We start from the raw sequence: 140,553 nt of genomic DNA on the forward strand, positions 1-140,553 counted from the left end.
ATTAATTCCGCCATCTTCTCTCCCAGATCCTCCTCTTTATCTTCTTCCACATTCTGGAAACGCAGGTAGAACGACGCCCTGTCCATCTCTAATTGTATTAACGAATCTTCTAATTCCTTGTTTTGCATCGTCAACGTCTGGTCTACCATGTCCAATTTCTTCTCATTTTGTTCTATTTTTTGCTCCGCCTTCTGGATCCTTTGTTCGTTGTTGGAGATTGAGACTTGAATCTCGTTCATCTTCTGGTCCAGTAGGTGGATATCTGTTTTTAGTTCGGTGTGATTGTTACACATTTTTTCCTGCATGGCCATCATCGTTTCTTGGATTAATGTCAATGTTGACTGCACTGTTAGTAATGTTGGTGTTGCTATGGCCTTGTCCATTTTTGATAGTCCTTCCGTTGACTTTTGGGTAGCCGGGTAGGTCATGGTTATGGTGGGATTTGAGGGGGTCTTTTTTCCTGTTTTCAGGATCGTTGATGACATGCTCGTCATTTCTTTCAGGATTATTTTTTGTTCTCTAATTATTTTCTCGATATTTCTCCAAATTTTCATACACTGGCTGTCACCTCTTTTTATACTTCTTCAAAATATGGAGAAAAATTATTTATCAATCAATGTCAATTTATCAATCTATGTCACTTCCAATCAATATCTTAAGTAAATAACAAGAATTAATTTATGGTTTGTAGTTAGTTTATAGTTAATTGATGTAATAGATAAGTTAATTAATAAGAATTTATTTCTACTTGTTAATAATTAATTCAAGTCCTCCTAATATCCAATAATTCTTTGATTTTTCTTAATAATTTAAATCACAATAACTCCTGGGTGAATCTATAATCTATAACTAAAATTCCTATGTCTAAATTACTACTTAAAAATGGTTTTTAGTTCAAATTCCTATATAGCTGTGTACCAATAAATTAATATATATAGATATTGTGATTCTAATATAACAATATATCAATAAGTCAATATATGAGAATAGTATAAGTACAGATAAATATAGTTAGATGCAAATAAATATAGTTAAATACAATTAAATAGTTGATTAAATAGGTATAAATCTAATAAGCTCTATAAAAATATATCTTATATATAAGAAAGGGTCAGAACTTAATTAATATAAAGATTTACAGTTCTTATTAATAACAGTATTATTATGCAGAGGATCAAAATGATATAAGAGGAATTTTCAGAAGAAAAGGGAAAAGGGAGAGAAGATATCCAAATTGCAGTTGGGGACAGGCAATGTTTTTCCAAAAGGGTGATACTCTTTCTCACTCAGCCACCTGTCACTTTCAATCCTTTCTTCTTCCCACGTTTACTTTGCCACTGTCAAAACTCTATGGTGAGCCTCGAAGCTAGATTGTCTCTATGCCTGTCCTTTTCAGTTTGCTCTGTCAGGCTTCTTCAATGGCTGCACTTCCTGTTCTCTGGCACAGTCTGGTAAGGTCCAATCTCCGACTTAGTTCACCTTTCTGCTATCACCAGCAAATGAAAAAAAAAGTTCTTCTGGATTCTTTTAGTTTCCTTGCTCCCTATGCCCACCGAACCTCTTCTTGCGCAGGCAATTTAGCGTCCTCAGTTTTTTATTCTCTGCGCCGGCTTGTCGAGCTCCGTGATCGTTCAGCCTATTCTCCGATCTCCGTCGCCGCTCTTTTTCATTTAAGCCCTTCTCGCCCGACTCCGCCGACCCCTTCTTGATGTTCGATCTCGCATACGCAGGGAGGACACGTTCAATCTTGGCACTGCAGCCTCCGATCTTCCTTGCTTTCCGTCTAGTTGTTGGCTACCACAGCTTCAGGTCAGCCATTGAATGGCTGACTTCACACGCGTTAGTTTGACAGAGCTGCCCGGTTTTGCGAGAAGTGTTTGCGCTTCACTTTCTCGCTCACCCGGCTCTCTCTATTGTCCGCGGAGCTCTCCAGGTCCCGCGCCCCCGAAGGGATCCCCAAAACGCGGTGACAAACAGTGTTGAGGAGTGGCGATCACTCACTCAGCACCATGTCGCTGCAGCTCGCCAACCGGAAGTCGTATTTTTTCATTGGTTTCATTAATTTTTTCATTAATCAAAATAGCAAGTTTCTCTTGTGTAACTTGGAGGGCTTGTTGTAACATCTCCAACGTTAAAGTCTGTGGATCTGCTAGAGGGGCAGAAGCTTGCAGTCTAGAAATATGAGCTGGGGAGCTACCAGCACTTCCTGTTCCTTTAATAGGAACAGTCTTTACAGGTTTTGAGGCCATTTCCAATTTAAAATTCTTTATATTTTAATCAGAAGCCAGAAAGAAAAGTTCCTCAAGAAAAGTTCCAGTCTTAGTTAGCGTTTTAAAATCCTCCTTCTATCAATACAAAGTTCTTTTCAGACAAAGGGCTGCCAGCAAAACAAAACTTTCTCTGGCTTTCACTTTCTCCTGCCCCTTCAGGCTTCAATCGCCATTTTGTTGCAAAGTACTAATTGTTAGTTCCGAAGGAGGCTACAAACATCAGAGTTAAGTAAAGATACTTGCAGTCTGATTTCTCCTTGCTTGTTCTGTCTGCTGCTGGTTCAGAATGTTAAAGTCCCCTCATTTCCATCGGCAGGATTGGTCGCGGCTTCTAAATCCGCTAATTAGCGGATTCGTCCCTGGTCCGGAGCGGCTTGACAGGCTTTTAGGGAGCGCACACCCTTTGCGCCCCAGGATCCTTCCTAGGGCCTTTGGGGGGGCTCAACCTCCACCTGTCAGCTCTTCTCTCTCCCCTTTGCCCGGGGAGAGGGTTCCAAGCCTCCAGACAGCTGTTTTTCGGCTGTTCTGGGGCTTTAACGGAACCAGGGATCGGGCGCTCGTAAAGGAGCGTCTTCGAGGCTCGCGGAGCCAAGCGGAAGTCTCTCTCTCTAGATAGATAGATAGATAGATAGATAGATAGATAGATAGATAGATAGATAGATATACACCCAATACATATATTGGGTGTAATTCCGGAGGTTGGCCAGAGCCGGAATTACACCTTGCCAATTTGATTTTGTTCCTAATAAGACTTTGTTGGAATATGGCTGCCTTGGATTGTTCTCATTGGGGACATGTTACTTGGAGGCTTGATACTCCAAGGTATCGTACTCACAACCAGCGAACTAATGTGCTGAAGCTGACCAGGGTAAGAATGCTAGACAGACGAATACCTGTTAGGCAGAGGCAGAATTCCCAGCCCCCCATATTTACTCCCCAAAAACTAAGGTGCGTCTTATACTCCAAAAAATACAGTACTTTGAAAACATGGTTGTATGTATTGTGGATTGGTCATATCTTGCCAAATTATCTCATTTCTGGCTAGTTAATAGATGGGAGGTATGTATGCTTACAGATGTAATATATCTTTGATTCCCGCAAAGCAGTCCACAAGGGTTCTGCGTGGCCTTTTGCCACAAAGCTTGCTAAATGTGGGCTGGATGGCCTAAAGAGTCTTTACGGTTTGCGACAGGACTGTCTTTAGCCAGGGTTTCCTGCCACCTAAGGCCACACCTGGAATACGGCATCCGGTTTGGGTCCCCACGTTACAAAGAAGATTTTCGGACTTTGGAGAAGAGCAACTACGCGGATTCAAGACCCGTTGACTTTGTTTGTCAGAGGGACGCAAAAGGAGATTGCCTGAGCCCAGACCACTGCCACCGTCACAAATAGGAGTCCATTGCCAAGCATTCACATTTGGATCGCACGACGGCAGGGACACTGCAACAGTCCGAAGTCCCCTTTTTTTTCCTTCCTAGTGCCGTTATGACTTCGAATGGTCACTATACCAATGTTGTAAATCAAGGACCATCCGTGTAGGGCAAGGGTGTTGAACTGGATTTCTTTGAGGGCCGGATCAGCATTGTAGTTCTCCTCCACGCCCCCTTTTGGCTGACAAAGTGCTTCAGGAGGCCGTCTAGGCCGAAAACAGGCCACACAGGGGCCACCTGTGCCCATTCCCACCCCCGTTTTGGCTGCCAGAGGCACCACAGGCCGGTCTTTTGCTATTTCCAGGCTAGCCCCAAAGGCCAGATTTAAACACCCCGCGGGTTGAATCCTTCAGTTTGACACTCCTGGTATAGTGGGTTTGAAGTCTCTTGAATGCAGTGGGTAGAGATCGGAAGCCCGGCCATCCCAGCCTCAAAATTTCAGCACTCTGCTGCCCACCAATATATCTGCCTTGCTGTAGCCAGCGTTCCTTTAAAAGCATGACTTGGACACATACACACACATGTAAAACAAAGGCGACACACTGCTGGTCCAAACCCAAAAAGGCTGTATTTGAAAAAAAAAAAACCTCAAGTGTCAAATTGCACGCAGCTTCCTTCCCCACAGGGAAAGAGGAAAGCCGTGTTCCCTGAAACCGACAACAGAGCATCCCAGAGCAACAGGCTCTGGGCCTTTCCCGAGCAACCAGCTCGGGAGGGGCTGGAGGCCGAGCGAAAGAGGGCAGAGGGGGAAAATAAGGGGGGAATCCGGCAAACTGACTGCTGTGGCCTCCTCCTTCAGATGTCCTTGGCTTGCCGGCGGAAAAGCTCCGCATAGATGCCACCTTTTTGTAAGAGCTCCGAATGGGTCCCGGCCTGGAAAAAGGAAAAAAACATGCGGGTCTTGGGAAGCCGAATTTGAAAAGCTTGCAAACAATTTCTTGGATTCACAAGCCCAGCATTGAAGGGGAAGGGGATTGGACCCTCCCACCACCAACAATCGAGACTTATTTCTCTTGTTTGGTTGAGCTGAACGGGGAGCTGACGGTGTCACCGACGGCGTCAGTGTCCCTTTAAACAGCTCCCCAACTCCCGGGTTGTGGATCGGTGCCGGGCCGCAGCCTGTTTGGAAACCGGGCTGCCTATGCAACAGGAAGCTCCATTTGTGCACGCTAAACACCCACTAGAACAGGGGTCCCCAATTTCCGGGTTGTGGATCGATACCGGACCATGGCCCGTTTGGAAACTGGACCGCATAAGTGGCAGGAAGCTCCATTTGTGCGCACCCGCCAACTGGGCAAATGGAGCTGCATGTGCTCGCGTGCGAACCCATTGCTTACACAGAAACATCCTGTCTCAATCTCCATCCCTGCAGCTGCCATCACTGGACAGCAAAGCCAGAAAGGTTCGGACCGCCGCACTAGAACACTGTTTTATTTGGGAAGAGAGACACCCAGCGAGAAAATGCTCAGCTGCAACAGGTGGCAGGCCTTAATACAAGTTTTAATTGGAACCTAAGAAGGCTCAGCCAAGAGGGTCTCTTGCTCGAGGAGGGGGTTGAACTAGAGGACCTCTGAGGTCCCCTCCAACTCTGGGATTCTATGATTCCGTCAGGGTCTCCTGTTCGAGCAGGGGATAGAAGCACCCGAATGTAAATCACCTGACCACAGGGATGCCGAACATTGGTTAAGGGTGAAAAACGGTTAGGAGTCATTCATGAAATGAATTTTGCCCCATTTTACGACCTTTCTCACCATCGTTGTTAAGCGAATCCATGAAATTGTTAACTCGGTATTCACATGAAGTGAATTGGGCTCCACCCCTTTGACTTTCCTTGTCGGGAGGTCGCAAATGGGAGGGAACCATGTGAACCCTGGGACGCTGTGACCATCCCAAATACGAGTCAGCTGCCGAACATCTGGATATTGATCACGTGACCTCTGAGATGCTGAGATGGTCGTTAAGTGCAGGAAAAGGTCCTTTTTTTCAGTGCCATAGTGACTTTTAGCGATCACTAAATGAATTGTTGAAAGTCCATTGCTTCTTCTAGCGCATGTGTTCTCAGCCTTGGCACTCACCTCTGCCACGTGGCCCTTGGACAGCACCACGATGAGCAAGGCCTCCTTGACGGTGCTGAGCCGGTGGGCGATGACCAGCACGGTGCGGCCGGCCACGGCCCGGTTCAAGGCCGCCTGGACCACGTGCTCTGACTCGGCGTCCAAGGCGCTGGTGGCCTCATCCAGGATGTTCTTGATCAGCACCTGGGCGGTGGCCACCCGTTGCTTCTGTCCCACCGACAGAGTCACGCCACGCTCGCCTGGGTGGGGGGAAAAGAGGAAGAGGCCGATATGAGAAGGGGGGGGGGGGTGTTTGCACGGGACGAAGCATTGCAGGCCAGGAGTTCCACATTTTGTGTGTGAGCATATGTGGACCCAAATTCCAAAACTGATCTGCAAAAAGCAATCAGCGTGGTTTAGGTAAAAAAGGGAGAGGAAAGGAAACAGGGGAAAGGAAAAAGAGGAGAGAAGGAAGGGAGGGACGGACGGACGGACGGACGGACGGAGGAAGACGGAAGAAAGAGGGAGAGGGAAGAGAAAGGAAGGAAGGAAATAGAGGAGGAAAGGAAGGGAGGGAGGGAGGAAGCAAGGAAAGAGGGAGGAAGTGGGTGTGAAGGAAGAAAATTGATGAAGGAAGGGGAGGGAAGGAAAGATGGAAGGAAATGGGAAGGAGGAGGAAGGAGGAGAAAGGAGAAAAGAATGGAGAAAGGACAGGAGGGAGGGAGGGAAGGAAGGAAGGAGGGCGGGCGGAAGAAAATGGGTTGGAGAGAGTGATAAAGGAAGAAAGGGGAGGGAAGGAGAGAAAGAAGGAAGGAAATGGGAGGGAGGGAGGGAGGGAGGGAGGAAGGAAGCAAGGAAGGAAGGAAGGAAGGAAAGCCCCCTGAACTGCCAGATGCTTCCCTCACCCACAGTCGTGTTGTATACATCCAGAAAGCTGCGGATAAACTCGTCAGCATTGGCCAGCCGGGCAGCCGTGTAAATCTCAGAATCCGAGGCACAGGGCTTGCCGAAACGGATGTTCTCCATGATGGTGGTGCTGAAGAGCACCGGCTCCTGAAACAGAGGCAAGTGTGTGTGTGTTTGTGTGTCTGTGTGTGTCTGTGTGTGTGTGTGTATTACGGCCAGCCCAACTCCAGCACAGAGATCCCGAGACAACCGTCTGTCACTGCATGAGACATTTGTTAACAGAGCGTCATTCCATTGTATGACTTTTCTCACTATGGCGGTTAAGTGAATCGCTGACACGAACCTAGTCATGCGTCCATGAAGCGAATCGCAGCCCAGCGGTCATTAAGAAAACCAGCCTTCCCCCTTGACTTTGCTCAACGGAAGCTTGACTGAGCCTGGCACGCTGCGACCGTTGTAAATGCGAGTCGGTTGCCGAGCGTCTGGATTTTGATCAGGTGAACCCAGAGACACTGCAACCATCATCCATATGAGTGGGTTGCTTTTGCTTCCAATTCTGGGCTTCCTGACTTCGTACCTGGTTAATGAAGCCGATGACTTCTCCTCGGAGCCAGGAAGCGTCCAGGGTGCAAATATCCCACCCATCCAGAAAGATGGCCTCCTTGGTGGGTTCGTAGAAGCGCTCCATCAGAGCCACCATGGTGGACTTTCCTGAAGCATGGAGAGAGAGGGAGGGAGAGAGAGAGAAAGATAAGACACCGGGTTGGACATGGTCCAAAGTAGAGGTGAGATTCACTTACCTTCCCTATCGATTCGCAATTCTGAGCGTGCGTGCGTGTCCTCGCTTCGCTCGCACGTGCCACATCTGCACATACTCATGGTCTTATGTGCATGCGCAGTGCTCGTGCATTCCGTCCGGGCAGGTGGACGGAGCCTTCTGCAATCACCGCTACCGGTTCGCCCGAACCAGAAAGAATCTGGCTGAATCCCACCTCTGGTCCAAAGGGCCCGTATTTGGAGAAAGATGTTGTGGTCCACCAGCAGCCTGCGGAGCTGGCAAGGGAGTCTGACAGCGATGAGGCTAAGGAAGAACACGGGCCAGTCCTGGAGGCTGGGGAAGGCCCAGATGAGGGCTCTGCGTCGGAGGCAGAGATGGGGCCAGGGCCATCGGGGAGTGAGGTGCGGACTCCAGAGCCTCCAGAGACTGATAGGAGTGAGGCAGAGGAACAGGAGGAGCCTGTTCCTAGTGCATGTATGAGAAGAGCTGCCAGAAGGCAAGAGCAGCTCAAGCAAAGAGGACGACTCGGGAGTAGGGCCAAAAGATGGTTGGCCCCTCCCATAAGGCTTAAAAGGTCAGCAAGGGCTCTTAGGTTTTTTGTTGGAAAACAACACTGATAAACTTGGTTCTTATCTTGCTCGGCGTCCTCTGCTTCTGAACTTTTGCCAAGAGAAGCCTTTGGCAGTTTGCCTAATTATACCAATGTTGGTGATAAGACTTTATGAAGACTTTGTTTGTTTTAGTTTGGACTACACTGAGAAGGAGTTAATTCTCAGCTGTTCTAATAAAGTCTGTTTGTTTTCGAACTGTTTGCGTTTAATACTAACTACTTGGGCCTGGGTCACAACAGAAGAACAGGAGGAGGAGATGAAGGGGGAGGAAATGAAGGGAGAGGAGGATTGGAAAATGAATGGATGGAGGAGGAGGAGGAAGAGGAGCAGAAACTAGATGGGTGGATGTATGTGAAAGAGGAGGAGAAGGAGGAGATTATTAGATAGATAGATAGATAGATAGATAGATAGATAGATAGATAGATAGATAGATAGATAGGAAGAGGATGGATCCTTTCAGTCAATCACTACATTTGCTGGAGGAAGTTCACTTTCACTGCATGGGGGGGCGGGGGGGGAATGCAACTCCACGCTCAGCAAAGGAATCAACCCCAGGGAAGAAAGGAAGCAAACAAACATGGAGAGGACAATGAATGAGATTGGGATAAGGATCAGTGGAGGGATCAGAATATCCCTCCCCCCCCCCCCCACACACAGAACAACTGAGTCACGCACCGGAGGTCCCACTTACTGTATTTTTTTAAAAAAAGAAGTATCCTTCGCCACTATGCCAAATTCCAAAGACCCGGTGCCACCCGCCCCGAGAATCCAGCCCCCCTCTCAAAGGAGGGAGGGAGTCTTACCACCACCAGATTGTCCCACGATGGCCACCGTCTTGTTAGCGGGAATGGAGAGGTTGAAGTTCTCCAGGACTTTGTAGCCTGGCCGGGTGGGATAACTAAGAACAGGGAGGGTGTCAGGTGTGCTTCCTTCAAAGTCCAGGAAAGAAAGAGCCAAACTCCATATTTTATAGAGTAATGTACTTTTACTGGAAAATGAAATGAACGCAACCAAGGAAAAGCTGAAACTAAAGCAATAGGCGCGAAAGTAGCATATAGAAAGCATCCCCTCCCACTGTCCATCATCAATCACCCAATCCAAAGGTCTCCCAGAGGTCAGGTGGAAGCACGTCTGGCATCGTCATCAATCAGGAACGCGATGACGGTTGACCCGATAGCCACTTCGGTGATTAGGTTTCGTTTCTTCAAAATCCACCAGCTTGCTTCCCTCCCCCACGCTCTTCCCCCCCCCCCCGTTTCTTATGGCAGCCAAAGCAGAAAGTCGGAGGCTGACAGAGGGAGGGAGGGGAGGATATTAAAAAAGAGGTCAACAGGGCTAGGGGTGACTGTGGAGGCCCACCTCCCCGCTTCTGGGTAAAGCAGCGATCCCCCCCAATCTTTCTGGCACCTGGGACTGGTTTCGTGGAAGACAACTTCTCTGTTGCTTCTACGGCCCGGTTCCAAATAGGCCAGGGCCCGGAAACCGGTCCATTTCCCAAGGGTTGGGGATTCCTGGACTAAAAGAACCTCCGAGGTCCCTTCCACCTCTATTCTGATAGATTGCTTGAGCAGGGAGCTGGACTAGATGATTCTGTAAGGATCTTCTGCTTGAGGAGGGGGTTAGACTTCCTTCTTTCTCCTTCCTTCCTTCCTTTCCTTTCCTTTCCTTCTCTCCTTCCTTCTCCCATTCCTTACATCTTCCTTCTATCTCCTTTCCTCCTTCCTCCCTTCCCCTCCCTTCTCTGCCGTGGTCTGTTCGCAACCAGTTCGCACGAGCTGGAGCTGAGTGGGCTCATGCGCACAGCTCCATTTGTGTGAGTGGCAGGTACTCACACACACAGCTGCATTTGAGTGGTGGGTACTCGTGCATGCAGCTCCATTTGCGCGAGTGGCAGGCACTCGTGCACAAGTGAAGCTCTGTTTGTGCTAGTGGCGACAACTCGCATGAAACCATTTTCTCTCCCTCCTTCCACTGCCCGCCCACAAAGGTTGGGAGCCCTGGCGTAAGATATTTTTCGTAGCCCATTTTTATCTCCCCTCGCAACCCCTGAACCTTTTGGCTTTGAGTTTCACCTGAAGGTCACATCCCGGAACTCGAGATGCCCATTCAGCATGCTGCAGGTGAGCATTTGTCTCTCGCACAGAGGGGTCTCCGGCGACATGTTCATGAACTCAAACATGCGAGCCCCAGCACTCATGCCCCGTAAGACCTGCAGGAGTGAAGAGAGGGGTCTCAAGGTACGAGCTGTCTCGTTCCCAGGCCCTCCTGGGAAACACCAGCAAACACCATACATATAGGCAGTCCTCAACTTTGTGACCACAACGGCACCCCAAATTTACATTGAGACATTCCTTAAGCAATCTTTGCCCCATTTCAACAAATTTCTTCAGTGAACCGCTTCAGATGTTAACTTGGTCACAGGGTTGTTAAGGGAATTGGGCTTGCCCTTGGACTAAGGTCACCAAAGGGGATCACAGGGCCCTGGAACACTGCGATATTCATAAATATGAACCGGGTGTCAAGCTTCCGAAGATAATTATGCAACCATGGGAATGCTGCAACGGTCATGTGAAAAAAATAATTTTTTTCAGGGCTGTTGACCCCGGGACATTGCAACGGTCACTAAATGAACTGTTGTAAATTGAGGACTACCTGAATAATGTTGCCAAGAATCTCCCCAGCCCACCTACCTGTCCAAAGAGCACCGTCATGCTGGCCATGGAGCTATAGAGAAAGAGAAGCAGTTGGCTCTCAAGGGCCAGCCAGCCAGCCCGGTGTCAGCAGACGGGACGGGATGGGGATGGTTTTACCGTTGTACGGTCTGGGAGGACACCAAAAACGACATGAGGTCGCCAGGTGTCATCTCTTGTCCAGCCATGAGGGAGCCGCCTACAAAGATGGTGCCGAGCACAATACCTAGGAAGGAAAACAACACGGCTATAGGACAAACTTCCCCCAAGTTTCTGGTTTTGTGGAGGGGATGATTCCACGTATGCGTTAGGCAAGTGCGTGTGTGTGCACAACTCTATTTGTGTGGAGCTTCACGTGAGAGAGCAAGGGATGCGTGGAATCTCACACGCACAACCCTTTGCCCATGTCTTCTGCGACCCGGTTTTGAACATGCTATGCCCCAGTACTGGGCTGCATCTCCAGTGTTGGGGACCCCTGATTTACGTCAACCATTTAGAGCAGGGGTCCGCAATCTGTGGGCCACGGCCCACAACCAGGCCCCAGGCTAATCACCATTGTGTCACATTAGTGGCTGGCCAGTGCATCGTCTCTGCATGCACACAACATGCACGAGTGTCATCTCGGGCACTCACAGCCACTTGCACTAGCCTCATCCTGGGCGCACATAGCCCCACTCATGTGAGCCCCACCAACAATGTTGCGGGTGTTCATGTGCACACATGCACATGCACTTGCCCCCTACCACTAAATCATTCCCTTTCCCCCTGCTCCGGGCCGCCAACCCAGAAAGGTTGGGGAACTTTGATTTAGAGGTAGTCCTTGATTTACAAGACTTTATTTAGCGACTGTTCAAAGTTACAACGGCACTGAAAAAAGTGACTTAGAACCATTTTTCACACTTAGGACCTTTGCAGCATCCCTGTGGTCATGTGATGAAAATTCAGACGCTTGGTCACTGGTTCATATTTATGACCATTGCTATGTCCCGAGGTCAGGCGACCTTCTGACAAGCGAGGTCCAGGTGGGAAGCCAGATTCACTTAACAACTGGGTTACTAGTTTAGCAACTGCAGCGGTTCACTTAAGCACTGGGACAAGAAAGGTCGTAGAATGGGGCAAAACTCACTTAACAGAAATTTTGGGCTCAGTTGTGGTCGTAAGTCTAGGTCTACCTGTATATAGCTGTTGGAAATGTCATCAATTGCCGGGATCATATTATCATATGAGGTGGTCGTGCAAAGAAGCAAAGTATTATTGGGTGAAAATACAGACATGGTTAGAGGGAATGCTGCAGCAACATATAGAGTTAAGACCAGAGATATTTCTGTGGAAATTGGGATCGTAGAAACACCCAGGAGCATAGAAGAGTCCAAAGGCAGATGCATGAATAAATGTGATAAATGTATTTATTCATATAACAAAACATATTAACTATATACAAAGGCTGTCTTAATATCCATTAGGATAGGGGGCACACAGCGTGTGTGACTACCCCTATCAAAGATCATGTCTCATGGAGAACAAACGTAAAAGAGAGCTTGGTGGAAAGGTTAGAGGGGGTTTTATACTCAGTGTAAGCCCCTCCTCTCCACATAGGGGTGGGGGCACTTTCTGCCTCCACTAGTGTCTATATGATATATGTGCCAATGGCTTGCAAATACTTGACAGTTCCCCTCCTTGCGAGCCAATGGCATGCAAACATACAAATGCAATGCACAACAGATTTTACCCTGTGAGACATAACTTTTTACACAGATCTTTGTGCCTATCTGCTGGTAGAGGTTTTGTGAAAATATCAGCTGTTTGATATTTGGTCTGACAATGTGATAAAGATATAAACCCCATCTCTACTAGTTGCCTAACATTTTGATAGCGGATATCAATATGTCTGGACCTTTTTCCCACCGCATAGGCTTTGGCAATGCCTATGGCCCCGGTGTTGTCTTCTATAATTTGGATGGGCAAAGTCGGTGGTGTCCAGATGCTAGAAATTAAGGCATCAAACCATATCAAATCGTTCCCTGCCTCTGATAAGCATGCATATTCGGCCTCAGCGGTGGAGCACGAAACAAATTTCTGTTGCCCCACATGCCAATGGATGGGTGCCTCATTTAATAGTACCAAGAAGCCCGAAGTACTCCTACGTGTCTTGGTATCTCCGGCCCAGTCCGCATCCGCGAAGCATTTTAATTGGGCCTTGTCTCTAATCTGCTGTGGTCTTGAGATACCTTAATAGCTTTTTAATGGCCAACCAGTGGAACTGGGTAGGATGTTCCACTTGTCTAGATAGCAGGTTTACGGCCAGGGCAATATCTGGACGGCTCCAGTTACTTATATATAGTAATGAGCCAATCACTGACCTAAATAGAGTATTATTTTGGAACTCTGGGCTATCCTTGTGTGCCAATCCATAATAGTCGGTCTGCATTGGGATAGCCGTTGGCTTGCTATCTTCCATTTTACATTTCACCAAGAGTTCCTCTATCTTTTCCTTTTGGGAGAGAGCAAAACCTTTTGGTGTAGTGATGATTTGTACGCCTAGGTACTTGTCCACATATCCTAAAGACTTTAGAGTGAACTTTTTTTGTAGGGTCCTGGCAAATATAATACATCCCCCCTTGTCAGGCCCTATATATAAAAGGTCATCGACATACACTAGGACTTTCTCCAGCCCCCCTTTGGTATCCCTTGTGAAGGTACATTTATCAGCTGCAGATGGATGGAAACCCAGTGATTTGAGAGTTTTAGTCAGGCATTTGTACCACAGTCTGCCTGATTGTTTGAGGCCGTACAAACTTTTCTTCAGAAGCCAGGTGTGGCCTTCCTGCCGTTGAAATCCGGGGGCACCTCTGACGTAAATTTCTTGTTTTAGATGTGCGTGTAAATAAGCAGTTTGCACATCAAATTGAAAAATGTGTTCCCCATGTGCTGCTGCGGTGACCAAAGCAGCCCTCACACTTTCCGCTCTCACGGTGGGGGAGTATGTTTCATCAAAGTCCTGCAAGTAGCACTGTGCGTAGCCTTGTGCTACCAGCCGGGCCTTATAGAGGAGTTTGTTGTTGGGCATTGGCTTGACCTTGTAGACCTAACGGGTGCCAATTGCTTTCCTCTTTTTGGGGACTTCCATGGGGATGAAGACTTTCAATTTTTTGAGACTGTCCATTTCCCGCTCCATTGCCACCCTCCACCTGCGCTGTTCTTCCTCGGGAAGCTGGAGGACATCTGAGTACGTTTTAGGGGCCATGGTAACGCTGTTGACCGAGGCAACACAGCCAATGTCCAACCTTTTGGGTGGCACCCCTTTATTGGAGCGTTTTGACCGTCTGGGAAATTGCCACTCACCATCATCATTGTCATCCGGAGCATCGGTGTCAGAATTGGAGCTGCCGGAGGTATCTTTCCAATCAAAATGGGGCGGGCCTCTGTCCCAGGCGCTGCGAAGATATGGTCGTTTAGGTGAGGCAGGAGGTGTGAAGTCACCCAGGGATTCCTTGTCTGAGTCGTCAGAGTCAGGTAGGGATTCATCACCATCCGGATCTTCGCTGGTCAGTTGTTTGGAGTTTGTTGGTTCATCCTCTTCAGGTGGTGCTGCTTGTTCAGTGTCGCTTCTAATAGGGGAATAACCGGGTTCATTGGAATGAATTTTTGACCAATTTGACCCCTCCTCAAAGGAAGCTGATCTAGAGACAATGACAAGGTTATTTTTGTCTACAAACCTAGAGGCCTTGCTGCCGGTTGCATAACCTATAAATCTGAGCCTCCTTGATGCTTTGCCCCCCTTTCTTCTGAGGTGCTTGGGAATATGGACCCAGGCATAGGAACCAAAAATTCTCAGGTGTGAGAGGCTAGGTTTCCTTCCATGGACCAGGAAGTATGGGGTTTGGTTAATGGCACTACTCCACGTCCTGTTGACTAGATAATTAGCCATTTTGACCGCTTCTGCCCAAAAAACTTGGCTCATGTCAGCATCTGCAAGTAGGCAGTTCATGACATTCTGCAGCACGCCATTTCTCCTTTCTGCAATACCATTCTCGGACGGAGTTCGAGGGGATGATTTAAAATGGAGGATACCTCTCTCCTTCATCCACTTTTCAAAAACCTTGGATGTAAACTCAGTCCCCCTATCGCTCTGCACCTGAGCGATGCACAACTTGTGTTGCGTTTGGATCTGGTTGTAAAGATATTTGAAGTTGGTAAAGACTTCAGTTTTGTCCTTTAAAATAAATACATGGCCATAACGAGAGTAATCATCTACTACCGTTAAAAAATAACGCCCCCTACCAAGGGAGGGTCTAAAAGGACCAACCAAATCCATGTGTACCAGCTGATAAGGGTACCTTGCACGACGGGAAGAGACCTTAGGTATAGCAGCAGTTTTAGATTTTGCTGCCTTACAGATGGCACATTCCAAATAGGTATTACAATTCTTTATCTTAAGCCCATCAGAAAAATCTTGCATTTTCTTAATAACCGGGAAGCTGGCATGGCCAAGCCTGCGGTGTAATATATGAGCACAATCCAAATGTAAAGGTTTACCCATGCATACTTTGTCAACCTTATGTATCTTACCATTACAAGCCTTGGTCTGTTCAGTAATGAGAGTAGGCACTGGATTAATGGTCACCTTAGAGTTCCTCAGGGTTGGCTGAGGAGTTGTGACCTTAATGGGCTCAGCCTTAATGGCTTTGGATGTCCTAGGAGCTGGTTTAAAAGCTTCATTGGTTTTAGGTCCAGGGTCCTTGAGTTTGGACAACCTGGGGGCTGGCACAGAAGCTTTCTGCTCTATCTGGGCGTTAGCTCCCTGAGCCCTCTTGTTAGGTTTCTTGTGCCTTTTGACCTTTGCTTTTGGGGAAAAATAAGGCAAATTGTTGATTTTTACAATATCGCCAACAACACCCTCACTTTCGAAAACATAACCTCCACCCTTCTCAAAAACCAGTTTTACATTTTTATCCTCAGTCAATTTTAAGATGCTTAAAAGGTTGTTCTTGATTGAGGGAACATACAGTGCCCCTGTGACATCTCCTATACCAGGCACATTGATCACGCCTTCCCCAGTTACCTCTGCCTTGTCCCCAGTAGCAACTTTTACTGAGGACTTGAGTGGGTGTAAAACCTTAAATCGTTGGTTCGTGTTGGCTATATGCGTTGATGCACCTGAATCAAGAAGCCACAGCCCCTCAGCATCCTTTACCTGGGAGGTGTGATTGTCACTAGTGACACTACAGAATTGGTATCCTTTATGACCACCTCCCCCTCTTCCACGGCCTCTTTTATTTTTATTGTGCTTAAGTCCAGCCGTGTTGGCCCTAGAGCGAGGGCACTCCCTTTTAAAGTGACCTTGTATGCCACAGTCAAAGCAGGTGGGAAGGGTATTAATCCTTTCACTTGTGTCCTGGCGCCTCCTCTTGAGGCCTAGGCCTGTGATATGCCTCCTTCATTTCTTGTTGTTCCTCATCTCTGCGCCTTAAATCTTCCTCAATAAAGCGGCCAGAAAAGTATTCTATATTTCTTTGTTCCCTAGAAACCCCTTCTAGAGAAATAATAAAGGGACTCCAGGATTTGTCTAGGGAGTTCAACATCACACTAATTAAAGTGGATTCAGAAACAGGCTCCCCCCTCTGTATAAGCTCATCCCTCATGGCTTTAAGCGTTGCCAAATGTTCCCCCATTTTGACACCAGGTTTGAGTTTATAGTTGTGGAAAATTCTTGACAATCTGCTGGTTGCAGCCATATTGTCACTATGGAACAAATTATATAGGGCAGTCCAAACTTCCTGAGCTGTGAGGCCGTCTGAAAGACTGGCATACAGAGCTGTGTCTATAGAACTTAACAGGGTGGTGTAAGCTCTTTTATGCAGGAACTCAATTTCAGGGCTCCAAGGTAAAGGGGGTGGTCTTTTGATCATGTCCAGAGTATTTTCTCTTAAGAGAATTATCTGAATCTCTTTACACCATTTTTTAAAATTCTGACCACTTAAATGTAATTTTTCAAAATTATTTGGCAAAGTTACAAAATTATTGCCATTAAACTGCATGGGGAGTTGTTCAAATGGCTGAAAAGAGCCTGTTGTGAATGGCATTGGGATCCCTAAGCCTGGGATCGATTGCTTAGGTCTGGCTCCTTTTTGTAGTCCTTCTGTAGTTTGAAGCAACTGGGCACGTGCAGGAAATGGAGCATGCTCCAAAGCCTTTTCTTGTTGGAGCTCCAATCTCCCTCTCTGAGCTCTGAAGTCAAGTCTGGCTGGAGCTTCAGTATAGGCCCGGACATCAGCGATGTGGCGGGGAAACCTTGGAGGAGTGGGAAGAAGGCCTGGAGATCTTTCTGGAGACTGGAGGCCCATCAGATGAGGTCCATGGGCTGGATAGGCCTGGAAATGTCTCTGGATCTCCTCTTCTCAATCAGAGGAGCAGGATTGCAGCTCCGGATCATCCCAGCAGGACCGGAAAGGTGCGGGGGCCTCAGCCTGGGCCTCCGTGGAGCATTCAGTGAATGGTGAGCGCCTCTGCAGTGGGGGGTGGGAGGCTGCAGGTCCATCTGGGTTCCTCCGGGGGTGGGAGGTTGGATTTGGGGCCCTCCTTAAGTGGGCAGCTGGGTCTGGGACCTCGGGGCGGCCGGTGGGTGGTTGCTCCATAAGTTCCAGGGCAGCGACCAGGGCCTCTATGGCCTCTTTGATGTTTGCCGTGGCAGGCGGGGCCTGGCGAGGGGCTTGTGGGTTCGGAGTGGTCCTCTGGGCCGCTGGAATGCTGAACTGACTGGCTGGCGTTGTAGGCCTGGGCTGTGGAGCTGGGGATGGCCTGGCTCGTGGTTCTGGCAAAGTGCCCAGGGGAGCAGCCATCTTGGAGGAAGTTGCCTCCGGAAGTGGCCTGGTGGCCATTTTGTTTGGCGGGAAACTGGGTGGGGGGGGGAGTCTCTCTGGCGGCAGGCGCCATCTTGGAGAGATCAGGCAGGGGAGTCCTTACCGGGATGGCAGGCATCTCTGGTGCTGCCTCCTCAGGCCTCTTTCTGGCTGCTGCCCTTGTCTTCAGGAGGAAGGCGAGTGCTGCTCGGCACTCCTCTTCTGACATCTCAGCCACTCGCCTGTCCAGGCTTTCATCTGGTCCTTCTGCCCCCTCTTCATCAGTGCTGAAGAAGCCTTCTCCAACATTGCCTGGCTCGGCCCCTGGGATCTCTTGCTGCATCTGGGTGGCCTCTGGCTGCCAGGGTGTAGCTGGATGGAAACCCCCTTCAATGTTTTCCATCGTTGATTCAGACTGGGGCTGCTGTGAAGTTCTCCTCCGTTGAAGGCCTCTGGTCACAACAGGGGAGCTTCTCTCACAGGTTATTTTGGAGGGCATCTCGCCTTTTCAACAGCTCCTGGAGTGGAGTTCTGCTACCATTCCCTCTGCTACCATTCTGTGGAAATTGGGATCGTAGAAACACCCAGGAGCATAGAAGAGTCCAAAGGCAGATGCATGAATAAATGTGATAAATGTATTTATTCATATAACAAAACATATTAACTATATACAAAGGCTGTCTTAATATCCATTAGGATAGGGGGCACACAGCGTGTGTGACTACCCCTATCAAAGATCATGTCTCATGGAGAACAAACGTAAAAGAGAGCGCTTGGTGGAAAGGTTAGAGGGGGTTTTATACTCAGTGTAAGCCCCTCCTCTCCACATAGGGGTGGGGGCACTTTCTGCCTCCACTAGTGTCTATATGATATATGTGCCAATGGCTTGCAAATACTTGACAATTTCTATTGGGAATATTACCAGAAAATAATAGTAAAGAAGATACATATTTGATTATTCATATAATAACAGCGGCCAGAATTGTATTTGCACAAAATTGGAAAGCAGATAAAATCCCGTTGGAAGGAGAAATTATAAAGAAAATTTTACAATGTGCAGAAATGAACAGACTAACACTGAGAATAAAAGATAAAGAGGAGTCGATGTATTTCAAGACGTGGGGTAAATTTTACAATTGGTTAGAAAAGAAATATGAATAAAGGTATGGAGATAAAATAGGGAAAAGATGGAAAAAATAATTAGAAGAATAGAAACCCAGATGATGCCTAGATAAAGGGAAAAAGGGGAAGGGGGGGTAAAAGGGAAAAAGTGAGAATATTATCAAAATGTACACAAATGATGAAATAGATGTAATTATTAAATAAATAAGAAACTGAAATGAGAAATAGATGTAAATACAAAATCGGGGCTGCTCGAATACCATTCTAGATGGAATTGAAAAGGGAAACAACAAGAGAGAGGGAAAGGAGTTAAGAGAGAGGGAGAAGAGAGGAGAGGAGAGGGAGAGATAGAAGGGAAAAGGAGAGGAAGAAAAGGGAGGGGAAAGAGGAGTAGAAGAGAGGGTCAGAAAGGGGGGAAGAAGAGAGGAGTGGGGGAAGGGAAGGGGAAATAAGAAAGAGAAGGAGAGGAAAAAGAAGGAAGTAGGAAGAGATAGAGGAAGGAAGAGAAGGGGAGGAGAAGAAGAAAAGGTGGCAAAGTAAAGAAGGGTAAATAGTAAAAGAGCAGCCCCGAACAACTAAAAATGAAAGTTAAAAGATAAGATGAATGGAAAATGATGGATAAAAGATTGTACATTTAAATATGTTTATGAGAAATAAAAATAAAAACTTTTTTGAAAAAAAAATATAGCTGCCCACATACAGTCAGGTCCATAAATATTGGGACATCGACACAATTCTAACATCTTTGGCTCTATACACCACCACAATGGAGTTGGAATGAAACAAACACAATGTGCGTTAACTGCAGACTGTCAGCTTTAATTTGAGGGTATGTACATCCAACTCAGGTGAACGGTGTAGGACTTACAGCAGTTTGCATATGTGCCTCCCACTTGTTAAGGGACCAAAAGTAATGGGACAGAATAATAATCATAAATCAAACTTTCCCTTCTTAATACTTGGTTGCAAATCCTTTGCAGTCAATCACAGCCTGAAGTCTGGAACACATAGACATCACCAGACGCTGAGTTTCATTCCTGGTGATGCTCTGCCAGGCCTCTACTGCAACTGTCTTCAGTTCCTGCTTGTTCTTGGGGCATTTTCCCTTCAGTTTTATCTTCAGCAAGTGAAATGCATGCTCAATGGGATTCAGGTCAGGTGATTGACTTGGCCATTGCATAACATTCCACTTCTGTCCGTTCAAAAACTCTTTGGTTGCTTTTGCAGTATGCTTTGGGTCATTGTCCATCTGCACTGTGAAGCGCCGTCCAATGAGTTCTGCAGCATTTGGCTGAATGTGAGCAGATAATATTGCCCGAAACACTTCAGAATTCATCCTGCTGCTTTTGTCAGCAATCACATCATCAATAAATACAAGAGAACCAGTTCCATTGGCAGCCATACATGCCCACACCATGACACTACCACCACGCTTCACGGATGAGGTGGTATGCTTAGGATCATGAGCAATTCCTTTCCTTATCCATACTCTTCTCTTCCCATCACTCTGGTACAAGTTGATCTTGGTCTTATCTGTCCATAGGATCTTGTTCCAGAACTGTGAAGGCTTTGTTAGATGTTGTTTGGCAAACTCTAATCTGGCCTTCCTGTTTTTGAGGCTCACCAATGGTTTACATTTTGTGGTGAACCCTCTGTATTCACTCTGGTGAAGTCTTCTCTTGATTGTTGACTTTGACACACATACACCTACCTCCTGGAGAGTGTTCTTGATCTGGCCAACTGTTGTGAAGGGTGTTTTCTTCACCAGGGAAAGAATTCTTCGGTCATCCACCACACTTGTTTTCCGTGGTCTCCCAGGTCTTTTGGTGTTGCTGAGCTCACTGGTGCATTCCTTCTTTTTGAGAATGTTTCAAACAGTTGTTTTGGCCACGCCTAATGTTCTTGCTATCTCTCTGATGGGTTTGTTTTGTTTCTTCAGCCTAATGATGGCTTGCTTCACTGATAGTGGCAGCTCTTTGGATCTCATCTTGAGAGTTGACAGCAACAGATTCCAAATGCAAATAGCACACCTGAAATGAACTCTGGGCCTTTTATCTGCACATTGTAATTGGGGTAATGAGGGAATATCACACACCTGGCCATGGAACAGCTGAGAAGCCAATTGTCCCATTACTTTTGGTCCCTTAACAAGTGGGAGGCACATATACAAACTGCTGTAAGTCCTACACCGTTCATTTGAGTTGGATGTACATACCCTCAAATTAAAGCTGACAGTCTGCAGTTAATGCACATTGTGTTTGGTTCATTCCAACTCCATTGTGGTGGTGTATAGAGCCAAAGATGTTAGAATTGTGTCGATGTCCCAATATTTATGGACCTGACTGTATAAGACATTCATCTAAAACAGACTGGACACGGAGTCTATCCTGAAACGTCCTAGATGCCCTGCCAACTGTGCCCTGGGAGGCGTCCAACACAGCCGATGCAACAGAGCTTCTACTCACTGTTCAGTGCCACGTTGGAGAGCCCCTGAAAGAACGCAATGCCCAGACCCAGGTTCATGTTGAGGCGGCTGGATATGTCCACTTCAGTTGCATATTCTCTGCAATGAAAAAAAAACAGTGAAATTGAAAACTCTGGCAGGGTCACAGCACAACTTTGGCAACTTTTAAGTTCCCCAGCCAACACGGGTTTACCGGAATGGATAGGACAAGGACAAGGACAAGAACAAATGTAGGTAGACTACTTTACCGCATTTGTGGATAGGGAAACTTTATTAGTAGATAGTGGGTGTGCAGTGAACATAATATATCACATTTTTTGTTTTAATGTTTATTAAGAAATTATAATAATGCAATTTTTATCCATCCGGTTACATAGTATGGAAAAAGAAATAAATACAAATTTCATATTGTACATATATAAATAATCTCTGCAGACCAGTTACATGGTATAAAAGAAATTGTGTTCTCATATCATTCTTAGTGTATATTTATATAATAATCTTTTACGATAAATTAGTAAATACATAAATCACGTCTTTTGCTTACCCATGTAACCTTTCCTTGCCTTATTATATTTCCTACCATCTGCAGTACATCTTCTCTTTCTTTTTCATTTAACTATTTGTTGTACTTGCTCTGGTCTTTTTCCTTTTTTTTTTATTTCAACTTCCTCTTCTCTAACCACCCGTACCACTTGTCCCATACGCTATAATAATCAGAATCTTCTCTGTCATTAATTTCTAATGTTAATTTATTCATCTCGGCACATTCCATTATTTTGCCAATTACTTGTTCCTTAGTTGGTATTTTTTCCTCTTTCCATTGTTGAGCGAAAGCGATTCTTGCTGCTGTTATTATATGCACTGCCAAGTATTTCTTCTTTTTTGCCATTTCCGTCTTAAGAATTCCCAGGAGAAGTATTTTAGGATCTAATTCAAAGGTTTCACCTATTATTTCTGAAAGCCAATTGCAAATCATCTTCCAATATTTTTTTGCTTGAGAGCAGGTCCACCAGCAGTGGTAAAAAGTACCTTGCTGGTGTCCACACTTCCAGCACTTTGGGTTTGAGTTAGGGCAAATCTTGGCAATCCTAGCTGGTGCTAGGTGCCACCTATAAATCATCTTGTACTGGTTCTCCTTGTAAGTGGTTGCCTTAGTAAATCTTATATTGTTGTTCCATATTTATTTATTTATTTATTTATTTATTTATTAAATTTTTATACCGCCCCCTCTCCCGAAGGACTCGGGGCGGTGAACAGCCAAAATTAAAAACACACAATACAAATATTAAAATACATTAAAACAAAATTAAATTATCTTAGGCTTCTCCAATTTAAAACCCCATTACCCATAAAATTCACCAATTAAAAATTTTTTTTTAACCCAGCCCGGCTTGCTGAAATAAAAAAGTCTTCAGGGCCCGGCGGAAGGTCCGGAGGTCCGGGATTAGTCGTATCCCTGGGGGCAGCTCATTCCAGAGGGCGGGTGCCCCCACAGAGAAGGCTCTTCCCCGGGGGGTCGCCAGCCGACATTGCCTGACAGACGGCACCCTGAGGAGACCCTCTCTGTGGGAGCGTGTTGGCCGGTGGGAGGTTATCGGAGGCAGAAGGTGGTCTCGTAAATAACTGGGTCCTAAGCCATGGAGCGCTTTGAAGATGAGAACCAACACCTTGAAGCGCACTCGGAAGACCACTGGAAGCCAATGCAGCTCGCGCAGGAGAGGTGTCACGTGGGAGCGCCATGCCGCCCCCATAAGTACCCCGCGCGGCCGCATTCTGCACCAGTTGGAGCCTCCGAGTGCTCCTCAAGGGGAGCCCCATGTAGAGAGCATTACAGTAGTCAAGGCGGGAAGTAACGAGGGCATGAGTGACCGTGCATAGGGAGTCCCGATCCAGAAAGGGGCGCAACTGGCGTATCAGGCGAACCTGATAGAAAGCCCCCCTGGCCACGGCCGTCAAATGCTCTTCTAAGGACAGCCGTGCGTCCAGGAGGACACCCAAGTTACGCGCCCTCTCCGTGGGGGCCAATGTCTCGCCCCCAATAGTCAGCGATGGCACCAGCTGACTATATCGGGACGCCGGCAGCCACAGCCACTCAGTCTTGGAGGGATTGAGTCGGAGCCTGTTCCTCCCCATCCAGACCCGCACCGCCTCCAGGCACCGGGACATCACTTCAAGGGCATCGTTGGGGTGGTCTGGGGTGGAGATGTACAGCTGAGTGTCATCAGCGTACAGATGGCACTGCACCCCAAAACCACGGATGATCTCGCCCAGCGGCTTCACATAAATGTTGAACAGGAGAGGCGAGAGGACCGACCCTTGTGGCACCCCACAAACCAAGTGCCTTGAGGTCGACCTCTGCCCTCCAGCCAACACAGACTGCGACCTGTCGGAGAGATAGGAGGAGAACCACCGTAAAACAGTGCCTCCCACTCCCAACCCCTCCAACCGGCGCAGCATGATACCATGGTCGATGGTATCAAAAGCCGCTGAGAGGTCTAATAGGACCAGAACAGAGGAGCAACCTCTGTCCCGAGCCCTCCAGAGATCATCAACCAACGCGACCAATGCCGTTTCCGTGCTGTACCCGGGCCTGAAGCCGGACTGGAACGGATCTAGATAGACGGTTTCCTCCAGGTACTGCGGGAGCTGTCGCGCAACCACACTCTCAACAACCTTCGCCAGGAAGCGAAGGTTGGAAACTGGACGATAGTTTGCTAAAACAGCTGGGTCCAGAGAGGGCTTCTTGAGGAGGGGCCTCACCACCGCCTCTTTCAAGAATGATCCCATTCTTCCAGATTTATATTCTTCCCAATATTTTTGGCCCATGCTAGCATTGGGTCTTTAACCACTTCTTCCATCAGGTCATATTCTACTAAGTAGTTATACAATTTAGCTAATAATTTATTATCTGTACTCATATTTAGATAATACTTTATTATCTGTACTGGGTCGGAGTGGAAGGACTCATAAGAGGAAAAAAGCGGCGATTGAAAGAGAGGAGGAGGTTTGACAGCTAAAAAGATCGCAGACAGGCCGGCAAGAAAGAAGGAGGAAAGATCGGCAAGCGGAACAGCGGCACTACCTTTTTGGATCTAACTTGCTGTATAGATCGAGCGCTGAGGACGTGGGAAAGAGATTCTGCTGACTGGAGAGGAGAACGACCGGAAATTTAGGACCGGAAGTGCAACCATACTTAATACCAACAAGAAGAACAACGAAGAGCTAGAGAGGAAAGAAGGAGCACCAGGAAGAGATAAACGGAACAATCAAACTTACTTTTACAAGGTGTTGGAGATCTTGAAGAAGCGAGAAGTAGAAGGGTGATATTAAATTAATGTACCTTTCTGCATAGACTCTAGCAAGTGTGGTACTTGAAGGGACTAAGGAGAGCTGAATTTAAATTTATATTAACACATATTGTTATTAGTTTAAAAATAGTCTAAAATTATAATATATACATATTTATTCTTCTTTCTTTTGCTTCTCTATACATTTAAAGTATTTAAAATATTTATATAAGTATTCAAAATATTTAAAGTACCTATATATTCAAAGTATTAAAAGTAGTAATACAACATAGCTAATTAATATATTTAAATATCTGTATAGACATATTAGAATCTACTCTCTTCTATTTATCTATTTATATACCCATTTATTTACATATTTATATATTTATATTTATATATCTACTTATCTATCTATTTATTTATTTATATATCACTTATTCATTAGATACTTTTTTGTCTTGTTTTTCTATTTTCCATTGCATAGAGTGGCTATTGACTGATCACTGTGTTTAATATTACCAAGGATTAATTTTTATAAAATAGTGATTTATTCTATAACTTCAATTAATTAAGTGCTTACTGATTGGACACTGAGTATTAATTTATTGATTATATATATTTGTACTGAAAGGATTTATCATTATTATTACCTTTTTTCTGTTTAAGAATTGAGAATCTAATTAATTAATATCAGGAGTTAAACTAAATAAGAAACACAGTTCCTAAATATTGATTAGTCAACAAAGCTAAGTAGTGGGCAGCATAGCGGAGAAAAGGTCGACTGTATTATTACTACCTGTTTTGTAAATTGGGAATACCCCAAAAAATTCTCTTCTTAGTCCTGGTAAATTAAGCAAGGGAAGTCAATTAGTGGATGACTGTTTGGAGAAACATAGAAAGGATAGTCAAAGAACAGACGAAAGTACTGAGGGAGATGACAAGTTTTGCATCCACTGTGGCAAAAACAGGAAAGAAAGTAACTCCCAGCGTATCAAGTCCCACAATTATAATGTCGTCCCCTGCAACCCAAAAATCGATAGAGGGGCTACCAAAAATCGAGAAATCATCAGTGATTCCAACAATGCAAGCGATGCAGTCGTCATTAGCAATGATCCAAGAGACAATGCTCTTAATGCAAGAGAAAATGTCTAATAACCATCAGGAAATGAAAACAGACATACAAGGCATTGACCAAAAAATGAGTGACATACAACAAGCCATACAAAAGAACGAACAGAGAATACAAAAAATAGAATCCAAGGTGGAACAACAAGAGAAAGATCTAGAGACAGTAGATCAAAAATTAATGGCCCAGAACAGAGATTTGGAGGACTCAATTACGCAGTTGGAAATGGATAGAGCTTCTTTCTATCTGCGTTTCCAAAACGTTACAGAAGACAAGGATGAAAATTTAGGCCAAGTAATGGCTGAATTAATAGCGGAGGTGCTCCAACAGGATACAGACGATATAATAAAAGAATTGGACGAGGTGTACAGAGTACAGACGAACTACGCTAGACGGAATAAACTACCCAGAGAGGTACATATAAGGTTCGCAAGAAAGAAAGTTAAGGATATCTTTTATAAAATGGTAAAAGAAGAACCGATCAATTATAAGGAAAAGGAGGTGGTTGTCCTGAAGCAAGTGCCGAGGAGGGTGAGAGAACAACGAAGAGACTACAGATTCCTTGCCACACAGCTGAACAAAAGGAATATACTTTTCAGATGGACCTTGCCGGAGGGTATGCTGATCACTTGGCAAGGGAGGAGAATTAAAATAAACAGTTTGGTGGAGGCTCAAGAATTCCTTGACCAACTGAGAGGGTCAGAAGACGAACAAAGTAGCAAAGAGGAATTGGAAGCTGTGATCACAGAAAAAGAACTCACCCAAAGAAGATCCCAAGAAGAGGTCCCGACGGGGAAAGAGAGCTCAGAGGAGAAAGAAAAGGAAGAGAAAGAAAGTAGAGAAGCAGGGAAGAAACAAAGACCTCAAAGAGCAGTCCGAGCAAACACCAACCTCAAATTTAAGTAAATTAACACAAGGCAAAAAGGATGGATGATTGGAAAATCCTATCAATTAATGTAAATGGACTTAATGATCATAAAAAAAGAAAAACCTTCTTTAACAAATTAGTCACACAAAATGCAGACATAGTCTGCCTTCAGGAGGTACACATTAAACAAGAACACAAAAAATATTTGGAATATAAAAAATTGGGGAATCTCTACACCTCCTTAGCCATGAAGAAAAAGAGAGGGGTGGCATTATATATTAAAAAAGAAATGAAGACAGAACTGAAATATGTAGACCCCAAAGGGAGATTACTAATTGTTGAAATTGAGAGGGGCAATTTGGCAATATTAATAGCAGCGATTTATGCACCAAATAAAAATCTGAAAGTTTTTCAATAAGACACGAGAAATAATAAGAGGATTAGATAACAACAATATTTGCATCATTGGGGATTTCAACGGAGTGGTCGACGCGAACAAAGATCACAAAAGACCCAGAGGTCAAAAGAAAAAAAGGAAAAATTTACCAAAAACCTTCTTCGACTTAGTGGATGAACTAAACCTTGTAGATATTTGGCGAACACTACACCCCAATAAAAGACAATACACCTTTTATTCTAACCCCAATAAATCATGGTCTAGAATAAACATGATGTGGATAAGCAGGAACTTGGGTATGGACATTGTATCAGCAGAAATCTTACCCAATACCTGGGCAGACCACAATCCATTGGAAATCAGATGGAAAAGTAGATATAAGAGAAAGAACACAAGATGGAGAATGAATACACAATTTTTGAGAGACAAAAAAAATATTGACAAAGTCAGGGGGGAGTTAGCAATTTTTTTTGAAGAAAATGAAAAAGAATTAATGGACCGGGGAATAATCTGGGATACGATGAAGGCCTATTTAAGAGGCCTAATGATATCATATGGAGCATATAGAAATAAAGAGAGGAGAGAAGTTCAAAGAACATTGCTAGAAGAACTGGCAAAGGCAGAGAAAGAGGCGCAACAAAACCCTGACAATGAAATAATAAAAGAAAATTGGATGAATATTCGTCATAAATTAAATATAATTGATCAAGAAAAATTAGCATATAATATTAAGAGAACAAAACAATATTACTTCGAGAACGCCAATAAGCCAGGAAGGTGGTTATCCTACAGAATTAAAAAAGAGAGAGAGAAAGGAATTATTCTCCAATTAGAAGACACCGAAGGCCATATCACAACTAAGGAAGAAGAAAAACAGGAAATAGCACGCGAATTCTATGCGTCTTTATATAAAGAAGAAGATATACCCAAAGAGAAAGTAAAACAATATTTATTGGAGGAGGGAATGCCACAGATTGGACAGGAGGAAAAAGAGATGTTGAACAAAGAGATCACATTAACAGAGTTAAAGACTGCAATTGCCAAATTGAAAAAAAACAAATCTCCGGGCCCGGATGGATTCCTAGGGGAATTATATAAAAATTTAGAATTAGAAGACATTTTACTCCCAAGAATGCTTGAAATTTTTAATGAGGCCTTAATGAAAAACAAAATACCAGAATCTTGGAGAGAGGCCTATATTACACTCTTACCAAAAGAAGGATCAGATGCCAAATTGATACAGAATTATAGGCCAATTTCCCTTCTTAATATTGATTATAAAATATACATGAACATATTAGCGGAAAGATTAAAAAGAATCCTCAATAAGATAATACATAGCGATCAGAATGGATTCCTCCCAGGGAGGCAAATTAGGAATAACACAAGGACAATTCTGGATGTGATAGAATATTACGAGGAACACCCGGAAAAAGAGGTGGCATTAGTATTTTTAGACGCACAGAAGGCCTTCAACAATTTGAACTGGGAGTTTATAAAGCAACAACTGAATATAATGGGATTTGGACAAAATTTTACAAACACAATAAACACGATTTATGAGAAACAAAGGGCCAATATTTTAGTAAACGGTGAACTCACCAAAACATTTCAGATCAGCAAAGGAGTAAGACAGGGATGCCCAATGTCACCACTTTTGTACATATTGGCACTAGAAGTACTATTGAAGAAGATTAGAGAGAGTGATCAAATTAAAGGGCTTAAAATTAGGAAAGAAACATATAAAGTTCAAGCGTTCGCGGACGATGTCGTTTTAATCATGGAAGAACCGGTGGAAACAGGTATACAAATATTGGAAATACTTGATAAATATGGAGAAGTAGCGGGGCTCAAATTAAATAAATCTAAAACCAAAATGCTCACCAAAAATATGACGAAAAACCAGAAGGAAACCTTGGAGAAATCTATGGGAATCCAAATTGTGAAAAAAGTTAAATATCTGGGAGTATGGATGTGGTCGACAGGTAAATCCCATTATCGTTTTAAAGAGACAAAGACCAAAATAATCCTGGAACAAAGTTTATTCTTTGCAAAGGGCCTTTCTCGCTAAAGTAGAGAAAGACGAAAATAAAACAATTTACACAAGTTTTTATAGTCTTCAGGAACGTCAGGATACACGTCAATAAAGTACCTTGGGAATCAGTTTCAGATCTTACATAACATCTTATATAACATATGCAGTACATAATTCCACCCTGGAAATTCCCCAATTCCCAACAGAAATACCCCTCAAAAACATCAATTGCGTACTTCCTTTAATTAATGAGGGCAAGTTAACCCAAGAACATATTTCCTTCAAAACAAACATCCTCTAAAAAACACAGGAATTACACACTTCCTTTCTCATGTTCTTAAATGTCAGCTAAATTATATAATCAGGTTATACAAGGTAAAACAAAACCTTAACATGATTTTAAAATGGCGTAACTCAGGTTATGCTTTTACAGGAATAATTCCTATTTTTCTCACAATGGATCTCAACAAAGTACCTGGCCCTCAAAGAGGATAACTATGTCCCCTTGGTAAAAAGCATTAAACAAGACTTAGAGAAGTGGGGGAAACTGCAAATTTCCTTCCTTGGGAGGATAGCGACAATTAAAATGAGCATCCTACCCAAACTGTTGTATTTGTTCCAAACAGCGCCAATTAAATTAGACAAATTTTTTTTTAGCGAATTTAATGCCACTATCAGGAAATTTATTTGGGGAGGAAAAAAACCAAGAATAGCAATCAGGAGTTTACAAGATAAAAAAAATAGAGGAGGGCTTGGATTACCTATATGGGAAACATATTATAAAGCAGCAATTCTTGTTTGGCTAAAAGAATGGGCGACTTTAGCGAACAAAAGAATCTTAACGCTAGAAGGGCATGATCTCCAGATGGGTTGGCATGCCTATTTATGGGAAACGGGAAAAAAACCAAAACACATTTCAATAAACATAAATTGAGGGATATATTGAAGTCAACGTGGGAAGAAATAAGACGAAAACACTACTCCAAAATTCCCTGCTGGCTTTCAACCATGGAGGCAATAATTTACCCAAACGTTTTGGATCATGGTAAAACTGTAAAATATAAAGAAATTCTAGATCAGCGGTTCTCAACCTGGGGGTCGCGACCCCTTTGGGGGTCGAACGACCATTTCACAGGGGTCGCCAAAGCCCTCTCTCGCCCCCCCCACATGCCTTCACTCACCCTCTGCCTCTGTTGGATCGCCCGGTCGCCGTTCGCTTACCCCGCCCACTCCCAATCTATTGCTGCCTCCGGAGTCCCAGCTGATGGCTAGAGGGAAAAAAAACTTTAAATTCTTGCTGCGGGGCTTCAAAGAGCTAACTGCAAAGAGGTAAATTCCTGGAGCAGATTTTTTTCCCTCTAGCTAGCTGAAAACGCGAAATTGAAAGTAAGCAGGCTGCAACGTGACAAAATGAGGCAGAGAGATTTCTTTTTCTTTTTCCTCACCAAAAAAGGTAGGTGCAAAACTGCAAACAATGGGAAATTTAGGGCAAAAGAGGAAAGTTCCAAGATTTTAAAACACAAAAGAAAAAAAGCTCTATTTAACTAGGGAATTGTAATAATCGAGATACTATTAATTGGTTAAGTTGTGGTTCAGAGGAATATATGGGGGAAATTATTTGGTTTATTATTATTGGTAAATATAATTAATTGATTTGTAAGAAATTGGATTGCATGGAAATAATTGGAATATTCATGTTCATATTGATTAATATACAAAAAAGATAGTTATATAACTGATTTATATTAAAATGTTGAATTTGTATTAAACAACTGTATTACATAATTAATCAATGTGAGGATGGATATAAAAAGATAACAATGCAAAGGGGTATAATATAGAATAGAAGGGAAAAATTGAATTTGATTAAGATTAGAGATGAGGATGAAGGGTAATATTGGTTTTTTAAAAAAATAGATGAGGAATAAATATGGTAAAAAGGAAATATAGAAATTGTAAATTTAATTGAAATGACTAAATACTGTGTTGGAAGAAATATCCTTCTGGGTTCTGCTCCAAGTGAGGAAAAAGACACTGGAAACATGGAGACTGCTTGGAAAGATGGTTTAATGGTGGACAGGATCACATGGCTTGATGGGGCCCATTGTGTTAGTTTCTGTTGCTATTGTGTTGCAAATGTCCTTTGACAAAGGATTGACTTTTTGCCTCTGGCCCATTAACAAAGGGTGGGGGCCAGGAAGGTGGGAGCTGCTTTGTCTGTAAAATATGCTTCTCCATTTCTCATCCAGGTAGGGAAATATAATATTCTGCCTTTTTAATATTTCCCAAAATATTTCATTCTTCTAGGAAAGGGGTGGGTGCTAACCTCCTACAACTGTTTAAATTTGTGAACCGGCCAAATACTCTGTTCAAAGAAAATACGTTGTATGTGTGTATGTGTGTTTCTAATTATTGCTATTTGTTCTCTTTGATTCTTTAAAGTTTAACAATTCATTCTTTATCTTAATATCTTAATATTTGTTTGGGGTTGGCTTTCTTCTCTTTCATCTTTTTTATTGTACAGCAATCTTTCTCCTCAAACCTACCACCTCTGTCTTTTCTTTCTTACTTACTTTCTCTTCCCCCCTCTTCTTCTTCTCCCTACTTCCTCTTTCTTTCTCTTTCTCCTCCTCTCTTCCTCCTTCTCTTACCTTCACTCCTACTCTAATTTCCCTTCCCTTCCTTCATCCCTCTCTATTGCTGTATCCTTTTATGCATATGGACTACTCAGAGGGCTGAAAAAGTTATTTTTGACTGGTCCTCGCACTTTTGACCAGTCCTCAAACTTACGACTGTCCTCACAATTTACGTATTTGCGCTATCTTGTCACCATGGTGAAGAGAAGCAGTTGTGAAATGAGTGACACGGTTGTTAAGAATGGTACAATGGGCATAAATGATGACCAGTCATAACTGCGAAGACCGGTCAAAAGTGCGAGGACCTGTCAGAAATCACATTTTTCAGCCCTCTGGGTAGTCCTTTTGGGCACAGGGACTACTCAGAGGGCTGAAAAAGTTATTTTTGACTGGTCCTCGCGCTTTTGACCAGTCCTCGAATTTACGACTGTCCTCACATTTTACGTTTTTTGCCCTATCTTATACCATGTTGAAGAGAAGCAGTTGTGAAATGAGTGACATGGTTGTTAAGAATGCTGCACAGGCATAAATGTGAGGATGGTCATAAGTGTGAGGACCAGTCAAAAGTGCGAGGACCTGTCAGAAATGACTTTTTTCAGCCCTCTGAGTAGTCCCTATACATATAGCCATGGCCACCCGGTCACATGACCAGCTAGCCACGCCCACCCAGTCACATGACATCCAAGCCACACCCACAAAATAAGCCATGCCCACAGAACCAGTAATAAAAAAATTTAGAACCCACCCCTGGTTGGGGGTCACCACAACATGAGGAACTGTATTAAAGGGTCGCGGCATTAGGAAGGTTGAGAACCACTGTCTTAACAGAATCGTAGACTCACGGAAAGGACCTCGGAGGTCATCCAGTCCCACCCATTACTTGCTGAGTACGCTTTGAGACTCATCGAGACTCTGGGCGGCTTACGGGAATGTTCAGTAAACCATGATTAAAGGTATTGGCATGACCTACCACTGTGTAATCGTGGTTTATTGAACATTTCCATGCGCTCAACAAGTACCGCAGCAGAGCCAGCCGGGCCAGCAACATAACGGCGACCGAAAGCGGCTCCCCTCACGCCCCCACGAACCGTCGCCGCCGCCCACAATGCCCCGCGCGGAGAGGAGGGGGCGTGGCTGAACCGCGCGGGACGAACAGCCGCGCAGGCGCAGAGCTTCGAGGCGCGCGTGGAGGCGGCGATGGCTCCGCGCAGGCGCGAGGCGAAGCGCTCGAGAGGCTGCCCGCGCATGCGCAATGACAGTCGTTGAAGCGCGGCTCCGCCCTCGGGAGGCGACCTCTACAGGCGCAATAAGAGTCTCCAAGGCGGGGCCGCACTACTCCGCTTTACTAAGGGGCCCGCGCAAGCGCAATAAGAGTCAGGCTAGTTCATGCAGGCTCGGGTGAGAGGAGACGACCTGCGCAGGCGCAATAAGAATCAGTGAGGTTGGTCCACGCCGGCTCCGCCCCCTGGAGGCGATTTAGGCAGGCAAAACAAAAGTTGGTCTACGACGGTTCCACCCTCGGGAGGCGATCTGCGCACGCGCAATAAAAAGTAAATGGGGTCCTGGCCGGCTCCGCCTACAGAAGTCGATCTGCGCAGACGCACTAAGAATTCGTGAAGCTAGTCCACGCCGGCTCCGCCCCCGAGAGCTGTCTGCGCAGGCGCACTAAGCCGGTGAGGCGGGGGCCACGCTACTCCGTGCCAGAAAACGATCAGCGCAGGCGCAGTAATTCGGCTAGCCGTGACCCCGTTGTCTCCACCCCCCGGGAGGCGTGGCCTCGGTACCCGCGGGGTCGGATGCGGATCCGGCCCGGCATGACTCAGGGTCGTTCCTCGCTCGGTGAGCGGCTGCTTTTCCCTCCTCCGGCCCGGGGAGGCTCCGAGGACTGGGCAGGGGGCGTCCCGTTGGCGGGAGAGGGGTTGGCAGCGGCCGGAGAAGGCGTCGTTAGGGGCGTTTCGCGGGATCTGCCGCTGCTCCGCACCTACGCCCGCTGCTTCGGACTTGCGACGCCCCTGAAGGCTGGATCTGGGTGGGGGAGAGGCTGGGAGGGGGTGAGTTCGAGTCCTGCCTTGGGCTGCGTGTGTGGGGGAGGCTGAGGCAGGCTCTGTCTTGCCGGCCAGCCCACCTCGCAGGGTTGTTGTTGGGGGGGCGGGAAAGGGGAGGAGGGAGGAAGAGAGCGGGGTTGGGCATCTTGAGTGGCTAGCAAGTAGTGAAGGTTTAAAAAAATGGAGAAAGGAGACTGGGCAGCCTCCTCGTGCAAGGAGGTTGGGCTAGATGACCTCCTGGATCCCTTCCAATTATTCTGTTATTCTGTAAGTGTCTCCAGTTTGAGCCAAGGGTTGGACTGTATGACCTTCAAGTTCCCTTCCAACCCTGTAATTCGGTCAGGGTCTCCTCTTGGATCAGGGGTTGGACTAGATGACCTCCGAGGTCCCTTCCAGCTCTGTCATTCTGTAAGGGTCTCCTGCTTGAGGCGGGGGTTGGACTAGAAGACCTCTGAAGTCCGTTCGGTTCTTCTATGATTCCGTAAATGCCTCCTGCTTCATCGGGTTCATCGGACTAGAAGACCTCCCAAGACCCCTTCCAACTCTGATTCTATAAGGGTTTTTCTGCTTGAGCAGGTGGTTGGGCTAGATGACCTCCGAGGTCTTCCAATTCTGTCAGTCTTATCATTCTGTAACAGTCTCCTTCCTGAGCAGGGGGCTGGACTAGATGACCTCCAAGGTCCCTTCCGTTATTCTATAAGGGTTTCCTGCTTGAGCACAGGGCTGGACTAGATGACTTCCGAGCTCCCTTCAACTCTGTCCTTGCATGTTCTAACCTGATGGGGTGGCACCGACTTCTCCCCAGGCTCCCTGTTGACCGGACTTTGGGGGGGGCAGGAAATGCCTTCTGCGCACAGTCTCAATGGGGGGGGTCATCTTGCTGCAGGTGTGTGTGTGCGTGTCCTTTTGTGTGGCGGTCCTCTTTCTGGCTGAGAAGATCCCAGTTGTCGAATTCCATTTTTTTGTACAGGGATTTTGTCCGCTCTCGGTTGCGTGCGTTGTGACTGTGTGCTTTTTTTGTTGCAGAGTGGCCGGCGATTTGAGGGCGAGGACAGCTGCCCCGCTAGCCCGGAGCTCTCCAGTGGAGGGGCTCTGTTTTTGTGTGTGGTTGTGTGTACCTCTTTGTGTGCCCGGCCCCATGGCGGGCAGCCAGGAGCTCTTGGGGGAATACCATCCCTTGCCAGCTTACGAAGATGAGGATGATGAAGAGCTGCTGGTCCACGTGACGGAGGGGCTGAAAGGTACCCTGGGATTTTGGGGAGGGGGCTGTGTGGAGGAGTGGCGGGGCATGTGGGGAGACCTTGAACCCCAATTTTTTTTCCTCCCCCCACCCACAGATTCCTGGCACCACATCAAGAACCTGGATAACTTCTTCACCAAAATATCCTTGGGAAAAATCCCCCCACCCTCACCCATGGGAAAAAAAGCCCCTTCCTCCAGCTCAACGTTACAGCCGGTCCTTGGCTTAACAACCGTCAGATGTTTCTTAAGGGAATGGGCCGCCATCCCCAAGGGAAGCCCTCCCGTCGTCCGGCTGGTCACCCAGTGGGTTGAGCAAACCTGGTTTGGTCGATCGACTTGACCACAGGAGTGGGGATGATGTGAGCCCAGCACACGATGACCGTGCCGACTAGGAGTCGGTTGCCGTGAGCGGCCAGATTTGGATCACCGGGGGGGGGGACTGCGGCGGTCATAAGGATGAAAAATGGTCGTCGGTCAGAGGCTTCAGGGCCGTTGGAATGGTCACTAAATGAACTGTTGTAAGTCAAGGACAGTCTGTTTAGTGACCGAAGTTACTAAAAAAGTGACTGAGGACCATTTTTCACACTTAACAACCGTCGCAGCATCCTGACGGTCATGGGATCAAAGCTCGGACCCTTGGCGAGCGACTCGTAGTTATGACGATTGCTGTGTGTCGCAAAAATCACTTAATGTCCTTTTGCCACCTTCACAAACAAACTCACTGGGGAAGCCAGATTCGCTTAACGACCGTGTTGCTAACTTAACGACCGCAGAGATTCATTTAACAAAGAGGGCAAGAAAGGGAAAGGGTGGCACAACTCACTTAACGACCGAGGTAAGCAAGGCTGTTAAAGGAGGCAGTTCTCACTTAATAAACTCACTTAACGACCGGGGCAAGCAAGGTCGCAAAACGGGTACAACTCACTTAACAAACTCACTGACCAAGGTAAGCAAGGTCGTTAAAGGAGGCAATTCTCAACAAACTCACTTAATGACCGAGGTAAGCAAGGTCGTTAAAGGAGGCAGTTTTCACTTAACAAGCTCACTTAACGACTAGAGCAAGCAAGGTCGTTAAATGAGGCCGTTCTCATTTAACAGACTCACTTAATGACCGGGACAAGCGAGGTCATAAAAGGAGGCGCAAGTTGCTTAACTGGGGGTGCGCACGCGCTGTCTCCGAGCAATTGCGCACTCCGGCCCCCAATGCGTGACTCGTGTCCTGGGCTGTGTAGAGCCTCAGGCCCAGGGTCCGCGGCTGATGTTGTGTAATGCCAGGTCGGTGGTTAATAAAGCCCCCCTCATTTGTGATCTTATTTTGGAGGGGGGTGCGGACCTGGCAGGTATTACGAAGACCTGGTTGGGCCAAGAGGGGGGGTCCCCCTCGTCGAGATGTGCCCGCCAGGTTTCCGTGCATTTCGTCAGCCAAGGGCCCAGGGGAGGGGTGGGGGAGTGGCGGTGATTATTAGGGAAGGTCTTTGTCCGAGGGAGACCACTGTTCCTCAGATAGCCGGATGTGAGTCCCTTTGTGTGAAGTGGGGCCGTGGGGTGCAGATGGGTTTGCTGACTACGTACCTGGCTCCCTGCCACGTGGCAGCGACCCTGCCCAAGCTACTCGACGTCATTGCCGGGGTGGCGGTTGATACCCCCAGACTTATTGTCATGGGGGATTTCAACCTTCCATCCGCGGGTGAGGCGTCAGAGGTGGCTTGGGAGTTCATGGCTTCCATGACGGCCATGGACCTGACCCAGTTAGTTCAAGGCCCCACTCACATAGGGGGACACACTCTGGACTTGATTTTTGTCTCTGGTCAGTGGTTGAATGATCTTGGTAGAGGGGACCTAGATATCAAACCCTTGTCATGGACAGATCATTCACTTCTTCAATTAGACTTTCCTACCGCCTGCCCCCGCCGCAGGGAGACGGAACCGACCAGATGGTTCCGTCCCAGGCGCCTGATGGATCCCGAAAGGTTCCTGACGGAGCTTGGGCCGTTTCCTGAGACTAACACACGACTCGACTGAAGAGCTGGTGGCCCCCTGGGAAAGGGCGGCCGCTGGAGCTTTGGACTGCGTCGTGCCTTTCCGGCCTCTGACCCGATGCCGATCTCAATTGGCTCCTTGGTTCTCTTGAGGAGCTGAGAGAGATGAAGCGTCGGAAAAGACGCCTAGAGAGCATTTGGAGGACTAGTCAATCCGATTCCGACCGGACACAGGTGAGGTCTTATACAGTCAGGTCCATAAATATTGGGACATCGACACAATTCTAACATCTTTGGCTCTATACACCACCACAATGGAGTTGGAATGAAACAAACACAATGTGCATTAACTGCAGACTGTCAGCTTTAATTTGAGGGTATGTACATCCAACTCAAATGAACGGTGTAGGACTTACAGCAGTTTGTATATGTGCCTCCCACTTGTTAAGGGACCAAAAGTAATGGGACAATTGGCTTCTCAGCTGTTCCATGGCCAGGTGTGTGATATTCCCTCATTACCCCAATTACAATGTGCAGATAAAAGGCCCAGAGTTCATTTCAAGTGTGCTATTTGAATTTGGAATCTGTTGCTGTCAACTCTCAAGATGAGATCCAAAGAGCTGTCACTATCAGTGAAGCAAGCCATCATTAGGCTGAAGAAACAAAACAAACCCATCAGAGAGATAGCAAGAACATTAGGCATGGCCAAAACAACTGTTTGAAACATTCTCAAAAAGAAGGAATGCACCAGTGAGCTCAGCAACACCAAAAGACCTGGGAGACCACGGAAAACAAGTGTGGTGGATGACCGAAGAATTCTTTCCCTGGTGAAGAAAACACCATTCACAACAGTTGGGCAGATCAAGAACACTCTCCAGGAGGTAGGTGTATGTGTGTCAAAGTCAACAATCAAGAGAAGACTTCACCAGAGTGAATACAGAGGGTTCACCACAAAATGTAAACCATTGGTGAGCCTCAAAAACAGGAAGGCCAGATTAGAGTTTGCCAAACAACATCTAACAAAGCCTTCACAGTTCTGGAACAAGATCCTATGGACAGATAAGACCAAGATCAACTTGTACCAGAGTGATGGGAAGAGAAGAGTATGGATAAGGAAAGGAATTGCTCATGATCCTAAGCATACCACCTCATCCGTGAAGCATGGTGGTGGTAGTGTCATGGTGTGGGCATGTATGGCTGCCAATGGAACTGGTTCTCTTGTATTTATTGATGATGTGATTGCTGACAAAAGCAGCAGGATGAATTCTGAAGTGTTTCGGGCAATATTATCTGCTCACATTCAGCCAAATGCTGCAGAACTCATTGGACGGCGCTTCACAGTGCAGATGGACAATGACCCAAAGCATACTGCAAAAGCAACCAAAGAGTTTTTGAACGGACAGAAGTGGAATGTTATGCAATGGCCAAGTCAATCACCTGACCTGAATCCCATTGAGCATGCATTTCACTTGCTGAAGACAAAACTGAAGGGAAAATGCTCCAAGAACAAGCAGGAACTGAAGACAGTTGCAGTAGAGGCCTGGCAGAGCATCACCAGGAATGAAACTCAGCGTCTGGTGATGTCTATGTGTTCCAGACTTCAGGCTGTGATTGACTGCAAAGGATTTGCAACCAAGTATTAAGAAGGGAAAGTTTGATTTATGATTATTATTCTGTCCCATTACTTTTGGTCCCTTAACAAGTGGGAGGCACATATGCAAACTGCTGTAAGTCCTACACCGTTCACCTGAGTTGGATGTACATACCCTCAAATTAAAGCTGACAGTCTGCAGTTAACGCACATTGTGTTTGTTTCATTCCAACTCCATTGTGGTGGTGTATAGAGCCAAAGATGTTAGAATTGTGTCGATGTCCCAATATTTATGGACCTGACTATATCAAGACCTACCTAGTGGCGATAAAAGTGGCAAAATCTAACCATTTTTCCGCTCTTATCGCATCTGCAGAGAACCGCCCAGCCACCCTGTTTAGGGTGACCCACTCCCTTCTTCGAGGGGGAGTGCGGGAAGATCCCTTGCAGGGTCGTGCTGAGGATTTTGTGCAATTCCTGCACGATAAAGTCGCTCGGATTCGGGATGGCTTGGACTCCGATTGGATGAGTCCACGGGAGGAGACCAGGGCAGGTCTTGAGAATGTTATCTGGGAGGAGTTTGATCCTGTGACTCCCGAGGATGTGGACAGGGTTCTGGGTAAAATTAGTGCCGCCACGTGTTTATTGGACCCGTGTCCCTCCTGGTTGGTACTAGCCTCCCGGGAGGTTACACGAGGCTGGCTCCAGGGGATTATAAGTGCTTCTCTGAGTGAGGGTGCCTTTCCTGCCGCCTTGAAAGAGGCGGTGGTGAGGCCCCTCCTCAAGAAGCCTTCCCTGGACCTGGCTGAATTAGCCAACTATCGTCCAGTCTCCAACCTTCGTTTTGTGGCCAAGGTTGTTGAGAGCGTGGTGGCACGACAACTTCCCCGGCACCTGGATGAAGCTGTCTATCTAGACCCGTACCAGTCGGGCTTCAGGCAGGGGTACAGCACAGAAACGGCATTGGTCGCGTTGGTGGATGATCTCTGGAGGGCTCGGGACAGGGGTTGCTCCTCTGTCCTAGTCCTATTAGATCTCTCAGCGGCTTTTGATACCATCGACCATGGTATGCTGCAGCGATTGAGGGGGTTAGGAATAGGGGGCACCGTTCTGCGGTGGTTCTCCTCCTTCCTCTCCGACCGCTCGCAGTTTGTGTTGGCAGGGGGACAGAGGTCGACCTCGAGGCGTCTCGCATGGGGAGTGCCGCAAGGGTCGGTCCTCTCGCCCCTCCTGTTCAACATTTATGTGAAGCCGCTGGGTGAGATCATCCGTGGTTTTGGGGTGAAGTGTCATCTGTACACTGATGATACTCAGCTGTACATCTCCACCCCAGACCACCCCAACGATGCCCTTGATGTGATGTCTCGCTGCCTGGAGGCCGTGCGGGTCTGGATGGGGGGGAACAGGCTCAGACTCAACCCCTCCAAGACCGAGTGGCTGTGGCTTCCGGCGCCCCAATATAGTCAGCAGGTGCCATCGCTGACTATTGGGGGTGAATCTTTGCCCCCCACGGAGAGGGCTCGCAATCTGGGTGTCGTCCTGGACGCACGGCTGTCTTTAGAAGAGCATATGACAGCCGTGGCCAGGGGGCCCTTTTATCGGGTTCGCCTGATTCGCCAGTTGCAGCCCTTTCTGGACCGGGACGCCCTGCGCATGGTCACTCATGCCCTTGTTACTTCCCGTCTGGACTACTGTAATGCTCTCTACATGGGGCTCCCCTTGAAGAGCACTCGGAGGCTCCAACTGGTCCAGAATGCGGCCGTGCGGGTGGTTATGGACGCAACTTGTTGTGCCCACGTGACACCCCTCCTGCGCGAGCTGCACTGGCTCCCAGTGGTCTTCCGGGTGCGATTCAAGGTGTTGGTCACCACCTTTAAAGCGCTCCATGGCATAGGACCCGGGTACCTTCGAGACCGTCTTCTGCCACCAATAGCCTCCCACCGACCAGTTCGCTCCCACAGAGAGGGTCTCCTCCGGGTGCCATCGGCCAAGTTATGTCGGCTGGCGACACCCAGGGGGAGGGCCTTCTCTGTGGGAGCCCCAGCCCTGTGGAACGAACTGCCCCCGGAAATACGTAAGATCTCCGACCTCCGGGTGTTTCGCTGCGCACTGAAGACCCTGTTCCGCCAGGCCGGGCTATCAACATAATAGTTTTAAATTGGGGTATTTAAATTTCTAGGGTTTTAAATTTGAGCCAAATCTATTTAATTATTTTACATTTTAATCGCTGTTTTGTCTTGTGTTTTTAAATAGGCTGTACACCGCCCTGAGTCCTTCGGGAGAAGGGCGGTATAGAAATAAAATTATTATTATTATTATTATTATTATTATTATTATTATTATTATTATTCAGTGTCTTGTTTAGCAATGCAAATTTGGGGCTGGATTACGGTCATAAATCGAAGACCACCCGTCCAGGGAGGCTGGCTGAACCCCACAGGCGTGGAATCTGTCTTAAGCTTCCCTGAAGTGTCTGTCGCTGTGCATGTCAACCCCCCCTCTCTCCCCCACCTCCGTGGGTCATACGGTGGGACGCATCCTGTAGCCAACATGGTTATATTTTTCCTTGACGGCATCTCCACATCTATCACTTCCACCAGAGGAACGGCTTCGGCTGCATGATGCTTTCCGACGTCTTTGAGCTGGTGTAAGGGCTCCGACCGGGTGCCGTCCGTCCCCACTCCTCCCCCCCCGATTCCCTCCGGGTGTGGGGCAGCCAGAAAGAGGGCTGGCCTTTAGGGGGGTGGGGGAGTTGTGCTCCCTTCCTGTGTGGTGGGCCTTCGCTCCTTTGGCAAAATGGGCATCCTGGGGCAGGATATAGAATGTAGAATTCAGAATGGAAGAGAACAATAGAATAATAATAACAATGGAACAGGGAATAGAATGCAGAATTGTAGAACAGAAATAGAACGGAGCAGAAGAGTATTTGGAATAGAATAGAGCTCAATAGAACAGAATTCACAGTAGAGTTGGAAGGTCTTCTAGTTGAACCCAGCAGGAGACCCTCTGCCATGCCAGACAAGGGACCCTCCTTCAAAGCCTCCAGTAATGGAGCACCCACAACTTCTCAGAGTGGGGGGGGCGTTTCCCCAAGCCCTCCCTCTCATCCCCAGCCACCCTCCTGTCTGCCCCCATGCTTCACCGCTTGGCCGGCTGCCCTGACCCAACAGCCGCCCCACCCCCACCCCTCTCCCCAGGCAGTTCCTGTTTGTGGCGACTTTCTCCACCTTCCTGCTCTTCTGTGTGGAATACGACATCCTCTTCGCCAACCAGCCCGTCAATCACACCCACCCCGGCGCAGGAGGAAGGGGTTTTGCGCCTGACCGCGGCAAGGTGACGCTGCCGGATGCCATCCTGCCGGCTGCCCAGTGTGCCGAGAGGTGAGTAGCCACCGGCAGAGCAAGGCTCCGGGCTGAATTTGGCAGATGCACTCGGTTCTTTAACAGGAGCCGAAACAGGCATCGTGTTGGGCCATCGGTGCAGGAAGCCGAGCCGGGCATCGCTCATATCTCCGGGTGGGACGAGGGTCTTGTTTTCGGGGGCACTGAGCAAAAGGGGACAAAAGACACTTTGTCCCACCTCCCCTCCCTGCCGCCTTTGGAACCCCTGTCAGCTTGGCACAAGCCCTTTCTGGCTTATCGGCGAAGATAGACTACCTCGGCACGAGAAGTCTCGCCTATTACGGCTTGCTGATCTCACTGGGGGGGGGGAGCCAAGCAGTCGACAGGGAAGCCGGATTGACTTAACAGACGGGTGACTCATTTATCAGCCGCAGGAAGTCACTCAACGGCGGGGGCAAGGAAGGGGAAATGGGATGCAACTCACTTGAAATGAAATGTCTCATTTAACGGCAGAAAGGTGGGGCTCAGTTGTCGTAAATCGAGGATTGTAGAAATAGCTTCCCTGTGCTATCCATGGGGTACCAAAAATGTCATGGGGGTGCTGGTGAGCCGGGGGGGGGGGAGAGGCAGATACTTCAGAGACCTGCCCTCGGCTCAGTTTAGAAACGTTTATTTAGAAATAGTCCTCGGTTTAACAACCATTCCTTTAGTGACCGCACAAAGTCACTAATACGAACTGGTTGCCGAGCGCCCAAATGTAAATCAGGTGACCTGCAGTTGCATGGAAGACAGGGACTTATGACCCCATTTCATGCTTACAACCACTGCAGGTCACCTGATTTACATTTGGGCGCTCGGCAACCAGTTCGTATTTCGGACGGTCGTGACATGCGACCCTTTCCCAACCCCCCCCCCCCCCCCGATGAGCCAAGGGCCAAAACCTGGATCCGCTTAATGACCGGGTTCCTAATTTTAAAGTGGTGGGGATCCACTTAACAAAGAAAAATAAGGCGGCCAAAGGAACTTGGCCAATGTCTTGGTGAACTGAAGGAATTCCAGGCTCCGCAGCAGTTGGACGTCAAGGACGGCCTGTATTTGTTCAACAGCTAGTTTAGAAACCGGAGCAGCTGTTGCTGGGCAAGAGCCTTGAGCTGCTGTCTCCAAGGCTGCTGTTCGACAGGTGCAGAGTGAGCCTCCCCCCCGCCCCCAAAATATCTGCAGCCCAGCTGTCAGAGAGAGAACGTGACACTCCCCGCCTGTTGATCCTGGGACCGGTCCAAGCCGCCGTCAGCGACCACTCAGCTCTTTCCGCGTATCTGGGGCTGTTCCTAGAAGACGTCTGTTTGTTTGTTTGTTTGTTTGTTTGTGTGCAACCGGAGAGGCCTTGCACAACCAACGGCTGAACCTGTTGCTTCCTCTCCCCCCTCCCCCCCCCACTTCTTCCCCCCAGGATCCAGGCCAATAGTGGTATCATTTTCCTGCTAGTCATGGCTGCCACTTTCTGGCTCTACCGTTTGGTGAAAGTCCTTTGCAGCCTGTTTAGCTACTGGGAGATCCGGTCCTTTTACACTAAAGCACTCAAGATCCCCTCGGTAAGTGTGGGGGGGTGGGGGGTTATACCATTTCAGACCAGTAGCTGTCCATTCTCTTCTTAAAAACCTCCAGTGATGAAGCACCCACAACTTCCAGTGGCACGCAGTTTCACTGGTTAATCATCCTCACTGTTAGGAAGTTTCTCCTTCATTCCCGATTGCTTCGCTTCTCAGTTTTCATCTGTTGTTTCTTGTTCTGCCTTTTGTTGCTTTGGAAAATATGTTGACCCCGTCTTCTATGACTTGGCCCCTCAAATACTGGAAGGCTGCTATCATGTCCTCCCTAGTCCTTCTTTTCTCTAGACTGGCCATCCCTAAATCCTGCAACCGTTCTTCATATGTTTTGGTCTCCAGGCCTTCAAACCTCTTAGTTGCTCTTCTCTGCACTTTTTCCAAAGTCTCAACATTTTTTTGTAACATGGTGACCAAAACTGGATGCGGTATTCCAGGTGTGGCCTTACTAAGGCTTTACAAAGAGGTACCAATCAGTGGTGGGATCCTCCCAGCTTAACCGTTTCAGGGATCGCACACGTGTGTGCACAGTTTGAACAAATCTTCACTTCCGGGTTTCTTTGGAGGAGTAACACAGCTGATTTGTGCAGCGATCAGTTCTGCCACACGAATCAGCTGTGGAGATAAAGGTAGGAAAATAGTGGGGGCGGGCAGGTGGGCCCAGCTAATTGTCGGAGCTACCGGTTCGCCCAAACCAGTCTGAACCTGTAGAATCCCACCACTGGTACCAATCCTTCCCGTATTTTTGATTCTGTGCGTTCGTTTATAGAACGAAGGATTCTATTAGCTTTTTTCACCTGCTGCCGCACACGGCTGTCTCATCTTTTAGGGATCGTCCACTAGGACTCCAAGGTCCCTCTCACCGTTACTGTTTTTGAGCCAGGTTTCACCTATTCTATGCTTGTCCCTTTGGTTTTTCCTGCCTAGGTGTAAAACCTGGCTTTTCTCCACTTTAAAATCCATGTTTTTGGATAGGGCACTGGGTTCAAGTCTGTTGAGATCTTTTTGGATCCTGAGCTTGTCTTCGGGGTTGTTAGCTATTCCTGCCAGCTTAGTGTCATCTGCAAATTTGATGAGTTCCCCTTCTATTCCCTCATCTGAGTCATTGATGAAGATATTGAAGAGTCCTGGGCCTAAGATGGAACCTTGTGGTACCCCACTGCTTACTTACCTCCATGTGGATGTCGTGCCATTAAGTACTATTCATTGAGTATGATTTGTCAGCCAGTTACAACTCCATCTAGTGGTGATGCTTTCTATCTAATATTTTTCTAGTTTTCCAAGAAGTACATTGTGGTCTACTCTGTTGAATGCCTTAGTGAAGTTTTAAGTACCATGTTTCCTTGAAAATAAGACCCGGTCTTATTTTCTTTTGGGCCCCAAAATAAGCACTAGGGCTTCTTTTTGGGGAAACACAATTTCAGGGTGATCAACCCGGCTGGGTGCCCCTCCTCCCCACCCCGGTGCGCACACAAGAACTGGCAAGCGCGCAGGGACAGACAGTATCCAGCGACAGCTGCAGCCCACCAGTCCCTTGGCGCACTCTGGGGCTGCACAGAGCGGGAGGCGCAGAGTGGAAGGCAGGTGATCCCGATGGGCGGAGCGGAAGGTAGGCAATCCCAACACGCGCGAGCTGCACACAAATTGAGAGCTGAGAAAAAGCCTAGCTGCTCAGGCCCACCGCTGTTCGGCTTTCCTGTGACTTGTGCGCTGTGCGTCAGGATTGCCTGCCTCCCACCCTGCACCTCTGCCTTTGCTGCTGCTGCTGCTGCTGCTGCTGCTGCTGCGTGAAGACAAATGTCCCGTGGGCAGCTGCCGCTCCAGACCACCTGCCGTTCAGCTTTCCTGTTGCCTACGGGCACGTCCGGATCGCCTGCCTCCCCCTGCCTCTGCTTCCGCCTGCTACTTGCACAGATACTCAACTCACCTGTGCTGTGCGTGCTACAGTTGCTGCCAGACACTGTCTGTCCCCGAGCGCTCGCCACCTCCTATACTGGCCATGCTCACTCCCCTTCACTCGGGCTTATTTTTGGGGTAGGACGTCTTTTCAAGGAAACACGGTATACTACATCTACGGCATTTCACTGGTCTACTAATTTAGTCACATTTTCAAAGAATGAAATAAGATTGGTTTGCCATGATCTGATTTTAACAAACTCACGCTGGCTTCTAGTACAATTAGATTGTTTTCTACTCTGTCGAATGCCTTACTGAAGTCTACTACATCCACGGCATTTTGCTGGTCTACTAATTTAGTCACTTTGAAAGATGGAAATAAGATTGGTTTGCCGTGATCTTTAACAAACCTGTGCTGGCTAGTAGATGTAACTTTATTTGTTTCTAGACGTTTGTAGATCTGATTTTTGATTATCTTTTTCAAGGATCTTCCCAGGTATTGATGTTAGGCTGATCAGTCTGTAGTTTCCTAGGTCTGTTTGTTATTTTTTCCTTTTTAGAAGGAAAATTTAAAACATATATATATATATATATATATATATATATATATATATATATATATATATATATATATATATATATATATTCCTGCCATCTTAGTTGCAAATCCCTCCCTTCGCAGGAGCAGCTGTGCAACTGCAGCTGGCACGAGGTGCAGGCCCTGCTGATCTCGCTGCAACGGGAACAGCAGCTCTGCGTCCACCGGCGGGAGCTGACCGAACTGGACATCCACCACCGGATCCTACGCTTCAAGAACTACCTGGTGGCCATGGTCAACAAGTCCCTGCTCCCCATCCGCTTCCAGCTGCCCCTGCTGGGCCAGGGAGTCTTCCTGACCCAGGGTCTCAAGTACAACCTGGAGCTGCTACTGTTCTGGGGACCAGGGTCACTATTCCAGGGCAAGTGGAACCTCCAGCCTCAGTACAAGCGCGCTGGGGCCCGGCTGGAGCTGGCCCGCCAGCTGGAGCGCAGCCTGCTGCTCCTCGGAGTTGCCAATTTGTTGCTGTGTCCCTTCATTCTGGTCTGGCAGGGTCTCTACGCCTTCTTCAGCTACACTGAGGCGCTGAAGCGGGAGCCTGGGAGCCTCGGTGCCCGGCGTTGGTCGCTTTACAGCCGGCTCTACCTCCGCCACTTCAACGAGCTGGACCACGAGCTGCAGGCCCGGCTGAGCCGCGGCTACAAGCCGGCGTCCAAGTACATGAACTCCTTCGCCAACCCGCTGCTGGCCGTAGTGGCCCGGAACGTCGGCTTCTTCGCTGGCTCCCTCCTGGCCGTGTTGATCGCTCTGACTGTCTATGACGAGGATGTGCTTACCGTCCAACATATCCTGACCGCCATCACACTGCTGGGACTGGTGGTCACACTGGCCAGGTGAGAGGAGGGAAGGGGGGGCTGGAAGAAGATAAGGGGTCCGTCTGCTGCTGCCCAGTTTGGGGATGGGGGTTGGGGGTTTCCTCGCAGGGCTGGACTGAAAAGGGAGCTGGGGGGGGCCTCCGATAGTTTCTGAAGTGGCTGAGTTTGGGGTCTTCGGAGAAGTGCTGGTTTATAGGTCCGGAGTCAGGGCCCTCCCTCCTTTTCCTTCCTCCCTCCTTTTCCTTCCTCCCTCCTGTCTTTCCTAACTCTTTCCTTCCTTCCTTCCTTCCTTCCTTCCTTCCTTCCTTCCTTCCTTTCTTTCGTCCTTCCTCAGCTTCTGTCCTCGCTCCCTCCCTCCCTCCCTCTCTTTCTTTCCTTCCTTCCTTCCTATCTCCTTTCATCCTTCCTCACCTTCCTTCTTCCCTCCCCTCCCCTCCCTCTCTCCCTCCCTATTTCCTTCCTCCCTCTACCTTTCTCCTGTTCCTCCCTTTCTTTCCTTCCTCCCTCCCTTCCTATCCCCTTTCCTTCCTCCCTCCTGCCCTCCATCCCTTACTTGCTCCCTTTCTTCCTATCTCTTTCTTTCCTCCCCTTCTTTCCTTTCCTTCCTTTCTCCCTCCCCTTCCTCCCTCCCTATCTCCTTCGTCCCTCCTTCCCCAGCTCCTTCTGGGCAGCCGCTGTGCCGCTCACTTGGCCTAGAAGACCCTCCAACCAGGAGGTTCCCCAGGACGCATCTTGAACCCCTGGCTAAGGTCTGGCTTTGTCCCAAGTCAGATACCTTCCTTATCTCACCTCTGGTGCCCCTCCAGACCTGGGCAGAGGGGAGATGGGCAGGGCCCCGTGGGGGTGAGGAAGACACACACACACACACACACACACACACACACACACACCCTGCCAAAAGCTGGAAAAATGTGCCAGCCGCCCTACAAGTAGCTTGTGACGGGACGCCGATGCAGACGGGGCCTCGGGACCAAGCAACGTTGCTCCCAGGGCAGTGATTTGGGAGCCGTGTGGGGCTGATGGTTCCTCTCCCCTTCGGCAGGGCCTTCATCCCGGACGAGCACCTGGTGTGGTGCCCGGAGCAGCTACTCCAGTGTGTGTTGGCCCACATCCACTACATCCCTGACCACTGGCAAGGCAACGCTCACAAGTCAGAGACCCGCGAGGAGCTGGCCCAGCTCTTCCAGTACAAGGCGGTGAGTGGCCTACGGGAGGGGAAAGCACTTTGGAACTCCCCCACCTACTTATTTCGGATTCTCTCCCCCTCCCTCCGTGATCCTCAGAACTTCTGTCCTCCCTCCATGTTCCTCAGATCTTCTCTCCCTCCATGTTCCTCAGGTCTTCTCTCCCTCCATGTTCCTCAGGTCTTCTCTCCCTCCGTGATCCTCAGAACTTCTGTCCTCCCTCCATGTTTCTCAGGTCTCCTCCCTCCATGTTCCTCAGGTCTCCTCCTTCCATGATCCTCAGATCTTCTCTCCCCCTCTGTAATCCTCAGGTTTTCATCCTGGAGGAGCTGCTCAGTCCCATCGTGACCCCCTTCCTCCTCATCTTCGCCCTGCGGGCTAAAGCCCTGGAAATAGTGGACTTTTTCCGAAATTTCTCAGTGGAGGTGGTGGGTGTGGGAGACATCTGCTCTTTTGCCCAGCTGGACATCCGTAACCACGGCAACCCCCAGGTGAGTGGAGGGTGGGGTTGCCTCCAAGTGTCATCTGAAGGTCCCTTTCAACGCTGTCATTCTGTAAGGGTCTCCTGCTTGAGCAGGAAGATGGACTAGAAGACCTCCAAGGTCCCATCCAGCTCTCTTCCCTTTACTTCTCTCTCTCCTTCTTTTCTCCTCTTTCCTCTTCTCTTTTTTTTTCTTTTCTTTCCTCTCTTTTTTTCTTTCTTTTCTCTTTCCTCTCCTTTCTTCTTTCTCTTCTCTTTTCTCTTTCTCCCACCAGTGGCTGTCACAGGGCCGGACCGAGGCGTCCGTCTACCAGCAGGCCGAGAACGGCAAGACGGAACTCTCCCTGGTCCACTTTGCCATCGCCAACCCACACTGGCAGCCCCCGCCTGAAAGCTCCCTCTTCATCGGGCACCTGAAGGAGAAAGTGCAGCAGGACGCCTCCCATGCCCAGCGCCTCCTGGCCGAGGGACCCTTGGCAGCCTCCCTGCTCTCCGACGAGGGTCCAGGCCCCGTGGTGAGCCCAGGGCAGCTGTGACCAGCATGGGGTGGGAGCTGATAAACCTGAGTGCCTCTGGCTAAACATCTTTCCATTGCAGCCGGATGCCCTCCTGGCTAGCATCCTGACCCACCCGGTCCTCGCAGAGCGTCGGCTGGTTACTCAGCCCGGCAGCATAGCCAGCGTGACGGCTAGCATCTTGGCCTCCCTGTCTTCTTCCCAGCCATCCCGGCACAGGAGCCGTCCTGGGGAGGCCTCGGTCTGCAACAGCCAGAGCCTCCTTTTGGAGAACAGGTAGCCCATTACAGAAGGGAGGGGCAGTTGGGTGGGGTTTCCCAATCACTTTACCACTTCTGGACTTCAACTCCCAGAATTCCTCAGGCAGCCATGCTAAGGAATTCTGGGAGTTGAAGTCTGCAATGCTTCCATAGCTGATTAGGGAATTCTGGGAGTTGAAGTCCATCATGCTTGCACGGCTGGCTGAAGAATTCTAGGGGAGGGGAGGGGGCCTGGAAGAGAGAGCTCAGCCCTTCCCCATCTGTGCTTTAAGGGGGAGACTGACTCTGTTTTGCCCCCTTCCCCAGCAGCACTGCCCCCTCTGCCCCACGCCCGGCTCCTCTCAGCCGCTCGGTTCTGCTCTCCGAGTTGGCGTCGGCTGAGATGAGTCTGCACGCCCTCTACATGCACGAGGTGAGTGGCTTGCGTCTCTGTCCCCAGAGACCGGGGAGGGGAGCTGGCTGAGATACCCCCCTCCCCACCATCTTTAACCACCCTCCCTTCTCTCTGCTCGCCCATCCTAGCTTCACCAGCAACAAGAAGCCGCCCGTCTCGCTCTGCAGCCTTCAACACAAACAGGTCAGAGCCTGGAGGGCAGGACTGTACCACTTGTGGCCCCTCTGCTCCCCCAAAAATGGGGATGGGTGGGCAGGAAACAGCTGGGCCACCACTGTCACCCGGCATGCCTTTCCGGGTGCCTCTGCTCTCCCCTCCCAAGATTCAAACCCCTCCATGTACAGTAGCTGTGTCCGCGATAGTTGTGTCCGTGAGGCGCATCCTGTGTCATGGGGCGGGAACTCTTCCATCGCCCAGGAAACAGACGGAGTCCTTAGCCCAGGATAATGCCGGGCTAAGGACCCCGCCTGTGTAGCGGAAGAGGTATGCAAGTCGTGCCCTCTTTATCGGTGCAGCATCCCCTCGGCGTCTCTTCGATTCACGCAGCCAGGACCGCTCGCTAGAAGTTTGGGAAGAGGAGTCGGACGAGACGCAGGAGCAGCAGCCGGAGAAGAGCTAGCAGAACCGCCACTCGCTCCTTCCTTCCTCTGTGTAGGTGTCTCTTCCCTCCCTGCTCTGGGGCAGGATACACAGCCTCCACCACACACCCCCCCCCGACCTCTTGGTTCCTGTTGGCTGTCCAGGCTCCTGTCCCGGGATGGGCCTCCCCCTTGTGGAGGATTTGGGGAGCAGCTGATAAGCATGGAGTAGGGATTCCTAATCCCCAGTCCACGGACCAGAGTCAGTCTGTAGCTCATTGGCAACCGTTCCACGGCTCGTTGGGAACCAGTCTGCAGCTCATTGGGAACCAGTCCATGAGTCATTGGGAACTAGTCCACAGCTTCTTAGAAGGTCCACAGCTCATTAGGAACTGGTCCGTGGCTTGTTGGAAACCGGTCTGTGGCTCATTGGAAGGTGGTCCGCGATGCATTGGGAACCAGTCGGTGACCAATAGGGAACCGCTCTGCGGCTCTTTGGGAACTAGTCCACAGCTTGTTGGAACTGGTCCACGGCTCGTTGGAAACCAGTCTGTGGCCTATTTGGGAACCAGTCCGCGCATGGGTTGGGTGAGCACCCGAAGCTCCATTTAGGCATGCGTGGGATTAGGCTGCATGTGTGAAAACCATCCCCCATCGCCGCCACTGCCGGTCCACAGAGCTGGAAAGGTTGGGGGCCACTGGTGGGGGTGGCGGGGACACAGGGAGGAAGCTCCTGAGATCTCTCTGCCCCACCGACCCAAGTCCTTCCTTTCATCTTGCAGGTTTCTGGAAGGTTGGCACTGCCATGGACAGCTTGCCCGTCCTCCTGCGGGCAGAACATGCTTGGAAGTGGGGTCTCCGGGTGTCTCCCCACTCTGGTGGGGCAGGCATGGATGACAGCCGCCCCTCCTTCGCTGTGGACTTGTGTGTGACAAGCAGCCTCGTCAGCGAGGCTTCCTGGCCCCTCTTCGGGGTGGGGCAGTGTACGCTTCTTAAGGGGGGTGAATAAGCTTTGGGGCTGGTTTGGGCCCCGCACGGTGCTATTTGTATTATGGGGGTCTCTCGGGTCAAGAGAGAAAGGGGTGGGAGAGGCTCTGCTCTCACCCTGTGCTTTCCCCACCCCCTCCCCATCCTCCTGGGCTGACCCACCCTAACCCCTCCTCTCCACCACGCATGCTGTGGTGATCGCATCGCAGGGGAGTTTGGCGGGGGATAATAAATGTTTACAGAAGTGACAAAGGGCCCTGTTGCTCTCTCTGGAAGCGGGAGGAAGCGGGGGCACAGAAATCCCCTATTTTTGTCCTTTGGGGAGGGGTCCCTCCTGATGCCAGGTTGGCAGGCAGACTGCTGAGTGACGGCAATAGGCTGCCACCCTTGGTTGGTAGGAAAAGGACGGAGGCAATGGGCTCGGTGGTGCCATTGCGGTGAGACGTTTTGGTTGGTACAACTTGGATACCGGGATTGCTGAGTGGATTGGGGAGGGGGTCTATATCCCCTCTCCATCCTGCAGAGGGGAAAGGAAGGATCTGTTCCCCTTGAAGCCGCCGAGATCCTTCCTGCCATACATTTCTTCCTGAAGTGCCTCCGGGAGAAAGCCAGGGTCAGCTCTATCAACCTCCCACCATCCCTGGTTTCTTCCCCAGTGGATTAACTAGTCATAAAAGCAGGAAACTGACTCAGATAACAGTCAGAGGCAATTGACCACAATCGAGGGCAAAATTTCTGTTGCTGAGTGAAACGTTTGGGAAGGGAGTGTTGACCACTTTCCTGGCCACAGTTGTTAAGTGAATCATTGTGTTTGTGAAGCTAGTCACACGGTCGTTAAACAAATCTGGCTTGCCTCTTGACATTGCTGGTCAAACGGTCGCCAAAGGGGACCCCGGGACACGGCGACCGTCGTAAATACGAACCAGTTGCTGAGCGTCTGAATTTCGATCACCTGACCATGGGGATGCCGCAACAGTCGTAAGTGTGGGAAACGGTTCGAAGTCTTTTTTTTTATGCTGTTGGAACTTTGAATGGTCGCTAAATGAACCATTGTAAGTCTACCTGTACCATACAACAGTGATGGCTAACTTATCGCACGTGTGCCCACACCCATAATGCAATGCCCCCCACACATGCCCCATCCCCCTGCGCATGCCAGAAACCCTCCAGAGTCCGGAAACAGGCCGTTCCAGTAGGTCTGTTTTTTGCCCTCCCAGAGCCTCCGCGCGAGCCCTGTACTTACCTGGCATCTAAAATGGGCCACGTGGAGATTCCTGGGAGGGGCAGGGCAGCGTGGGAATGTGTGCATCTCCCGCATGTACGGCAGAGACCCAAAAATTAGCTGGCTGGCAGGAGGCGCATGCACATGCATGGTGGAGCTGACCTAGGGCGACGGCCCGCAGAAATGGCTCTGCGTCCCACCTGTGGCACGTGTGCCATAGGTTCGCCATCACGGCCATAGGAGGAAAACTCCAATGGCCAGCCTGTTGAGATGGTTGCAAAATGGGTCACCCATGACACCAACCTGATTTTATTATCTATTTTGGGGCGGACAATAAATGAATCAGTTGGAGAGGTGCGGTGGCCTAGAGGTGGAGCTCTCGCTCACAATCAGGAGGCTGTGAGTTTGATCCTAGGTAGAGGCAGGTATTTTTCTCTAGGCACCCTGAGAATGTATCTGCTGAACAAAACTCCACGTTGGCAACAGGAAGGGCATCCGGCCATTAAAACTTACTAGCTCCATTCAGTTGCCTAGACTCCACCCTGCAAGAGATTATGGGGTCGTTAAAAGGAGATGATGATGATGAATAAATGAATCAGTTGTTCACTATGAGGCAGTTTAACCAAAATGACGGACATTCACGCCAATTTGTGGTAAAACCATAAATACGAGCGATTGTGGGATGCTGCAAATAGCATCCAAAATGTGGTCCTGTAATCATGGGGAGGGGTGAGGCAGCCACCAAACGTTCAGAACTGCATCATAAGTGGCTGCCAAGAAAGTCCATAGTCACTAAGCAATTGGTCGTAAGTCAAGGACTCCCTGTATAGTTGGTAGCAATTGTGGTGGAGAGGGACCCTGGGCACCAGGTACAGATTTGTGGTCCCCAAAGTTCCCACATGGAAAATGAGATGGTTTTGCCAGCCTCTTCCCAAGAAGTATACTGGTCATCCTACCATACAAACACACCAGGAAGGAAGAATGGCTGCAAAGGTGGCCACGCAAGGTCTTTAATGGGGGGTCCTGAGAAAAAAGGGGACATAAGGCACTGAGGGGCTCAGAGTTCCGTCACGAGGCAGCTTTTCCGACCCTGCTTGGAGAAGGAGAGACTTCGGATGCGTGACGCCACTTCCTGCGTGCAGAAGGTCAGGCCAAAGATGTCCTCGTGGTAGTGGTTTTGGTCCTGGGAGGGGTTGCAAAACAGACACAAATTGGCCCCTGAGAAAGCGGAGCCCCACACACACATGGTAGGGCTGAGCCACAGCTGTCCCCTGCCCATTGCATCCTGCCCGGCGTACCCGGAGTTCGCTGATGGCATCGCCTGCCTCGACCAACGACATCCTCCCTTCCTGCACCAGGATCTGTTGGATGGTCTGCAGGACCCCCGTGGCTATGGTGACATCCCCGCAAACGTAGACGTGGCCCTCGCGCTGGCTCAGGATTTCAAAAACGTGGTCAGCCAGGTGCAGCCGCAGTAGGTCCTGTACGTAGGTCTGGGGGTGGCAGATAAAGAGTGAGTGGAGGACTTGCTCTCTGCTTGGCGGCCGCCCTGTTGGGGTGTAGACCCTCTTCCTGGCACCAGAGGGTCACCTCTGGAGACCACAAGGATAAGTTTTTGTGCCTGCCAATGTAGATTCAGAACGAGCAGAAGCTGCCCTGGGATAAGACGGGTCCTCTGGTGTAGGGAGGTCCCGTTCGGCTACCTTGGGGTAATCTGGGTCCCGTGAGAAGCCAGTGAGGACGCGGCATAGAGCCCCTGTCTCCTGCGCCTCTTGGATCTCCTCGCAGTAGATGTGGTCATGCTGGGAGCTACGGCAGCCAAAGACCAGGGTCATCTCGCTGGTGGACAGGCCTGGAAGCACAACTTAGTCTTCAGTAAGGCATTCAACAGAGCAGACCACGACCTACTTAGTAAACTAGAAAAATGTGGGATGGCATCACCACCAGATGGTGTTGTAATTGGCTGACAAACTGTACTCAACAAGTTGTCCTTGGAGGGAAGTAAGCAGTGGGGTACCAAAAGGCTCCGTCTTAGCCTCGGTCCTCTTCAATATCTTCATAAATGACTTAGATGAAGGAATAAAAGGGGAACTCATCAAATTTGCAGGTGGCACCAAAGCTGGCAGGAATAGCCAACAGTCCAGGAGACAAGCTCAGGATCCAAAAAGATCTCGACAGACTTGAACCCGGTGCCCTATTCAACAAAATGAAATTTAATGTGGAGAAAAGCCAGGTTTTACACCTAGGCTCAGTTTAGGGCAAACCTGGCACAAAACCAGTAACTGGATGAGGGACTTTGGAGTCCTAGCAGACAATCCCTTAAACACGAGCTAGTGGTATGCGGCAGCAGCCGGAAAAGCTTACACACAGTCCTCGGTTGTATAAACAGCCATAGAATCAAAATCACGGGAAGGATTAGTACCGCTTTGTAAAGCCTTAGTAAGACCACACCTGGAATGCTGCATCCAGTTTTGGTCACCACATTTCAAAAAAGATCTTGAAACTTTGGAAAAAGTGCAGAGAAGAGCAACTAAGACCTTTGAAGAACTGTTGCAGGATTTGGGTTTGGCCAGTCTAGAGAAAAGAAGGACTAGGGCGGACATGATAGCAGCCTTCCAGTGTTTGAGGGGCTGCCCCAAAGAGGAGGAGGTCTACTTGTTTTCCAAAGCACCAGAAGGCAGGATAAGAAACAATGGATGGAAACTAACCAAGGAGAGAAGCTACCGGGGATTAAGCAGATACTTCCTCACAATGAGGACAATTGACCAGTGGAACTGCTTGCCACCGGAAGTTGTGAGTGCTTCATCACTGGAGGTTTTTATGAAGAAATTGGACCACCACTTGACTCTCTTTTTCTTTAAAAAAACAAACTTTATTAAATTTAAAAATATTTTAAAAAAAGAGAAAATATACAAATTTTCTCAATCATAAAATTACATTTTCAATCCACAATTACACTAACAAACTAAATACATGTGATTATATAAACACATATATACAAACAGTGACTTATTTACCTATTCTATCTATCTGACGTGCAGTCTTTATTGCTTGAATTTCCCCTAATTCTTATCTTTACCCTTTTTTCCTTTGGTTTATCCACTTATACCATCTATTCCATACTATAAAATATTTTGAGTCTTGTCTTTTAATTCTAGAGTTAATTTATCCATTTCTGCGCATGTATAAATTTTTTGAATTACTTCCTGATCTGTTGGCATACGATCTGTTTTCCACAATTGTGCTAATGCCAGTCAGGCCACCGTAATTATATGTAGTGTTAAATATTTTATGTCTTTTCTAATATTCCTTTTTATCATGCCTAATAAGAAAACTTCTGGTTCTAATTCAATTTCTTGATCTATTATTTCTACTATCCATGTTTTTATTTTTTTCCAATATTTCTTTATTTCTGGGCAAAGCCACCAAACATGGAAAAAAGTACCCTGAGCTTGTTTACATTTCCAACAAACAGGATTTACATTCGGGTACATTTTCGCTAGCCTCAAGGGAGCTAGATACCATCTGTACCACATCTTATAATGGTTCTCCTTATATGCTACCAATTTTGTCATACTATAATTGTTTTCCCATACCCTCTCCCATTCTTCTAACTGTATGTTATGCCCGATGTTCTTTGCCCATGCTATCATCTGTCCTTTAACCAGTTCTTCTGCCAAATCGAATTCTAATAAGTATTTGTAAATTTTTGAAATTAGTTTTCCTTCTTTGGATTCTAATAATTTATCTAATCTGTTTGGTTTTGGGTCTATTCCTCCCTCCTCTTGGTCTTTTCTGTATCTTATTTTTATTTGTGAATAGGGCCACCAGTCTATTAATATTCCTTGTTTGTTGGAATCATCCTGGTGGGCTTCTCATGAGTCCAGATTAGGAAAAAACACAAGGACAGGTGTTTTCTCGGGATGAGAGAGCCCCGAGCTGACTCCGTCACCCTCTTTTATTAGTTATCAAAATACAGCGTCATCAGAAGGCGTTATTATGGCTACACATCTCATATTACATACAAGAGATAGAAAAACATCCATATATTTTCCAATATAAGTTTCACATTCTTACCTATTACAGTAAATCACGTGATTTCTAGGAAAGCGATACTTAAGGTAAAAACAAAACTTAACTCTGGCTATTTGGTGCCAGTTACTACCAGGCGAGAGGCCCATCTCCTCGTCAGAGATTACCTCAGCCCTCAGGAATGTTTCGCAAAGAGATGTCTCTTATCTTTTCAAATACAGTCTATGTTAAAAACAAAGAGAGAACAAAATAGGGCCCTTCAGAGAGTATCCATATGAACCCGCTTTTCATAGTTTGATTATTTCGGTGCTAAGCTCCATACAAGTGTCCAACCAGTTAAACTGGTCTATACATGTACTATGGCCACTGCATTCCCACATTTCCTCTGTTTTTGTTTTTTGCAACAGGGTTCAGCTGTGTTGTTATTATGATGTTCTCTTTATGCCTGGGAAACATGCCTATCATCATAGCAAACAAAGCATGAATATATTGAATAGTACAACATACAGAAATAAGCAAAGCAATAATCATGAGTACAGTAGATAATATGTTCTTCAGCCATCTGGTTTCTGCAAATGTTTTTAGGTCACCCATCCTTTTATTAAGGTGAACAAAGTTAGTGGAAAAGTGGCCAGGAGATGTCAAGCGAGGTAGGCCATCATGTTTCTGGGGTGTATTCCAGTTATACATTTCCACAAATCGCTCACACAAATTGTAAATCCATCCGGTTTCAGGCACCCAAGAAAACCACATGTCAGGAGTTTGTAATCTCTGAGTTATCCTGGAAGCCCTATCTTGCAAGTCCCGAGCACCTCCTCTGACCACACCTGATTTGTTCCTCCAGTTCCAGAAGGGCTTTGGTTTCACTTATCAGGACGTCCTTCCTATTGGAGGGAATAAAACCTTTGCATATTTGCAGAAGGGAGGGGAGACATTGGATGCAGCAACAAAGCAAAACAAGCAGTACAATTATAGATACAATATTTGGCATAATTAATTTCAACCAAGAACCATCCGGGAGCCATGACCAAAGAGCAGCCCAGATGTCAATGGCGCCAGATCCATTGGATGATAAGGGATTATTTTTTGATCAAGTTTTCCATATTTTCTATGGTGTGAGTGATGTTATATTGATAATCAGATACATAGGTACAACAATGTGAGTGAAATGAAGATCCCGATAGTTCATTGCCACCCGAGATTGGGCACGATGTCTCTGGATATCTGAGTTTTTAATGAGCCACCCAGTGTCAGTGGTGGGTGTGGTTTGAAAAATAGGAGTAGTGGAGTTTGTCCAATTAGCAGCTATTTGAATGTCTTTTACTGTCCCATCATGATTGAATGTAGAGGCTGCTGACAAGAAGGATCATGAGATGTAGGGGCAATAGATGCAAGATTGTGACTTAATTCCAGAATCCATGATATATAGTCTCTTTTATGCAATTGTTACAGAGGCCCATTGTTCTTATTCACTCCCCCCTCAGCTGGAAATGTCAATATGGGAACCTTAGGTGGTGGAGTAGATTTAGGTAGAAAGTAAGGAGCTTGTGCATAGACAATGCGTTTTTGACGGGAGCGTACTTGACTTGAAGTGTATGTATGTGGGGATTTGATGTTCCTTACATGGTCACATGAGAGTCCCAAAGCTAACAATGTCCAAAGCCATAAACAAATCATAGTCACTTATACGTGTGAAACAAAATTACTAGCAAAATTAGAAAAACAATTCTACTAACATTAGTATGTGTAAGAAAGTGTTAAAATGTATATGTACAATATGAAGGTAATTTCCTCCTGATGAATCTTCCGCTGTGCTCAGGGGACTAGCTTCCGGTGTAGTCCTGCAAAGCTGATGGTCACCACCGTGCGTTAAGAGTCTGTTGCTGTCTCAGCACAGGGGTTTCTCCTTCTTTTTGTTGTAAATGAAATGGTCTTACGTGTCTTTTGGGGATCCAAATGATGCGATCATTGTCCTGGACAGCAGCATATCCATGGCTCCAGGTAATAAGGTCAGCAGGTCCTTTCCAGGCAGGATCAGGTAGTTGGTGGAAATAGACCTTCGGTTTTAGGGCAGCTGATGGATAAGCAGAAAAATGACGGGTCGCAGCAGATGTGGGAGGCTGTCCAGTCAGGTTAAGGAAGTTCAAAGTATATAAACAAAGATTGAGTTTGTTTTGCATGGCTGGGAGGCCGAGGCATTTTTCCTCTTTCAATTTTATAAGCCAAATTTGTGTGTGATGGACCACTTGTTACAAAAGTCTGCAAAGGCAGTACTGGTGTAGTAGATCCATTGTCAGTTTTAATTTCAATTGGGCGTCCCATCGATGCAGAAGTCCGAATACAATGATTTATTACATGTTTGGTTGCTTCCCCCCTTTTTGGGAATGCCAATAATAAATCCTGAATAAGTATCCAAGGAAACATGCAAATATTTCCATGGGGCAAAGGAAAGGTATTGAGTCACATACATTTGCCAATTTTCACAAGCTTTGAGTCCTCTAGATTTTACACCCATAGGAATAGAATGAGCTTGTTGACTACAGGTAGGACATTGTTGTATGATGGCAGTCGCTTCAGCTGCAGGACATTGTTGTATGATGGCAGTCGCTTCAGCTGCCGTGAGACCAAATTGTTTCGCTAATGCTTTTTTTTATTTTGATGAAAATAGGCATGACTGTCCCATGGTGTGATGGAAGATATAACCATGAGCGCAGTTGCAGCTTTGTCATTTCCCTCTTCCAATCTCTGTCTCCGCTACCCACAACATCTATAACCTTCCAATAAACAAATCTCCTTATAACACTAAACATTCAAGTCCTTCTCCCATTGCCATTCTGACTTCCAAGCCAGCCCAAGTCTGCGCAAACCAACTTTCTCTTAAACAATTCAACTCCTTCTCTGCACCAATATCTGATTGTCCTTCTAAATCTCCTTGTAAACAAGCATACTTCCAAAAGTCAACTTTCTGCTTTTCTTACTAACTCTCTCTTACATTCCCTGTAACACTGGGTTCTTTGCATACCAGTCTTTATTCAAAATAGCACAATTATCTATTCACAGCCTACAATATCCAGTCAATCCTAAAAATTTCCTGAACTCTTCAGGTATTATCTTCTTTCATTAATTAAATGTCCTATGTATTTTATCTCTTTTTCTACATATTGTAACTTCTAACTCATCTCTGTGATAATTCCTAAAAATGGCAGCAGTTTATGCTGCTGACGAAGAAACAAACAAATAAACAAACAAACAACAGACAAACAAAGAACAAACATGCCATCTGTTAAGTATGCAAAATGCATGTAGACATAAAAACATTAAGGAGTATTTTGAGTCAATGCTCTGAAATAGAATTGGGTATGAAAGTATTTGAAACGTCAAAAATTTCCAGAAGGAAAAAGAAGGTATTGCATTCTGAGCCAAGACAGTGCTCTGCAAAGGCAGGTATCAGATATCACCCTTTCACTCCCGCCTTTCTCTGGCTGGCTCTCTGAGAGAAAAAAAAATGGTTAAAAGTACAAAGTAGCCCCCCCCCTTTCGTGCCTCTCATCTCCCAGGGAAAAAAAGGAGGGGGTGAGGGAAAGGAAAAAAATTTTAAAACAGACCAAGCCTCCCTTCTCCTCGGAGGGCAGGGAGAGAAAAGAAAAAAAGTGGTTATACACAAAATTACATTTCATGCAATCCAATACACACCCATTCACATCTGTACTGCAATCAGACCTTTTGTATAATACATCCTTCATGCGAATCAGTCATTCAAATTATTTCAATGAACTAGTTTATTCCCAAAACAGTGAAAAAATTCAGGCAACAGTCATAATCACAAAAAGTGATATGGACCCATAACCATTGCCCGGTTTTCCACAGTTTCAAGTTCAAACCCAGTTAATTTTTGCTGGCCAGCCAAGCATATCAATTCCACACACTATCATTATAGATACGCATCAACAAAATATTTTTAACAGAAATCACTTCAAGTTGATTAGTTCAAATTATCTGAGTCTTCCCATTTAGACAGGCTCTAATTTTATTTCCTGCTAAACCCCGGGTGGGAAGAACAATAAACAATTTATTTATTTATTTATTTATTTATTCAGCCTGAGAAACATACTGAGAGTCAGAGATCAAATTAAAAGCTTGTTGAGAAAAAGTGTGAAAGCTAAGATAGTCGCAGACAATTAGTGTAAGATTCTTTCCAGATGTCGTCATGAGTATCCTTGTAAGCAATGGCTCCTCTGGAGAAAATCATTAAGCAAGTAAACCTAGGATCTTTAGGCAAATGATATGAAATACAGCCTACAAAGTCAGTTAGAGCACACTGAAGAGATGAATTATTCTGAAGATAAAAGTGAAAGTCAGATTTTGAGATAGAAAGAATAATATTTATTAGATCAGTTCCATTTCTTCGACAGTCTGGCATACGCCCCAAGGTTATAATTTCAGCAATAGCTTAAATAAAGGGTAAAAGATTTTTAGATGGTAATGAGACAAATAAAGCAATGTACTTTTTGCTGTTCTAAAACAGAATTAAATCTCCTAGCTTTTTCTTTTAGTCAATAACTCAAATAATGGACTAAGTAAATGCATAGGTAAAGAGAAATATGAGCAGTCCCAATTAATAGTACCCAGTAATTGTTGCAAATTTAACTTTGGGTAACTTTAGCCGGAGCAGAAAGAGATTGCACATAGTTTATGCCCTATACAGATAAGAAGTGTACAGCTGTATTTTCTCTGGGGCAATGTGCAATTCATTTACACATAAATCATTTTGTATTTTCAAAAAGCCAATTAGGTTGTATTTTTTGTGTTCCAATTAAAATGTCATCTATACGATGATCCTGACACACTTTAATCATATCTGCCAAATAAATGTGCAAAGTTGCAGCCGGTAGACAGACTGAAAGCAATTCAAGAATTTATTCTATATTCCATCCCCCTTCTTTTTGTCTAACTGTTTCTTTAAATTCTGCTTAGTGGGGGTGTAACTGACTCCTTCAGAATGAGCTGATGTTTAATTTCATGCCGTGCGTCTGCGTGGGTGATTTAACGCGAGATCGCAACTTGAAGTCTCTCAACAAAGTCTGAAAAGGAACTATTAACAGTGTCCTGAAGGCTTTTTATTATTTATTTATTTATTTTTTTAATGTATCATTAAACACTCTATAACTAATCTCCAGAGTGCAAAAATTTTTTAAGGGCTGGGGAGGTTCGTGGAGGCATGTTCCCATCTGTCTCCACATATTCACTTTTAAAGAGCCCTTTTATTGCCAAAAGTATTTTAGAAGGTAAATCAAAATCTTTTCACGGGCAGGACTTTCCCGTTATCTTTTTAAAACAATGATTGAGGACTTGGCCAATTCTCTAAGTTCGTGGAGGTGCGTAACCTGAGGCTTAGAGAATTCTGCCCCCATACTCACGATTATGGGAGGGTGCTTCGTTCGCCGACGACCGGCCCTGGTTTGCAGAGGCTCTTCCAGCCGAATGAGTATGAGGGTGCCAAGAGACGTGCTCGATCCATGAATCACGTCGGGGTCACCATATGTTGGAATCATCCTGGTGGGCTTCTCATGAGTCCAGATTAGGAAAAAACACAAGGACAGGTGTTTTCTCGGGATGAGAGAGCCCCGAGCTGACTCCGTCACCCTCTTTTATTAGTTATCAAAATACAGCGTCATCAGAAGGCGTTATTATGGCTACACATCTCATATTACATACAAGAGATAGAAAAACATCCATATATTTTCCAATATAAGTTTCACATTCTTACCTATTACAGTAAATCACGTGATTTCTAGGAAAGCGATACTTAAGGTAAAAACAAAACTTAACTCTGGCTATTTGGTGCCAGTTACTACCAGGCGAGAGGCCCATCTCCTCGTCAGAGATTACCTCAGCCCTCAGGAATGTTTCGCAAAGAGATGTCTCTTATCTTTTCAAATACAGTCTATGTTAAAAACAAAGAGAGAACAAAATAGGGCCCTTCAGAGAGTATCCATATGAACCCGCTTTTCATAGTTTGATTATTTCGGTGCTAAGCTCCATACAAGTGTCCAACCAGTTAAACTGGTCTATACATGTACTATGGCCACTGCATTCCCACACTTGTTCATTAAGTTCTTCCCTTGTTTTCAATACTCCTTGTGAATCTAATATTTCTCTGTATCTTAACAGTTTTTGTTTTACTAATAAATTGGCATGAGTTATTGCTTCTATCGTTGATAACCAGCCAGGAACTTTCATAAAATGTTTGCTTTTTATCTTTTGCCATATGTCAATTAATTCCTTATTATTTCCTAATAATATGGTTATTAAAATGTTTGAATATTTTATTTCTGGGACTCCATAAAAAGGCATGCCATCCCTTCATTAAATCGTGACCCTCTAAATTTAATAATCTTTGATTTTCCAGGGTTACCCATTCTCTAATCCATGTTAAACTTGAGGCTTTATAATATTTTTCCCATGCCGGGAGTCCAAATCTGCCTCTAGTTTTGTCATCATGTAGTATACTTAATTTAATTCTTGATTTTTTCCCCTCCCACACAAATTTTGTAGTTATTTTATCCAAATTGCTAAAAAATTTCTTATCTAATTTTATTGGGATTGTTTGGAATAAATAAAGGAGTCTTGGCAGTATATTTGATTTTATTGCTGCAATTCTCCCCAACAATGACAATTTTCCCCATTTTTCCAAATCTTTTATTTTTTGGACCAAAGGTCCAAAAATTAGGGAAATTGTTAACACAGTGGTCAGAGGATTGGTTGAAAGCTTATACAAAGATATTAGATAAGGTGACTATGATTAATTATTGTAAGGAGGTTTGGCTGACGTTTGTGTTGATACAGCCTAATTATAGTGGAGTAAGTTTGGGGAGTCAGACCCATATTGGATCAATGCTTTGAAGAACGTTTTGGTGAAAAAAAAAAGAAGTTGAAAGCTCAATTGTTATATGTTGAACCTCAGTTCCATGTTCAGTAGTTTGACCCTTCTCCCCGAGAAGTTCTAGAGTTTTGTATGGGAAGGAAGAAGAAGAGGAAGGCTGGGATCCTTTAGTTTATGCTACATGCTCACCTCCCCCTCCTTCGTATAATCCAAGTTGTGGGTGGAATTGATGTTGCTGCTGGGAGCAGAAAGGAAGAGACTTTGGCAGGGCAGTAATATAGGCAGCTGGAGAAGGAGTTGGGTGAATTGTTAGTAACTGTGAAACAGAATCCATCCACTTCTCCTCGTGTTACATGTTCACAAACTAAAGGAATGTTTCCTTTAAGAGGAATGCCGAATGGTATTGCAACTTTTGTGAATGTGTCTTTGACATCTTCTGATCTGGAAGATTATAAAAGAAACATGCCATCTTTACAGGCGGATTTGATCAAGTTGTCTGAGTCATTGGATTTATTCCTGGGACCCAATCTATATACTTTTGTCGAGTTACAGCATATATTGGGTTATTTGTTCTCCCCTGAGGAGAGGTCACAAATTCGAAAGGCAGCTATGGCTTTTTTGGGATAAAATCCAAGTGGGGGCTGCTCAGCCCGTTGCTGCCGATGTTAAGTCTCCATTAGTTGATCCTGGTTGGAATAATAATAATTTAGCCGATCGGGAGCTAATGGAGGGAGTTAAGACAGCTGTACCTCAAGGAAGAAACTCTAACAAAGGTCTTTGAGGTGGAACAGTTGTGGGAAGAAACACCGTCTGTGTTTCTGGAAAATATTAAGGACAATTTGAATAAGCACACTGGTCTTTCTCCTGAAACGCCGGCTTATGAGTCCTTAATGAAAATGAAATTTGTGACGAAATCATGGCTAGACATACAGAAGCTACTACTGATATTGCTGCTCTGTTGAAAGAAGCTCAAAAGGTCTATGTGAATAGGGACGAGGCCAAGACTAGAAGAGAAAAAGAAAGAAAGAAAGAAAAGTCAAATGATGGTGTCTGGGTTGCAACAGACAGGAGAGGGAAAGGAGTTAGGTGGAAGAGGAAAAGGTTTTGTGAAACTTCTGTTGCAATGTGGCGACAGTGTCCTGGAATTGGGAGAGGATTACTCCAGTGGAAAAAAGCCTAGTGTTGGTGGATTGGAAAGCAAAAAGTGCTTTGTGTGTGTAAAGGAGAGGCATTTTGCTAGAACTTGTCCTGAGAAGAGGATGATTAGTGGGTCCAGAAGAGGAAGATCATGTCTGTCTAATAGATACGGGTGCGACTAGAACCTCTATTTGTAAATTGCCTAGAGGAGTGCATCCCACAGGTGTAACTATTAAGATAAGGGGTGTCAAGGGTATACCTTTTGATGTGCCATTGGTGAAGAATGTGCAATTGAGTTGTGGAAAGTGTATTATACGTTTGGATGTGATATTTGTTCCAGAAGTAGGTCTTAATCTGCTTGGGAGGGATGCATTGTCTCTTCTGGGATGTGAGCTTGGTATACAGATCTTTCTCGTTCTTGGATGAGGCAAAAAGCTCTGTAGGAATGTAGTAAGGAAGGGTTATTGTTCTTCCTACCTGAGGTTGAACGCGAATATTTTGTCTTTGATTAATGTGATGTGATAGTGATATGTGTGTGCCGGCTAATTAAGTGACTTTCTTGGCCTGAGCTTGGAGCTGTGGAGGACGGATGGTGGTTAGGGCCCGAAATCAAGTTTTTGATTAAAAACCGCATCCTGAAGTTTTCCACTGCTTGAGGAATAGGCTACAAGATGTCAAGGATGAAAATGAAATGGGTATCTGAAGGGATGGAACCTTCCCAGGTTTTATTCCAGGTTTGCAAATGTTGTTAAATGGTATGTGTGTGTAATGAGAGTTGTTTAGGCAATAGAGCTCATTGTCTTGTAAAAAAATAATAATACTGAGAATGATAATAAAGCTCTCTGAAGTATTTATGCTGACTAATTGGCAGGGAGAAGGCATGTGTGTGTTGGAATACACTAAAAGGTCTGATTGCAGAATAAATATGAGTGTGTGTGGTAAGCCCTTAAATGGAGGTGGTAAGGTGATCCTGATATTTGTGAATGCCTGTGCGTTGAACCCCTGAGAAATCTCCCTTTGTATATTGAAATAGTGAGTGGCAAGAGTTTGTTGTTGTAGTTGTTGTTATGTTGTAATAGCAAGTGTTTGAATGAGCAAGTGAGAGATGAGAGAGATCCTATGGAGAAGTAGGATTAGGAAGAGGTATTTACGATGTTAAATGGAGACAGGAGTAGTATTTTTCCTCCCTATATTTCCTGTTTCTTTTTGTTCTGAACAAGAGAAGTAGGAAAAGGGGGGGGAGGTGCGGTTTGTTTTCCCTTTTACACATTTTTTTTTCCTTTGCTGAGTTTGTCTGAGAAAAAGGAGGGGCGGATGGGTGATTTGATCCTGCATTGTTTCTGACTGCATTGGCAGCTATGCAGATGTATTTCCTGTCCTGCTCTGAGTTTTGATTTTATTTTTGTTTGTGAAATGTTTGAGGTGTTTAAATAAATCTATATAATAGAGAAGTGACATTGAAAGTTTGAAACAATTATTTTTGGGAGTAGAGACCCGGAGTACCTCTATTAGGTGATTTTCTTTTGCTTTTTGAAGTTTTTTTTATTACCCTCTTTTGTGTTTTTATGTCTGTGCATTTTGAATGATTTTGAATGCTGAGAAGGAGATTTCTAGATACTGGATACTGGATAGTCTGGGGAATAGTTGACTATGTTATTTTAGCTTAGTGTTATCCAGGTAGGGATGTTCCCTTGAGGGAAGAATTACTGGTAGAAGGTAAAGATGGATTTTTGGTCTGGTTAGCTAGGAAGTTACTTGTAAGTTAGTCTGTATAGACTTGTGGTTTAGACTTGTGAATTTAGATTAAGCTTGCATTTCTTTGAAGCTTGTGGAAATAGTTTAGCTAATTTGTGATAGAGGTGTGATTCCTCTGAAGTGGGGAGAGTTGAGTATTTATTGAGACTTTATTGATTTATTGATAGTTAATTTCAAACTAAGTTGTTTGGAAGAAGGGTTTGAAGAGTTGAAGAAAGTAATAATATAGTGTTGCTCCAGTGTTATGTTTGCCTGGTTTAAGGAAAAAATTTCCACTTGTCTGTAGTAGTGGAAGACGGTATAGCCAAAGGAGTGTTAGTTCGCATGTGGACTGGGAACTAAAAGGTGGTGCACAAATGCTAGGTTTTTAAAATTGTCTCAAGAGAGTTTGGTTCTCTTGACCAATAGGAATTTAAATTTAGTTGAATTCCTGTCAGGAGAGAGAGATGGGACGATGTGGAACGAAATGGTGTGGTTATGAATTAATGGCCACCCCAACGATGTCCTTGAAGTGATGTCCCAGTGCCTGGAGGCTGTGCGGATCTGGATGGGGAGGAACAGGCTCAAGCTCAACCCTTCCAAGACTGAGTGGCTGTGGCTCCCGGCATCCCGATATAGTCAGTTGACTCCATCACTGACTATTGGGGGTGAGTCGTTGGCCCCCACAGAGAGGGCTCGCAATCTGGGAGTCCTCCTGGATACGCAGCTGTCCTTGGAGGAACATCTGACGGCTGTAACCAGGGGGACCTTTTGTCAGGTTCGCCTGATTCGCCAGTTGCGGCCCTTTCTTGATCGGGATTCCCTGTGCACAGTCACTCATGCCCTCGTCACCTCTCGCCTTGACTACTGCAACGCTCTCTACATGGGGCTCCCCTTGAAGAGCACCTGGAGGCTCCAGCTGGTCCAGAACGCAGCAGCGCGGGTAGTGACGGGAGCAGCATGGCGCTCCCATGTAACACCGCTCCTGCGTGAGCTGGACTGGCTCCCGGTGGTCTTCCGGGTGCGCTTCAAGGTGTTGGTTATCACCTTTAAAGCACTCCATGGCATAGGGCCTAGCTATCTTCGAGACCGCCTGCTGCCACCGACGACCTCCCATCGACCCGTGCACTCCCACAGAGAGGGCCTCCTCGGGGTGCCATCAGCCAAACAGTGCAGGCTGGTGACCCCCAGGGGGAGGGCCTTCTCTATGGGGGCACCTGTTGTGGCCCCGCCCTGTGAGCCTGTCCCATCGGAGGAAGAAAGCTCCGAGCATGAGGAAGAGGAGTCAGCCAGGCCTCCCTCTCCAGGCCCCTCCCCTCTGGCATTGTCTCAGGTGCCGGCCGAGGGAGAGGAGATTAGCAGGGAGACAGGTGGCTCGGATCAGAGTGACGGAGAAACATCATTCCTGGACGCACGCCTCCGAAGGCGTGATAAACGATTGCAGCAGCTCAGAAGGCGTGCTAGGGATTAGAACTGAGTCACTGGACCACACCCCAGAGACTATATAATAGAGGGTAGTGGTCAGTGATCCTTGTGACGAACAAAACTAACCTTGGATAGTCACTAAAGCCTCGTTCGGAACTGCGGAGAGAAAGATTTATTGTTGTCGGACATTTGGAAGCTGAGTATTTGTCTTTTTGTTTTTCTGTGAAAATAAAGGCACTTGGCAGACGGTGTGTAAATCGCTGCCAAGTTGGAGATAAGACCTGGGTGCGTTCCAAAGTGTTTCCTTAACCCTCGGCTGGCTGTGTTTGTGTGTGTGTGTGGACGGGGACAGATCAGCACCTACCCTCTGGAATCAATTGCCCCCAGAGATAAGGAGAATCCAAGACCTCAGTGCCTTCCGCCGTGCCCTTAAAACCTTCCTTTTCCAGCAAGCCAGGCTGGCCTAATTTTTTAAGTGTTTTTAATTGTTTTGTTTATGGTTTTTAATTAATGGGGCCAAATTTATATATATTTTTAATTGTATTTTAATATTTGTACTTGATGTTTTTACTTGGCTGTTCACCGCCCTGAGTCCTCAGGGAGAAGGGCGGTATACAAATTCAAAAAAAAATTCAAAAAAAAAATAAATGGGTTTTCCCGAATTGAGAATGGGATGAGACTGAATGGTTATGCAGTTGTGAATGGAGACGCTACTGAGATATTGGAAGCTGGAAAGTTACCGTTTGAATGGTCAGTGCAGACATGTGAGGTTTTTGCTTTATTGTAAGCATTGCACATATTAATTAATGAGGTAGGGAATATTCATGCTGATTTAAACTATGCTTATGGTAACTTACATACTTTTGGGATAATCTGGATTGAAAGGGGGTTGATATTTAGTAAAAGGAATTGCAACAGGTGGAACTTATCACAGCTGTTTTAAAGGCAGCTGAGGATCCTTCTAAACTTGATATTATACAAATAGTGGATGAAGGGGTGTGTAAGTGAATGGGAAATGGATTACTAAGAATGGGGTGCAAATTTTTACTAAAGCTGTGATGTGGAATGTGATTGAATGAGTGCATGAGGGAACCCATTGGGGAACGCAAGCACTTATTGATTTTATTAAATGTATATGCATATATGTGTCTAGGGGTATGTATACAATAGTTATACAAATGGTACGGAAATGAATACATTGTGTATGTAAAAAAAAACATGTAGAGATTTGACCATTTGGCCTTTTCAATGAATCCAAGTAGATTACATTGAAATGCCGGTGGTGTGACCATTGATATATGTAATAATAATAGTGGATTATTTTACTGGATGGTTTGAAGCCTTTCTTTGTATAAAGACAGGTGCTCAGATGATTGTTAAATCATATTGGAGCGAATAATACCCAAATATGCATTGGTTGATCTTATTGATAGTGATGGGGTACACATTTCATTGTCCAGGTGATGAAGGTTATGGAACAATTAGGAATTGATTGGCAACTACATTTATTGTTCACGCCAAGTTCTACAGGGCGTTGTGAATGTGCTAATCAGATAAGTAAATCTATGTTATAAAAATTAATGTTAGAGCTTCAACTACCTTGGACGAAGTGTTTGCCTTTAGCTCTATTAAGAATAAGAACTAGTCCTAGGAAAGATCTGGGGATATCTATGTATGAAATGATGTTTGGATTGCCATATATGCGGGGAAAGTTGAGATGCCTAGGATAGAATTGAAATATGTTTTTTCTGAAAATATATATATACAGGGACTGTCCCAGTGTTTTTCTCATTTAAGGTAAAAAGGACAGAATCCACCTCTTGATTTCCAAGCACATGAATACAAAAGCGGAGACTGGGTCCGATAAAAGCCATTACTGAAAAGAAGTTGCAGCCGGTGTGGGAAGGACTGTTCCAAGTTCTGCTAACTACAGAGTCGGCTGTAAGGACTAAGGAACAAGGCTGGGTATGCTATTCCAGAGTCGAGAGACTGGTGGCTTTGCCTTATGGAAGGACAGTTGCTACGGAACCTGCAAACCCTCTTAAACTGACTTTTTGATGACAAACCTTAGACAATTGGGGACCAATGGATGGAAGAAGGGATTTGTATTTGGCTAGGAGTGGTAATAATTCTTGTTGTGTTTCTGATTGTATTGAGGAAAGATATTATTGATTGGTGTAAATCTATGTTTTGGTATCCAGTGGATGTAAGTTCTCCTTGATTGATTGACAAATTGGAGGTAAGATAATAATCTTTTATCTCTTTGGACAATACGTTGGGGGGCTAGTTCACTAGGAATAATGGGGTTTTTTGTGGTAGTGTTTGTTATCCTACAGGTGCGGATAGGAATGGGGATTTTGGCTGTGTTGCCTAGTTACCCTATAACATGGTAGCAGCTATGTTTCCATACTGAACTCGAGCACTGTTATTCTCTTATAGAAACACCACTAACCCTAATAGACACCACTGAGGAAGCTGAGATATGTATTAAGTCATCTTTTGGAGATGGTGTGTGCCAAGTGCAACCATACATATGAGATAGTTCCTCAATACATTGACCTTACAAATAGAATGGAATTTTTATATAAGCAATGCACTGAGCTATTTGGTAATTATACACCTTCATACAAGAAGTTTTGGATTTTGGAGGAAGGGTTACATTTTCCATGTCTAAGGATACAAGCTCCCTCCAAGTTAATGTTTTTATGTGGTAACATGGCATTGGCCAAATTACCTGTTGTATGGAAAGGAGTTTATATACTATTACAGGATATTCATAATTTACAGGAATAAACTGATAAAGAGGAGAATTGGGGATTGTGAGAAATATAAGAATTATTCCTGTAAAAGCATAACCTGAGTTACGCCATTTTAAAATCATGTTAAGGCTTTATTTTACCTTGTATAACCTGATTATATAATTTAGCTGACATTTAAGAACATGAGAAAGGAACTGTGTAATTCCTGTGTTCTTGAGAATATCTTGCAGGAAATATGCTCTTGGGTCAACTTGCCCTCATTAATTAAAGGAAGTACGCAATTGATGTTTTTGAGGGGTATTTCTGTTGGGAATTGGGGAATTTCCAGGGTGGATCATGTACTACATATGTTATATAAGATGTTATGTAAGATCTGAAACTGATTCCCAAGGGACTTTATTGACGTGTATTCTGATGTTCCTGAAGACTATAAAACTCGTGTAAATTGTTTTATTTCCGTCTTTCCTCTCCTCCAGAGAGAAAGGCCCTTTGCAAAGAATAAACTCTGTCCCAGGATTATTTTAGTCTCTGTCTCTTTAAAACGGTAATGGGGTTTTCCTGTTGTCGATCACAGGTCCATAGTTATTCTCTTTTATCATTGTACTTCTGGCTGTCATATTTATCCCTAGGTATTTCACTTTTTTGACTACCTGTAATCCTGAATCTTTTGCTAATTTCTCTACATGTTTTGCTGTTATATTTTTTGTTATCATTTTAGTCTTTTCCTTATTAATTTTTAGACCAGCTACATTTCCAAATTCCTCAATTTCTTTTATTAATTTGGGTGTTATTTTTATTGGATCTTCTATGAAGAAGACAAGGTCGTCCACAAAGGACAATTGACCAGTGGAACTGCTTGCCACCGGAAGTTGTGAGTGCTTCATCACTGGAGGTTTTTATGAAGAAATTGGACCGCCACTTGTCTCAAAATTGTATAGGCTCTGCTTGAGTAGGGGGTTGGATTAGAAGACCTCCAGGGACCCTTCCAACTCTTAATCTGTCATTCTGTAATGGTCTCTTGCTTGAACAGGGGGTTACAGAATGACACAATAACAGAGTTGGAAGGGATCTTGGAGGTCATCTAGTCCAACCCTCTGCTCAAGCAAGAGACCATTACAGAATGGCAGATTAAGAGTGGACTAGATGACCTCCAAGGTCTCTTCCAACTCTGTTGTTCTGTCATTCTGTAATGGTCTCTTGCTTAAGCAGGGAGTTGGACTAGAAGAGCTCTAAGGACCCTTCCAGCTCTGTTCTGATTGATTGACATTCGTCAGCAACCACCAGCTCTGGGCCAGTACCCGTCTCCTCCGACTCACCTATTGTCTTCATCTCGTGTTGCCGTTGCTGCCAGAAACCCCGGAAGGGGGCGATGCCAGTGCCGGGCCCCACCAGGATGCAGGGAGCCATGTCGTCCTCCGGCAGCTGGAAATTTGGGGTGCTGTTAGGGCCAAGAGAAGAAATAAATGACTTGTGGGGTCTCTTCCAGTAGCCCTAATTATAATTGAGCCTTTCTGTTGACTGGCACCCCAAATGTCCGTGGGTCTCCCCAGGAGAGCCCCCCTTTTGTTCCCCTGGCTGCAACCCTCAGGGATCCCCCCCACCGCAGGTAAATCCTGATTAAGGACTGCCTCCTATATTTTATAGTCTAATTCACTTTGGTTTTGGGGTCTCCATCAATCACCCTCCCCAAATTCTCCTGTTGCAAGGACCGGGGTTGCCAAAGTGACTTTGCTTGATCTTTGCGGTTCGGAAGCGATTACAGAGGATTTAATGCACTACTGGGTCACCCATCCCATGACGACCTCCAGATAAGGTGGAAAACATGGCAGCTCCCGGTTGGCAGAAGACACAGAGGCAGGATGGGAGGGGGGGAAAGGCCATATCCTCACTCCCACCTTCCCTCCAAACAGGCAACACAAATCAGCCCCCTGCCCTCCATCCTATGGGGTGGGGAATGGCATCGAATCCCGAATCGGACGTCTCAGATTGCAACCACCTCGGAACGGTGAAAGGACTCCTGTCTTGGGCAGCGGGTTGGACTAGAAGACCTCTGAGGTCCCTTCCAGCCCTGTGAGTCAATGTTGCCTATTGCCTGGTTCCCAGAAGTAGGGGGGGAACCACTCCATCCATAGGTTCCTGGGGTTCCTTCTCCCAGGGAGCCATTGCAACTTGCAAGAATGAGAGATGAAGGGTAGAATCACTGCAACATTGGCTACAGCTGGATTCTGGAGTACAGGTGTTCCTCGACTTACAACCATTCACTTAATGATGGTTTGAAATTACAGTGGTACCGGACTTCCGGTTGGCGCCGCGGGGACACAGACGGGGAAATGGCGAGCTCCGCTGAGCCCTGCCAAATCCCCTCTGCTAAGCTGCCGCCAATAGGTCTGCGGACCTCCCCTGTCTTGTAGGGACAGGGGGACAAGAAGGAACGCCTTGGGTGGCCGAGAGGAACGGGCAGGTTCCTCGGGGCCGGAGACTTCTCCTTCACGCCAGCAGCAGCGGAATGGCAGCCATGGCAGCTGCCCTGAAACCGCGGCAACGGGGAACAAGGATTGTGCTGGAGGAAGAAGATGAAGAAAGAGCAAAAATCAAGAAGCCGGGTGAGTGACACCAACCCAGGCAATATAACGTACCTATTTGGAATTATTGGAAAATAAGACCCCAAAATTAAAAGCGGCTGCTGGACTGTGGGGCTTAAAGATTGAAAAGAAAAAAAAATGGGTAAAAGACCCAAATTGAATTTTGTTGCAGTAAACTTAAACTGGATGATTTGGTATTAATAAATTTCTGAAATTTGACTCTGCCTTTAACTGGAGTGGAGAGGAGAAATGGATATTCCTGAGAATTAATGCCTCTAAAAGAAAATGAAGCTAATGAAGATAGACAGATGGATGACTACAAAATAGCCATGGAGTCTGCAGTGATTAAGCAGGGAAGTGGATTGAAGAGATTTCCCTTTCTGGGTGGAAAAGAAACATGTTAATTGGCTTTTTACCTTGGATTACTTGAAATTAATATTGGATATAAGGATTTTGGAGATTCCTAATCTGTCCCAGATGATTTTAAGAAAGAAGAAAGAAGAAAGAAAGAACATTTTGGATTTTAACAATGGAGACTGACAAAACTAGGTGTGGCGTAGTTAACAAAGACAGGAAGCTGATGCACTACGCTTGGATCAGACATTTTAAAAGTTTTAAAGGGACATACAGAAATTCTTTACTTTGAACTGATGAACCTTGAAATAGAGCACTTTGGACAGAGAGGAAAAGGAAGAAAAGGAAGAATTAAAGTGGATAAATTTAAATGTGACTAACTGAAATGTAAAGTTTAAAAGCCTATGTATATATGATAAAGTTTAAAAGCCTAGGTATATATGATTTTTGGATAAAAACAGGAAGGGTTGTGAAATAATAAAAATAGAAAATAAGAGGTGGCTATTAAAATAGTGGATGATATCAAGGGGATAAAAATAATAAAGAAGAATATATTTTGAGGCAGGAAAATTTTAAGAAAATGTACTGTTTGATGTAATACGTTTTAATTTTAATTTGCAAACAAATGTTAAACTGATGAATAAGGATTGATTGAACAAAATACAAGATACACAGATGCTAGTGATTAGTCTTGAATTAAGGTAATACAAGTTGGAAATGATGACTATTATGAAATATACTGAGATTTAAATTGAAAGAGCAGGATGGAAAAATGATATAAAACAGATAATTATATTACAGTTAAAATGTGTGGGATGGATACCAACTAGATAAGAGTTTGAGACTCAGTGGAAATACGTTGGAAATTAATTCAAAATGCTGGAAACAGCCAAACAAATAGGAGGAGAGTTGGAGGAGACTATGCTGGTAATCAGCCAAACAATGGAAGGAGTCAAGGAGGAGACTATGCTGGAAATCAGCCAAACAATGGAGGGAGTTAAGGAGGAGACTACGCTGGAAATCAGCCCACAAAATGCTGGAAACAGTCAAACAAATAGGAGGAGAGTTGGAGGAGATTGAGGAACTATTCTAAAATCAACTAAATAGTTGGTGTTTTGGAGGGGATCAAGCTGAAAATTAATCAAATAGAACAGTGGTTCTCAATCTTCCTAATGCCGCGACCCTTTAATACAGTTCCTCATGTTGTGGTGACCCCCAACCAGGGGTGGGTTCTAAATTTTTTTACTACTGGTTCTGTGGGCGTGGCTTATTTTGTGGGCGTGGTTTGGAGGTCATGTGACTGGGTGGGTGTGGCTAGCTGGTCATGTGACCGGGTGGCCATGGCTATATGTATAGGGACTACTCAGAGGGCTGAAAAAAGTCATTTCTGACAGGTCCTCGCACATTTGACTGGTCCTCACACTTATGACCATCCTCACATTTATGCCCGTGCAGCATTCTTAACAACCATGTCACTCATTTCACAGCTGCTTCTTTTCACCATGGTGATAAGATAGGGCAAAAAATGTAAAATGTGAGGATAGTCATAAATTCGAGATCTGGTCAAAAGTGCGAGGACCAGTCAAAAATAACTTTTTCAGCCCTCTGAGTAGTCCATGTGCACAAAAGGACTACTCAGAGGGCTGAAAAAAGTGATTTCTGACAGGTCCTCGCACTTTTGACCGGTCTTCGCACTTATGACTGGTCATCATTTATGCCCATTGTAGCATTCTTAACAACCGTGTCACTCATTTCACAACTGCTTCTCTTCACCATGGTGACAAGATAGGGCAAAAACGTAAAATGTGAGGACAGTCGTAAGTTCGAGGACTGGTCAAAAGTGCGAGGACCAGTCAGAAATAACTTTTTCAGCCCTCTGAGTAGTCCATATGCATAAAAGGATACAGCAATAAAGAGGGATGAAGGAAGGTAAGGGAAATTAGAGTAGGAGTGAGGGTAAGAGAGGGAGGAAGAGAGGAGGAGAAGGAGAAAGGAAGAGGAAGTAGGGAGGAGAAGAAGAGGGGGAGGAAGAGAAAGTAAGAAGGAAAGAAAAGAGAGAGGTGGTAGGTTTGAGGAGAAAGATTGCTGTACAATAAAAAAGATGAAAGGGAAGAAAGCCAACCCCAAACAAATATAAAGATATTAAGATAAAGAATGAATTGTTAAACTTTAAAGAATAAAAGAGAACAAATATGAATAAATAACAATAATTAGAAACACACATACAAACATACAATGTATTTTCTTTGAACAGAGTATTTGGCCGGTTCACAAATTTAAACAGTGTTTAGTCATTTCAATTAAATTTACAATTTCTATATTTCCTTTTTGCCATATTTATTCCTCATCTATTTTTGTAAAAAAACAATATTACTCTTCATCCTCATCTCTAACCTTAATCAAATTCAATTTTTCCCTTCTATTCTATATTATACCCCTTCCCATTGTCATCTATTTTTATATCCATCCTCACATTGGTTAATTATGTAATATTACAGTTGTTTAATATAAATTCAACATTTTAATATAAATCAATTAGTTATATAACTACCTTTTTGTATATTAATCAATATGAACATGAATATTCCAATTATTTCCATGCAATCCAATTTCTTACAAATCAATTAATTATATTTACCAATAATAATAAACCAAATAATTTCCCCATATTCCTCCAAACCACAACTTAACCATTTCCGCTTTCAACACAATATACAATTAATAGTATCTCAATTATTACAATTCCCTAGTTAAATAGAGCTTTTTTTCTTTTGTGTTTTAAAATCTTGAACTCTCCTCTTTTTCCCTAAATTTCCCATTGTTTGCACCTACCTTTTTTGGTGAGGAAAAAGAAAAGAAATCTGCCTGCCTAATTTTCCAACGTTGCAGCAACAACAAAGCCAACAGCCTGCTTTACTTTCAGTTTCCTTTTTCAGCATAGCTAGGGGGAAAAAAATTGCTCCAGCACTCTTTGCAAACAAGCAGCAGAGCCCTGAGCAAAACAGCTGAGAGCAAATCAGCTGAGAGTCAGGAGCCGATCTAATCAACGGGCTAATTAGCCTATGCTGAAGCTCTGCAGGCCAATAAAATTACAAAAAAACACCGAACCATTTGTTAAATTGCTGGCTCGCCCGCCCCTCACCCACCACTATTTATTGGCAATAAATAGTGGTGCGGAGGGGCACGGCAGAATCCCACCACTGGCTATAGGGCGGCCCTTTGAAGCCCCGCGGCAAGAATTTAAACAGTTTTTTTTCCTCTAGCCATCAGCTGGGACTCAGGAGGCAGCAATAGATTGGGAGTGGGCGAGGTAAGCAAATGGCCGGCGATCCAACAGAGCAGAGAGTGAGGGTGAGTGAAGGCGTGGGGGGGGGGCGAGAGAGGGCTTTGGCGACCCCTGTGAAATGGCCGTTCGACCCCCAAAGGGGTCGCGACCCCCAGGTTGAGAACCGCTGAAATAGAACAAGCTAGAAGATAGTTAAATATTAGAGGGAGATATAGTGGAAAATATATTAGAAATTGGAGTAAATAAAATATGCCTTTGAGAGAAATCTGTGTAATATGTAAACTGAGAAAAAAAAACCTAAGGTAAACTGATTTGAGGATAAGGGTCAAAGGATTAAAATTAGATAAAATGTTGTTTTATAAAATATAATAAAAATGGAGTGGCATTGAATTGAAACTAAGAATAAATGGTGATAAAATTGTAAGGTAAACACTTAACGAGGTTAGAATATTGTAAAAATTATTTTGATATGACTTGTATAAGATATAAGGTAAAGAAGAATAAAGATATGTTTAGAATTGTTATGCAGATGTAAAAATGAGTGAAAGTGAATTTGAAACTAATTTTGGATAGATATAATGGATTTATATAGATGAAAATGTTAAATTTGAGGTAAAATTGGTTTTTTCTTAAGTTTTGAATTTCTTTTTTATCTTCTTTTTTTTTCTTTTTTTGTTTATTTATAAAAGATGTAATGGAAATTGTGAATTGAGCTTGTGAAAGGAATGTAAGCGTGGTAACCATCTATGACCGGATCGAGATTTTTGCTCTTGAAAGTTATGTTTTTATGTTTAAATTTGAAAAAATAAATGAAAAATATTTACAAAAAAAAAAAAAAGAAATTACAGTGGTACTGAAAAAAGGGACTTGAGACCATTTTTCACAATTACAACCATTTGAGCATACCCGTGGTCACATGGTCTACATTTGGATACTTGTCTCAACCGACTCACGTTTATGTCGGTTGCAGTGTCCTGCGATCTCCTTTTGTGACCATTGGACGAGCCAAGTCAAGGGGGTGGGAAAGTCAGATTCACTTAACAACCGTGTCGCTAATTTAACACCCACAGGGATTCACTTAAGTCAGCGGTTCTCAACCTGGGGGTCGAACGACCATTTCACAGGGGTCGCCAAAGCCCTCTCTCGCCCCCCCCCCCCATGCCTTCACTCACCCTCACCCTCTGCCTCTGTTGGATCGCCCGGTCGCCGTTGGCTTACCCCGCCCACTCCCAATCTATTGCTGCCTCCGGAGTCCCAGCTGATGGCTAGAGGGAAAAAAAACTTTAAATTCTTGCTGCGGGGCTTCAAAGAGCTAACTGCAAAGAGGTAAATTCCTGGAGCAGATTTTTTTCCCTCTAGCTGAAAACGCGAAATTGAAAGTAAGCAGGCTGCAACGTGACAAAATGAGGCAGAGAGATTTCTTTTTCTTTTTCCTCACCAAAAAAGGTAGGTGCAAAACTGCAAACAATGGGAAATTTAGGGCAAAAGAGGAAAGTTCCAAGATTTTAAAACACAAAAGAAAAAAAGCTCTATTTAACTAGGGAATTGTAATAATCGAGATACTATTAATTGGTTAAGTTGTGGTTCAGAGGAATATATGGGGGAAATTATTTGGTTTATTATTATTGGTAAATATAATTAATTGATTTGTAAGAAATTGGATTGCATGGAAATAATTGGAATATTCATGTTCATATTGATTAATATACAAAAAAGATAGTTATATAACTAATTGATTTATATTAAAATGTTGAATTTGTATTAAACAACTGTATTACATAATTAATGTGAGGATGGATATAAAAAGATAACAATGCAAAGGGGTATAATATAGAATAGAAGGGAAAAATTGAATTTGATTAAGATTAGAGATGAGGATGAAGGGTAATATTGGTTTTTTTAAAAAATAGATGAGGAATAAATATGGTAAAAAGGAAATATAGAAATTGTAAATTTAATTGAAATGACTAAATACTGTGTTGGAAGAAATATCCTTCTGGATTCTGCTCCAAGTGAGGAAAAAGACACTGGAAACATGGAGACTGCTTGGAAAGATGGTTTAATGGTGGACAGGATCACATGGCTTGATGGGGCCCATTGTGTTAGTTTCTGTTGCTATTGTGTTGCAAATGTCCTTTGACAAAGGATTGACTTTCTGCCTCTGGCCCATTAACAAAGGGTGGGGGGCAGGAAGGTGGGAGCTGCTTTGTCTGTAAAATATGCTTCTCCATTTCTCATCCAGGTAGGGAAATATAATATTCTGCCTTTTTAATATTTCCCAAAATATTTCATTCTTCTAGGAAAGGGGTGGGTGCTAACCTCCTACAACTGTTTAAATTTGTGAACCGGCCAAATACTCTGTTCAAAGAAAATACGTTGTATGTGTGTATGTGTGTTTCTAATTATTGCTATTTATTGCTATTTGTTCTCTTTGATTCTTTAAAGTTTAACAATTCATTCTTTATCTTAATATCTTAATATTTGTTTGGGGTTGGCTTTCTTCTCTTTCATCTTTTTTATTGTACAGCAATCTTTCTCCTCAAACCTACCACCTCTGTCTTTTCTTTCTTACTTACTTTCTCTTCCCCCCTCTTCTTCTTCTCCCTACTTCCTCTTTCTTTCTCTTTCTCCTCCTCTCTTCCTCCTTCTCTTACCTTCACTCCTACTCTAATTTCCCTTCCCTTCCTTCATCCCTCTCTATTGCTGTATCCTTTTATGCATATGGACTACTCAGAGGGCTGAAAAAGTTATTTTTGACTGGTCCTCGCACTTTTGACCAGTCCTCAAACTTACGACTGTCCTCACAATTTACGTATTTGCGCTATCTTGTCACCATGGTGAAGAGAAGCAGTTGTGAAATGAGTGACACGGTTGTTAAGAATGGTACAATGGGCATAAATGATGACCAGTCATAACTGCGAAGACCGGTCAAAAGTGCGAGGACCTGTCAGAAATCACATTTTTCAGCCCTCTGGGTAGTCCTTTTGGGCACAGGGACTACTCAGAGGGCTGAAAAAGTTATTTTTGACTGGTCCTCGCGCTTTTGACCAGTCCTCGAATTTACGACTGTCCTCACATTTTACGTTTTTTGCCCTATCTTATACCATGTTGAAGAGAAGCAGTTGTGAAATGAGTGACATGGTTGTTAAGAATGCTGCACAGGCATAAATGTGAGGATGGTCATAAGTGTGAGGACCAGTCAAAAGTGCGAGGACCTGTCAGAAATGACTTTTTTCAGCCCTCTGAGTAGTCCCTATACATATAGCCATGGCCACCCGGTCACATGACCAGCTAGCCACGCCCACCCAGTCACATGACCTCCAAGCCACACCCACAAAATAAGCCATGCCCACAGAACCAGTAGTAAAAAAATTTAGAACCCACCCTTGGTTGGGGGTCACCACAACATGAGGAACTGTATTAAAGGGTCGCGGCATTAGGAAGGTTGAGAACCACTGACTTAAGTAATCTGGCAAGAAAGGTTGTAAAACGGGAAAAAGTTACTTCACAAATTTCTCACTTGGCAACATAAAATTGTGGTCGTAAGTTGAGGACTACCTGTATCTTTGGGGGAGGGAGCAACTGCCTCAGAAACAGAGCCCTCCCCCTTCACTTGAGAGCATCTCAGTGCAACTGCCCTGGAAAGAGGAATGATGTGTTGGAGAGAAAAAAGCACATTGAAGGACTCCGATTCCCATGGGGAGCTTCCTTACCTTCGGACAAAAGCCGGCACCATCTCACCCAGAGAGAGCTGGGACAGCCATGTGGAACAGACTCCATAGTGCATGGGGCCCTTCCCATCTAGGGGACAAAATGGAAACACTATCATGAGCCCTATGGAATTGCCTTCTACCCACCAGTTCCCGCCCCAGCTAACTCGCTGCCGGACAATTGAATCATTCAATTTCATTTCTTAAAAGAAATGTTAAAATTATTTTAATTTTTATCATTCATGTTTCATTCGGCCCCTCCTGTTGCAGCCTTTTATGATTCTATTCCACTGGGTTTTTTTGATATTACTGTAACTCTTGTCCCGTAGTAGCGAGTTGTCCTGAGGCAAATTGTCTGCGGCGATTTGTTCCACAGCAAATTGGCTGCAAATTGTCCCACCGTAAGTTGTCCCGCAGCTAGTTTCCCACAGTGAGTTTTCCACAGCGAGTTGCCCCACAGCATGTTGGCTGCAGCAAATTGCCTGTGGCAAGTTGCCTGTGGCCAGATGGCCGCGGTGAGTTACCCGTGTCAAGTTAGCCACATTGAATTATTATAGCCCTGCACCAGGGGTGAAATGCTCCCGGTTCAGACTGGATCGCCCGATCCGGTAGCGATGGCAGTGAGTGGTTCGGAGAACCGGTAGCAAAAATCCCTGCGCCCCCCACACCATGCCCAGCTGAGCCGCACGATCATCAGAGGCTTTTTTTTTTTTTTTACTTTTTAAAACCTGACGAAAAAATGCTTTTACAAGTAAAAAAAAAAGCCTCTGATGATCACGCGGCTCAGCTGGGATCATCAGAGGCTTTTCAAAGCATTTTTTTCTGCAACCTCCTGGCCGAAGAGGTGGTAAAAAAATGCTTTGAAAAGTCTCTGATGATCCCAGCTGAGTTGCCTGATCGGCAGAGGCTTTTCAAAGCATTAGAAAAAATGCTTTGAAAAGTTAAAAAAAAAAAAAAAGTTGGCCACGCCCACACAGTCACATTACCCCCACCACCAAGCCAGGCCCACAGAACCGGTAGTAACAAATTTTACATTTCACCCCTGCCCTGTGCTGCACAGCGGTGCGATGTATCCTCCCTCTGAGGCGCCCCAACGTCCTCCTGTCCACTCACCCTGACTGCGGTAGTTGAGCACGGCTACAGTGAGGTGCAGCTCCCCTGGGTGGGCGTCGGGCGCAGAGCTGACAGAGTACTGGTGGGCCTGCAGCAGGGGCAGCTGGGTGAGCAACAGCGAGGTAGGCAGCACCACCGAGGGGAACTCCTCCAACAGCTCCACGACCGTCGGGCACCGGAACCACTTCCATTCCTCGTAGAGAAGAGAGTCCTGTGGGCACAAGAATCGGCACTCAGGATGTCGACGGAGCGTGAAATCAGGAAAAGCGAAGCACGGCTGAGGCCGGGATGGGCATCGAAGGGCACTTGGAGGGGTCAAGAGGGAGTGAGCTTCCTTCAGACAAAATACAGGTAGTCCTCGACTTACAGCAGTTCACTTAGTGACCGTTCAAAGTTCCAACTAGTGAAAAAGTGACTTACGACCGGTTTCAGACTTACAACGGTTCCAGCATCCCCGGTCATGTGATCTAAATTAGGACGCTTGGCAGCTGACTCCTATTACACGAATGAAGACAATTGAGTCATATTTATGATGGTCGCACTGTCCCAGGGGTCCCGGGATCACCTTTTGCGACCTTCTGACGAGCAAAGGTGTCGATTCACTTAACAACTGTGTGACTAATTTAACAATGGCGCCAATTCTCAATGGGGTAAAAGTTGCTCACAACTGTCTCGCTTAACAACGGAAATGTTGGGCTGAATTGCGGTCGTAAATCGAGGACTACGTGCAATTAAATGAAGTTTGAATTAAGCTTTGTGCATATGCCGGCCTACCACCTAATCCGGCAGGCTGAGCCCTTGTGGCGCCTGAGGCACGAGAGACAAGCCACAAAGAAAGTTAAGATGAGCATAAGCTTAAAGGCCTGAGTAATCCTTTCTGAATGAATAACAGAATAACACAGGTGGAAGGGACCTTAGAGGTCATCTAGTTCAACCCTCTGCTCAAGCAGGAGATCTCCCAGGTCCCTTCCAACTCTGTAATTCTGTAAGGGTCTCCTTCTCAAGCAAGGAGTTGGACTAGATGACCTCTGAGGTCCCTTCCATGATTCTGTAATTCTTCTAGGGTCTTCTGCTCGAGCAGGGAGTTAGACTGGATGATCTCCAGGGTCCCTTTCAACTCTGTGATTCTCCGTTCAAGCTCCGTTCCTACCTGGCTGAGCCGTTGTAGCTTCTCCCGCTCACCCCGGTGTTCAGCCAGGGTGGCCAGTAATTGGAGCAGCTGTGGGCTGGGTGCCGTGGTGATGTCCAGGAAGTAGGTGAGTGCCTGGCGCAGGGTGCAAGGGGGCAGGCAGTGGCTGGGCACCCACATTCGTTTCACACCTACGATGGAGAGAGAGAGAGAGACGGGAGAGAGGGCAGTGGAGTGAAGCGTGACACGAGTCCCCAAACCAGGCTCCAGCTCACATACGACAGTCCGGGACCATTTGAAGTTTCAACAGCTGTGAAAAAAAAGTGTTTTTCACACTTACGACCGTTGCAGCATCCCTGTGTCTGAATTCGGATGCTCGGCCACAGACTCGTATTGATGACGGTCACATGATCCCCTTTTGTGACCATCCGATGAACACAATGGGAAAGTCATAGAACTAACCTGATGACTGTAGAGATTCGCCTAATGACTGTGGCAAGAAAGGTGGTAAAACGGGACAAAATTCAGAACAATCATGGGGGTCCTCGACTTAAGACCGTTTGTTTAGTGACCATTTGAAGTCTCGACGGCAGTGAAAAAAGTGACTTGGGGCTGTTTTTCACACTTACAGCCATTGCAGTATCCCTGTGTCAAAATTTGGACGCTGGCAACAGACTCGTATTTATGATGGTCGCAATGTCCCAGGGGTCACATGATCCCCTTTTGCTACCATCTGACAAGCAGAGTCGATGGGGGAGCCACTTAATGACCGTGCAACAAACCTGGGGGATTTGCTTAATGACCATGGCAAGAAAGGTGTAAGACAGGACCAAATTGAGAACAATTATTTCACTTAGCAACTGGACTTTTGGGCTCAATCCTGGTCATAAACCAAGGACTTGCTGTAACTCTAGGCTCAACTGTGGTCATAAGTCGAGGAGTGGGCCAATTGTGGTTGTACGTCAAGGACTACCTGAAATTCTGGGCTCAATTGTGGTCGTAAATTGGGGATGACCTGTAATTTTGGTCACAATTGTGGTCGTAAGTCCAGGAGTCCCGGCAGGCTCCTGCCCCCCCGGGTGGGGGGTATGAGCATTTGCTGGAAGGCAAGGCACCCCTGTGGTCTCGCACCCCATTTTCGTGTGTAGGTGAGGCTGCCCTGGGCCTCCCTGCATTCAGGCACAGGCATGCAAATCGGGGCAACAGGCTCCACCCCCTGGACTCCTCTGTCTTCCTGGCTCTCACCCTCGGTGCCTGCCTCCAGGGTCTCCACGGCGACAGGCTCCTCGGCCGGCGGGGCGTCCTGGACCAGCTGCATCAAGGCCTCTACCAGCTCCGGCCGGTTGGCGGGGAAGATGCTGACGTGGTCGCCAGATTGGTAGTGCAGCTCCGGTTGGTCTCCCATCTGTAACCGTACCAGGATGGTGGCCCGGCTGGTGGGAGGGGGCATGGCGTCAGTGAGTGTGGAGCCCCCCACGCCATCTGAATCGATGCCAAGAGGGGTGCTAGGGCTGTGCTCCATGAAGGTGGTTGCATTGGGACTCCTGCCCTGAACCCTGAGGGTGGACTACGTGACCTCAGAGGTCCCCTCAATTCTAGGTCTGCAGATGAAATACAGGTAACCCTCGACCAACCAAAGTTCGTTTAGTGACAGTTTTTTTCAGCACTGAAAAAGACCGTTGTTCACACTTACGACCATTGGGATTGCCTGAGACAAATTCAGACTTTTGGCTGACGACTCAGATTTAGGACGGTCGCAAGTGTCCTGGGCTCGGGTGAATCCCCTTTTGCGACCTTCGGATGAGCCAAGTCAACGGGGAAGCCGGATTCGCTTCGTGACTGTGTGACTAATTTAAAACCACTGCAGGGATTCATTTAATGACTGTGGCAAATGGGGCAAAACCCACTGAATGAATGTCTCTCTTAGTGACATACGTGCGCAGCAGTTGAGAACTACCTGTATCTCCATGGAGTTGAGCTCAGCCGTGGGGTGATGAAACCAGGAGAGCAGAGGGGAGGGGGGCTATGGAATTCAGGAGGGACCCTTCCACCTACCCCCTACCTGCAGAAGGGGGGCACCTCCCACCCCACCCCAAGGACTCTCACCCGGAATCGGCACTCTGCAGGTTCTTGACCGAAATGACATAGCACGGAAACACTTTGCGTTTGTGCATCTTCGTCAGATCTGGGGTGGGAGGCACAGGGAGAGAAAAAGAGATGGTTCAGCCATGCAAGTGGGGAGGGGTATGCATCTCCCCCCAGGGTCTCCCCACGCTGAAGCCAGGCATTCCTAAAAAGAGGGGAGCACCATTTCTGGTCAGAAAGTCCCACCGGCGTATTTGAGGAGGGGGGTGGACGTGAGCGAACCTGGGGGAGGAAAGCTGGCGCATCAAACAGGATCTTTTGGAGAGGAGGGGGGCAGAGGAGGAGGGGGGCAAAGAGAATGGTTTCATGCAAGTGCCACTTTCACACATGCTGCTCCGTGTGCTCGCCTCCCACTTGTGCAGCTCACTTTTGCAACAAGCCGTGGCCCAATATCGGGTTGTGGACCTGGAGATTGGGAACACCACCAAGGTATGTGCCAATTGGCCAGGCCGAATCAGGGGGAGGGGGGGAGGGAGGGGGCTGCTCTGACCACCCCCTTCCCCCTACTCTACCTGCCAGGAGGTCAAAGGTGGTGCTGGGTTGGGCCAGGACCCGGTGCCGGTTGCGCTTCCAGCTGCAGCGATTGGAGAAAACCTCGGTGGAGACAGAGTCAGACTCTACGCAGAAGGCGTCACAGGCAGCCTGTAAGGAAGAATTTGGAGGAGGTCAGGGAGGGGCACCTGCGGGCAACCTCCCCCCACCCAGGTGCATCTTCTGGGCAGGAAACAGGTAGTCCTTGGCTTACAACAGCTCGTTTAGTGACCATTCAAAGTTACAACGGCACTGAAAAAAATGACTTAGGACCATTTCCACACTTCTAACCCTCGCGGCATCCCAATGGTCACACAATCAACATTCAGACACCTGGCAATTGACCTATTTATGACAGTCGCTGTGACCCAAGATCATGTGATCCCCCTTTTGCGACCTTCTGTGAAGCAAAGTCAATGGGGGAAGCCTGATTCGCTTAACGACCACGTTGCTAACTTAACGACTGTGGGCATTCGTTTAACCATGGTGGCCAAAGGTCGCAAACCGTGTTCCACTTAATGATGGTGTGGCTAACTGAACAACCGCAGGGATGCAAGTAACCACCGCGGCAAGAAAGGTCGTAAAAACGGGGCAAAGCTCGCCTCGCAAATGTCTCACTTAGGAATGGGAATTGGGTCGTAAGCCAAGGACTACCTGCACACACTTCCCCAGCTGGCCACCAGGTGGCAGAGATGCCTTTCCCAAGGAGATGGGGAGGAGCCCAAGTGTTTCCATGAACACTTGGCTGTTTCTGAGCAGGAGGGCTGCTGGGAGGAGGGGGTTCGCTCTTGTGGGGTTGGGGGGCCCGATCCCACCACTGCCCCACACCCACCTTGAAGACGCTGGAGGCCCAGGTGCGAAAGGACTCCTCCTGGCCACAGAGTTCGTCCCCTTCGCCCAGGGGCAGGATCCGCTCGCCACCCAGCTCCTCCAGCCGGGTGTCCACTGCGTGGGCGAAGGCACAGAAATGGGGATACGCGCGGGATCCCAGCCCAAAGACGGAGAACCTGAGGAGACGAAGATGGTCCTGAGCATCTTCTTCCCTCCGGGGCTCAATTCAAGCTGGAGGAGGGGAGCTCTTTGCCTGGGACCAAACTTGGAGGAGGTGCGTCGCTTCTTCCACCCCACAGCTTGGACAATTCTGAACTTCCGCCCAAAGAGGAGGAGAGGTCTTCTGTGCCCCCCGTTTCTGCTGTTCTAGGAGCGCCCTTGAAGACAGGGAACCTGAGGCTGCTCCTCTAAAATATGATGGTCGCGGAGCAGGGCAGAAAGAGGGGCAGGTTTCACAGAACGGCAAGTGATGCCTGGATAACAAGAGGGCAATCTCAGCACCTCCTTCCTCCTCCAGAAGGGACGTTTCTCTTCCTTGAGGATCGTTACGGTCGGATAAACCAGGGGTCCACACAACCCCTGGTCCACAAACCGCTACCGGGCCTTGCGCCGTTTGGAACCCGAAGTGGCAGGTAAGCATGCGCTATACACGCAATCTCCCTTTGTGTGAGCAGCAGACGAGAGCGTACATGTGTGCTCCATTTCTGTGCCCGCCACGCACACAGAACCATCCAAAAAGCCGGAAAGGTTAAGATAAACTATCATTAGCTAGGATGAAACCCACGAGTGTCTGCCCCCAGATGGACCTCATAAGCCAACATTCGTCCTGTATCCTGGCTATAAACTAGACTTCGCCTTCCCTTGCTGGCTGTAAAAGGTATACAGGGAATCCTCAGCTTACGACTGTTTGTTTAGTGACTGTTCAAAGTTACGATGGCTCTGAAATAGCGGAACGTAGGACCATTTTTTCACACTCACGACCGTTGTGGCATCTAATCAACATTCAGAGGCTTGGGAAGTGACTCATATTTATGACGGTCGCAAGGTCCCAAGGCAAGGCCGTCCTCTTTGGCGACCTTCTGACTGGCCAAGTCCACTGGGAAGCCCGATTTGCTTAATGACTGTGCTGCTAACTTAACAACTGGAGTGATTCACTTAACAACTGTGGCGCAAAAAGGTCACAAAATGGGAGCAAACTCAGCCACATGAAATTTGGGGCTCCATCGTGGTCATAAGTTGAGGACTAGCTGCAACGATAGGGATAAAATTAATATTTCAGTTGCCATGGATCTGTTATGTTATGTTTTAATGCATTTGATTCTTGGTGGAATTCAAAATGGCTGGGAGGAATGCAAGGGGTCCCCCAAAAGACTGGGAGGGGCCTGAGAGACCCTCCCCGGCCTGAGGGGCGGAGCAAAGGACTGTCAATCAAGAAGGGGGAGAGAGAGAGAGAGAGAGACTCTTCCCCTTTTCCGGAACTGGCCTTGGAGCCAAGATGGCAAAGGGAGGAACCGTGGGTCGTAGGAGCACACACACACCCCAGCGAGTATATGGCAACCCCCTCCCATCCCTATGGAAAGCCCTGCGAGTCTCAGCCCCACCCCCCAGCAAGACCCGGGCTGGGGTCCTGGCTTCTGCCTGGCTGCCGGAACCCACCTGAGGGTCCCCAGGGCCCCCGCACAGTCGGTGTTGCTGGACTCCCGGCGCTTCCTCTTCCAGAAGGCCACCGAGGGATCCAACTGGGAGATGCTGTTGAAACGCATCTTGTAGCTCCTGAGGGAGGGAGGGAGAGGGAGGGAGGAAAGAAGGAAGAAAACAGGGAGGGTGAGAAGGAAATAAGGAAGGGTGGCAGGAAGGGAGGGAGGGAGGGAGGAAGGAGAGAGGGAGGGAGGAAGGAAAGAGCGAAAGAGGAAGAAAAGAGAGGGAGGGAGGGAGAGAGGGAAGGAAGGAAGCAGAGAGGGTGGAGGGAAGGGAGGAAGCAAGGAAGGAAGAAAAGGGAGGGAGGGAGAGAGAAGGGAGGGAGGGGGAAAGGAAGGAAGAAAAGGGAGACAGTGAGGGAGAGATGGAAGGGTGGGAGGGAGGAAGGGAGAAGGAGGGAAGGAAGGAGTGAGGAGGGGGCGGAAAGGAAGGAAGGGTGGGAAGAGGAGGGAGGGAGAAAAAAAGAGGGAAGGAGCGAGGGAAGGAAGGGTGGGAGGGAGGGAGGGAGAGAGGATGGAGAGGAGAGTGGGAGGTATTGAGGAAGGAAGGAAAGAAATGGGTGGAGGGAGGGGAGAGGTATGAGAGATTGAGGAAAGAAGGAAGGGGGAGGGAAGGAGGGAGGAAAGAGAGAGGGAGGAAGGAAAGTGAAAGGAGAAGGAGAAGGAAGGAATAAAGTTTAATACCGTAAATATTGGTAGATGTAAGCCACATGGATCATAATTCTTTGGGGCTCCAGAAATGAGTTCAGAGCATGGCTTCTGATGCCCAGGGACCAGAGGATGCCAACATCTGGAGCAATTTTCCAAAGACCCGTTGCACTTAAGGTAAGTGGGGAATAAGACTCCATCTTAGGGGCTGCCCCAGATGTTTGTGAATGTAAGTTATGGGAACTGAGGTCTCATAAGCCACCTTCCCAGTCTTGTATCTCCCAAGTATGCTGGACTTCAAGTCCCATAACCGTGGATGAAGGTCCACCACCTTTGGAGAAGGGGGCTCTAATGCCATTGATCTGCTACAATGTGGGATGGGGGTCTTCATACGGTTCCTGTTATAATCCTGTGGCGGTTGACTCACAAGGACCCCCCACCAACCAGATGCCAGAAGCTTCCTTCAGGCCCTCAAAGAACTCCAACGTCATTCTTTCCAGAATGTGCCTTCATTGGGACTTCCCAAAATGTACAGTTGTTCAACATGCTGATTCCATCCACAATCAACCTCTGAAGACCTTTCCTGCAGAGGGTTCCTTGCCCAGATGAGGGCCAGAACTGGGGAGGTCCCCTAGAGGAGAAGGTCCAAGCTGAAGGACCTTCAACCAATCTTCAGCAGCTGAACCCACAGCTGGTTCAGAGAAGGCCTCAAGACCTAACTAGGAGAGAGAGAAGAGGTGGCAAGGCTTACTTCTGAAACTCCGGCTCAACAGTTCCGAGATAAGGGCAGGACATCTCCATCAAGGCCTTGGAGAAACTCTGGAACGAAAAAGAACCAACCAAGGAGAGAAGCAATCTAGAACTAAGGAGAAACTTCCTAACAGTGAGAACAATTAATTTAGTGGAACATTTCCAGTTTTTGTGGGTGCTCCATCACTGGAAGCTTTCAAGATGAGACTAGACAACCATTTATCTGGAAAGGTACAAGGTCTTCTGGACTAGAAGACCTCCAAGGTCTCCTCCAACAATATTATTCTATAATCCCACATCAATTAATCAGTAGAAAAAAATATTTCCAGAAGTTATGGGTGCTCCATCAGTGGAGGCGTTCAAGAAGAGATTGGACGATCTGTTGTCTGAAATGGTACAGGGTCTCCTGCTTGAGCAGGGGGTTGGACTAGAAGATCTCAAAGGTCCCTTCCAACTCTATTAGTCTATGTTCTAAGTAACTGAGGCAGATTTGAGGTCTCCTTTGGTACAAGGAAGAACCCAACCGGCCAGGACTTGCTGAAGGATGAGGTTGGTGTGAAACTTGGTGCCACCAGAGGGAGCAAAACTCTTATGTGGGCATCCATCCAACCACCATCACCCCCAGCACACCAGGGGGAGGACAACAGAAGGAATAAGGGGCAGCCTTGTTCAAAGATGGTGGTCACTGCTCAATGTACCCCAAGCTGCCCAGACTAGGAGGACTGATGGGTTAATGTCCACCTATCTTCTCATCTGTGAGGAACCTCAATCTCCAGAAGAAGAATTTGCAAATTGAAATCAGCCAGAAGAGGACCTCCAAAATAGTTTTCCAAAAAGCTTCTGGATTTTCTTGGGGGTTTTTTCCCCTTGAAAATGTTTAGCTTCTCATCCCAGAAGTTTCTTCAGTTCTTCAACCTTCTGGGAACTTCAAAAGCTCCTTGGATGAGAAGTGAAACATTTTCAAAGGAAGAACCCAAGAAAGTCCGATTGCAACCATGGGGCAACCATGACATGGAGGATTGAAAATCTCCATAGACATGGAGCCAAAGAGGACCACCGTATCTTCTAGAGAAGATAACCCAAATTGCTTCTGGGCATTCTGCCAACCACAGTAAGTTTACGGTTATCTGAAATACTGTGCCTCAGAATTGAGTTATTATTCTTTGGATTCTTGTCGGCTGTTAATGAAGTTAAATTAACAGCCCTTGTTCAGAAAAGACTGATTTAAACTGTACTTGTGTTCGAACAACTACTAAGAAAGCTCATTAGTAGTTCTTAATTAGTAAACTAAGGTTTGTACGGACTTTGTGCTGCGTTCTTTGGGGTCCGTAGCTGGGGCAGAACAGGGAGTTGAAGTCCACGCATCATCCAGTCACCAAGATTGGGAGACCCTTGTCCAGATGGTCCATCCGCTTCGCCCCACGTTAAGGTCATTACCTCTCCATTTTCGGGTGGGTCCCCATTGCCAAAGGTGCTGGTGACCACCAGAACGAGGGTCTCGTGCTCCAAGGACACCACGTCATATTCATCGAGGCACATCACCTGGAGGGTGAGAGACACGGAAACACCATGAGATGGAAACTAGAACGTCTTCCATCTCCACCTGCCACTGATCTGGGCCTCCAATTGTTGAGGGTATCTGCTGAGGGTTCCTGAGATGAAGGAGGTTGACCATTTGGGGGAAGGAAGGGCTGTTCTCCTTCTTTATGCCCTGCATGGCGTCCCCAGTGAGATGTTCTCCTGGACCAGACAGAAGGAAGCGTGTAAGAAGGAAGAGTTGGGAGCTCCACCCCAGGTCCCTCACTCATTACATGTATCAACCAGTTGACCAGAAAGGCCTTGTTACAACGCGACCTGGTCTTGCATTCTCTGAAGGTTCTCCTTCACCAACCAACCTTCTCCCAAATGATGGACATACAAGTCAGGGATGGGTTCTAAATTTTTTTACTAACGGTTCTGTGGGCGTGGCTTATTTTGTGGGCATGGCTTGATGGTCACGTGACAATTATTTAGGATTTAGCAGAGGTACTGGTCTACCAGGTTTTTAACTGCTTGCAGAGCTGTACCGATCTACCCATATATTTTTGCAGGCACTGGTCTACCCATTTATTTTTGCAGGCACTGATCTACTCATTTGTTTTCTTTTAACACTGATCAATTGTAGGGCGGCCCTTTGAAGCCCCTCCACAAGAGGTTAAACAGTTTTTTTTCCCTCTAGCCATCAGATGGGACTCAGGAGGCAGCAATAGATTGGAGGTGGGGCCAAATAAAAGGTAAGAATAACGCGGGGGGGTGCACGGGGGGTGGGAGGGGCGGGGGCGGGAGGGCGGGGGGGGGCAGAACCGGTTCAGTGACATCATATCGTCACCACTACCAGCTCAGGAGAACCGGGCTGAACCGGGAGGAACCCACCACTGATACAAGTCCAGTGGGTCAGAGACCATGCCTGACCCAGGTGTGGACTCCCTGAACCCAGATCACACAGCTTCTCCAGCCCCAGGACTTCTCCCACAACGCCATGAAGGTCCCGGTCCAGATGTCGTCCACCTTCTTCTTCAAGGACAGCTGGAGGCTAGCATCCTGCCGAGCTTCCTCAAACAAGGAGGGGTCCCGGCAGGCTCACCTTGGGTGCGAAGGCTGACTGGAAGAGCTCCTTCAAGTTGAAGGCGTAGGCCTTGGACTTGCCCATCTCCGAGGCGTAGAGGATGGTGGCTTTGACCCGTTGGGCCATCACATGACCCATCAGCTTGGCGGAGATCTTGACAGCGCTGGTGAGGGAAAGGAGAGCGGGGTTGCAGAGGCATGGACTCCTCAGGTCCATCCCACCTCCCACCTCATGATGGGGGTCATGAGACCAATGGGGCAGGTCTCATTCTTCTCCTCTGGTGGACCTCCTGGGTTTGGAGAACCCAAAGAAGGGCTTACTTGGCAATCTCTTTGAAGGTCTTCTTGCGGGTGATGGTGGTCCCTTTGGGGATGTAGGACTTCCAGGGGTCAGCCTGTGGGGAGAGAGGGTCTCTTCAGGGGAGGGACGGTGGGGGGAGGTCTGAGGCCCTCAGCTGGGTGAAGAGGGAGGGGCTGAAGGCCTCCTCCTGATGGGCTTCCTAGCTGTCCTTGGGGTCCCAGTGACTTGGGAAGGCCTCGACTTTCAACAGAACCATTTGTTTAGGGACTGTGGGAAGTTATGGCCCGGGAAAAGTGTCCTACAATGGGTCCTCACACTTACAGCCATCGGACATCTCCTCCTCCTCCTCCTCCTCCCTTCTTGTTTTCCTCCTTCTTTCTCCCTGTTTCTCCTTCTCCTTTCCCCTCCTTCTTTCTCCTTCTCCTCCTCCTCCTTTCTCCTCCTTTCTTCTTCCTCTTCTTTCTTTTTCCTTCTCCTCCTCCTCCTCCCCTCTAGTCCTCCTTTCTCCTTCTCCTTCTTTCTCCTTCTCCCCTCCTTGTCCTTCTCCTCTTTTCTTCTCCATCTTTCTTTTTCCTTCTCCTTCTCCTCCTTCTCCTCCTCCTCCCCTTTTGTACTCTCCTTTCTCCTCCTCCTCTTTCTCCCCTCGTCCTCACCTTGTCCTCCTCCTTTCTTCTCCTTTTCCTTCTTTCTCCTTCTCCTTTCTTTTTCCTCCTCCTCCTCCTTCTCCTCCCCTTTTGTCCTCTCCTGCTTTCTCCTTCTCCTTTCTCCTCCTTCTCCCCTCTTGTCCTTTCCTTGTCCTTGTCCTTGTCCTTTCTCCTTCTTCTCCTTCTTTCTCTTTCTCCTTCTTTCATTTTCCTTTTTCTTCTCCTCTTCCCCCTCTTGTCCTCTCCTTCTCCTTTCTCCTTCTTCTCCTTCTTTCTTTCTCCTCCTTTCTCCTTCTCCGCCTCTTTCTCCCCTCTTGTTCTTTCTCCTTCTCCTTCTCCTTCTTTCCTTCTCCTCCTCCTTCCCCCCTCCCGTCCTCTCTTTTCCTCTTTCTCCTTCTCCTTCTGGTTCTATTCCTTCTTTCTCCTTCTCCTCCTTCTCTCCCTTCCTTCTCCTTCTCCTTCCTCCTCCCTTCCCTCTTTCTTAACTCAGCTTCTGGGCCATCTTCCCTTTTTGTCATCCCACAAGAGTCTTTCTGAAGTCCTCTAAACATGTGGGGGGGGGGCATCCAAGTTCTAACTTAAAGCCCCCCCCAGGTGTGTGTTGTGTGTACCCTCCCAAATGTTGAATTAATTAACCAGGTGGCAATCAATAAGCAGCCACTAAAACTCTCAAGGGCTATGAAGGAAGCGCAGCCCCCCTCCCCAACAGTGAACTTGGGGGGGGGGAAGGGAGGGAAAAACCCACCTGGTATCGGAATCCGGGGGAGAGCTGGTAGTTGACCAGCTCCTGGTGGAAGACGGGGGTGAGGCTGCCGGAGATGGGGGGCACCAGCCAGACCCAGTCGGCTGGGCAGCCCCCCCGGATGCGCTGCTCGTTCTCCAGGTGCTTCATGAAGGACTCAGCCACCGCGTGGTGGTCCACGATGGTCACTTTGGCCAGCTGCGGAGAAGGACCGAGGGCGGGGGTCCCATCAGCCATCATCCCCCACACCCCCGAAGCCCCCTTCCCCTTCTGGACACCCCAAGGGTGAAAGGAAGGGTGGGGGGTCACCTTGCAGTGATGCAAAGCTGTCACCGGTTTAACCAAGAGAGAGAGAGAAGGAAAGAGAGAGGGGAGGAGAGGGGGGAAAGAGAGAGGGAGGGAGAGAGGGAAGATGGAAGGAAGGATCAAGAGAAGGAAAGAGAAAGAGGAAGGAAGGATAAAGAGAAGGAAATGGGGAAGGAAGGAAGGAAGGAAGGAAGGAAGGAAGGAAGGAAAGAAAGAAAGAAAAGGGAGGGAGGGAGGAAATAAGAAAAGAGAGAGAGAGAGGGAGGGAGGGAGGAAGGAAGGAAGGAAAAAAAGAAAGGAAGGAAGGGAGCTGAGGAAGGAAGAAAAAGAAAGAAAGAAAGAAAGAGGAAGGGAGGGAGGGAGGGAAGGAGGATGGAGGGAAGATGGAAGGAAGGAAAGAAGGAAGGAAGGAAGGCGAGAGACAGAGGAAGGCAGGGTCGGAAAGAGGGAGGCAGGGAGGGAGGAAGAAAGGAGGGAAAGAGAGAGAGAAAGGAGGGAGGGTGGAAGGAAGGAAAGAAAGAAGGAAGGAGGGAGGGAAGATGGAATGAATGAATGAATTAATGAATGAATTAATGAGTTGAAGGAAGGAAGGAAAAAGGGAAGAAGAAGGAAGAAAGAGGGAGAGATGGGGAGGAAGGAAGGAAGGAAGGGAAGGAGAGAGGGAGGAAAGCCCTTAGTCTGAGTGAAGCAAGCAGCTGGAGAGGACTGGGGTCAGGGTCTTCCCTGGAAAAGGGGCTGGGGGCTGGGGGAAGAGCTAGAGGAGGAGAGCTCCAAGGGGACCCGGCTGGCTGCAGGGAGGGGGGGGAGCTTCGACCTGGACCCTAAAGGAGATGATCAAGAAGGTCCACACAGGCAGTCCTCAACTTACAACCATCCATTTAGTGACCGTTCAAAGTTACAATGGCCCCGAAAGAAGGGACTCAGGGCTGAAGACCATTGCCTCATCCCCGCGATCCCCACTTGGACGCGCAGCAAACGGACTCATCTTTACGATGGCCGCAGCGTCCCGCGATCCCCTTTTGCGACCTTCTGGCCATTCAAATCCACGGGGAAAGCCAGATTCGGCTGAACGACCCCATGACTCGCTTAACAACCGCAGGGTTTCCGCTTAACACTGGCAGGAAAAAATGTGGGGCCACTTTCCCAGAAACAAACGTCTCACGTGGCGACCAAAATGTGCGGTTTGGTGGCCGTCGTAAGTCGAGGACTCTCTGTCCTGGTGGCCCTCTACCTGGAAGCTGTGCAGCACGGCCACATTCATCTCCACTGCCGCCTTGTCCTTCCAGAGGGAGAGGGTGGTTCCCGTGTCCAGACCCATCTTCCCGGCCACGCTCTGCAAGAAACGCTCCGGTTATGAGGGGCAGGAATCTGTCCAGGATGGACAACAGCTCCATTTGCAGAGAGAGGTTGCTAGGCATTTGGGAGGGGTGCCTGGGTTTGTTTGTTTTCTTTATTTTTAACCCGTTTTTAATATTTTTATAAACAACTCAAGGTGGCAAACCTATCCCTTTCTCCTCCTACTTTCCCCATAACAACAACCCTGTGAGGTAGGTTGCCCTGAGAGAGAGAGGGACTACTCCAAAGTCACTGGGCTGGCTTTCATGCCTCAGGCGGGACTAGAACTCCATCCATTGCTTTCTAGCCTGATGCTGCAACCACTAGACCAAACTGGCTCCCAGTTACCTGCCAGGACCCCATAGATCCTTGCAAGGGGGCTGCTGAAGGCGCTTCTCCTTGCTTTGGGGGAGCTCCGAGAAGCTTTGGGGGGACCCGGGCTAGTCTAAATGCCTCCCAGTTCTCTGTGGGGTCTCATTTTCCATTAGAGACCACCTGATGCCCACGGTTGGAGAGCCCAGCCAGTTGAACTAAACAACCCACCCCTGATTACAGGTTGTCCTCGACTTATAACGATTCATTTAGCAACCTTTCGAAGTTACAAAGGCACTGAAAAAAGTGTCTTAGGACTGTTGACACATGGTCAATATCCAGACGCTTGGCAACTGGTTCATACTTATCACCGTAGCAGCATCTCAGGATCGCACGGTCCCCTTTTTGCAGACAAAGTCAATGGGGAAGCCAGACTCACTTAACAACCGGGGGAGTAACTTATCAAGGGGAGGGGAACACTCCACTTAACGACGGTGGCAAGAAAACTTGTTGGACTCACTTCACCTATGTCCCGCTTAACAAAACTCACTTCACGTAGGTCTTGCTCCCTTCACAAAAGGGCCCAAACTCACTTCACGTAGGTCCCGCTTAACAGCAAAAAATATGATGCTCCATTGTGGTCATAAGGCGAGGATTACCAATATAGGGCAGAGACTTTCTAAGAGGGGCAGGTCTCCTTTCCCCCTCCCTCTTTTCTCGGGATCCCAGATGAAGCATCCGAAAGACCCCTTACCTGCAAGAGGTTGTAGCGGTGGGTGTCGCAAAAATCCCGCATGCCGATCTCACAGCCCAAGTACCAGCCACTGAACGGGGCGGCCGGGAACTCCAGACCACCAATCTCCAGGAGCATGTTGGCCACAGCTGGGAGGGCGTACCAGCGGAGGCTGAGTTCTTCAAACCATGGCAACCTGGAGAAAACGGGATGGGTAACAAGTGAGAAAGACCAGGGCACAAAGGGGGGAATTGTTGGGAGGTTTGGGAATCCTTGGAAATGTCCTTTGTGCAACCTCCACACATGAGCGCCAGAAGAGACTTCATGCCCGTAGACTCTTCCAACCTGATGCCCTCGGCTACGGCTCTGCCATTGGCAGCATGCGGGCCATCGGTGGCGACCCCACCCCACAGATGTAGAGAGACCATTGGACAAGGGGGCCCAAGAGGTCCACCAGTCTGTGAGGTGGCTCTCATCAAAGGAACCTGACCCCTGGCCTGTGGTCTTGAGCTCGTCCAAGATTCCCCAGGGACCACTGTGGCTCCCCCCACCCGATCTGGGGTCCAGGCCAGCCCAGCTGGACTCACATGGGGTGGGTGATGGGCACCTCCAACACCAGCTCAGGGGGCAGGACAAAGAGTTCGGGGTCCTCGTCCGGTGCCTGCAGCAGCAGCGGGAGCACGTCGAAGCGGCCATAGGGGGGATGCCAGCCGTACTGGATGCAGAGCTGGGGGGGTGCAAAGAGAACAGCAGTGGGGAAGTGGCCCCCAAGAGTTAGCCCAGCTCACCCTCCCCTCGCCGGCTCTGCTGGCAGTCCTGGCCAAGATGGCAGTCTTGCAATGGGCGCTACAAAAGGAGGTGAGGGTGCCACCTGTGTTTGAACCTGGATGGAGATGGATGGAGGGTCCGGGCCCCTTCTGGGGGGGCTGAGCAGGGTCCAGCAGGAGCCCCCCATTCCCATTCCCGCGCAGCGTTGAACCTGTCTCGTCATGTATTTTCAATACAGGTGGACTTACAATCACAATTGAGTCATTAAATGAGATATTTGTTCAGTGAATATGGCCCCCTTGGTCGACGTTTCTTGCTGGAGTTGTTACATAATGCTGCCACGGTTGTAAGTATGAAAAACGGTCCCAAGTCACATCATTCGGTTTTGTTGTAACTTTGAATGGTCACTAAATGAATTGTTGTCAGTGGAGGAACCACCTCAACTTTTCACACTTAATGACCATTGTAACATCCCCGTGGTCATGTGATCCAAATTCAGACACTGACAACTGACTTGTATTTATGATGGTTGCAGCATCCCAGGGTCACACGATTCTGTTTTGGGACCTTCCAACAAGTAAAATCCAGTGCGGAAGCCAGATTCACTTAACAACCATGTGACTCACTTAACAATGGCAGGGATTCACTGAACAAGTCATAAGCCGAGGACTACCTGCCCTGCTCACCTCGGTGATCTCCATGTTGGCCGGATCTCCCAAGACGGAGCCGTCGGGCTGCTTATATCCAGCGTAACGGATGAGCTGCTGGTTCCAGATCCGGAAGTCCCCTCGTCCCGCTGCCCGCGGGGGAAAAATGGTGATGGCTGACCTGGCGGGAAGGAAGCGAGGGAGAAACCTCAGGGCTTGCCAGGGGGCCCTTCCGACACAACAGTCAGTCCATGCCCGCAGGACTCACCGGAGGTTCCCGCGATTGGTGGCATAGTTGATGTGGGTGCACAGGAAGGTGTACATCTCCTGGGCGCTGGTGATGTCCCGGGCATCAAAGACCTGCAGGAGGGAGGGTCAAAGAGGGAGCAGGGATGCCCATCTTTTGCTTGCCAGTGGGCATCTCCAAGACAGGGAAGTTGCCCATAGAGGAGGGGCTGCAGTGGATCCCTGAGAGATGGATCCAGGCAAGAAACGGAAAGGAGGGCGATCCTGGAAGTGTTGCTCAGGAAGAAGGCAAAGACCTTCAGCCTGGTACCCCCTTGCCAGCTGGAATCGGGGAGCCTTTATCACGGACACAGGTCTTCCCTGCGGGTGGGTTGGCTCTTCCCACAGGAGCCCAGCAAGGCGAACAATTTCAATCCAGCCACCCCCGACGAACCTGCAGCTTGTTCCACTGGATGCGGCCCAGGCAGCGTGCCGCGTTGCGCCAGGCATGCTTGGCACCGAAGACCAGCTCGGCCTCCAGCAGCTGGTAAGTGCCGGTGGTGGCAATCTGTTGCTCCACCTCCTGGAGACGTTGGTGGTGGGCCTGGGACTCGGCCCTGGGAGGAAAGAGAGGACCACAGAGGTTTCCGTATGGCACTTCTCTGCATCCTCAGCTCAAGACGACGGCCGTACGAGGTTGGGAGAGAATCCGGCTGCGCGGCATCAACAGCTCTTTCCCGGCTTCCGAGCCAAGGATGCCAACTGGCCGGCTTCTGTCATCCCTGCCAGGTGGACCGGGGGAGTCCAAGGAACATCCCACTCCGTGCAGCTGGGTGGATGCCCAACCAGGCTGGGAAAGCAGCTGAAACGCTGGAGATGAAGCACCCACCCACCGACCTGTACAGGGAGTCCTTGACTTATGACTGCAATGATGCTCATCGGCATCAAAGAAAAGTTGGGCAGCCAGTCACTGGGGGTGTGTCTGAGGATTCTTGCGGGGGAGGGGGGTTGTGGGAGGTGCAGGTGAGCATCAGTTACTCACACGTGTGGGACCATGATGCCCGCAACATTCACGTGTGTGGGGCTGCAAGCCCCTGTGACGTTCACACAAGTGGACTGGCAAGCCCCTGTGACGTTCACGGGAGTGGAGCCGCGAGCCCCTGTGACATTCATGTGAGTGGATGTTCGCACGTGGCCCCATTGCAAACCGGTAGTAAAGGTAACTAGAACCCACCCCTGCTGTGGACCCCTGGATTAGAAGATCTTTGAGGTCCCTTCTGACCTCACAATTGGAGTTTAGTTTAGTGTGCCACAGGAACCCTGAAACTGAGTCAGGAACAGTACATAGGTAGTCCTCGCCATACCACCACAACTGAGCCCAAAACTTCGGCTGCTGAGTGAGACATTTGAGAAGGGAGCTTCGCCCCCCCCCTTTACGACCTCACGCGCCCTGTTTCTTAAGTGTATCACCACAGTTGTTAAGGTGTTAAGTGAATTTTGATCCCACAAGAACAGGGATGCTGCCACCGTCGTGAGTATTGTTCTAAGTCATTGAAGCGGTCACTAAGTGAACAGTCGTAAATCGAGGACTAGCTGTTATCCCCGGTCACAGGGATCGGAAACTGCTAGGCCAAGCCAGATAGTTTTTGTCAGCCAGGAATCATGTCTAAGACGGGACCTCCCCCACCTCCTGAAATCATAGGGCTGAATAGGACCTTGGAGGTCATCTAGTCTACCCCCGTCCAAGGCAGGAGTTCTCACAGGTGGTTCTCGACTTATGACCAAGATTGTACGATTGGCCAAGGGCTCGGAAGCCCCCCTCCCTCTTAAAAACAGAGGATTGAAAGGGATCTTGGAGGTCATCTAGTCCAACCCCTTCCAAGGCAGGAGTCCATACAGGCCGTTCTCAATTTATGGCCCCAAATTGATGTCGCTAAGTGAGATATTGCTGAAGGGAGTTTTGCCCCATTTTGGGACGTTCCTCACCACCGTTGTTAAAAAGTGAATCCCCGCGGCACTTCACTCAGCCACCCCGTCGTTAAGAGAATCCGGCTTCCCCCTTTGACTTCACCAAAGGGGGATCGCATGACGCCCGTGAACACCACGACCTTTATAAATGGTCGCTAAGCGAACCATCATAAGTCGAGGACTCCCTGTATCAAGAGCTGTATCCGAGTTGTTAAACTCCAGCGATAGAGATGGAGGGGGTGAGGCGGAAGCCCCCAGCCTCCTGCACCCCCCCCTGGAAAATTAGGGGAGGGGCCTGTCCTCAAGGGAGGGGCTTATCATAGGAGAACGGCTCTGCCATGCGGGATGTCTCCAGACCCCCTTTGGGGTCTTTGGGGAATTTCCTAAACTGAGATTGGCATGGAGAGTTTGGCCTCCCCCCCCTCCCCTGAAAGTTGTCTCTGTTGGACAACTCAGGGCGGGGACGATGGGCCTTGGTGTGTCCCATTCATTATTTATTTCTCTTTCCATGCCTGGCAAGATAAGATTTTCCAGACTGAATGTTTTTACAAGGGGAGGGGGGACGAAAGACCCACGCGAGACGTCCCAGACTGGGAGGGGTGGGGAGGGGTCCGGAAGAGATGCCGGGCTGGGAGAGGAAGGAGCTCCGATAAGACGTCCGGCCCAAACAGGAGCAGCAGGCTTCCTGTGCCAGGCAGGGGCCCGGCGGGCAGGGGGCCCTGAGCAACAGAAGACCCCACCACCAGGGCGCCTCCATGCCCCTTTGGTTCACAGGATTTGGGGAAGGGGGCTTGTTTGATACTCGGGACCCTAATGGGGAGTGGTGGGACGCTCTGTTTTTTTCAAACTTTTTCTCTTGCTTTGTTCTGGGTGTCCGTTTGGCACCCCAAAGCCTGGCAAATGAGGGCGGGCTGCAGAGAGAGAGAATGAGGTGCCTTTGGGAAAATGGGGTGCCAGGATCCAGGTTGGTGGGCACAGATGCCACCTTGTATGGAAAGAGAACGGAGTGCCCCCTAGGAAAGGGGGGTGCCAGGAACCTGTATGGAAAGAAGATGGGGTGCCCCCTGGGAAACTGGGGTGCCAGGATCCCAACTGGCGTGAATGCCACTCTGCATGGAAAGAGGACCGGGGGGGAGGGGGCTGGAAAAGTGAGGTGCCAGGATTGAGGTTGGTGGGCATGGATGCCATCCTGTATGGAAAGAGGAGGGGTGTCTTCTGGGAGTGGGATGCCAGGATTCTGACTGCCAGTCTGTATGGAAAGAGGAGATGCCCTCTGGGAAAATGGGGTGCCTGGATCCAGGCTGCCACCCCGCAGGGTGGGCACTGTAGTTCCAAGGCCGACCCTGGGAGCAGAGACGCCCCGTTGACACCAGTGGTTTCTCTTGCGCCCCCTCCCCTATTTCTGTGGGTGAAGCCGTAGCCCGGGAGGGGAGGATGCTGGAGGGTTGTGGGCAAAGTTGAGGGGTGCCCGTTTTCGGGAGTGCCCAGGACTTACCGCTTCATGGAGCTGTAGTAGAGGGTGATGAAGTCCCGTGCCAGGGGCAGCAGCTCTTCCTCCAAGTGGGCACCGTCCGGCCCGGACAGCATCTGTTTTGGGAGCATGGCAGAGCCTAGACAGCGTCTGGCACTGCATGGCACCTCCTGGAAGGGGCAAAGGGGGCATCTCCGTGGCAGGCAAGAGGGCAGGAATGGGGGGAGGCCAGAAAGCATCCCATTTCCCCCTCCCCACCACCAATGTCCCTCCCTCCCCACCATCACGGGCGCCCTCACCTGCCTGGCTTGGGCGCTGAGTGTATCATACAGAATGGTGCCCGTCTGCCAGTTTTTGATCCGGGCGTAGCGGGGAGGGTCGGCAGGGCGCTCGGCCGGCAAGCTGTGAGGAGGTGAGGGAGGGAGGGAGGGAGAGGAGGGAAGGTCGGTACAGCGAGACCCCCCAAATGGGAAGGGGAGAAAGATGCCATCCTGCCCGGCTTCCCCTGGGCAGAACAGTGGATGGTGCCCTACTCATGCCCCCTAAACAGCTGGAATTGGGGGATGGTGCCAGGATGGGATGAGATGACAGCCCCTCCCCGAAAGGTGTATTTGGCCCAAAGTGACCCCCAAGGAGCCCACGGCTGTCTGCCACCCTGCCCAGCCCAGGTAGCATCCCAATGGATGGAGGTGCCAGCAGGAGAGGTCCATGCCATCTCCAAGACTGGAGGCATGGTGCCAGGATGGGTGGAAGGGGTGGAAGGAGCCCTCCCCCAAAGGTGAATTTAGGCAACTGAGACCCCCAAGAAGACACCGGCTGGCTTCCACTCTCCTTGGCCCTCTGGCAGCCCAGTGGATCAGGGATCCAGCAGTGCCCAGTTCATGCCATTTTGAAGCCTGGCCTCCGGGCATTGTGCCAGGCTGGGATGAGGTGAGGGAGGGGGCTGGAGCCCCAGCAACCCCCCAAAGGAGCATTTGGGCAAAGGAAACCCCCCAAAAAACCCACCCTAGCTGCCCTCCATGGCATCCCAATGGATGGAGGTGCCAGCAGTGCCTTGCCTATACCAAGGCTGGCATCGGGGCATGGGGCCAGACTGGGACGAGGTGAGGGAGGGGGCTGGAGTTTCAGCAGCCCCTCCAAAGGTGCCCTGGGCACAGAGACACCCCTAAGAAGACCCCCATAAGGGGGGCATTCCTCTTCCCAAGGGGGGGCTTCGGGCATCTCCCAGGGGTCGGCAGCCTCTCTGGCGGTCCTAAGTCCCTTTTTTTTTTTCCAGTGAGGTCATCACTTTGAACAAAACGGACTGGGGTACGTTTGTTCTATGCTTCTGCGAGGGTCTCCCACTCGAGCAGGGGGTTGGGCTAGATGACCTCCAAGGTCCCTTCCAATACGAAGTCTACCTAATGGGAGGTGGTCTTAATCCTGGGTTTCAAAGTGAGGAGGGGCTGCCACCTTGAGAATGCCACTCTGGCCGCCTCAGATGGCAGGCGGGCGGGCCTGACGGCCAAGGAGCATGGGTCCTCCCTGCCCAGACTCCCCCTGCTCGGAAGGGGGGGGAAGGAGAATGGGGACCCTTCCCCACCACAACTGGCCTTCCTGGGCCCCAACTCCCCCCTTGCAGCCCCCTCCCCACAATATTCCTGACAGGAAGTCTTCCTTGGGGTCATCACTAACGGCAACAGGGGCTTGGGCGGGAAGGAGGATTTGGAAGGGTCAGGGGGTCCCTGCAAGGGGATCGAGACCCCCTCAGAGCGGAATTGTGGGGGAAAGGTGAGTTGGGGGGCCCACACACGCCTGGGCTGTGAAATACAACTTCTAAGTGTGTGGGGTGGGGTGGGGAGGGAGGGATTGGCATTCCAAACCATGTCTGAGCCCCAGTACCGCTGGGGGTTCAACCATGGCTGATTTTAGCCTTTGGGGGGTTTCAAGCCCCCTCTGACCCCCCCAGGTATTTCAAGCCCCTTGCCCCCCTGTGGATTTAAAGTCCCCTCTTGCCCCCCTCCCCATGGATTTAAAGCCCCTTCTCCGTCCTTCCCATGGGTTTAGAAACCCCTCTCCCCCCCCGTTGGTTTAAAGCCCCCTCTGCTGCCGCCCCCCCCAACCAAAGCAACTCCGTGGGGTGGGCTTTTTTGCAATCCTGCCCCTCCCCAAAGGGAGACCCACTGCAGAAGTGGGACGGGGGGGGAGTGTCCTTCCATCTAGCAAAGCCCAAAGCCTCTTTAGGGGTCCCGATTCGGGAAAACCCCACGCCCCCTCTCCCCCCCCGGGTCTCCTGACCTGCTCTTCCCGCCGGGGTCGCTCTCCTCCGAGGTGGAGGGCCGGTGCCGGGAGCAGAGGGTGCGCCCGCGGGCGCCGGGCTGCGCGGGACCCCCGGGCCAATTCCCCATGGCTCGGCTCTCTTCAACTCCTCAGCGAATGGCAGGAAATCCTGCCTTTGCCGACGGCCAGGAAAGGCGGGTGGGGAGGGGGCCCGGGGGAGGAGGAGGAAGAAGAGGAGGAGGAGGAGGAGGAGGAGGGTCCGATCCTGCCCGACCCCAGAGAGGTCCGGGAACCCTTCGAACATCTAGACAGGGCCCTGCCTCTTCCCCCCCTCCTTCGTTCGTGTTAAGGATCCCCAGAAGTGGGGTGGGGGCCTCGGGGGGAGGAAGAGGAGGAGGAGGAGGAAGGTCCGATCCTGCCCGCTGCTGAATGACACCCCCATAGGGGTCTGGGCACCCTCGTGGCATCAAGACTGGTCTCTGCCGCTTCTCCCTCCCTGGACAGTGCCGAGCGTCCCCAGAAGTGGGGCGGGGGGCTCAGAATGGCTGCCCACTAAGGCAAGGCAAGACTGGCAGGGTTGGCATCACGGTGTGCCATCACGGAGGGGGGGCACCAATGGCTCCGGAGACCCAAACACTCCACAGGGGCAGCAGTGGTCTCAGGAGTGGGAATCGGGGGTCGTTGGCCTGTCATCAAACCTCCCACCCCTCCCATCCCCATCTGTCCTGAACAAGGCTGGGCTTGTTTTGGGAGGGTCCTGCATTCGCCCCCACCCCCATCTTTCTGAGATAGACATATTGATGTAGGGTCTCCTGCTTGAGCTGGGGGTTGGGCTAGATGGCCTCCAAGATCTCTTCCACTAAGGGTCTCCTGTTTGAGCAGACGGTTAGTTCGGTGAACCGCTGCCTGTGTTCGTTTGTGTCGTTGCGGTTTTCGTGGCAAAGGAAAAGACCCCGTTGCGTTTGAGCCGGGAAAGACGGAGCCCTTCCCCCCACACCCCACTTGTAAGGGGAGGAGAATCCAGCCGGTGGAGACCCCTCCCCTGTCTCCCCGTGGAGGACCCTCGAAGCCCCCCCCTCCCCAAATCCTCAACCTCGCCACGGGGTCCGCCCAACGCAACCAGAAGAGTTGTGCGTCCTTGTTCCAGGGTGTTGGAGACGGGAAGCCGCACCTCGCGTTTCCTTCCTCCGTCTTGGTTGCGTACTGGCGGGGCCACGTGTGCGGCTCGACAGCTACAAGGCGTTACACACCAACACAACTAGACGCCAAGAAAAGTTTTCTCTAGATTTTTTTTTTAATTTGGTCTCCTGCTTGAGCAGGGGGTTGGACTGGATGACCTCTAAGGCCCCTTCCAGCTCTTCTAATTCCATAAGGGTCTCCTGTCTGAGCATGGGATTGGACTAGATGACCTCCGAGGTCCCTTCCAACTCTGGGATTCTGTGAGGGTAGGAAATCCCAGGGAACCAGGCTTTTACGCTCTGTCCGTTTGGGGGGAGGTGTGTCATGAAACGGGAAGCCAGCCAGCCTGTTCGTCACTTTGGGGTGGGGGGAGTCCCGAGGGGAGGGATGCCCCCCCTCTGTGATTCACCCTCCCCGTCCCCCCCATTCCCGATTTGCAACACCCCGATGGTGTCCTTGAAGGAGAGGCAGGTGTGTCCCTCCCTCCCGTTTTCCGGAAGGGTCTCTCCTTCCCCAGGAACTGACCAAGAGGAAGGGCGTTTCTCGCACTCGCCACTCAAACACACACACACACACACACATATATATATACAATAAGGTGACCAGACGTCCCGCTTTTGGCGGGACAGTCCCGCTTTTGAGCAATTTGTCCCGCGTCCCGCGGCGTTTTAAAAAAGTCCCAATTTTTCATTCTGCCTCCTGAGTCCCCGCTGATTGCCGCGGGGCTTCAAAGGGCCGCCCTACGTTGATTAGCTCGGCTTCCCCCTCTCAGCTGATTTGCGCAGGGCTCTGCTCTTGCTAAATTGCTCAGCAGTTTTTTTTTCTTTGTGCAAACCAAGCTCAAAACGAAACTGAAAGTAAAACAGGCTGTTGGCTTTGCTGTTTGCTTGCAACGTTGGAAAATTAGGCAGCAGATTTATTTTCCTTTTCCTCACCAAAAAAGGTAGGTGCAAACAATGGGAAATTATTTAGGGCAAAAGAGGAGAGTTTAAGATTTTAAAACACAAAAGAAAAAAAAGCTCTTTTTAACTAGGGAATTGTAATAATTGAGATACTATTAATTGTATACTGTGTTGAAAGCAGAAATGGTTAAGTTGTGGTTTGGAGGAATATATGGGGGAAATTATTTGGTTTATTATTATTGGTAAATATAATTAATTGATTTGTAAGAAATTGGATTGCATGGAAATAATTGGAATATTCATGTTCATATTGATTAATATACAAAAAAGATAGTTATATAACTAATTGATTTATATTAAAATGTTGAATTTGTATTAAACAACTCATATTACATAATTAACCAATGTGAGGATGGATATAAAAATAGATGACAATGGGAAGGGGTATAATATAGAATAGAAGGGAAAAATTGAATTTGATTAAGATTAGAGATGAGGATGAAGGGTAATATTGGTTTTTTTAAAAAAATAGATGAGGAATAAATATGGCAAAAAGGAAATATAGAAATTGTAAATTAAATTGAAATGACTAAACGCTGTTTAAATTTGTGAACCAGCCAAATATTCTGTTCAAAGAAAATACATTGTATGTTTGTATGTGTGTTTCTAATTATTGCTATTTATTCATATTTGTTCTCTTTTATTCTTTAAAGTTTAACAATTCATTCTTTATCTTAATATCTTTATATTTGTTTGGGGTTGGCTTTCTTTCCTTTCATCTTTTTTATTGTACAGCAATCTTTCTCCTCAAACCTACCACCTCTCTTTTCTTTCCTTCTTACTTTCTCTTCCCCCCACCCTCTTCTTCTCCTCCCTATTTCCTCTTCCTTTCTCCTTCTCCTCCTCTCTTCCTCCCTCTCTTACCGTCACTCCTACTCTAATTTCCCTTCCCTTCCTTCATCCCTCTCTATTACTGTATCCTTTTATGCATATGGACTACTCAGAGGGCTGAAAAGGTTATTTTTGACTGGTCCTCACACTTTTGACCAGTCCTCAAACTTACGACTGTCCTCACATTTTACGTTTTTGCCCAATCTTGTCACCATGGTGAAGAGAAGCAGTTGTGAAATGAGTGACATGGTTGTTAAGAATGCTGCACGGGCATAAATGTGAGGATGGTCATAAGTGTGAGGACCAGTCAAAAGTGCGAGGACCTGTCAGAAATGACTTTTTTCAGCCCTCTGGTTAGTCCTTTTGTGCATATGGACTACTCGGAGGGCTGAAAAAGTTATTTTTGACTGGTCCTCGCACTTTTGACCAGTCCTCGAACTTACGACTGTCCTCACATTTTACGTTTTTGCCCTATCTTGTCACCATGGTGAAGAGAAGCAGTTGTGAAATGAGTGACATGGTTGTTAAGAATGCTGCACGGGCATAAATGTGAGGATGGTCATAAGTGTGAGGACCAGTCAAAAGTGCGAGGACCTGTCAGAAATGACTTTTTTCAGCCCTCTGGTTAGTCCTTTTGTGCATATGGACTACTCGGAGGGCTGAAAATGTTATTTTTGACTGGTCCTCGCACTTTTGACCAGTCCTCGAACTTATGACTGTCCTCACATTTTACGTTTTTGCCCAATCTTGTCACCATGGTGAAGAGAAGCAGTTGTGAAATGAGTGACATGGTTGTTAAGAATGCTGCACGGGCATAAATGTGAGGATGGTCATAAGTGTGAGGACCAGTCAAAAGTGCGAGGACCTGTCAGAAATGACTTTTTTCAGCCCTCTGGTTAGTCCTTTTGTGCATATGGACTACTCGGAGGGCTGAAAAAGTTATTTTTGACTGGTCCTCACACTTTTGACCAGTCCTCGAATTTATGACTGTCCTCACATTTTACGTTTTTGCCCTATCTTGTCACCATGGTGAAGAGAAGCAGTTGTGAAATGAGTGACATGGTTGTTAAGAATGCTGCACGGGCATAAATGTGAGGATGGTCATAAGTGTGAGGACCAGTCAAAAGTGTGAGGACCTGTCAGAAATGACTTTTCAGCCCTCTGAGTAGTCCCTATACACATAGCCATGGCCACCCGGTCACATGACCAGCTAACCACACCCACCCAGTCACATGGCCTCCAAGCCACGCCCACACAATAAGCCACGCCCACAATGGTGTCCTTCTTACCAATGTTAAAATCTGTTCACCTTACCCTATACAGATAGCCATGGCCACCCGGTCACATGACCAGCTAGCCACGCCCACCCAGTCACATGACCAGCTAGCCACGCCCACAAAATAAGCCATGCCCACAATGTCCCTCTTTACCAATGTTAAAATCTGGTCACCTTAATATACACACAACTCAGAGTGACGATTGTTAAGGGCTTCCCCCCAAATGGGAGAGGACCCAGAACTATGAAAGAGGGGCTGGAATTTGGGGAGGGGGTGTCCTTTGCTGGGAAGCATGGGCTCGCTTGCTCTGAGGATGCCTGGGAGTGGACTACAAGACCTTCGAGGTCCCTTCTGACCTCACGAGGGGCATACGCCTGCGGGGAACCCCTGAAACCCAGTCAGGAACTATCTCTATATCGTGGGAGTCCTCGACTTACGACCCTAAATTTCCCAGCGGGACCGTCCTTAAGTGGATTTCGCCCTGTTTTACGCCCGTCGTTGCCCCAGTTGTTAAGCAAATCGGCGCTGTTGGGAAGTCAGCCGCACCGTCGTTAAGCGAATCGGGCTTCCTCCCTGTTGGACGTTGCTCGTCGGGAAGGTTGGGGAAGGAGATCGTGGGACGGACACAGACACACACGGAATGCCACGGCCGTCGTGAATACGAGTGGGTTGCCTAGAGTCCAGATTTGGGTGGTGGAGACATTGCATCGGTCGTAAGGGCAAAAAACGGTTGGTCAGTTTCAAAGGGCCGTTGTCACTTTGAAGTGTCACTAAACGAACTGTGGGAAGTGGAGGGTTCCCACCTGGAGCAATTCTTAATAATATTTGAACTCTGGGTTGTTATAATCTTATTTTAACTCTTTTTTAAATTTGTTTTGCAATTGCTAAGCTGCCCCGAGGTACAGTACCTTGTAAGGGGGAATGGGTGGCCTAAAACTTATAAAATATATAAAATAAAAAATATTTAACATGAGATGATGCAATATAACATAGTAATGTAATATAATGTAATGTAATATAATATAATATAATGTAATGTAATGTAATGTAATGTAATGTAATGTAATGTAATATATAATATAATATAATATAATATAATATAATATAATATAATATAATATAATATAATATATAATATAATATAATATAATATAATATAATATAATATAATATAATATGTAATGTAATGTAATGTAATGTAATAATGTGATATAATGTAATACTGGTATAATATAGTGTAGTATAATATAATAATGTAATAAAATAGAATGCAATATAATGTAATATAATATTGGTATACTATAGTAATGCAATGCAATACAATATAAAAAGAAATAAAAGAAATCATTAAAAAAAATAATAAGCAGGAGACCCTTAGAGAATTATAGAGTCATAAGGGACTTTTGAGGTCTTCTAGTCCAACCCCCTGCGCCAAGGGGCCAACGGGGACTCTGGGCCCAGCCCAGCTCCCCAGGGAAGTGTAGGATCCGTGCCAGCAACTGGGACATTGCTCCACGCCCCCCCCCCACGTGCGCGCACACACAAACACACACGTGCCGTCTCTACACCAGTTGCATGGCGTCACCCAGAGGGTGCGGGGGGGGGGCAGGAAGGGCTCTTTCCATCCGCCCATCTGCCCCTCCCTCTCTGCCTGGAAACCTCGCTGATGACAGCCTTCCAGCCAATCACGTGGCTGGCCCAGGAGTCTCCCCGGGGGGGGGAGGGTTTGTCTCTGGCCAGGAGGGGTCCCTTCTTGGGGTGGGGGCTCACGGCTTGGGAGGGGAAAGCAGAACACCAAAACCTGCAAGGAGAAGGCAGCCTTCCAATCCAGCCTCGCTCCCAGCTTTGCCTACCTCACAGGGTTGTCATGCCCGACAGGGCAGGGAATACAGCTATTCTGGGTTCCAGGATTTGGGGGGCTGCCCCAAAGAAGAGGGGGTCCACGTATTTTCCAAAGCACCGGAAGGCCGGACAAGAAGCAATGGATGGAAACTAACCAAGGAGAGAAGCAACCTGGAACGAAGTAGGAATTTCCTAACAGGGAGGACAATTAACCAGTGGAACAGCATGCCACCGGAAGGTGTGGGTGCTTCAGCACTGGAGGTTTTTAAGAAGAGACTGGGCAGCCATTTGTCTGAAATGGTAGAAGGGCTTCTGCTTGAGCAGGGGGTTAGACTAGATGGCCGCACAGGTCCCTTGTAGCTCCATTCTGATTAAGAGATATATAGATGAGAGAGAGATGATGGATGGATGGATGATAGATAGATAGATAGATAGATGAGAGATGGATGGGTGATAGATAGATAGATAGATAGATAGATAGATAGATAGATAGATAGATAGATAGATAGATAGATAGATAGAGGCAACAACCTCTCCTGCTCTCCGATGCCAAGCTGATCTGGGTCGGCCCCTTCCAGAGACCCACACTCTGCCTTGCCAGCATGGTGGGCAGAGGGACCACCCCATGCACAGGTGTTTTCTGGATGAATCCCGCCCTCTTTGGGACAGAGCCAGCCGGGTTTCCTCGCTCCACTGCTGCCGGCCCGGTGCATTCCATGGCTGCCATGCTCTTGTTCCAGATATTTGATATTTCACTGGGGTGGAAAGTCTGCTATAAATACTTCTATAAATAAAGCATCCGGCGGGCTCGCTCGGACCGCGGGGGCGGCTGGCACCAACCCCAGGGGCCCAGGCTTCCTTTTGTGACCTTCGTGGGCATGTCACAGGCCCTTTCCAGGCTTGCTGGCGGCATCTCTCCCCAGAGACCCTGACGGCTGCCTGGCCGGAGAGCCGGACTGTCACGAGTGTTTCCAGGATTGCTGTGGCTATCTGCCTACTCACAAACAGTATGGTTTTTAATCAAGCCATCTGCTGTTGGCAATTACCTGCAAGCCTTCCCCGCCCTGGATAATTGTAGGTTAACTCCCTATATAAGCAAGGACCTTTTGCTTGCTACTGGGGCCTAGTCTTCTAGGCCTAAAAGCACAGCTCCTGCAGGAAGCTTGGTGCCATGCCGCAGATGGGAGAAGAATGCAGATAAGGACTCCAGATGTTACAGAGAGACTCCCAGGGATGCTTGCCTTTTGCTGTTTTATAGCATGCAAGCTATCATCGGGACTGCTGTTGCTGGATCTTCTTCCTCCCACAAGCTTCAAGCAATGTTTGCTGTTTGAACTGATTTTATTTCAGGTGACTTTCAGCTGTGAAGCTCGTGCTGCTCCCACCATGATGGCCTTGATGATGTATCGACGCCGAAGCTGCTTACCTTCATGCTAGCTTTATTCTTTTGTGAACTGTTTCGGTATTGTGGAGAGGGATCTAGGGAGATAGCCTTGCTTCACATACCCAGATAAGATTTTGTTTTTAATGTGTTTTCTTAAAGACATAGTGCTTTTTAAATGTTTTAAAGTAAATTATATTTTTACACAAGACGCCTCTGTCAGAATCATTTCAGTCTCAGTGTGTTTACTCATGAGCTGGTTCACGGTCCGGGGTACCCCTCAACCCCATTTCGTCACATGGACGTCCCGTGGAGGTTCCCCCCACAACCGCAGTGCTACGTCAGTTTCTTCCCATCGGTGAGACTAAAATGATTAAAGGCCTGGAGGCTAAAAGATACGATGGATGGTCGCAGGATTAGGGTTTGGCCAGTCTAGAGAAAAGAAGGACCGGTGGGGGGGGGGAGAGCAGTGTTTCAATATTTGATAGGAAGGCTGCCCCAAAGAAGAGGAGGTCCACTTGTTTTCCAAAGCACCGGAAGGCCGGATGAGAAACAATGGGTAGAAACTAACCAAAGACAGAAGCAACCTGGAATGAAGGAGAAACTGCGAGAGGGGGGAGTCTGCGAGACTCCCCCCTCTCGCAGGCTTGGCCCTCCACTCTATCGAGGGCCTACCTCGATGACAGGCTTTGGAACCCCGAGAGGTGGCATGCCACAAAGAGGGGGCTGCGGGGTTTTTTAAAACTGTCTTTGTCTAAACTTTTAAGGGGTCTGGGGAGGGGGGTTGGACAGGAACTAGGGTTGTGGGTTTAGGGGATAACCCACTTAGGGGAGGGTCGGGCCGGGCCAGGATGCACGGCGGGGGGTGGGGGGGATCCGGGGGTAATAGGGGGGGTCAAGTTTGTCCAGACTGTGTTTCCATCATTGGTATTGTGAGTGGGAGGGGTAGATATGGCGGGAGCAGGGGGCCATATCATGTTAAGGGAGCACGCACCCGCTGTCTTCAAGCGGTAGGGCGCTCCGGCCCCCAAAGCTCTACTCGTTTTCCAGGTTGCACAGACCCTCAGGGCCTGGGCCTTCGACTGATGTTGTGTAACGCCAGGTCTGTAGTAAATAAAGCCCCCCTCATTTGTGATCTTGTTCAGGAGGGGGGAGCGGACCTGGCGGGTATTACGGAGACCTGGTTGGGCCCGGAGGGAGAGGTCCCTCTGGTAGAAATGTGCCCACCAGGCTTCCACGTATTCCATCAGCCGAGGCCTCAGGGGAGGGGCGGGGGAGTAGCGGTTATTATTAGAGAAGGCCTTAGGCCGAGGGAGACCACTGTTCCTCAGACGGCCGGTTGTGAGTCCCTCCTTGTGAAGTGGGGTCATGGGGTTCAGATGGGCTTGTTGATCACGTCCCTGGCTCCCTGCCACATGGCTACAGCCCTGCCCGAGCTACTCAATGTTATCGCCACGGTGGCGGTTGATACCTCCAGACTTATTGTCATGGGGGATTTTAACCTGCCGTCCGCGGGTGAGGCATCTGACGTGGCTCGGGAGTTCATGGCTTCCATGACGGCCATGGACCTGACCCAGCTAATTCATGGCCCTACGCACAGTGGGGGAAACACACTGGACCTGGTTTTTGTCTCTGGACAGTGGTTGAGTGATCTTGAGATAGGGGACATAGTCATTGAGCCCTTGTCATGGTCAGTTCACTCTCTCCTTCGCCTTGACCTTCGAACCGCGGTACCCCGCCGCAGGGAGGCGGAGCCGGTAAGATGGTTCCGCCCCAGGCGCCTGATGGAACCTGACAGGTTCCAGATGGAGCTTGGGCCATTTCCTGAGGCTCTGGCACACGCCTCGACTGGAGACCTAGTGGCCGCCTGGGATAGGATGGCCGCTGGAGCTCTGGATCAAGTCGTGCCTTTGCGGCCTCTAACCCGGCGCCGTTCTCACCTGGCTCCTTGGTTTACCGAGGAGCTGAGGGAGATGAAGCGCCGGAAAAGATGCCTAGAGAGTAGTTGGAGGGCTAGTCTTTCTGAATCGGACCGGACACTGGTAAGATCTCATATTAAGAATTACCTAGTGGCGATAAAAGCAGCAAAATGTACCCATTTTGCTGCTCTTATTGCGTCATCAGATAATCGCCCGGCCGCCCTGTTTAGAGTGACCCGCTCCCTGCTCCACCAGGAAGCACGGGAGGACCCCTTGGAGGGAAGAGCCGAGGATTTTGTTCAATATCTGCATGACAAAATCACTCAGATTCGGGAAGATCTGGACTCCGACTGGGTAGGTCCAGCGAGGGTGACGGAGGCAGGTCTTGAGAATGTTATCTGGGACGAGTTTGATCCTGTGACCCCAGATGACGTGGACAGGATTCTGGGTAGATTGAACGCGACCACATGTTTGTTGGACCCGTGTCCCTCCTGGTTAGTACTGGCTTCCCGGGAGGTGACGCGAGGCTGGCTCCAGGGGATTATAAATGTTTAATTGGGTGAGGGTGCCTTCCCTGCCGCCTTGAAGGAGACGGTGGTGAGGCCTCTCCTCAAGAAGCCTTCCCTGGACCCGGCAGTATTGGCTAATTATCGTCCAGTCTCCAACCTTCGTTTTGTAGCGAAGGTTGTTGAGAGTGTGGTTGCGCGACAGCTTCCCCAGTACCTGGATGAAACGTCGTATCTAGATCCGTTCCAGTCGGGTTTCAGGCCTGGGTACAGCACAGAAACAGCATTGGTCGCGTTGGTTGATGATCTCTGGAGGGCTCGGGACAGGGGTTGCTCCTCTATCTTGGTCCTGTTAGATCTCTCAGCGGCTTTTGATACCATCGACCATGGTATCATGCTGCACTGGTTGGAAGAGTTGGGGGTGGGAGGCACCGTACTACGGTGGTTCTCCTCCTTTCTCTCCGACCGGTCGCAGTCTGTGTTGACAGGGGGGCAGAGGTCGACCCCGAGGCCCCTCATATGTGGGGTGCCGCAGGGATCGGTCCTCTTGCCCCTTTTGTTCAACATTTATGTAAAGCCGCTGGGCGAGATCATCTGTGGTTTTGGGGTGAAGTACCATCAGTACGCTGATGACACCCAGCTGTACATCTCCACCCCGGACCACCCCAACGATGCCCTTGAAGTGATGTCCCGGTGCCTGGAGGCCGTACGGATCTGGATGGGGAGGAACAGGCTCAGGCTCAATCCATCCAAGACTGAGTGACTGTGGTTTCCGACGTCCCGATATAGTCAGCTGGTGCCATCGCTGACTATTGGGGGCGAATCATTGGCCCCCACGGAAAGGGCTCACAACTTGGGCGTCCTCCTGGATTCACGGCTGTCTTTAGAAGAGCACTTGACGGCCGTGACCAGGAGGATTTTTCATCAGGTCCGCCTGATCCGCCAGTTGTGTCCCTTTCTAGATCGGGACTCCCTACACACAGTCACTCATGCCCTCGTCACCTCTCGTCTGGACTATTGTAACGCTCTCTACATGGGGCTCCCCTTGAGGTGCACTCGGAGGCTCCAACTGGCGCAGAGTGCGGCCGCGCGGGTGGTTATGGGAGCAACGTGGAGCTCCCATGTAACACCTCTCCTGCGCGAGCTGCACTGGCTCCTGGTGGTCTTCCGAGTGCGCTTCAAGGTTTTGGTTATCACCTTTAAAGCGCTCCATGGCTTAGGACCTGGCTATCTACGGGACCGCCTGCTACCACCAATAGCCTCCCACCGGCCAGTACGCTCCCATAGAGAGGGGCTCCTCCGGGTGCCGTCAGCCAAACAATGTCGACTGGCGGCCCCTAGGGGGAGAGCCTTCTCTGTGGGGGCACCTACGATTTGGAACGAGCTCCCCCCCGGAGATACGGAGGATCCCAGATCTGCGCACCTTCCGTCGCGTGCTTAAAACTTTTTTATTTCATCAAGCTGGCCTGGCCTAAATCTTCTCCCCTTTTAAATATAAATTTTAAATACAAATTTTAATCTGTTTAAATTATGGTGTATTTTAAATTCAGCTAAATTATTTAATTCATTTTTAATCTATTTTAAATTTTTGTATTTCTGTGTTTTATCTTCTGGCTGTTCACCGCCCTGAGTCCTTCGGGAGAAGGGCAGTATAGAAATTTAATAAAATAAAAATAAAATAAATAAATAAATAAATAAAATAACAGGGAGGACAATTCACCAGCGGAACTGCTTGCCACTGGAAGTCGTGGGTGCTCCATCACTGGAGGTTTTTGAAGAACAGACTGGACAGCCAACTTGCCTGGAATGGTACAGGATCTCCTGCTCGAGCAGGAGGGTTGGACTAGATGACCTCTGAGGTCTCCTCCATGATTCTGTCATTCTTTAAGGGTCTCCTGCTTCAGCAGAGGGTTGAAGACCTCCGATACCCCTGCCAACTGTTTCATTCTGTCATTCTATAATCCATCCATCCACCATCCATCCATCCATCCCTCACTCCCTTGCTCCCTCCCTCCATCCATCCATCATCCATCCATCCACACATCCATCCATCCCTCACTCCCTTGTTCCCTCCATCTCTCCCTCTATCCATCCATCCCTCACTCCCATACTCCATCCATCCATCTCTCCATCCATCATTCATCCATCCACACATCCCTCCCTCCCTCCATCTCTCCCTACCTCCCTTGCTCCCTCCATCTCTCCATTCATCCATCCCTCATCCATCCACATATCCATCCATCCATCTTTCCATCCATCCATCATTCATCCATCTGCACATTCATCCATCCATCCCTCGCTCCCTCCCTCCCTCCATCCTTCTCTCCATCCATCCATCCACACATCCATCCATCCATCTTTCCATCCATCCATCCATCCCTCGCTCCCTCCCTCCTTCCATCTATCCATTGTCTTCTCCTTGGACTGTGTTGAAGAGCAAGGACTACAAAACCTCTTTTCCGCCACCTACTGGGCAAACGAAGAACTACAAGAAACGAGCCAAGTTCTAACCAGAAGCCAACATAGGTTTGTCAAAAGCAGAAACGGGCCGGATAATTGTTGTCTACTTTCACAAAGTGACAAAATTAGTGGATCAGTGAAATGCTGTGGCCATGCACGGAGTCCTCGTTTCACGACAATTCGTTTAGTGACGATTTGCAGTGACAACAGCATTGAAACAAATGGCAGGTTTTCACACTTAACGGGCGTTGCAGCCTCTACCTGATCAAAATTCAGCCGGTTGGCAACTGACTCACATTTATGACGGTCTCGGGGTCACGTGATTCCCTTTTGTCAACAGGGAAGCTAGATTCATTTAACGACTGCATCACTAACCTCACAACCAGGTTACTAAGAGCTGTGGTGATTCATTTAACCACCACGGCAATAAAAGAGGGCAGAACTTGCTTAACAACGGTCTTGCTGAGCAACAAAGGTTATGGGCTCAGTTGCAGTCAATTATTCTCAAGAAAAGAATAGAGAATCGTAGAAGAACAGGCAACCTTCAAGGTCATCTAGTCCAGCCCCTGCTCAAGCAGGTGACCCTTAAAGAATGACAGAGTTGGAAGGGACCAACTCTGGTCATCTAGTCCAGCCCCCTCCTCAGGCAGAAGACCCTTACCGAATCACAGAATTGAAAGGCACCTGGGAGGTCATCTAGTCCAGCGGTTCTCAACCTGGGGGTCGCGACCCCTTTGGGGGTCGAACGACCATTTCACAGGGGTCGCCAAAGCCCTCTCTCGCCCCCCCCCCACATGCCTTCACTCACCCTCTGCCTCTGTTGGATCGCCCGGTCGCCGTTGGCTTACCCCGCCCACTCCCAATCTATTGCTGCCTCCGGAGTCCCAGCTGATGGCTAGAGGGAAAAAAAACTTTAAATTCTTGCTGCGGGGCTTCAAAGAGCTAACTGCAAAGAGGTAAATTCCTGGAGCAGATTTTTTTCCCTCTAGCTGAAAACGTGAAATTGAAAGTAAGCAGGCTGCAATGTGACAAAATGAGGCAGAGAGATTTCTTTTTCTTTTTCCTCACCAAAAAAGGTAGGTGCAAAACTGCAAACAATGGGAAATTTAGGGCAAAAGAGGAAAGTTCCAAGATTTTAAAACACAAAAGAAAAAAAGCTCTGTTTAACTAGGGAATTGTAATAATCGAGATACTATTAATTGGTTAAGTTGTGGTTCAGAGGAATATATGGGGGAAATTATTTGGTTTATTATTATTGGTAAATATAATTGATTTGTAAGAAATTGGATTGCATGGAAATAATTGGAATATTCATGTTCATATTGATTAATATACAAAAAAGATAGTTATATAACTAATTGATTTATATTAAAATGTTGAATTTGTATTAAACAACTGTATTACATAATTAATCAATGTGAGGATGGATATAAAAAGATAACAATGCAAAGGGGTATAATATAGAATAGAAGGGAAAAATTGAATTTGATTAAGATTAGAGATGAGGATGAAGGGTAATATTGGTTTTTTAAAAAAATAGATGAGGAATAAATATGGTAAAAAGGAAATATAGAAATTGTAAATTTAATTGAAATGACTAAATACTGTGTTGGAAGAAATATCCTTCTGGGTTCTGCTCCAAGTGAGGAAAAAGACACTGGAAACATGGAGACTGCTTGGAAAGATGGTTTAATGGTGGACAGGATCACATGGCTTGATGGGGCCCATTGTGTTAGTTTCTGTTGCTATTGTGTTGCAAATGTCCTTTGACAAAGGATTGACTTTCTGCCTCTGGCCCATTAACAAAGGGTGGGGGGCAGGAAGGTGGGAGCTGCTTTGTCTGTAAAATATGCTTCTCCATTTCTCATCCAGGTAGGGAAATATAATATTCTGCCTTTTTAATATTTCCCAAAATATTTCATTCTTCTAGGAAAGGGGTGGGTGCTAACCTCCTACAACTGTTTAAATTTGTGAACCGGCCAAATACTCTGTTCAAAGAAAATACGTTGTATGTGTGTATGTGTGTTTCTAATTATTGCTATTTGTTCTCTTTGATTCTTTAAAGTTTAACAATTCATTCTTTATCTTAATATCTTAATATTTGTTTGGGGTTGGCTTTCTTCTCTTTCATCTTTTTTATTGTACAGCAATCTTTCTCCTCAAACCTACCACCTCTGTCTTTTCTTTCTTACTTACTTTCTCTTCCCCCCTCTTCTTCTTCTCCCTACTTCCTCTTTCTTTCTCTTTCTCCTCCTCTCTTCCTCCTTCTCTTACCTTCACTCCTACTCTAATTTCCCTTCCCTTCCTTCATCCCTCTCTATTGCTGTATCCTTTTATGCATATGGACTACTCAGAGGGCTGAAAAAGTTATTTTTGACTGGTCCTCGCGCTTTTGACCAGTCCTCGAATTTACGACTGTCCTCTCATTTTACGTTTTTTGCCCTATCTTATACCATGTTGAAGAGAAGCAGTTGTGAAATGAGTGACATGGTTGTTAAGAATGCTGCACAGGCATAAATGTGAGGATGGTCATAAGTGTGAGGACCAGTCAAAAGTGCGAGGACCTGTCAGAAATGACTTTTTTCAGCCCTCTGAGTATTCCCTATACATATAGCCATGGCCACCCGGTCACATGACCAGCTAGCCACGCCCACCCAGTCACATGACATCCAAGCCACACCCACAGAACCAGTAGTAAAAAAATTTAGAACCCACCCTTGTTTGGGGGTCACCACAACATGAGGAACTGTATTAAAGGGTCGCGGCATTAGGAAGGTTGAGAACCAGTGGTCTACAGCGTCTGGCCTCTGCCCCCAAAGTGGCAAGGAGAGGCAGCCCTGCCTGCATGCTGGGGAAGGGGTTTGCCCCGCCTGCCCTGCCCTCCAAAATGGCCGATCCACTGTTAGGAGGAAAAAACACACACACACACATAACAGAGAGAGACAAAGGGGTCCACTCAAGCCCCACCGAGACTCCTCCACTCGGCCGGCTGACCCCCACCCCTTGAAAGACCCCTGCCCAGCACATCCTGTGGGTAGGGGGGCTGGCTGCGGCTCCACCCTGAGTCCCTTCCCCAGTTAGGATCCTTCCTCAGCAGATCTCTGGATTTCCAAAGGGATCAACCCACCGGAGTCCTGCCCACCCCAGAGCCTTCCCAGCAGAGAGGATGGGGCCCTGCAGGGTGGCATGCATGGAGGCCGAAGACACCCCCCCTCACCCTTGGGAGCTGGCTGGCCCTGCTGCAACTCCCAGCACCCCCCAAGCCGATCCCAGACTAGATCCCACCCAGCGGGTCCCCCAACCTGTCAGGTTTCGGTGCTATCTTAAATGAGTTTCATTTTCAAGCGCAATCTCTCTAATGAAACATTTTTATTTAAGAACATAAAAAGCCGACAATCCTGATTTCATTTTTGCAGCCAAACTGGCCCCTCCTTCCAACCCCCTCCTCTTCCGCTCTCCAACCCCAATGTCCCATTGGCCATCATGCAAATCCATCTCTACCTCCCGGCACGTTCTTTTCACAGGAATGTAGCCCCCACCCTCGTCTCCCAGGAAACACTATCTGTACATACAAAACTAGGTAAAAGTTCATCTTGTTATGTCAGCGCTGGAAGAGAGCCTAATTTGGAACGCTGACATCCGGCCCCTCTCCCTTCACTTCTGCGACATCACCTATCCCATAGGGAAAACACAACAAGATTAGTCTCATCAGCCCCTCCCCGGCTGTGCACCCCCCCCCTCCCGGCTTTCCCGGGTGGTCTGCATGGAATTTTGCTATAAGGCGATCAGCTTGGATGTTTGCGCTCTTCACCCAGGAAGCCTCTGACAATGGGTAACCCTTCCATTTAATTAAGTACTGGAGGCGCCCCCTGTGCCATCTTGAATCAAGAATCCGCTGCACCTCGTAGTGCGTTTGGCCCCCAACAACCAGGGGCCCAGGGGGTTCACGTGGAGTTGGCCTTAAAGTAGACCCCACTACAGGTTTTAGAAGGCTACTGTGAAAAACGGGGTGAATTTTCCCCAAAAGCCGTGGCAACTGCAATTGCACTGTAACGGGGTTGATTATTTTTATTATAGGAAATGGTCCTATAAATTTTGGGCCCAATTTCCTGCTCGGGAGTCTAAGTCTCAAGTACTTGGTGGAGAGGTAAACTTTCTCTCCCAGCTGAAATGGTCTTTGGGGAGTTCGGTGCTTGTCTGCTTGGTCCTTATAAGATTGAGCCGCCTTTGCCAGCGCCCTCTTAACATTTTCCCAAGTTTGTCTCAACATTGCCATCCAGTCAGTCAAACTGACTGAGGAAGGGGGCTCCCTCGGGTATTCTGGCATGGGAACAAAATCCATGCCACTCACTATTTTGAACGGGGTTAGCCCCGTGCTGCTGTGGACAGCATTATTATATGCAACCTCCGCAAAAGATAGGAGGTCTGCCCAATTGGACTGCTGGTAGTCGACGTAGCATCTTAAATACTGTTCTATCATAGCGTTCAGTCTTTCTGTCCCCCCATTGGTGCTCGGGTGAAATGCTGAGCTGAGCCCTTGGGATGAACCTATGGATCGTAGAAACTCCCTCCAGAACTTTGCTGTGAACTGGACCCCTCTGTCGGAAATGATTCTCCTGGGGACTCCATGTAGGCGGTAAATGTGTTTCAGGAACAGTTTGGATAACTGACGGGCTGAAGGCAGTCCACTACAAGGTATGAAGTGTGCCTGTTTGGAGAATAAGTCTATTAGGGCTTGGAAAGTCTCTTGGGCCCGTTTTGGGGGCTGTTAGGCGTATGGGGAAAAGAAAAGGATGGACGGGTCCACTCACCATCGGGTCATCCTCGCCTTCGTCTTCCGTGTCATAGGGTTCGGGGGACTGATCTCCCTCCACTGGGATTCCTCTGGTTTCGGTCAGATGAGTGAAAAACTCAGGGATTTGGGGAGCTTCCCGCGGTACGTGGGTGACGCGCTTGGGCCCTCGTTCCGGTCGTGCTTTGGGCGGTGGAGCTGGTCCCGGTCTAGGCGTTCCACATCTTGCTGCTATGTGGCCGCTTCCTCCACATCTGTAGCATTTCAGTGGGCTCCATGGGGCAGTTGGTCTGTAGGAGGGCTGTGATGTTGGGGTTTCTCGTCTGTTGAGTGGCCCCTGGTCTGGTCGGCCTCTCTCCTTTTCCTCTGGTGGTTTTGATGTGTCACTCGCCCGCAGCCCTCTGTCGACTTTTATCGCTACCCGGAACCATTCAGCGAGTCGGTTTGGGATGTCACGATAGGCAGTCACTTGGGAAATTCTTTTATCTAGGCTTGTTCTAAAAAAATACACCAGCAATCGCTCTGGTAGGGGAGGCAGTGTCCCAATGACTCTCCTGAATTCACGGATATGCTCTCTGATAGGCTTCCCCCTCTGCATTAGGTTTCTGAGCTCGTCTTCCACATAGGGGTCCTCCTCCTCCTCCTCATAACGGGCTCTCAATAGTTGCAAGAACCCATCCGCATTTTGTAGCTGGGGGGCCCTGTATTTGTAGAGTGATGCTGACCACCTCTTTGCTTCTCCCTCCAGCCCTTCCGAGATAGCATTCACTAGGGCTCTGGGGAAAGGGTAGAGGTGTCCGAACCGCTCTATGTATATCTCAGCTGAATCGAGGAATTGGGCGAGGTTGTCTGGGTCACCATCGAATTTCCCTCTGAACTGGGGTGGTTCCTCCCTCTCTGCCCTCTCCTCTCTGTGCTGAGCTCTGGAGGGCCAGCCTTGGTGTTGGTCCTCTGCCTCGTCTCTCATCCTGGGGTGGGGAGGTGCTGCCTTGTCTGGGCTTCGCTGCCATTCCCATCCCCAGCTCGCCCTTCCCAATTCACTTAGGGGTTTTTCTTTATCTTTTACCTTTGTATTTTCCAAGTTGGCTGGAATCACGACCGCTTCTGCTCCTCCCGTTTCTTGAAGCAGGCTTTCCTCCGAGAGCTTGGCTTCAGCCATAGTCCGTCTGACCAGATGTCTGGGAGGGAACGGGATGATTTAAACTCAGCCAGCCTGGATTTGGAGGAGAGTTTGGCTGTCTGTCAGGTTTCGGTGCTATCTTAAATGAGTTTCATTTTCAAGCGCAATCTCTCTAATGAAACATTTTTATTTAAGAACATAAAAAGCCGACAATCCTGATTTCATTTTTGCAGCCAAACTGGCCCCTCCTTCCAACCCCCTCCTCTTCCGCTCTCCAACCCCAATGTCCCATTGGCCATCATGCAAATCCATCTCTACCTCCCGGCACGTTCTTTTCACAGGAATGTAGCCCCCACCCTCGTCTCCCAGGAAACACTATCTGTACATACAAAACTAGGTAAAAGTTCATCTTGTTATGTCAGCGCTGGAAGAGAGCCTAATTTGGAACGCTGACACAACCTTTCTGGCTTTGTAGACCGGCGGGAGGGAGGGTAGGGGGAATGGTTCCATGCAAGTGGCGGTCGAACACGCGTGAGTCGCTTGCCGCTCGCACAAATAGAACTGCGCTGGTGCTCGACCACCATTTCCACAGCCAGGTTCCGAACGGAACACCGCCTGGGGTTGTGGACCCCTTATCTAGAGCCAAAGAAGAGAAGCACGGAAGCTCGAACAGGAGGGACATGGCCAACCTCCCCTCAAAATACCGTCAGAAGGCTGCCACTGTCATATGGGGGGGGGGGAGTTGGGCCAAGACCACCCTCTAGTTCTGTCTGCTGCGGTTGAATGGGTGGGAAGTATAAGGGACCCATCTTTCCATCGGACATTAGTCCTCGGCGGACACAGAGAGAGTCCCGTTCAAGGTCATATCTGGGCCTCTTAATTGGGGGGGGGGCTTTTCATACATGCAGACCCCCTTTTTCAGGCTGAAATGGAAGGGTGAGACCTGCACCCTGCAAACACCACTAGGCAGGTCCCCCACCCGTAGCGGGTGTTAAAGGGCCCGCCGTGGCTGGATGTTGTGGCCCTTTGGATGCGTTGGTTCCCGGGAGGGTCTTCTTAGGCCTTGGTCGAGTTTTCCAGAAAGAAAGTGCGAGCCCCCCCCCCAAAGTTCACCCTGAAGAGCTCGGAGGTCTCCCCACAGATGGTCATTTGTGGGTCAGGATAACACCCATTTCTGTCCTCAGTTTTGCTTAACACCGGGATGATTTGAGATGAGGGATATGGGTTCAAATCCTTGCTTTGCCCACATCCTCCAACCCAGAAGAGGTTGGGGGGACCCTACAAGGCACCATCAAAAGACCCCCAGCTTCACCCTCAATTCAGGGTGTGTTATTCTGTGGGGTTAGGATGACACCCCCCCCCCAAGCCCAGACAGACCCGAACCGAAAGGGTCCGGAAGAGCAGGGGGAGACCGGCAGGCAGAGATGGCAGGATGTCTGCTGGTCCGAAGGGAGTCCATGTAATCCTCGATTTACAACAGCTCATTTAGTGACCGTTTGACGTTAACAGGGCATTGCGCAAAGGACAATTGTTCACACTTAAGACAGTCACACATCCCCACGGTCAGGTGATTTACCATTTGGATGCTTGACAACCGACTCACATTTATGACGTAGCATCCCGGGGATCACGTGATCCCCTTTTGCGACGTTCGGACAAACAAATCCAATTCTATCTTACTAGCATAAAGAGCCGCAGCCATTCCCTGAACAACTGTGGCACGGAAAGTGGCAAAACGGGCCAAAGCTCACTTAAAAACCACCTTGCTTAGTGACAGAAATTTGGGGCTAAATGGTGGTCGTAAGTTAGAAGTCAGAAGACTCCAAGGCCAAGAACCAAGTCCTCTCCCTCCCTAAGGGGGAACCAGCCTACCGATGGCAAATGTTTATGGGATGGGGAGGACAAGAGAGGGGGATCTGGCCACAGGACCGTGGCCAGAGAAAATGGGGAGGGAATGGGGGGAGGGACAGTTCTCCCCCCCCCATGCTGAAGAGGAGCAGAGCACAAACAAGGCAAGGAAGGAGCAAACCCGGGACGGACGGACAAAACAACTCAGCCACAGAGGGCAGCCAGGCGAGTGGGGCGGCGAGAGGCTGCAGGGCTCCTTGCCAACACAAGCTGGATGAAACACAACAGCTCATCACCAAGGCCGGCCAGGCCAGAGCAGCCTGCAAACACACCCAGCGACGATGGGGAGAGCGGAGAGCAACACCCCCCTCTGCTGCCGTTGCTCTCTGAAAGGCTTTCTCCCCAGGGGGAGTGGGGGGGGGGCAGGTCAGGAGGCAGCCCCCTCCCCCTGCAGCCCTCTCAAAGGCCCCGGCCCACATGTCTGATTGCTTATCTTGGTCCCAGCGGGATACCAGGCTGAAATTCCATCCCTCCGTTGGAAGAAGCCCTCTCCCCCAGCCCTCCACCATCCACCCCCGGGCGGCAGCAGGCAACAGCTGGAATCCCTTGGAGAACAGCTTAGAAAAGGAATGGAAGCTCATCGCCAACTTCTGTGGAACAAGAGGCCACCCTGAATTTCTCCAGGCAGACTCCTGCTTCATCTCTAGAGAATCACAGGGCTGGAAGGGACCTTGGAGGTCTTCTAGTCCAACCCCCTACTCAAGCAGGAGACCCTTACAGAATCACAGAAGGACAGAGTCAGAAGGGACCTTGGAGGTCATCTAGTCCAACCCCCTGCTCAAGCAGAAGACTCTTACAGAATCACAGAGTAGGACGGGACCTTGGAGGTCATCTAGCTGCCAAATTGAATGCATGTCCTTGTTTATTGCAATGTGAGGCTCCCAGCCAGGCTACATAAGCTGGATTGTAAATTAAGTTGGGAGCACAAGTGCCGGCCTGCTTCTCACATGACACAGTTCAGAATAGGCCACAGCCCGATAGTGGGCTATGGCCCCCCTATCTCCTGGACCCCTGGCGTGGATTGTCCTTGTGACTATGTAGGGCAGACGGGTAGGAAGTGAAGCACCAGACTGCAAGAACACAAGTTAGTGGTCAGACGAAGAGACCCGACCTCCCTGGTAGCTACGCACAACATCCACCATTTAAACACCACACACAGAACTGTCATTTGGCCAGTGGGAATTCAGATTTTCCTGGGAAAAGAGCTGGGGGCCTGAAGAGGAGCTGGTATCCTACCTAATGCCAGATGGACATTGAAGAGGGGTTAGCAGCACTCTAATGCAGAGTTCCCCAAACTTTCTGGATTAGCTGCCCAGAGAGGTAGGACGGCAGAGAGAGGGGATTATTTTTGTGGGAAGGGCAAGCACATGTGTACATGCATGTGCATGCGTGAATGCCTGCAACATTCGCAGAGACGCGAGTGTGAGTGGGGCGTGAGTGCTTGTGACGAGGCTCGCATGAGTGGGGCCATGCGATGACCAGCCACTGCGACCCGGTAGTGGGCTGCGCCTCACAGGTTGCAGACCCCTCCCCTCAAGCCATCTCTGGGAAATAGAAGCCGGAGGTGGAAGACTGGAGAGAGCCGTGGGGCACTCTGAAGACCCCAGGAGGGCCAGCCTGCCAGCAGACAACTGCATACCAGTGCAGGGGACATACTGGGGGTGGTGGAATCAGAAGGTGGGGAGGATTAAAGGTTTCCTGATCCAAGTTAGTCCCAATAGCAACAGGGATCTTGGGTGTGATCCCAAAACAAGCGGAGCACCGCTTGGAACGCTGTCGGCATTGACAAATTCACCATCGGTCAATTGCAACAGGCAGCCCGGAATGGCTGAAATCCCACGACGGTATTTTTAACACCGTCAAACCACCACATTTCCCTCCATAGGGAGACAAACTGGACTCGATAGCTTGAGAAAAATGTCCAATCCAGTCTGAACATCTGGTTGGAACATCTGTACAAACCATAATAACCACCAGCCTTGACCAAATCCCCATTAGTCAATTGCAAAAAGGCTGCTTTATTGGGAACAGCTGACATCCTGCGACAATCCCTTTAATACCATTGAAGAGGAACATCTGCCTATCCCTGGTCTCTGGGTAGGACTCCAGAAGTGGACAAAAAGGCCAAATCCAGCCTGAACATCTGGCTGACTGCACAACAAACCGTCATGGAGAAAATGCTAATCTTTGTTACAATTATCGCAATTTCCATAGAATAACCATCCTCGCTTGTTTTCCAAGAATTTATTTATTTATTTATTTCATGTATTTATATGCTGCCCTTCTCCAGAAGGACTCAGGGCGGCGAACACAAGTTAAAAACATGTACAACAAAATCCGATTTTAAGCCAAATTAACTAAATTAAATTAAATTAACTTAATTAATTAATTAATTAGTTAATTAAATTAACAGGAAACAGGGCCGCTGGGCGGTTTTCTGCAGATGCAATGAGGGCGGCGAAGTAATCTCGCTTCGCCGCTTCCATCGCCACTAGATAAGTCCTAATAAGGGTTCTTAACAGTGTTCGATCAGATTCAGACCGGGAGGACTCCAACTCTCCTCTAGGCGTCTTTTCCGACGTTTCATTTCCCGGAGCTCCATGGAAAACCAAGGAGCGACCTGGGATCTGCGTCGGGTCAGAGGCCGCAAAGGTGCAATTTGGTCCAAGGCATTGGCAGCCGCCCGTTCCCAGGATGCCACCAGAGCCTCAGCCGAATCGCAGGATTGAGAGGTGGGGAATGTCCAAAGCTCCGTCAAGAACCTCTCTGGGTCCATCAGGCGCCTGGGGCGGAACCATTTTATGGGTCCCGCCTCCCAGCGGCAAGGGTTGGCAGATTGAAAGTCCAGTCTAAGGAGGGAATGGTCGGTCCATGACAGGGGGGCAATGCAAAGTTCTCCCCTACCACGACCATTTATCCACTGCCCAGAGAGAAAAACCAGTTCGAGTGTGTGTCCTCCCCTATGAGTTGGGCCCTGAATAACCTGAGTCAGGTCCATGGCTGCCATGGAAGCCATGAACTCCCGAACTGTCTCAGATGACTCGCCGATCGAAGGCAGGTTGAAATCTCCCACAACCAAAAGGTTGGGGAGTTCAAGTGCCACTTCAGTCAAGACATCGAGCAGTGCGGGCAGGGCTGTGGCAACGTAGCTGGGAGATAGGTATGTGACCAACAAGCCCGACTGAACTCCAGGGTCCCACTTCAATAGAAGAGACTCACACCCGCCTATCTGAGGGACAGTGACCTCCTTGGGACTAAGACTTTCTCTAACAACCACCGCCACCCCTCTACCCCTTCCCTGGTGTCGCGGCTGACTTAGGTTGACTTCCAGGAGCATATTCATTCGCTTTATGCTCCCGCCTCTTGCAGGCAGCTAGGCGGTATGAAATTTGATAAAAGATCATCAAGGCGGGATATAAATAAATTAACAGCTGGTCTAAGATCCCCTTGAAAGCCACGGAAAAAATAGTCCAGGTTTCATTTTAGCTTATTTTTGATGCAAGAAATAAACCGGCATATTCAACATCCGGCATATGCTTCTCCGAATTCCACCCCCCGGAATTAAGTCCATTTAAAAAAAAACACAAAACGTCAGTATTGACAAAGTATATTCCAACAAATCATACCCCCATAATGCTTGATACATGCCAAGGTTGGACGCCTCTGGTAAAGGCTCTCCCACTCAAGCAAGGGGTTGGACTAGAAGACCTCCAAGGTCCCTTCCAACTCTGTTATTCTATGATTCTGTAAGGGTTTTTTGGCTTGAGTAAAGAGTTGGACTAGAAGATCTCCAAAGGTCCCTTCCAGCTCCATTCTGATTGACTGCTTGAGCAGGGAGGCTGGACTAGAAGACCTCCAAGGTCCCTTCTGTTATTCCATGATTCTGTAAGGATCTGCTGCTTGAGCAGGGGGTTAGACTAGAAGACCTCCAAGGTACCTTCTGTGATTCTGTGCTCAGGAAAATTGGCACTCAGAACACCCGTTTGGAGAAACGCAATCAATTCTGAGCCTCCAAGCTAGGAAAAGAAAAGCAAGAGTATAAATTTATGAATGGAAAATTGGGAAACACACGGAACATGCGTGTTTGTGCAACCGAAGACGGATGTCCCCAGGACTGCATCGCAGGATAGCCGACACTGGGAGGTCTCCCCCTAATTCCTGCAGGAGGAGGGAGGGGGGCACTGAGCATGTGTGCTCTGGTCCAGGGAGAGTTTTATGGCAAGTTTTAAAGATCTCGACAGACTCGAACATGAGGCCCTATCCAACCACGTGACATTTAATAGGGAGAAAAGCCAGGTTTTACACCGAGGCGGGAAAAAGGATCCCAGATCTGCGCACTTTCCGCTGTGCTCTTAAGACCCTCCTATTCCAGCAAGCTGGCCTGGCCTAATTTTCTCCCCTTCCTTTAATTTTTTAAACTGAAATTTTAATTTGTTTTAAATTATTGGGATTTTTAATTGTCTTGGGCTAAATTATTTAATTTGGTTTTAAATTGTTTCTAACTTTTGTATTTATGTATTTTATTCTGTGCCTGTTCACCGCCCTGAGTCCTTCGGGAGTAGGGTGGTATATAAATTTAATAAAACAAACAAAAGAAACAAACAAACAAAACCCTAGGTTCGAGTACTGAGTAGGCGAAACCCAGCTCAGAAACAGGAACTGGGAGATGGACTTCGGAGTCCTAGCCAACAATCGGGGGGGGGGGGGGTATTCACTTACTTTCCGTCCACGCACGCGCACATCCTTCTGTGCAGGCGCTTTGCTCACTCATGCGCCTCCCACGCATGCGCCCGGCCTCAAAGACCTGCCTAAATAGGAAGGCATAGAGCCCGGGTGAGCCCACCCGCAATTTCCAATAGCGGTTCGGAGGAACCGGTCCAAACCGGCTGAATACTACCTCTGCCGACAACCCCTTAAACCTGAGCTATCCCTCTGCGGCGGCAGCCGAAAATGCTAACCCCCAATCCTGGGTTGTCTCAACAGAGGCACAGAATCACAATCAGGAGAAAAGGTTTGTACCGCTTTGTAAAGCCTTAGTCAGGCCACTCCTGGAAAACTGCAACTAATTTTGGTCACCAGATTACAAACAAGTTGTTGAGACTTTGGAAAAAGTGCAGAGAAGAGCATCTAAGAGGATTAAAGGCCCGGAGAGTAAAACATACGGAGAACGCCTGCAGGATTTGGGTCTGGTGAGTCTGGAGAAAAGAAGGAGTGGGGTGGGGGTGGGGGGACAGGATGACAGGCTGCCCCAAAGAACTGGAGGTCGACTTATTCTCCAAAGCACCAGAAAACAGGACAAGAAACAACGGATGGAAACTAATGCAGGAGAAAAGCAACCTGGAATTAAGGAGAAACTTCCTAACAGTGATGACAATTAACCAGTGAAACTGCTTGCCACTGCTTGCCACCAGAGGTCGTGGGTGCTCCATCACTGATTTGACTGCTTGAGCAGGGGGTTGGGCTAGATGACCACCCAAGTCCCATTCCCATTGAGGCTGGAAGGGGAATCCCTCCAAGCAAGGCCTGGCTTGGGAAAGTGAAACAAACTAGGGAGCCATTTTAATCCACCCGATTGCAAAGGGCGAAGGTTAATTGCAAACACAGGGACAAGAGCAAACAAACACTACACAACCCGGTGTGTGGCCTCCTTCGGCAACAAATCCTCCTTTGAGTTATGCGTCCCCCACGTGCACATCAGCTGTTGTGTCGACTAGACGATGACCCATTTCCCCTGCCCTCCTCCGCCGGGACCGAAGAATTTGAAATATTTTCCTTCGGCTGCGGCAAAGTTTGCACGCAACTCTGAGTGGGTGTCCCTCCTGGCGCTGAGTTGCGTGCCGAACGACAACCATTTCTCCCAAATAAGTGTTGGGCTCCATCGGGATCAAGCCCATTGAACCTGGAATTCTTTTGAGCGAGGGGTTGGACTAGATGACCTCCGAGGACCCTTCCAAAGCTGTCATTCTATGATTCTGTATTCTGCACAATGAAGCCCCAAATATCTTGCAAAAGCAAGCCATTTGTTAAGCGAAACTTGCCCTGTTTTACAACCTTTCTTGCCCCCGTCGTTAAGTGAATCCTGCAAGCCGATCCCTTAATAACACGGTTGTTAAGTGAATCGGCTCTTCCCCACTGCTTGTCGGACGGCCGCAAGCAAAGGTCACATCGTAAGGACGAATCGGTCGCTGAGCCTCTGGATGCGGATTCCCCCCCCCCCCCATCGCAATTCTGCAAACCGGTCCTAAGTCCACCACTTCCAACTGTCACTAAACGAACCATCATAAAACCGAGGACCGTGTCAGAAGCTGAACCCTCCGAAAAGATAAACACAGCTGCTGAATTTCTCCGGCCATGAAAACACACACGCACATGCACGAACCACAACACAGTGTTAAAAACAACACAATCGCCTTGTGCAATTGTGTTAATTCACAAAACTGGACACACAACCGAAACCCAGCCGAAAACAGGACAGGATGAAAGGCCGAGTTGTGTTCATTTGTGTGTGTGTGTGTGTGTGTAAAACACACTATTTTTTTCCTTCGCAACCGGCTTTTGCAATCCCAGCTAAAAATGTCAAGGATGAGAATTCTCACAATTTCAGATTGTGTCAAAAACACCACAAAATCATTTGCAGCCCCCCCCCCCCCCCCCCCCAATTGTGCTTTCCGCACAACTTTGTGTATATGTTACAACTTCCGGGGTCAGCTTGTTGGAAACCTTGACACACTTGCAAAAGGTTGAACAACAAAAAAACCCCACCATTTGTTGGAAAACTGGGATTGTGTATCCTTCACAAAAATGTCGTTTTGACACATTCTGGCAAAGTATGATTGACAGAGGAGAAAAATTCAATTATGTTATAAATGAAAACAACGCGGCTAAAAAAACAAGAAACAACCACAAAACTTCCAAAAATTACTCTTATTTTTTTCCCCCTTCAAGGTTCCCCTTTACAGGCAGTCGTCTTACGACGCTTCGCTTAGTGACCGTTCCAAGTTACGATGGCACCAAAGAAAAGGGACTTGGCATTTTTCATGCTTCCAACTGATTCATATTTATGACCGTCTCGGCGTCTCAGGGAGCCACAGCCATGCAAATCTTTAATGGTCATCCTCCACTTACGGCAGTTCGGTTAGTGACAGTTTTGAGTTACAACGGCACTGAAAAATTCGACTTATGACCGTTTTTCACTCTTACGATCACCCACCGTCATAGGATTGAAATTCAGACACTTGGTGACTTGACTCGTACTTACGATGATTGCAGCATCCCTGGGGTCAGGCGATCCCCTTGTTGACGAGCTTTGGGCGAGCAAGGTCAAAGGGAAAGCCGGATTCACTTAACGATCGGCTGACTAGCAGATCGACGGCAGGGATTCACTTAGCCACGGTGGCGGACAGGTTGTAAAACGGGACACAATTCATTTTCGTGGAGGTGCCGCAAAGGTGGGAAAAACAGCCCTAAGTCACATTTTTAGTGCCGTTGTCACTTTGAAACGGTCATTAAACGAAAGTTGTAATTCGAGGACTACCTGTAATAGCGTTGGGAGCTGAGAGGTCATCTAGTCCAACCCCCTGCCCAAGCAGGAGACCCTTACAGAATCACAGAGTTGGAAGGGACCTTGGAGGTCATCTAGTCCAACCTGCTATTCAAGCAGGAGACCTTGACAGAATGACAGAATCACAGAGTCGGAAGGGACCTTGGAGATCATCTACTCCAACCCCCTGCTCAAGTAGGAGACCCTTGTAGAAATGCATAGTTTAAAGGAGACCCTTACAGAATCAGTCAGAACTCAGAGGTCATCTACTCCAACCCCCTGCCCAAGCAGGACACCCTTACAGAATCCCAGAGTTGGAAGGGACCTCGGAGTTCATCTAGTCCCACCCCCTGCTTGACCCGAGCTCGAGATCCTGGCCACGGTGCCCCTGCCCGCCCAGCCGCCCCGAGCGCGCTCACCGTCCTTCCGATAGAAGCAAATCTCCACCTTCCGCTCCTCGGAGCCCAGCAGGGCCTGGGTGATCTGAGCCATGGCACTGGTCTGGGTTCGAGGCCCATACAGGAAGTCGCAAGTGCACGGCTTCTGCATGACTTCAGCCCGGGTGTAGCCGCAGAGATCACAAAACCCATCGTTGCAGTAGATGATGGCGCAGTTCTGCACACGGGCGTTGGCGATGATGAACTTCCGGCCTGCAGGGAAAAGAGAGAGGGGTGGGGGTGGGGTCAGTAGGGAAAGAGATTTGGGACCCTTGGTCCTGCGCCTCCCTTTCTCTCAACCTCCTTCTCAAAAAGAAGACCCATACAGAATAAAAGTCGGAAGGGACCTTGGAGGACATCTAGTCCAACCCTCTGCTCAAGCAGGACACCTTACAGAATTACAGGGTTGGAAGGGACCTTTGAGGTCATCCAGTCCAACCCTCTGCTCAAGCAGGAGACCCTTACAGAATTCCAGAATAACAGGGTTGGAAGGGATCTTTGAGGTCATCCAGTCCAACCCTCTGCTCAAGCAGGAGACCCTTACAGAATTCCAGAATAACAGGGTTGGAAGGGATCTTGGAGGTCATCTAGTCCAGCTCCCTACTTGAGCAGGAGACCATTACAAAATAACTCTCTAATTCAGTAATTCTGTAAGGGTCTCCTGCTTGAGCAGGGGGTTAGACTAGATGACCTCTGAGGCAGAGTGTTGCCTGCTGTTCTGCTTGGATCAGCAGTAGAGGGAGAGCAAGGAGTCCAGCTGAGGCTAAAGCCTGGGCCGTGGTCCTGGATTCAAATCCTGACCCCAGGCCTGCTCGGGAATCTTCCTCTCCGGCCTCAGTTTCCCTCCTGGGCCGCTGGGCATAATAAGGGCCTTTGCACCGTCCTGACTGAGCCCTCCTTGGGTCGATGTGTGTGTGCTGTCACCGGAGGGGGTGAGGCTGGGTGTGCACTGAGCCGCCTCCCCAAAATCCAGAAGGGCAGGGGAGCCTCTCCCATTACAGTGGGTCTGGGGGTGAGCAGAGCCTTCCTCTTCCCTTACGATCCTCTGCTCCCCCAGATGTGTGGGGAGAAGATACCCTGTGCGTGTTTAGGGAGGGGCCTGCCAGGTAGTCCAGAGCAGGGAGGGATCTTCTGGGTTACTCAGTCAAATGCCCTCCCTGCCCCCCCCCCCGTTATCCCCCCCACCCCCCCCAGCTGCAAGAGGGCTTTAAGGACCCCTGGCCCAAACGGACACCATCCGTAGTGATTGCCAGCCCCTCTCTTCTTTTGGAACCCTGCCCCAGGTTCCATTCCTCTCAGGGTACCGACTTGGTGGTCGTCTCCCCCCGGGGGTCTGCGACACCCCCCCCCATTCCCCCTCCCGCCTCGAAGGAGAATGACGGAAGGAGCCTTGGAGGTCTTCTAGTCGGACCCTCTTGCTCCACGCCCGGCCCCCCACCGGCGCTCCTCTCCGGCGCCCCCTCGGCCTTCACCTGCCAGGCACCCACCCACCCCGGCCACCGACGGGACCCCCACCCCACCGCTTGCCCCCCTCCACTTGAGAAAGAGCTGGCGCGGACCTCTCCCCGCCGTTCAACGGAGCCGGCTGGGTCTCCGCCGCCCTGGCCCCTCTTCGCGCCGGCCGGGAAGATGGATCCGGCGGGGCCCTGAGAGGGTCTTCCGCCCCTCCTGCGCACTTGCCCAGGCTCGGCCTCCCTCTTCCTCCTCCTTCCCGGGCTCCGTTGACCGCGGCCCCACGGGGAAAAGACGGAGGGAGGGGCACGGGCCCTCGCCACTCCCGGGGACCCTTCCTCAACCCTACGTGGCAAGGCCCCCTCCCTCCCTCGGCCGGCCCCACTTACTTTGCCCCTCAAACTTTCGGATGATGGTGTCCAGGAAGGTGTTCTGGGGGGCCACGTGCCCCCGCCGGACCGGCATGCTGTAAGCCCATGGGGGAGGGTCGCCTGCCCCCCGCCGCCACGCGCCTCCAGGACCCCCGACAACGGCGACCCCCGAGCGGCCCAGCGCTGGGGCCCTTCACGGAGTCGCGACCCCCGGAGTCTCAAGACGGCGTCCTCTCGAGTGTGGGGGGGGGGGCGGCGGGTGGGGAGGAGGGCGAGGAATTCCGAAGCAAGGAAGGCAGGACCCTCCCCTTCCAGCCGGGCCCTGCGCCCCCTCCCCCTCCCGCTTCTCAGGGCCTCCTCTGGGACTCCCTTGGCTCTTCTCGGTGGAAATCTGGGCCGGACGGGTTGGGGGGTGGTCTCCGGAGTCCCTGGAGCCTCCCCAAGCCGGGGTCTCTTGCCACGATGAGACGGGCTGCGATGCCGAACCTTATTTAGGAAAAGGAGATGGAGCGGTGGGGCTTGAGAAGGGAGGGGGGGAGAGATGGGGAAGGGAAGGAGGGGGGCAGCCAGGCAGAGGAGGGAGGCGGCGGGGGTGGGGGGGGAGCGCAGCTGGCCGCTTCTTCTTGGGCTTCCCCAGCTGCGAGCGAGGACTCGCCCGCCCTGCGGGGTCTCGAACGGCCCCGATAGCAGCAGCTCCGGCGGTCCAGAACGGCGGTGCTGGCGAGCGGGGGGGGGGGGGGCGGTTGGGGAAGGGGGGGTGATGAACTGAACCGGGGAGGAGCCTGGACACCTCTCAGCCAATGGCAACGCCCGCCACCCGAGCTTTAACGGGGTGAGGAGGGCGGGGGGGGGGGCGTCCGTCAGCTGCTGGCTCAGCCGAGCCCCGAGGCGGGTCTTGGGTCGCTGGCGAGGATGGAGATAGATGATGCCTCTGAGCCGGGGCAGAGTGCCTCCTCTAGTCCCCCCCCCCACCTCTGGGGGGGAGGGGGTCTCATTGGAAGCAGCTCGGGAGGGGGGGTCTCCTTTCTCTGCCCAAAGGGGTCTGGCTACTCGTAAAGATGCCCCCCCTCCCCGGATCCCTCCCCCCCACTGGGGATGGGGGGAGCGCCAGACAGCGCCTCCAGCTGTCCAGCCAGGAGACTGGGTCCAAGCGGCCCCCTCCCCAAATTTTGTCAAAGCTGTCCTTGCCAGCTGGAAAAGTGCCAGCTTGGGGGGAAACGGGGGTGGGGGGGAGGACGCAGATAACAGGCCCTCCACGGCTGACTTGGGTAAAGGACAGGGAGGGGGGTGTTGTTCTGGAGGCAAAAGAGGGTGGGGCCTCCAGCCCCCCTCCCCTCCCCCCCTTCAGCAGGCAAAGTTTACCCGCAGAAACTCACTTGGATGGCAGTGCCCCCTCCCTGGGCACCTGGGCACCGGGTAACCCCAACAGGCATCTTGAAACAGACTCCGGCCTGCTGCTTTTTTTTTTTCAGTTGCATTGTCAACTTGGAACGTCACTAAATGAACCGTCGTAGATCGAGGACCCCCGGGTGCTGGCTCTGATGTTCGAGCCAATCTACTCCCCCTCCCCCATACATATATAAAATGTGAATTTATTTCAAACTTTCCGACCTTAAAAAGCCCCTCCCCTATTCAGTCCAGGGAGTCCTCGACATATGGCCGCCCCTTGAGCCCATTTCTCTCACTAAGCGAGACATTTCTTCTGGGAATTTGCCCCGCGTTACCATCTTTTTTGCTGCCGCTGTTCATGGAATCATTTGACATTGTTAAATGAGCCCCCCACCCCCACCCCGGTTGTTAAACGAATGGGGCTTATCCCCTCGACGCTTCTGGACGCTGTTGTTAAATGAATTGGACTTCTCCACTGACTTGCCTTGTCAGAAGGTTGTGAAAGGGGATCATGGCTGGCCTCGGGACACGAGCAACAGTCACAACTCTGAGTCAGTGGCCAAGTGCCTGAATTTTGATCTCGTAAATGTGAGGATGGTGTGATGGTCGTAAGTGTGAAGAACGGTCGTTAAGTCACATTGACTGTTGTAAGAGGAAGAACTGCATTCATTTCAAATGTTCCTACCTAATATGGTAAGTTGAAGACTCCATGACTTACTCTTTCCTGAGCTGGAGTGGAGGATGGGCTTTGATAGTTCTGCAAATTGGGGACTTCAACTCCCAGAATCCCCCAGCGAGTGTGGGGAACAACTGCTTTTTCTACTTTTAATTATATATTTTAATTAATAAATAGCGACAAATTAATTTTGACTAGACTGGTTGGGCCTCCACCTGCAAGAATTTGCAGGTTTTTAGAAACACTTCCCATCAGGAGTTAGAAGGCCACAATGCCTCTGTCAGCTGACCACAAAATTCGTGCCGACAGGATGCGGTTTCCACACTGCACTGTCGTATGGCAAACCACACTCTTACCAGAATTAAACAAGGTTGACGTGGCGTTTAGCTTAAGCTGTGGTTAGGGGCATCCGGACGAAGGTCCGACAGTGAGCAGAATTGATCTTTGGCCTAATAAAAAGAGACACATAAATTGTCAAGTTATATCAGGGGTCCACAATCTTTCCAGCTCAGTGCCCCGACCAGGTGCGGGGTGGGGAGGAGGGTGTGTGAGTGGCAGGGTGTACCCTGCACTTGCGCGAATAAAGGTTCGTGTGCAAGCAGAGAGTTCCTGCACTCGTGCCTGGCATTCCACTCACGTGAGATACAGGCACTTGCACTTGTGTGCGAAACTCCACTCGTGTGAGACGCATTTACGGTCACGCATGAAACTCCACTCAGGTGAGAGGCAGGCACTTGTGCTCATGCACAGAACTCCACTCGCATGAGATGCAGGCACTCGCGCTCGTGCACGAAACTCCACTCGAGCGCGAGGCAGGCACTTGTGTTAATGCACAAAATTCCACTCACGTGAGAGGCAGACTCTTGTGCTTGCACACAAAACTCCACTTGTGCGAGACACAGGCACTTGCGTTCACACACAAAACTCCACACTAGAAAGAGGCAGGCACTTGCGTTCATGCACAAAACTCCACTCGCGCAAGAGGCAGGCATTTGTGCTTGCGCACGAAACTCCACTCAAGCGAAAGGCAGGCATTTGTGTTCATGCACAAAACTCCACTAGCGTGAGACTCGGGCACATGCCCTTGCACACGAAACTCCACTCACGAACAAATGGAAGTTCGCACTTGTGCATGTGCTTCCCTACCGCTCAAGATGATCTGTCCCCGTCCCCACACACACACACACAGCCAGTCGAGGGTTAAGGAAACACTTTGGAACGCACCCAGTTCTTATCTCCGACTTGGCAGCGATAGACACACCGTCTGCCAAGTTACTTTATTTTCACAAACAGACAGATAAGATACGAACGTTCAAGAAAGTCCAAACAGAAATAATATTCCTCCCAGCAGTTCCGGACGAGGCTTTAGTGACTGTCCAAGGTTTTGCTTTGTTCGTCACAAAAGATCCTTGACCACCATTCTCTATTATATAGTCTCTGGGGTGTGGTCTCTGGGGTGTGGTCCAGTGACTCAGTTCTAATCCCTAGCACGCCTCCCAAGCTGCTGCAAACGTTTATCACGCCTTCGGAGGCGTGCGTCCAGGAATGATGTGTCATTATCACTTTGACTCGAATCAGCTGTCTCCTCTCCCTCGGCCGGCACTTGAGACAATGCCAGAGGGGAGGGGCCTGGAGAGGGAGGCCTGGCTGACTCCTCTTCCTCATGCTCGGAGCTTTCTTCCTCCGATGGGACAGGCTCAGAGGGCGGGGCCACAACACTATCCCCCACCGCAGGGCCCTTCCCCCGGGTCTGACGGTCGGGATGGGGTCGGGACGGGAACTGTTCGTGGAAAGCCCGCACCAGGTCAGGGGCCTGAACGGCAGACGCGTCCACCCAGGTGAAATCCTCGGGCCCGTACCCCTTCCAGGCGATGAGGTATTGGAAGCGCCCCTTCAGCCAACGGGAGTCCCGGATACTGTCCACCTCGTACGTCGAGGCGTCGTCCTCGTCGGCTGCGGCTGGGGGGGCAGGCGTCGGCGGGTGGCGGAGATGGCTCGCGGGGGCCTCAGGGACCAGGAGGGACCGATGAAAAACAGGGTGGAGCCGCATGGAGCGGGGTAGAGTCAACCGGGAGGCCACCGGATTGATGACCGCCTCGATAGGGAAGGGACCGATAAAGCGTTGGGCCAGTTTCCGTACCGGCCGGTCCGTGGGGAGGTGTTTCGTGGACAACCACACCCGATCTCCTACTTCCAGCGGTGGCGTCGCCCGGCGGGCGCGATCGGCGAACCGTTTATAATCCTCTTTCGCCCGGATCAGCTGCCGCCGCACCAGTTGCTGCACCGCCTGCAGCTCTGAGAGGAGCTCTGACAGGGGAGTCCATGATGGTCAACGGGAAAAGCCGTGGATGGTATCCGACGTTGGCATGGAACGGGGTCATCTGGGTGGAGGTGTGTTGGGAGTTATTAAAGGCGAACTCCGCCAGGGGAAGGTACTCGGCCCAGTTGTCCTGCTGCTGGTTGACAAAACAGCGGAGGTACTGCTCCAGTATGCCGATGACCTTCTCCGTGCCCCCGTCAGTCTCCGGATGGTGCGACGACGACAGGCACACCTGCACCTCCAGCGCGGCCATCAGGCTTTTCCAGAAGCGGGCCGTGAACTGGGCCCCGCGGTCCGAAACCACCCGGTCCGGCAGGCCGTGGAGGCGGAAGATATGTTGCAGGAACAGGCGAGCCGTGGTGCGGGCCGAGGGCAGGCCGCGGCACGGGATGAAATGTGCCATCTTCGTGAGTGCATCCACCACCACGAGGACGGTCGTGTACGTAGCGGACAGGGGCAGGTCTGTCAGGAAGTCCATGGAGATGGCTCCCCACGGTCTCTCCGGTGTCGGCAGCGGCTGGAGGAGTCCAGGAGGGGGGCCGGACGCGGCTTTGGCCTGTCGGCACGTCACACAGGACGTCACGTAGGCGTGCACATCGTGCCGTACCCGAGGCCACCAAAAAGTCCGTGTCACCAGGTTCAAAGTCTTAAAGAAGCCGAAGTGCCCCGCCGCGGGGTTGTCATGACACTGGTTCATGACGAGGGCTCGGAGCGGACTCGTGGGCACGTACAGCCGACCCCGATGTCTGAGCAAGCCCTCCTCCACAGTCCATGGGGACGCGGGGGCCGACGTCCGCTCTCCGCTGCTGCGACCAGTCGTCCCGTCGCTGCGCTTCCAGCACCTGAGCCCGCAGGTCCACCGGTTCCTGGACCGCGGCCAAGGAGTCCGCTGGCAGCACCGTCCGGGGGGGAAGGGAGTCCTTGGGGCAAAAGTATTCCGGCTTACGGGATAGCGCGTCCGCCCTCTGGTTGAGGTTGCTCGGAATGTAGGTGACGTGGAAGTTGAACCGGGCGAAAAACAACGACCACCGGATCTGCCGCTGGTTCAACTTCCGTGCCGTGGTGAGGTGCTCCAGGTTCCGATGGTCCGTCCGCACCTCCACCTGGTGTCGGGCCCCCTCGAGGTGATGTCGCCAAGCCTCGAACGCGGCCTTGATGGCCAGCAACTCCTTTTCCCAGATGGTGTAGTTGCGCTCGGAAGGGTTGAGTTTCCGGGAGTAGTATGCGCAGGGAAAAAGAGTGCCGCCATCCACCGGAGCCTGTAGCAGCACCGCCCCAATCGCCACGTTGGACGCGTCCGTCTCCACCACGAACGGACGGTGTGGATTGGGGTGCCTCAGGACTGGCTCCGTGAGGAAGGCCTGCTTGAGGACCTCGAAGGCCTGCTGCTGCGGGGGCCCCCACTGGAACGGGACCTTCTTCCGAAGGAGCTGGGTCAACGGCAAGGTCAGGGTGGCGAAGCCCGGGATGAAGGTCCGATAGTAGTTGGCGAATCCCAACAGACGCTGGACGTCCTTCACCCGACGCGGGGGTTCCCAACTGCGCAAGGCCTCCACCTTGTGCGGGTCCATCGCGATGCCCTCGGGGGTGATGATGTGCCCAAGGAACTCTATGGAAGTCTGGAAGAAGTAGCATTTCTCCAACTTCGCATAGAGCTGGTGCTCCCGCAGGCGCTGCAGGACCTGGCAGACATGCTGGAGGTGACTTTCCGGGGTCCGGGAATAGATCAAAATGTCATCCAAGTAGATCACCACGAACCGATCCAGCATGTCCCGGAACACATCGTTCATCAAGTGCTGGAAGACTGCGGGGGCGTTGGTCAACCCGAACGGCATGACGGTATACTCGAAGTGTCCGTACCGCGTGCCGAACGCCGTCTTCCACTCGTCCCCCTCTCTCACGCGCACCAGGTTGTAAGCCCCTCGGAGATCGAGCTTAGTGAAGATCGAGGCCTCCCGCAACCTCTCCATCAGCTCCGGGATCAGCGGCAGGGGGTAGCGATTTCGCACTGTGATGGCATTCAAGCGCCGGTAGTCGCAACACAGGCGCAAGTCCCCCGTCTTCTTTTTAACGAAGAGGACCGGGGCCGAGAGCGGGGAGGTCGAAGGCCGGATGAACCCACGGGCCAGGTTCTTTTCCAGGAAGTCCCGCAAGGCGGCCAGCTCGGGCTCCGACATGGAGTACAGGCGTCCCGATGGCAGGGGCGCGTTGGGCATTAGGTCCACCGCACAGTCGTAGGGTCGGTGCGGGGGCAAGCGGTCCACCTCCTTCTCGCTGAACACGTCGGCGAAGGGCGTCAGCTCCGGAGGCAAGGAGACGTTTGGGGCAGAGACGTCCTGGCCGGCGCAGGTGTGGCGAAGGTGGTCGACACACTGCAGGCTTGGGAACGAGATGGCGTTTCTCGACCACGCCACCTGAGGGTCGTGCGCCCGAAGCCAGGCCATCCCCAGGACCAAGGGAAAGTGCAGATCCGCCGTTACGTAAAACTGGATCGCCTCCTCGTGGTTTCCAATGGCGAGGCGCAAGGGCTGGGTAGCGGTTTTGATGGGCCCCGCCACGAGTTCCCGCCCATCTATAGTTTCAACCCTCAACGGAGGGTCCACTGGAACCAAGGGGACTTTGTAATGGGCCACAAAGGCCTGGTCCATAAAGTTCGTGGTGGCCCCCGAGTCCACCAGCGCGTGCGCTTGGAGCCCCTCCGACCGGTTAGCCAACAACACCCGGGTGTTCAAAATCAGGTGCCGAGGGGGCTCACAGTCCACAGCCGCCGACTCCGGCGGGGCATGGTCACGTGCCTGACCCAGAGTTTCCCCTAGGCCAGGCCTGGCCCGTTTCCCGGCAGGTCACGCCGAGACTCCGGAACAGGCCTGAGCGGTCCA

The 140,553-nt window shown here is 48.8% G+C and overlaps 4 protein-coding genes across 10 annotated transcripts; 1 reads left to right on the forward strand and 3 right to left on the reverse strand.

Moving 5' to 3' along the window:
• Positions 1 to 4,255: 4,255 nt before the first annotated feature.
• On the reverse strand, positions 4,256 to 32,379 carry ABCB8 (ATP binding cassette subfamily B member 8). The gene is made up of 10 exons (XM_070944613.1): positions 32,265 to 32,379; positions 21,166 to 21,263; positions 10,860 to 10,965; positions 10,740 to 10,773; positions 10,122 to 10,258; positions 8,853 to 8,947; positions 7,238 to 7,371; positions 6,660 to 6,807; positions 5,776 to 6,014; positions 4,256 to 4,573 (listed from the first exon to the last, which is right to left on the reverse strand). The coding sequence occupies exons 1-10, from the start codon at positions 32,315 to 32,317 to the stop codon at positions 4,496 to 4,498; spliced, it is 1,122 nt and encodes a 373-aa protein (XP_070800714.1). The 5' UTR covers positions 32,318 to 32,379; the 3' UTR covers positions 4,256 to 4,495.
• Positions 32,380 to 33,295: 916 nt separating this feature from the next.
• On the forward strand, positions 33,296 to 51,271 carry LOC139317533 (autophagy-related protein 9A-like). Of its 2 annotated transcripts, none has more exons than XM_070944605.1 (15): positions 33,296 to 33,358; positions 34,591 to 34,805; positions 34,902 to 34,945; positions 40,959 to 41,023; positions 41,574 to 41,756; positions 43,168 to 43,309; positions 45,900 to 46,648; positions 47,673 to 47,826; positions 48,126 to 48,305; positions 48,571 to 48,810; positions 48,893 to 49,086; positions 49,377 to 49,482; positions 49,593 to 49,647; positions 49,980 to 50,115; positions 50,825 to 51,271. In XM_070944605.1, exons 2-14 carry the CDS (start codon positions 34,703 to 34,705, stop codon positions 50,081 to 50,083), a joined length of 2,319 nt encoding a protein of 772 aa, XP_070800706.1. In that variant the 5' UTR covers positions 33,296 to 33,358; positions 34,591 to 34,702; the 3' UTR covers positions 50,084 to 50,115; positions 50,825 to 51,271. The 2 variants fall into 2 exon arrangements, with proteins under 2 accessions (XP_070800706.1, XP_070800707.1); XM_070944606.1 differs by having other exon boundaries at positions 49,380 to 49,482.
• A 1,982-nt stretch (positions 51,272 to 53,253) lies between these two features.
• NOS3 (nitric oxide synthase 3) lies at positions 53,254 to 101,487 on the reverse strand. 3 transcript variants are annotated; one of them, XM_070944603.1, is made up of 26 exons: positions 101,353 to 101,487; positions 101,078 to 101,223; positions 98,069 to 98,231; positions 97,658 to 97,749; positions 97,429 to 97,570; positions 96,562 to 96,701; positions 95,996 to 96,170; positions 94,826 to 94,927; positions 93,292 to 93,486; positions 91,923 to 91,996; positions 91,621 to 91,765; positions 90,435 to 90,539; positions 88,999 to 89,066; positions 87,559 to 87,675; positions 85,904 to 86,078; positions 85,053 to 85,182; positions 84,502 to 84,580; positions 83,641 to 83,828; positions 82,417 to 82,586; positions 81,267 to 81,477; positions 80,157 to 80,244; positions 71,538 to 71,659; positions 67,165 to 67,184; positions 53,955 to 54,086; positions 53,550 to 53,744; positions 53,254 to 53,434 (listed from the first exon to the last, which is right to left on the reverse strand). In XM_070944603.1, exons 2-26 carry the CDS (start codon positions 101,182 to 101,184, stop codon positions 53,309 to 53,311), a joined length of 3,261 nt encoding a protein of 1,086 aa, XP_070800704.1. In that variant the 5' UTR covers positions 101,185 to 101,223; positions 101,353 to 101,487; the 3' UTR covers positions 53,254 to 53,308. The 3 variants fall into 3 exon arrangements, with proteins under 3 accessions (XP_070800704.1, XP_070800705.1, XP_070800703.1); XM_070944604.1 differs by lacking the exon at positions 67,165 to 67,184 and adding an exon at positions 59,276 to 59,288 and having other exon boundaries at positions 71,534 to 71,659; positions 83,635 to 83,828; XM_070944602.1 differs by lacking the exon at positions 67,165 to 67,184 and having other exon boundaries at positions 53,955 to 54,103.
• A 17,716-nt stretch (positions 101,488 to 119,203) lies between these two features.
• Positions 119,204 to 133,591, reverse strand: LOC139317542 (voltage-gated inwardly rectifying potassium channel KCNH2-like). Of its 4 annotated transcripts, none has more exons than XR_011600465.1 (5): positions 133,308 to 133,591; positions 131,449 to 131,679; positions 121,528 to 121,674; positions 120,481 to 120,958; positions 119,204 to 119,341 (listed from the first exon to the last, which is right to left on the reverse strand). XR_011600465.1 is itself a non-coding variant. In XM_070944619.1 (3 exons), the coding sequence occupies exons 1-3, from the start codon at positions 133,381 to 133,383 to the stop codon at positions 121,613 to 121,615; spliced, it is 369 nt and encodes a 122-aa protein (XP_070800720.1). In that variant the 5' UTR covers positions 133,384 to 133,591; the 3' UTR covers positions 121,346 to 121,612. The 4 variants fall into 4 exon arrangements, 1 of the variants encoding a protein (XP_070800720.1); XR_011600466.1 differs by lacking the exon at positions 119,204 to 119,341 and adding an exon at positions 120,361 to 120,377; XR_011600464.1 differs by lacking the exon at positions 119,204 to 119,341 and having other exon boundaries at positions 119,787 to 120,958.
• Positions 133,592 to 140,553: the final 6,962 nt, after the last annotated feature.

Source organism: Pituophis catenifer, unplaced genomic scaffold, assembly GCF_029215685.1.
Source record: "Pituophis catenifer annectens isolate HBS135680 unplaced genomic scaffold, rPitCat1.0.hap2 SCAF_5, whole genome shotgun sequence".
Classification (NCBI taxonomy): Eukaryota; Metazoa; Chordata; class Lepidosauria; order Squamata; family Colubridae; genus Pituophis; species Pituophis catenifer.

What these genes read in the sequence shown, in the direction of transcription:
- ABCB8 (XM_070944613.1), bottom strand. Translation starts at nt 32,317, where the DNA reads ATGCCGCGACCCTTTAATACAGTTCCTCATGTTGTGGTGACCCCCAAC. An exon ending in GTGGTGACCCCCAACCAGGG is followed by an intron (nt 21,264 to 32,264) that starts GTGGGTTCTAAA and finishes TTTTCATTGCAG; the next exon opens with AGAATATGCAACTGAAGTGG. An exon ending in TCATCGGCTTCATTAACCAG is followed by an intron (nt 6,808 to 7,237) that starts GTACGAAGTCAG and finishes CCTCTGTTTCAG; the next exon opens with GAGCCGGTGCTCTTCAGCAC.
- LOC139317533 (XM_070944605.1), top strand. Translation starts at nt 34,703, where the DNA reads ATGGCGGGCAGCCAGGAGCTCTTGGGGGAATACCATCCCTTGCCAGCT. An exon ending in TCCGACGTCTTTGAGCTGGT is followed by an intron (nt 41,024 to 41,573) that starts GTAAGGGCTCCG and finishes CCCTCTCCCCAG; the next exon opens with GCAGTTCCTGTTTGTGGCGA. An exon ending in GCTGCCCAGTGTGCCGAGAG is followed by an intron (nt 41,757 to 43,167) that starts GTGAGTAGCCAC and finishes TCTTCCCCCCAG; the next exon opens with GATCCAGGCCAATAGTGGTA.
- NOS3 (XM_070944604.1), bottom strand. Translation starts at nt 101,184, where the DNA reads ATGCTCCCAAAACAGATGCTGTCCGGGCCGGACGGTGCCCACTTGGAG. An exon ending in ACCTTCAAAGAGATTGCCAA is followed by an intron (nt 91,766 to 91,922) that starts GTAAGCCCTTCT and finishes TTCCCTCACCAG; the next exon opens with CGCTGTCAAGATCTCCGCCA. An exon ending in GGGGCCCTGGGGACCCTCAG is followed by an intron (nt 86,079 to 87,558) that starts GTGGGTTCCGGC and finishes TCGTCTCCTCAG; the next exon opens with GTTCTCCGTCTTTGGGCTGG.
- LOC139317542 (XM_070944619.1), bottom strand. Translation starts at nt 133,383, where the DNA reads ATGCCGGTCCGGCGGGGGCACGTGGCCCCCCAGAACACCTTCCTGGAC. An exon ending in CCGAAAGTTTGAGGGGCAAA is followed by an intron (nt 131,680 to 133,307) that starts GTAAGTGGGGCC and finishes TTTTCCCTGCAG; the next exon opens with GCCGGAAGTTCATCATCGCC. An exon ending in TTGCTTCTATCGGAAGGACG is followed by an intron (nt 121,675 to 131,448) that starts GTGAGCGCGCTC and finishes CTCCAAATCCAG; the next exon opens with GCTGGCTGAGTTTAAATCAT.